The sequence below is a fragment of the Ranitomeya imitator genome, chromosome 1 (genome assembly GCF_032444005.1).
Source record: "Ranitomeya imitator isolate aRanImi1 chromosome 1, aRanImi1.pri, whole genome shotgun sequence".
Lineage (NCBI taxonomy): Eukaryota > Metazoa > Chordata > Amphibia > Anura > Dendrobatidae > Ranitomeya > Ranitomeya imitator.
This window is the reverse complement of record NC_091282.1, coordinates 152429385-152573563: the sequence shown is the minus strand read 5'-3', so window position 1 is coordinate 152573563 and position 144179 is coordinate 152429385.

Genomic DNA, 144179 nt, shown 5'->3' with positions numbered 1-144179 from the left:
ACCTTTTGTGTGGTTTGATAGGCTTAGGGATTGCGGTCTGCAGAGTTCCCACGTCTCAGAGCTCGTTCTATTATTTTGGGTTATTGTCAGTTCACTGTATGTGCTCTGACCTCCATGTCCATTGTGATTCGGAATTGCCTTTCATAACAGCCATCAGTGTGTCATTCACGTGCCATCGTTTTTTTTTTCCAGTATGGCTTAAGAAAAATCAATTCCAATGTTTCCTATACTTTGTAATGTTAAACATGTACAGCACACGGACAACACACGGATGATACACGGATGCCATCTGTGTGCTGTACATGTTTTACACAGACCCATAATATTAGTCCTTGTCATCTGTGATGCTGGTAAAAAACAGACATACAGTATCTTCATATGGTTTGAACAGACACAAAAAAGGCAAATTGGGCATAATGTCACACAAAACTCCATAAATGGGCAGAATAAAATTTTTGGTACTTTTCCAAAATTGTGGATAAACAACTTTGTTTCAAACATGTGATACTCAATCAAATTCACCTGTAGCAATTAACAAAGTAAGTTCATTTGTCCAAGGTGCGCAATATAATCAAAAAGTTTACAACCCATATCACTGTAGCTAATCTCCTTAGACGTGGATGGCAGAGAAAAATTAATACCCAGGATTGTTGCCAAAATGTACATGAGTAAGCCAAAATCCATGTGGGAAAGTGTCTTGTGGTCAGATGAGACCAAGATAGAGCTTTTTGGTAAGGCCAATCATCCTACTGGAAAACTGATTGAGGTCTACAAAGAAAATAAGGCCGGGGTCAGACGAGCGTATGGCATCTGATGCAAGAGCATCGGATGTGATATGTTAACAACCCTCGGATCCTGCTCTGCTGCGAGCGGAAGCTGCATGTCATGCTGCTGTGGTCTGAGCCTCTTGCACATAGAGGATCGGAGCACAGCTGTGGAGGAGGCTTAAAAATGAATTTCTCCATCTCCTCCATTGCCAGGGTAAGCGTATAACGGGCAGCACTCAGATGATATCCAAGTGATGTGCGTTGTCTCACTCGCACCCATAGTCTGCATTTTATCGCATAGCACTCGTCCATATTCATCGTTAGTGTGACCCTGGCCTAACACAGCACCTAAAGTTAAATATGGTGAAGGTTCAAATATGTTTTTGGGTTGTTTTGCTGCCTCTGACACTGGTTGCCTTGACTGTGTGCATGGCATCATGAAATCTGAAGATTACCAAAGGAATTTGGGAGCAATGGAGTGCCCAGGGCAAGAAAGCTGGGTTTGTGTTCTAGGTCATGGGTGTTCCAGCAAGACAATGGCCCCAAGCATACTTCAAGAACCACCCAGAAATGATTGGAAATAAAGCACCGTAGAGTACGGAAATGGCCAGCAATGAGCCCGGATCTAAATTCCATTGTACACCTGTGGAGAGAAGTCTGAATTGCAGTTGGGAGATGGCACCCTTCAAATATGAGAGATCTGAAGCAGTTTCCAAAAAGAAGAGTGGTCCAAAATTCCATTTTAGAGGTATACGAAGCTCGTTGATGGTTATAGGAAGCGATGGATTCCAGTTATTTATTCCAAAAGCTTTGCAGTCAAATATTAAATTGAGAATGCCATTAATTTTGTGTGGCCCGTTTTGGGGGTTTTGTGTGAAATTATGTCCAATTTGCCCTTTACTCCTTGTTTTTTTGTGCTCCAATACATACAAATGAAATAAACATATGTATAACAAAACATGTATTTTCAATATTTTTTTTTCTGAAAAACACTTCGTTTTCTAAAACAAATTCAAGGGTGCCAACAATTTCAGCCATGACTGTATAGGCGATGTATAATTTTATAGCTATTTAAAAGGACCCTTGTTATGCTCTTTAGGCAAAAATAATGGCACATTTTGTAATTGGGGGGATGCGCAACTGTTCATTTTGGAATAAAATCTGAACTAATAATGTGTATACGAGGTTCCGCATTTGCTGCACATATTCAGCTTCTAAAACACAGAAATGATTTAATAAGTTGTATGAAAAGTCAATTTGCATGAGAGCAGCATGAAGCCTATAACTGGTGGTAATGGATTGTTGCGTTGATTTCATCCCACTTGACATAACATTACAATCCACTGAATAAATGTTAACCTATAATCCCTTTAGTAAAAGCCAGCATTGTTTGTCTTCAGTTGTACAGACTACATTGATTTTCCTTTATTGGATGTTCAACCGCAGCAACTTAGATTGATTACGGTGAATTAAATACAGCAGGAACATTTGTATTATACTAAAAGGGAAAACCCAACATTCAGATGTGTTAGCACTTTGCTATATACGCCATGCGGGTAACGTGCAATTTCATTTGAAATTTTGTTTTGCCTTTTATCATTTTACATACAAACTGCTAAGATGCTGACCTCCACAATGGCCCTGTGACCCTTGACCCTGACACATCTGACCAGCCAAGGCTCTAGGGGTGTCAAATTAATACAAGTCTTACTCATTAATTGCATAAGAAAAAAGCCCAAGAATTCATCACCTCAGTCATGGCCATTGCTTCCCTGTGACCTCTTCTCCCATAAGGATTTCACTGCTGGTCACAGCTGTGGCTTTCCTATACCCTACATACTTGCCATATAATTATACTGCATCAAACCCTATTAATCAAATCGATGCTGTGTTTTAAATGGAAATTGCGGGATTAATGCAAACATTCATCTCATCCTGAAGATCTTGATGGCTTTAGCACATGGAATCCAATTGGAATATAAAAGAAGGGATGTAACAACATGATTGAATTAGGAGAGGCATGCAGCACATTAAATTACATATGCCAGCAGGGCCTCCTGGTTTATGGGAAAGTCATGTTATTCTGCATATATCCCAAACACCACATATGACTTAATTCAATCAGGGCAAGTGTTAATGTTAAAAGACAAATCTGTTGGACCTTTCCTTGTTTTACGAACTGTTTGGAATATTAATTAAAATATTGTATTACTGTGGACTGAAGATTGTGCTCCCTTGTGTTATATTAAACACATTATGAATCTAACTTATTTAACCAAAGCATGTTTTTGGATAGTAAACACGCAAAAAAAACAGTGCAGAAATCCATGTTTTATGTAATATGTGAATATATAAAATATTTTGAATAGAGCATTTCATTTCATCTTACTGCTGCTCATATTTTCAGTGTAAAACAACTTCGATAGTAGTTATTAGTGATAGGAGCCACATAAACACAGGGCAATTGTTTGTAAAGAAAGTCTACTGCATGTAATAGTTCAAGCAATGTAATTTCATGAAAAATCAGGCCCACTGTGGATTTAATTGCTGCCTAACACTGAAAGTACTGGAATGTCCAATATTGGGTCCCCATCTATGAAGCGGGCTCAGGGATTTTGCCAGGGCCGGCTCCAGGTTTTCGTGGGCCCTGGGCGAAAGAGTCTCAGTGGACCCCTTCAACACGTACCACGATTAATGATGCACAGATACGGCAGAGAAATATAGGTATAGTACAATGCCAAATATTTCACTTGACTTTTTATATTACATGAGTGATATTTATTGTAAATTCTACAATAGCTCAGAAACCGGACAGTATAGTTCTCCTTACAGTATTATGGGCACCACATAGCGCGCTATGCAGTATTATGGGCACCACATAGTGTTCCATACAGAATAATGAGCCCCATATGTTTCTCCATACAGAATAATGAGCCCCACATATTGTTCCATACAGAATAATGATCCCCATATATTTCTCCACACTGTATAATTAGCCCCATATAATGCTTCAAACAGTATAATGAGCCCATTATAATGCTCCATACAGTATAATGAGCCCTATATATTTCTCCATATACAGTGGCCCCCATATAATGCTCCATACATAATGGTCCCCATATAATGTTCCATAGAGTATATGATGGACCATATATATATATATATATATATATATATATATCTATATATATATATACAGTGGGGCAAAAAAGTATTTAGTCAGTCAGCAATAGTGCAAGTTCCACCACTTAAAAAGATGAGAGGCGTCTGTAATTTACATCATAGGTAGACCTCAACTATGGGAGACAAACTGAGAAAAAAAAATCCAGAAAATCACATTGTCTGTTTTTTTTAACATTTTATTTGCATATTATGGTGGAAAATAAGTATTTGGTCAGAAACAAAATTTCATCTCAATACTTTGTAATATATCCTTTGTTGGCAATGACAGAGGTCAAACGTTTTCTGTAAGTCTTCACAAGGTTGCCACACACTGTTGTTGGTATGTTGGCCCATTCCTCCATGCAGATCTCCTCTAGAGCAGTGATGTTTTTGGCTTTTCGCTTGGCAACACGGACTTTCAACTCCCTCCAAAGGTTTTCTATAGGGTTGAGATCTGGAGACTGGCTAGGCCACTCCAGGACCTTGAAATGATTCTTACGAAGCCACTCCTTCGTTGCCCTGGTGGTGTGCTTTGGATCATTATCATGTTGAAAGACCCAGCCACGTTTCATCTTCAATACCCTTGCTGATGGAAGGAGGTTTGCACTCAAAATCTCACGATACATGGCCCCATTCATTCTTTCATGTACCCGGATCAGTCGTCCTGGCCCCTTTGCAGAGAAACAGCCCCAAAGCATGATGTTTCCACCACCATGCTTTACAGTAGGTATGGTGTTTGATGGATGCAACTCGGTATTCTTTTTCCTCCAAACACGACAAGTTGTGTTTCTACCAAACAGTTCCAGTTTGGTTTCATCAGACCATAGGACATTCTCCCAAAACTCCTCTGGATCATCCAAATGCTCTCTAGCAAGCTTCAGACGGGCCCGGACATGTACTGGCTTAAGCAGTGGGACACGTCTGGCACTGCAGGATCTGAGTCCATGATGCCGTAGTGTGTTACTTATGGTAGGCCTTGTTACATTGGTCCCAGCTCTCTGCAGTTCATTCACTAGGTCCCCCCGCGTGGTTCTGGGATTTTTGCTCACCGTTCTTGTGATCATTCTGACCCCACGGGGTGGGATTTTGCGTGGAGCCCCAGATCGAGGGAGATTATCAGTGGTCTTGTATGTCTTCCATTTTCTAATTATTGCTCCCACTGTTGATTTCTTCACTCCAAGCTGGTTGGCTATTGCAGATTCAGTCTTCCCAGCCTGGTGCAGGGCTACAATTTTGTTTCTGGTGTCCTTTGACAGCTCTTTGGTCTTCACCATAGTGGAGTTTGGAGTCAGACTGTTTGAGGGTGTGCACAGGTGTCTTTTTATACTGATAACAAGTTTAAACAGGTGCCATTACTACAGGTAATGAGTGGAGGAAAGAGGAGACTCTTAAAGAAGAAGTTACAGGTCTGTGAGAGCCAGAAATCTTGATTGTTTGTTTCTGACCAAATACTTATTTTCCACCATAATATGCAAATAACATGATAAAAAAACAGACAATGTGATTTTCTGGATTTTTTTTTCTCAGTTTGTCTCCCATAGTTGAGGCCTACCTATGATGTAAATTACAGACGCCTCTCATCTTTTTAAGTGGTGGAACTTGCACTATTGCTGACTGACTAAATACTTTTTTGCCCCACTGTATATATAGATATATAGATATATATACATATACATATCTATATAGTGCTCCATATGCAATGGGCCCATATAATGCTCAATACATAATGGGCCCCATATAATGCTCCATTCTTAATGGGCCTCATAATGCTGCATACATGACCCCCATATATTGCTCCATATGTAATGGGCCCCATATATTGTTCATTACATAATGGGACCCATATAATGCTCCATACAGAATGGGCCCCATATAATGCTTCAGTATATGATTGGCCCTATATATTGCTCCATATATAATGGGCTCCATATGATGCTCCAGTATATGATGGGCCCCATAAATTGCTCCAAACAAAAAAAATCAATACTCACCTCTCCTTGCTGTGATGTCATCACACACTCTGACCTAAAGTGTCACAGAGTCAGGAGATGCCGTAGCTGTGAAGGAAAGGAGAGAGGTAAGTATTGCAAGTGCCAGGGTTGTGAGCAGGCAGGGGGCCCACTTGTGGGTTCTGGCATCGGGCCTCCATAGCGCGCCAGTGTCCCTGATGGCGAGTGGACCATTCCACCTGATCAGGGCCCCAGCACTTGCCCAGGTGTGCCGTGTGCTGGGTTAAGCCCCCACAATAACAGGTTGATGATGTTTGTGGTGCGCAATAATCATCTGACTGTAACACGCATTATCAGAGCTAAACTTTGATCCCTACTGCTGACCTTTTGATATGACCTAGTCAAAAAAATCATGCTTACCAAACTGTGAGCAGCGTGAATGGTAGACTGGATGCATGATTCCTGACATTTCAGAGAAAATACTTTTTTAAAGATCCAGCTGGACTGTAGCTGGAGATGAGACTAAACCATTCCCCCAGCCAACTTTTCCCAAAAACGAATACTGACACATCTCTTACTATGGAAAAGACCTGTCAATCATCTGCGGCACTGAGAAAAGGCAGCCAAGAGCGGAGCTAGACTAGAATTGTCTCCAGCTGCTGTCTATACCCAGATCTTTAAAGTATATTTTCTCTGAAACGCAGATTCAAAGAAAAGTATAGATGGCTACAATCGTGGTTTGGGCAACATGAAATCAGCTAACAGGTTTCTTTAAATCCTGCTATCAATCTCTGAGAGCAACATATATGTTGTGCTTTCCATGTGTCCACCATTCCTCCATTACCAGGGTGCCAATGGGGCCCATAGGAGACTGAGTGTAAACTGAAGTTGTGTCTATCTAGACAGCTATTATTTTACATCAAATTTATATCGAGAATATACAGTATACTATAGTATGTTTCTCAGAAAATATTGATGAAAAATGTGAGCAGTATCAGCAGTTGCCAGGGGAGTCTGTAAAACCATCAGAGTCAGAATTTGCTGCACACAGAGCTTCCATAGCTGGAAATCAGAGTTTACTTTTCTTTTTTCATTATTTTATTTATCATGTGCTGCTCATATATCGCCATCTTATTCCAAAGCGTTTTACAGACATTATCACCACTGCCCCAATGGGGCTCACAACCTAAATTCCCTATCAGTATGTTTTTGGAGTGCGGGAGGAAAACGGACAACCCGAAGGAAACCCAAGCAGACATGGGTAGAAGATACAAACTCTTTGCAGATGTTGTCCTTTGAAACCTGGATCCCAGCACTGCAAGGCTGCAGTGCTAACCACTGAGCCAATGTGTTGCCCCATAACCCTTTAAAGGGAACCTGTCACCTGAATTTGGCGGGACCGGTTTTAGGTCATATAGGCGGAGTTTTGTGGTGTTTGATTCACCCTTTCGTTACCCGCTGGCTGCATGCTGGCTGCAATATTGGATTGCGGTTTATTCTCTGTCCTCCGTAGTACACGCCTGCGCGCAGTATGCTTTGCCCAACTGCGGGCAAAGCCGAAAAGCATTAGTGCGCATGCGCCGGCACACTATGTCCCGGAACACAGCAAAATAGTTAGTTCCGGGACCTAGTGCACCGGCGCATGTGCACTAATGCTTTTCGGCTTTGACCACAGTTAGGCAAAGCATACTGCGCGCAAGGCAAGATTGCCTTGCGCAGGTGTGTACTATGGAGGACAGAGAATGAACTTCAATTCAATATTGCAGCCAGCATGCAGCCAGCAGGTAAGGAAAGGGTGAATCAAACACCCCAAAACTCTGCCCATATGACCCAAAACCGGTCCTGCCAAATTCAGGTGACAGGTTCCCTTTAAGGACCATGACTTTTTTATTTTGTTTTTTCTTTTCTCACTTTCTTTCATGAGCAATAATTTTTTTTCCATGAACATGGATGTGTGAGGATTTGTTTTTGTTAGACAAGTTGTAGCTTTGAATGGCACAATTTATTTAACCATATAATAGTGACAAATGGTAAAAAATTCCAAGTGGGATAAAATGATGAAAAAAATGCAATTTTATAATAGTGTTGGGGTTTTTTTTGTGGCACATATTGTTCAGCAAAAATGACCTGCAAACTTGATTGTCCACATTAGTCCAATTACACTGATACCAAATTTGCACTGATTTTTATTCTATATACAAGTGATGGAAAAAAATCTGAATATTGCAAATCTTTTTTTCCTAGACCATAATATTTTTATTTACAGAGGCTGAATAAAGTCTTGTTCTTTGTGAGGTGAGCTGATTTTTTCATTGATATCAGTTTCGTGTACATACATTGATTTGATTGCTTATTATTCCATTTTGTAAGGAGGTGAATTGATTAAAAAAAAACACAATTCTGTGGTTCTGATTTTTTCTCTTTGTGGCATTTAGCAATCGGGGTAATAACCGTAATTACATAGTTTAATAAATCAGGCTTTTATGAATGTACTAGATGGTGGCCCGATTCTAACGCATCGGGTATTCTAGAATGCACAGCCACGTAGTATATAACACAGCCCACGTAGTATATAGTATAGCAACCCAGTATATTGCACAGCCACGTAGTATATAACACAAAGTATTGACACCCCTGCAATTCTGTCAGATAATACTCAGTTTCTTCCTGAAAATGATTGCAATCACAAATTCTTTGGTATTATTACGGTATCTTCATTAAATGTGTCTTAAATGAAAAAACACAAAAGAGAATGAAGCAAAAAGCAAAACAGTGATAATTTCGCACAAAACTCAAAAAATGGGCCAGACAAAAGTATTGGCACCCTCAGCCTAATACTTGGTTGCACAACCTTTAGCCAAAATAACTGCGACCAACCACTTCCGGTAACCATCAATGAGTTTCTTACAATGCTCTGCTGGAATTTTAGACCATTCTTCTTTGGCAAACTGCTCCAGGTCCCTGATATTTGAAGGGTGCCTTCTCCAAACTGCCATTTTTAGATCTGTCCACAGGTGTTCTATGGGATTCAGGTCTGGGATCATTGCTTGCCCTTAGAAGTCTCCAGTGCTTTCTCTCAAACCATTTTCTAGTGCTTTTTGAAGTGTGTTTTGGGTCATTGTCCTGCTGGAAGACCCATGACCTCTGAAGGAGACCCAGCTTTCTCACACTGGGCCCTACATTATGCTGCAAAATTTGTTTGTAGTCTTCAGACTTCATAATGCCATGCAAATGGTCAAGCAGTCCAGTGCCAGGGGCAGCAAAGCAACCCCAAAACATCAGGGAACCTCTGCCATGTTTGACTGTAGGGACCGTGTTCTTTTCTTTGAATGCCTCTTTTTTTCTCCTGTAAATTCTATTTTGATGCCTTTTCCCAAAAAGCTCTTCTATTGTCTCATCTGATGAGAGAACATTCTTCCAAAACGTTTTAGGCTTTTTCAGGTAAGTTTTAGCAAACTCCAGCCTGGCTTTTTTATGTCTCGGGGTAAGAAGTGGGGTCTTCCTGGGTCTCCTACCATAGAGTCCCTTTTCATTCAGACGCCGACGGATCATACAGGTTGACACTGTTGTAACCTCGGACTGCAGAGCAGCTTGAACTTGTTTGGATGTTAGTCGAGGTTGTTTATCCAACATCCGCACAATCTTGCATTGAAATCTCTTGTCAATTTTTCTTTTCTGTCCACATCTAGGGAGGTTAGCCACAGTGCCATGGGCTTTAAACTTCTTGATGACACTGCGCATGGTAGACACAGGAACATTAAGGTCTTTGGAGATGGACTTGTAGCCTTGAGATTGCTCATGCTTCCTCACAATTTGGTTTCTCAAGTCCTCAGACAGTTCTTTGGTCTTCTTCCTTTTCTCCATGCTCAATGTGGTACACACAAGGACACAGGACAGAGGTTGAGTCAACTTTAATCCATGTCAACTTGCTGCAAGTGTGATTTAGTTATTGCCAACACCTGTTAGGTGCCACAGGTAAGTTACAAGTGCTGTTAATTACACAAATTAGAGAAGCATCACATGATTTTTTGAACAGTGCCAATAATTTTGTCCACCCCCTTTTTTATGTTTGGTGTGGAATTATTTTCAATTTGGCTTTAGGACAATTCTTTTTGTGTTTTTTCATTTAAGACAACGTAAATGAAGATAATAACAAAGAATTTGTGTTTGCAATCATTTTCAGGAAGAAACTGAGTATTATCTGACAGAATTGCAGGGGTGTCAATACTTTTGGCCACAACTGTATATAGCACAGCCATGTAGTATGTAACATACACAGCCATGTAGTATATAGCACAGCCACGTACTATATAGCAGCCACGTAGTATATAACACAGCCACGTAGTATATAGCAGCCACGTAGTATATAGCACAGCCCACATAGTATATAACACAGCCCACGTAGTATATAGTAGTGTGGGCACCATATTCCTGCTAAAAAAAGAATTAAAGTAAAAAATAGTTATATACTCACATTCCGGTGCCAACCGAAGCTTTCCTGCTCTTCGCGATTCGGCCGCATCACGAAGAGCGGGACAGCTTTGGTGGACGTCGGAAGGTAAGAATAGCACGATTTTATATTTTTTTTAATTTTTTTTTCATCATATCTTTTTACTATTGATGCTGCATAGGCAGCATCAATAGTAAAAAGTTGGTCCGGGATGGGGTGATACACTGGTACTGACTGGAAGGGAGTAGGGAAGGACGAATTCGTGGCCGGACTGTGCCTGTCACTGAATGGTCACGTCCAGCTGCGACCAATCAGCGACGCGAGATTTCCATGACAGACAAACAGACGGAAGTACTCCTTAGACAATTATATAGATAGACACCATTTTTTCCCTGTCTTTATTTTAATGTGGAAAAAGGAAGTGATTTGAACTTTGATGTAATATTTTTTTTTATCTTCACAAAATCTTTTTTCTTCATTTATGTCCCCTTAGAGGCCTTGAACCTGTGATGATTTGATCACTTAGTCTATATATTTCAATACCATGGTATGAAAGGTGTAGTGAAACTAAAAAGACTGAGCTTCACATGAGGCCTGAGATGAGAGCGACAGGGGTCTTCAGCAGACCACTTGCTGTCATGGTAACACATTGGTCCCCCATGATTGAACGTGATGAAGTAGTGGTGTTGTGATGGGATCCGGCGCATTACCCATTGTAAAGCTGCAGTAGCATCGTACGCAGTGAAGAGGCAGTGACCCACAAATTCACACAAAAGTCTCTTTTAATGTGTTTCTTCACAGCATTAAAGTCCACTTTACATAAATGCATATAACTTCAGTGATCAATTTACACCAGTTCAAAGTAATGCATCTCACATGGCTTTAGATTTGCGGTCCCTAAACAGGCCAGACTTCCCTTGTCCAGTTTCCCTGAGCATCCGCATGCCATCTCACAGTCTCTATACGTCTCCGTACACACAGCCTCATATGTTGCAGACACTACTCATGCCAGCCCTCCTCTGACTAGTTCTCGTGGATGTCCGGCATTGCTGTATCACAGTCTCTTACAGACTCTTTACTCACACAGTCGTACACAGTTCAGGATATCCTCTGGATAGCAGCGGGGCACCATATCCACCTGTTTGCAATCGTTGCACATGCTAGTCCTCTTTCGGGTACAGGACATCCACCTCCGGGCACAGGACTATCCACATCCGACTCCTACGGGCACAGGATATCCACCTCCGGGCACAGGACTGTCCACCTCCGAGACCAGTACCATGGACGACTTGCATCTCTGTGTACGCTGTGGGTGCCAGGCTATCAGCTGCCCTGGGTGCTGGCTCTGCTGGCCTCCATGCACTCTGCAGACCAGCACACACCAGACTGATACTGATGTGCACCTGGCCTCTCTCCTGACACGGCCTGCACGGCCTCACACACCCATACCCCTTACTGCAGGGCTTTTAAACACACACAAACCTGTGGCCTTCAGCCACATGGAAAACCCGGACCAGAAATCCATGACTCTCATGCACACCTATGGACTTCATCCGTCTGCATGCACATTCTGGGGAGAACAAACAGCGCCTCCTAGCTGTATCAGAGGCCACAGCCTCACACCATATAAATGCTGCTGTAGGAGAATGTTTGTCCTGATAAAACTCCTGCCTTTGCCCCCTCATCTTTCCTTTGGTTTAAGAGAAATTGAATGGAAAAGTGGGAAATTTTTTCTCACTTGTCATCCATGTGCTGTCCGGATACAATCCGTTGTTTTACAGCTGCAGCTATTATTCACAAGATCATTTATAATTCCAAATGTTACAGAATTACAATGTATCCATTGTAACATTGGATGCTATGTTGTGACTCTGTATAACCTCTGATTTTTTTCTCACACCCATGAATTTTTTTACTCACAGATTTGATCAGTGCAAAAAAAACACTCATCTGCACAGCCCCATTGAATGAAATTGGTCTGAGTGCAATACTTTTCTTAGTCATGTTCACTAGCCCTAAAAATTAAAATGGTAATTCTACTTTCAGACAGCGTGATCTCTTTTGATAAATAATGTGATATATAATCAATCATCAAATCACATTAAAAATTATATGAGCTTAACACTGGGTGTCTCATTGCTGTCTAACTGGATGTCCCTTGTTTGTTGTTATGTGTAATTGATATCTAGTAGCAGAGATACCTTGATATGTTACAGAATTTAAGATAGTTTTTGTGTTCCTTTTATCCTTTTTGTGAAACATAGGCCCCCTTCACTTGTCCTGGTGATTCCTGTACTGAAAAAACATTGCTGGTGAGATCCGTGGTCTGTGTTCATGTTCCATCCGTGTGTACGTAAGTGACATCTGTGTGAGAGCCATGTGTCAGACTGGGGAACGGAGAGTATGTGTGAGTTATATATATATCCCCGGCCAGTGGGCGCAGCCTCACCCTCCATACAAAGTGTATGGAACAAGGTCATGCCTTCTGGCCAGAACTATGGTCCCGGGACTGATACCAGAGAATCCCCTCTGATTCAAAGGTCTGCAATCACACAGAAAGACTGCAGACTTATCGGTTTTGACTGGATAACCCCTTTAAAGATGTTTAAAGATATAGATAGATAGCAACGAGGGACATGATAGATAGATAGCAACGAGGGACATGATAGATAGATAGATAGATAGATCAATAGATAGAAATATGTCAGTGTGATTTCTAATCAGTGCTTTGCGTGCTTATTTTTCTGTACTTGTACTTATTGTTTAAATAAATACATTTTAAAAATGGCTTGGGGTTCCCCTTAATTGTCATAACCATCTGAGGAGTAGCCAACAGATGGGGGCCAATGTTAATATTTTGGAAAGGGGGCAAAAGCCATAAAAGTTCCCAGGCTATTAATATTAGCTCACAGCTGTTTGCTTAACCTTTACTGGTTGTTATAGTGGGGACCCCTCAAAAAAATGATGTGGGGTTTTCCCTATATTTAGTAACCAGCAGGGAGTCCAAGCGACACTGATGAGAGGTGCATTCAGCACCAGGCACCTGGAAACAGTGCTAATTGTAGTGCTTTTCCCAGGTGCAGGTACGAGTCACACTGATGAGACAAGGATGTAATCCGTGCATCATCAGTGTGCATGTGTGCAGCACACATTTCGTCCATGGTGCCTGAAAAAAAGGACGTCTGTGGATTTTCTCAGAAACCTGACATGCGCGCAACACCATTTAATACAATGAGTGTGTGTGTCTTTAGTTGTGATCCTTAAAAAACGGACCGCATACGAACATAAAAAAAAAGGACGAGGAAGGTAGACCATACAGGTAAAGATGGGAATTCAGTTTTTAGCAAGCTAGCAATTTGATAATGATGGGTAGAAAATATAGTACTGACAGAATACTAAAGAAGAGTAACTATCCATCAAGAGAACATGAGAATCAGGACAGTTGTTGCACATACTGTATGTGAATTTAAAAACAGTCTTAACTCATTGTGAAGGGATAAGCAACAAAAACTCACCCCAAAATCTTTTTTATAGATATTTTTTATGGAAAAACAGAACATTTTTGATGAACAGAATACCCCACATTATTAAATTATTTTTTTGTCTGTTTTATTATTATTAAAATATTAATTATAAATAATTTACAACATGGCAACTGGTAACATATTCCATTATTTTATTTTCACCTTTTATGAAGTCTATTTTATAAGTGTTCACCTTTTTTTGTTTTCATTCATTCATCAATTGCAACTTTTGAAATAGTTGCAAAACTTGGCATAACTTACCTCTGGTTACCCCTGATGTATTTTTGAGAACATGTAATTTTTGTCACAAATCAGTTCAAGAACCACATTTGTCATTTTGATGAATTTAGCACTAAAAAAGGAAAAATGATGAATACATGTTTATCTTAGTAACCTATTCTTTATAATCAGGACTTGTCTGGAGTACATTTCAGCCACTTCCTAGACTAACCACCAAAAACATATTGTACATTGTACATTAGTATATTTCTATGCTAGTACATCAGATTACATTTTTTTCTTGCATTCTGGATTATTGGTATTTATGGACCATCAGGTGCTGGATTAATGGAATTTTGCTTTTTTTCTGTACAGTTACAGATAATACCATTTAAATCATTGACAATACCAAGAATTACAGAATACTCTTTCATTGATTACGTCAACCTCTTTAAGACTTTAATTCTAAAATATTTTGATTTGTGTGTAATACCCAACAAGACACATGGAGAAAAATGCTTTAGACAGAGAAGAACACATCATTTAAATGCACACATGGCTTTTTCATTATAGCCGCAATACTTTGTATAGAGCAAAAGGATATCTATCCTCATGCAAGCTGCTCTGATAGACCAAGACAGCTCAACAAACACTTGAAATGTGACCAAGCCCAAACCGCCACTTCATTTGATTTATGATGTCATTAATGTCAAGCTATCAGTGGACAAGAGTAAAAGAGACAACAGGAAACCTGACTAAAAACAAATAGTTTTGATTAAACTCAAGGACGTTCAGTACAGCTTTCAGTAAAAAGACATTCATCATTTTCCGAGCTATTGCTGCTCTTATTTCTCTAGTATCCAAAATTCCCAGATAGGAATTCTACAAAACAAAATCGGGCTGGAAGTGTAAAATAGATTGATGAATTATGCTTCCATTGTTTTATAATATTTTGTTAAAGACTTTGGTAAATGTATTTTAACAGTGTCTTCTGGGACTAAGTTTTTGATTCACTGACGATTTTGCAAGTTTCCCACCTACAAAGAATGGAAAGGTCAGTAATTTTTATTGTAGGTACACTTCAACTGTGAGAGACAGAATCCGACAATGAAACCCAGAAAATCACATTGCATGATTTTTACATAATTAATTTGCATGAAATAAGTATTTGATGCAATAGAAAAACAGAACTTAATATTTGGTACAGAAGCCTTTTGTTTGCCATTACAGAGGTAATGAGTTTCCTGTAGTTCTTGACCAAGTTTCACACATTGCAGCGAGGATTTTGGCCCACTCCTCCATATAGATTGACTCCATATCTTTCAGGTTTCAGTACTGTCACTGGGCAACATTAAGTTTCAGCTCCCTCCAAAAATTTTCTATTGGATTCAGGTCTGGAGACTGGCTCTGCCACTCCTGGGCCTTAAAATGCTTCTTACGGAGTCACTCCTCAGTTGCCCTGGCTGTATGTTTCATATCATTGCCATGCTGGAAGACCCAGCTACAATCCATCTTCAATGCTCTTACTGAGGGAATGAGATTGTTCATCAGACACTTGACACATGACCTCATCCATCCTCCCTTCAATACGGTGCAATCATTCTGTCCCCTTTGCAGAAAAACACCCCCAAAGTATGATGTTCCCCCACTTTGCTTCACGGTTGGCATGGTGTTCTTGGGGTTGTACTCATCCTTCTTCTTCCAAACATGTCGAGTGAATTTGATACCAAAAAGTTCTATTTTCTTCTCATCTGACCTCATGACCTCCCATGCCTCCTCTGGATCATCCAGATTGTCATTGTTGAGCTTCAAACTGACATGGACATGTGCTGGTCTGAGCAGGGGGACCTTACACTCTTAGCAGAATTACAATCCATCGCTGCATAGTGTGTTACGAATGGTAATGTTTGGACTGTGATCCCAGCTTTTTTCAGGTCATTGACCAGGTCCTTGTGTGTAGTTACGGGCTGGTTCCTGACCTTTCTCTGAATCATCCTTACCTCATGAGGCGAGCTGTTGCATGGAGCCCCAGACTGAGGAAGATTGACAGTCATCTTGCGTTTCTTCCATTTTCCAACAATTGTGCCTACAGTTGTTGCCTTCTCACTGAGTTGCCTACCGATTGTTCTGTAGCTCATCCTAGCCTTAAACAACCCAACCACCAGAGCTATGGATGCACCAGGAGGACCAGACTGAATCATATAAAATATTATCTTTATTAATTAGTAGCAGCGATACAAAAAGATACAACAATGTAAAAAATTATAAGTAAAACTGTGTGCGAAACAGGACAGTATATATTATATATTTAAAAGGAGAATAAACCCATAAGCATAATTGGTATAGGTCACTAATGGACCTGTGCAAGGTAAATAATCCCCAAAATGAAGTATAAATTCACTGAAATTATTCCACAAGAGAAAGATATAGAAATACGTGCCAAAGTGTAAAAATACAATCATATGGTAACAAGTGGAAATCCCACGAAGGCTGTGCAATATTGCAAACAAATAAAGTGCTTAAGTGCAAAAAAATAAACTCAGGGAAAGATCCACTCATGCACATAGGAAACTCCCTTAAACGCTGAGCATTACTGCAAAAAATTATAAAGTGCTAAGTGCATGCAATTTATAATCCAGGGAAAGATATTAATAAGCATTACCTAGGGTACCTCACCATCCTGAACACACGCACACACCCAACGCGCGTTTCAGAAATGAATTCGTTCGTCAGGGGGAAGCCTTGTCATCCTAGCCTTGTCTACAATTTTGTCCCTCATGTCCTTAGACAGCTATTTTGTCTCGGCCATGATGGAGAGGTTGCAGTATGATTAGTTGAGTGTGTGGACAAATGTTTTTTATACAAGTAAAAAGTTCTAACAGGTGCAATTAATATAGATAATAAGTGTAGAGTAGGAGGGCTTCTTAAAGGAAAACTAACAGGTCTGTGAGAGCCAGATTTTTTGCTGGTTGGTAGGTGATCAAATTCTTATTTCATGCAATAAAATGCAAATGAATTATGTACAAATCATACAATGTGACTACATGTTATGCTAACAGAACATCTTACCTCCCTTTGAATGGCAGCATACTAACGCAGCATCAACGGATTAACTACCAACCTATCTATCTACACCAATTGTTTAAGGGGTCACACTGCCTCACGGCACTCGAGTAAGTATAATTACAGACATACCACCACTATTTACCGCATAATAAAAGTTTTATTGTCAATATCAAAAACTCCCTTCGCTTACAGGGCACACTAGACCCTACTCCACCAAATGTTGGGACCATCACCTTCTTAAACCCAGCACCTTTTCATCAGAACCATTATTTTGTCATAATCGCAGTAAGTTTCTTTTCATTTACAATTTTTTCACCTTCACCATTACCCCTCTACTACCATTGTCCTCCACACATATATGAAGTAGCGCGGTGATATATTGTCCATTAAATCTATAATTTAACTTTGGTCTGCTCTTTCATATTCAACTTCGAATTCAGATGTCCATTTCTCAACCTAATCTCATATGCTACTGGGGGCTAGATCCTGGCCCAATATAACCCTGGTAATTGACCAGGCATATACAAGGTACTAGTGGCACTCCTACCAGGCTTCTGTTTCACTAGTGCTAGTCAAAGTGGCCTCTCAGCTTGTCAGGGTTTTGGGCAAGTGTGGTGACTAGGGTTGAGCGACTTTTACTTTTATAGGATCAGGTCGGGTTTCACGAAACCCGACTTTTTCAAAAGTCGGGTCGAGTGAAATCGGCCGATCCTATAAAAAAGTCGGGGTCGGGGTCGGCCGAAACTCGAAACCCAATGCAGTGCATTGGGTTTCCAATGGTTCCCAGGGTCTGAAGGAGAGGAAACTCTCCTTCAGGCCCTGCGATCCATATTTAAGTGTAAAATAAAGAATTAAAATAAAAAATATCGCTATACTCAGCCTCGGACGCGCCCTGGTACTAGCCGGGAACCTTCCTTCCTTCGAATCAGCGCTTGCAGGACCTTGCGGTGACGTCGCGGCTTGTGATTGGTCGTGCGACCGCCCATGTGACCGCTCACGCGACCAATCACAAGCCGAGACGTCACCACAAGGTCCTGCAACCGCTGATTCTTAGGAAGGAAGGCTGCCGGAAAGAAGCAGGGTGCGTCCGAGGGTGAGTATATTCCTATTAGGTATATACTCACCCTCGGACGCGCCCTGCTTCGAAGGAAGAAAGGCTGCCGGTTAGTACCAGGGCGCGTCAGAGGGTAAGTATAGCGATATTTTTTATTTTAATTCTTTATTTTACACTTAAATATGGATTCCGATACCGATTTCCGATATTGCAAACATATCGGAACTCGGGATCGGAATTCCGATACCAGATTCAGAAGATCGCCGACTTCATGGCCGACCCCACACAGGGGTCGGGTCGGGTTTCATGAAACCCGACTTTGCCAAAAGTCGGCGACTTCTGAAAATGGCCGACCCTTTTCGCTCAACCCTAGTGGTGACACATCAGTGACTGCATGGGCCACCTAGTTTCACTCCCCGTGCCTCCCTGGGAACATGTGGGCAGGGAGGTGTCTGTGTAAAACTGTGCCAACTAACCTTACGTGTCCCTTGGGGGTGCAGAACATCACATTGGAACAAAATGGGGAGCATCACGGGGGGTGCAGTGTGAAGAGTGTTAGGGTAGCATCAAGAGATGACACAGTATGGAGAGGGACAGCATGGGTGAGATAATATGAAGTGGAAGCAGACTGGCAGGGACAGTATGAACAGTGCATAACATAAAGTAGACAAAGTAAATTGGAGCTACAGCCCATGGGGAGTGGGGAAGAGTGAATATTCATTTCTCTTTAGCAGCGGGGACAAGCTTCTGCCTCCTGTATCCCGCTGCTGCTCTGCTTGCACCAGGTCGGCAACCCTGACTCAGGGGCCCCATAACAGCTGCATGGTGTGCTGCAATCGGTGACACGCGACTGGCTGGTGGCCCCTGGAGCAGCAGGGGCCCTAGGCAGCTGTCGGCCCTGTATGCTAGCATGTGTCAGTGCCTGAGCTCACCAGAGAATCCTCCATTTCTCCAGTGGGCCAGTCCAACCCTGATTAGGAGGGGGCAGTATAGGTGACAGTTGGAGTAGAGGGCAAAGCACCTTGGGATACCTGTGTAAAGAGGGGGCACAGTATGGAGAGAGGTAAGCATACTGGGACAGTGTGAAGTGGGGTGCACAGTATAGAGAATGGGCACCAAACTGGGGCAGTTTGCAGAAGAGGCACAGCATGGAGTGGAGAACACATAAGGGGAAACAAAACATTGTGATGAGGGGTCAGCATGATGGGACAATATGAAGAGTGAGTAACAAGGGAAAAGTATGAATAGGTGGCAAGAAATGGAGACAGAGAACACACATGGTGGCTTATGAAAGCAGAGGAAAGTTATAAGCTTATAGTCATAAGGTCTTTTAATCCATCACTGAAGCAAACCCCCACCAATCTGCTCAGAATTAAAGTTCATAAAACATATTCAATATTTTCCAAAAGTTAAGTTACTCTTTAAATATTTAATATTACTACTGCCTACGGTTCCTGCATGGTTCACTGTCTGATCATGGCTGGTAACAACATCAATCATCCTCCCTATTTGCTTACCTTTTTTAAGGACATACTGGGAGTTGCAAGTTCATGCAATACACCTGTATATAAAGGGGGTTTACCTGACATTGCAATTGATTAGTGTACTATGCTTGGTCAATCAAATATTGAAAATACAGCTATATGAAGGAAGCCATACTTGTGAGATGAGCAAGTGTTTGACTAAGCACCCATATACTTTTGATAGCTGTCTGCTGAATGATAATTTAACTGATCGTTCAGCTGGCAGAGAGCTGCCCCATACACAACCGAACATTCTTGTGCTCAGAGATTGCATGCTTTCTATGATGGTGGTTTTACTCTAGAGAATAAAAGGACCATCAGTCTGAAATTGGGCATGTCGAAATCTTATCTCCCACACCATACACATTCGTCAAAGTTTATCTTTGGTCAAATACACCAATATAGAAGGGTTCAGCTGATGTTAAACTTTGTGCATGGGGAACAAAACTACTATCTACTGGGTGTGAGAACTTTTTTTTATCTGACCTACCAGTAGGGGTGTAACAACCCTGCTGGCATCACTGCATGGCCTCCCATCCCCCACCTGCATTACACTCAAACTCACTTTCTTCTCTGGGCCTTGTTGTGACTTTTCTCTGCTGCCAGCTCCATGCTGTGTGCCTCATGTCTGCTGTTTGCTCTGTGCATGTTCTGTCTGTGTGCATAGGGGGGTGGCGCCGGAACTCCTGTGTCTTATTGAGTCTGTGTGCACCTTGCTAAGGTGTCTCAGGCTAATTGACATGAGTCTTCCTGTATTTAAGAGATCCCCACCCATTGGTGGGGGCCTGTGCATCTTACTCCCTCAGTCAATTCTTAGCTGCTGAGGTGCCAGGCCCTGTCTCTGTTAATCTTGTGTCCACCACCCTGGGGGGCATTGTACCCTGGTCTGTGTCCTGTGTTTTCCATCCAGTGGGGCCTTGTACTCTGGCCTATGTCTGCCACCCAGAGGGGCATCGTACCCTGGCTTGTGTCCATGTCTCTGTGCCTGTTCCTGAATTTCTCTTAGCCTAATCCTGTTCCTGTGTCCGTTTATATCCCTGCCTTGGTTTACTTTCCTTGCTGTGCGTACTCTGTGTCTTGCTTTGCTCTGCTTTTGGCTCTGCTCTCTGTGGTTTTGCTCTGGGCTCTGCACTCTGTGTCTTGCTCTGCACTCTGACTTTGCTCTGCTCTCCTCCCTGCACTCTGTGACTCTGCTCTCAGCTCTGCACTCTGTGGCATTGCTCTCAGCTCTGCACTCTGCGTCTTGCTCTGCACTCTGACTTTGATCTGCTCTCAGCTCTGCACTCTGTGGCTTTCCTCTCAGCTCTGCTCTCTGAAACTTTGCTCTGCACTCTACATAGTAACATAGTAACATAGTAAGGCTGAAAAAAGACATTTGTCCATCCAGTTCAGCCTATATTCCATCATAATAAATCCCCAGATCTACGTCCTTCTAGGGAACCTAATAATTGTATGATACAATATTGTTCTGCTCCAGGAAGACATCCAGGCCTCTCTTGAACCCCTCGACTGAGTTTGCCATCACCACCTCCTCAGGCAAGCAATTCCAGATTCTCACTGCCCTAACAATAAAGAATCCTCTTCTATGTTGGTAGAAAAACCTTCTATCCTCCAGAAGCAAAGAATGCCCCCTTGTGCCCGTCACCTTCCTTGGTATAAACAGATCCTCAGCGAGATATTTGTATTGTCCCCTTATATACTTATACATGGTTATTAGATCGCCCCTCAGTCATCTTTTTTCTAGACTAAATAATCCTAATTTTGCTAATCTATCTGGGTATTGTAGTTCTCCCATCCCCTTTATTAATTTTGTTGCCCTCCTTTGTACTCTCTCTAGTTCCATTATATCCTTCCTGAGCACCGGTGCCCAAAACTGGACACAGTACTCCATGTACGGTCTAACTAGGGATTTTTACAGAGGCAGTGTAATGCTCTCATCATGTGTATCCAGACCTCTTTTAATGCACCCCATGATCCTGTTTGCCTTGGCAGCTGCTGCCTGGCACTGGCTGCTCCAGGTAAGTTTATCATTAACTAGGATCCCCAAGTCCTTCTCCCTGTCAGATTTACCCAGTGGTTTCCCGTTCAGTGTGTAATGGTGATATTAATTCCTTCTTCCCATGTGTATAACCTTACATTTATCATTGTTAAACCTCATCTGCCACCTTTCAGCCCAAGTTTCCAACTTATCCAGATCCATCTGTAGCAAAATACTATCTTCTCTTGTATTAACTGCTTTACATAGTTTTGTATCATCTGCAAATATCGATATTTTACTGTGTAAACCTTCTACCAGATCATTAATGAATATGTTGAAGAGAACAGGTCCCAATACTGACCCCTGCGGTACCCCACTGGTCACAGCGACCCAGTTAGAGACTATACCATTTATAACCACCCTCTGCTTTCTATCACTAAACCAGTTACTAACCCATTTACACACATTTTTCCCCAGACCAAGCATTCTCATTTTGTGTACCAACCTCTTGTGCGAACGGTATCAAATGCTTTGGAAAAATCGAGATATACCACGTCCAATGACTCACCGTGGTCCAGCCTATAGCTTACCTCTTCATAAAAACTGATTAGATTGGTTTGACAGGAGCAATTTCTCATAAACCCATGCTGATATGAAGTTAAACAGTTATTCTGTTATTCTGACCTTGCTCTGCACTCTGTGGCTTTGCTCTGTGCCTCTGCTCAGCTCTCGCTCTGCTGCTCCGCTCCTTGAGGTTCTACCTGGCTCTGCTTCTTGCAGATCTACATCTCTAGCTCTTGCCTCCACCTCCTGGTATTGGCTCCGCCTCCTGCATCTTTTCACGTGGCTCCGCCTCCTGCTCTTGGCTCCACCTCCTGTGTTTCTGCACTTGGCTTTGCCTCCTGCTCTTGGCTCCACCTCTTGCATTTCTGCACTTGGCTCCTCCTTCTGGCTCCACCTCTTGCATCTCTGTTCTTGTCTCTAGCTCCTGTGCTCTTGCTGTCCTTCTCTACCTATTCTTAAGTTCTCCTGTTCTTACTTGTTTTACATACCTGCCTGCAGACCGGTCCCTACTGGTTCTTCCAGTGTACAAACCTTGTCCGCCTGTCCTGCCAGAGAGCTAGCCATGCCCGCCTGCCTGCCAGAGTGCCAGCCGTGCCCGCTTACCTGTCTATGTTCCATTCCCCGGAGGGATCAGCAGCCACAGCCAGACACCAGCCTGGAGTGGTACCTGGTAGCTTCCTGCCGCACAAGTCTGACCTCACCATCAGAGGCTCCAGTGAAGACCAAGCAAGCTACTTAGTTACGCCCCTTCCAGGGTAGTCTGGTCTGTGGTCCAGTGGGGCCACAGCCCCGCACGCCTGTGCCAACCAGTCTGGGCGCGAGCGTAACAAGGGGCAAGGACCACTTAAAGTGTCGGGGGGCAGCATAAATTACAAATACAGCTCTTGTTATGTCTGTTCTTTTCTGTAATCCTTCATGTTGATGATGACAATAATGTTTCTGTATGTTACACTTAAACAGTTCGTTCATCCACAATTTCTAAGTGCTAATGATTCACCTGAAATCTGTTACATAGTAACATATAACCACCCTTTACAACCTAGTCTTGATACTACTGACTTTCCATGTGGACCAGGCAAAGGAGGAGCATTCAATTCACTTTTAAGGTAACTTCACTCTGCATGCACAATCTGATTAGAAACATTTACAGGCATTTGCTATTACTGGTAAAAAGTTTTACCCACCCAGCATTTTCGGCAGCTAAGCCAGAGATTTACTGGCTTGATCACAACCCTGTCTGAATTCTGAACACACAATACTCCTACTTAAACTGAGTTCAAATTATACCTACAATGGACTTTAATCATAGAATCATAGTATCGTAGCGTTGGAAGGGACCTCCTGGGTCATCTGATCCAATAGCACATAAATACGAAAAGCGGCTTAGAAAGCCTTAGCCAGCTCACCAACCAGACCAGCAGTAATGGAGCACGAGAGTCCGTCTTGATCCAAATGTCCAGCAACAGCAAATCCAACAGAAAATAGATACTCCAGCTCCGATAAAAACTTGAAATCTTTAATAATCCAAATGGTTAAAATAGATAATCCTTACATGTGGTGGACCAAACAGGTGTTTGTAATAGATAAGGCTACGCGTTTCGACCTAAATCGGTCTTACTCATGCCTGTGTTACATTGCAAATGAAAGTTACACATATAGTGTTCCTAGACAGAAGGTTCCGCCCTCTCCACATCACATGATCTCTAGTGAAAGGTCCTACAAGGTCCTACAAACACATATGTGATATACAATTTAAAACAATAACACTAAACAATTAGCAATAGTAGTATAATAATTTGTTTCTTTTGTTTAACCCTGATGGAAATCGAGTGTTGAGATTAAAAATCCAGAACGCCTCTCTTGTGAGTAGACGTCTTTTTATGTCTCCTCCTCGATTAGGCGGATTGATTTTTTCTATGCCATGCACTTTAAAGGATGAAGTATCACCATTATGCATCGTACGAAAATGTTTTGCAGCCATTGATATATTTCTATTAGTCATATTACACATATTGACATCTTTCAGTTGCTCTGTAATGCGAGTTTTTAATTTGCGCGATGTGCAGCCCACATAGGATTTCTGACATGTAGTGCACTCTATTTCATAGACTACATTTTTTGTATGACAATTTATAAAGCTATTTATATTATAGCTTTTAGATTTATCAGAGTTCCAGAATTTATTTCCCAGCTGCGCATGAATACAAGTGCTGCACGCTGCGGTACCGCATTTAAAGAAACCCTTGCAGTCTAACCAAGTAGTGGACTTAGATTTAGTTTTAGATTGAAGTGAAATAAGGGCAATTATATCACCAATGGTTTGTGCCCTTCTAGCAACTATATTTACACCATCCTTTAATAAATGTGATAGCCCTTCATCTTCATATAGAATAGGTAATCTGTTATTAATAATATTTCTGATTAAATTAAACTGTGGGGAAAATTGTAAACATAAATGTAAATTTTTTGCATATTTTCTGTTTTTATTTTTATTATCATTAGTACCTTTTTTGATTTTAGAAGGGACTAGAAGGTCCTCCCTTTGTTTTTTCTCCACTATATTAATGGCCCTATTCAGTGTCCAATTTGGATAGTTTCTAGCTTTTAGCTTGGTTTTTAGTTCCTGGAACTCTTTTGATTGATCCTCTTTTTTGCTGCAATTTCGTTTCAGCCTAGTGAACTCCCCCACTGGTATGGATTTTATAGTGTGAGATGGGTGACTACTATTAGCATGTAGAATTGTATTGCCGCTAATTGGTTTTATATGAGTTCGACTAGTGATTTCTTCGCCAACAGTACCACTTAGCTCCAGATCTAAAAAAGAAATGGATTTGTTGTCCTGAACATAAGTGAATTTTATACCAAAATTATTAGAATTAATGTATTCCACAAATCCCGGTATGGCAGACACATCACCCCCCCAAATAATGAGGGTGTCATCTATGTATCTGCCATTCCAGGAGATGTGGTCAACAAAGGGGTTCTCAGCAGCATAAATAAATTCTTGTTCCCAATAAGCCATTGTCAGATTTGCCAGAGATGGTGAGTATTTTGCCCCCATTGGGACTCCCGACTTCTGAATATATATTTCACCATCAAATGAAAAAATATTATGTTCCATAAGAAAGTACGTTACTCTCAATAGAAAATCTATCAAGTTTTGAGAGTATTGACCATAACCTTTCAAATGGAACTCTAGCGCTTTCATGGCTATATTATGGGGTATGCTTGTGTATAACGAGATTACATCACAACTGAGCCAGGTGTGATTAACCTCCCATTTACGATTTTTAAATGTTTTTAAAATTTCTCTGGAGTCTTTCACATATCCTGGCATTTTTTTCACCAAAGGTTGCAATAATGAGTCAACTTATTCACATAGGTGTTCTGACATGGAGCCTATGCCCGAAATTATCGGTCGCATGGCTGGTAAACCTGTGCTTTTGTGTACCTTAGGAAGGCCATACATGATAGGCAGTTTTGGGGTTTCTACATATAAATATTCGGCTTGTTTTTTACTCAGGACTGCTAAAAATGCACCCTCCTCAATTAATTTTTTGATTTTCTCATTATATTCTTTGGTTGGATTCTTTTTTAATTTGTTGTAGGTAGCATTATCAGATAATAATTCATACATTTTGTCCTTGTAATCCTTTTCATTTAAGATAACTATTAGACCCCCCTTATCACTTTTTTTAATGATAATATTTTTAAAGGATTTTAGTTCATTAAGTGCTTTCCGCTGCCGATAAGAAAGGTTTCTCTGCATTTTGTTGTTACTATTCAGACTATGTTCCAAGTTCTTTAGGTCTTTTTCGACTAGTTCTTGAAACTTATCCATACATTCCACTCTAGTCTGTATAGGGTAGAAGTATGGGTTTTTAGTCTTAAAGTTTTTAGATGCGTTTGTAGTTCCTTCCATTGATTCATCCTGATTTTCTTTGGATAATTTCATTAGACAGTTCAGAGTAACTTGTTCCTTAAAGGTGAGGTTCTCAAATTCATTAATTTCCATATCATGATCTTGATTCACAGTTGTTATTTCATCTGCAGAGAAATGTTTTTTTAGAGTCAGATTTCTTACAAATTTATTGATGTCTAGAATGGTCATAAACAGATTAAAGTCGGTATCTGGTACAAAATTAAGTCCCAGAGCCAATACATCTAGTTGATCTTGTGTCAAAGTTTGGGCAGATAAATTGACCACATTACTTCCTTTTATTGTTTGTGTTTCTTTTTGTTGCGGGTCATAATTCCTGATGGATTTTTTATGTTTTCTCCGAGCTCTTCTCTTCCGTTTTTTGACACTTTTCCAAATTTTCTTCTGTTTTCCGATGTATAATTTGGTATAGACGTATCTGACATACTGGCATTAATAGCGGATGAATCAAGTTCCGTGGATGAGAAATTCACCTGAGGTCTGGTATTGGATTTATGACAAGCATGGCTATTTTTTAAGATGGATTTCGGAGATTTGTAATTCCTCTCCCATCGACTCCAATCATACACACTGTCTGTGGAGTAATCTCTTAGATCTCTTTCAAATTTCCGTCTTTTGCGATTCATTATGTCATCTTCCAATGTGCTGACATTGCCTTTCACTCTATCCATAGATAACTCATAATTTGGTAGTGATTTAAATTCTTCCAAAGTATTTTTTATTTTTTCCACATTTTCCTGAATTTCCTTCAGCTTGTTTTCCTCATTTTTTATTATAAGCTTCATTAGCTTCAGAGAGCAATTGGTTAGGATCTGATTCCATTCATTCGTAAACTCATTTGAGTAAATTGTAGTAGAGATTTTTTTGATCCTAAGACCTCTTGGGACCATCTCTTTCGCTACATAATTTTGTAGAGTGGTGAGATTCCACCATATTTTCATTTCAGTTTTCAAAAGTCTCTCAGATTCATTTAAATGTGAAGTGAAATCACCACTCCCTATAGGGTCAGATCCAGCATCTCTGAACACCTGTGCCACTTTGGCCAGTCTTTCTTGGGAATACATGATAAAAAGAAACGAATAAACAAACACCCTAAGTCCACCTTCATTCAACAGTAGGATGTAGGTTGGGAGACATCGGCAGGATCAAAATAGTAATAGCACATATATACGAAAAGCGGCTTAGAAAGCCTTAGCCAGCTCACCAACCAGACCAGCAGTAATGGAGCACGAGAGTCCGTCTTGTTCCAAACGTCCTGCAACAGCAAATCCAACAGAAAATAGATACTCCAGCTCCGATAAAAACTTGAAATCTTTAATAATCCAAATGGTTAAAATAGATAATCCTTACATGTGGTGGACCAAACAGGTGTTTGTAATAGATAAGGCTACGCGTTTCGACCTAAATCGGTCTTACTCATGCCTGTGTTACATTGCAAATGAAAGTTACACATATAGTGTTCCTAGACAGAAGGTTCCGCCCTCTCCACATCACATGATCTCTAGTGAAAGGTCCTACAAGGTCCTACAAACACATATGTGATATACAATTTAAAACAATAACACTAAACAATTAGCAATAGTAGTATAATAATTCGTTTCTTTTGTTTAACCCTGATGGAAATTGAGTGTTGAGATTAAAAATCCAGAACGCCTCTCTTTCAAGTTTTTATCGGAGCTGGAGTATCTATTTTCTGTTGGATTTGCTCATCTGATCCAATCCCCTGCTCAGTGCAGGATTCACTAAATCACCCCAGAAAGATGTCTGTCAGCCTCTGTTTGAAGACTTCAATGGAAGGAGAACTCACCTCTAGGGTTGAGCGACTTTTACTTTTATAGGAACGGGTCGGGTTTCACGAAACCCGACTTTCTCAAAAGTCGGGTCGAGTGAAATCGGCCGATCCTATAGAAAAGTCGGAGTCCGGGTCGGCCAAAACACGAAACCCAATGCAGTGCAGTGGGTTACTATGGTTCCCAGGGTCTGACGGAGAGGAAACTCTCCTTCAGGCCCTGGGATCCATATTTAAGTGTAAAATAAATAATTAAAATAAAAAATATTGCTATACTTACCCTCTGACGCGCCCTGGTACTAACCGGCAGCCTTCCTTCCTTAGAATCAGCGCGTGAAGGACCTTAGATGACGTCGCAGCTTGTGATTGGTCGCGCCACTGCCCCTGTGACCGCTCACGCGACCAATCACAAGCCGCGACGTCACCGAAGGTCTTTCAAGCGCCGATTCTTAGGAAGGAAGGCTGCCGGAAAGTAGCAGGGCGCGTCTGAGGGTGAGTATATTCCTATTAGGTATATACTCACCCTCGGACGCGCCCTGCTTCTTTCCGGTAGCCTTCCTTCCTAAGAATCGGCACTTGAAGGACCTTCGGTGACGTCGCGGCTTGTGATTGGTCGCGTGAGCGGTCACATGGGCGGTCGCGCGACCAATCACAAGCCGCGATGTCATGAAAGGTCCTTCACGCGCTGATTCTAAGGAAGGAAGGCTGCCGGTTAGTACCAGGGCGCGTCAGAGGGTAAGTATAGCAATATTTTTTATTTTAATTCTTTATTTTACATTTAAATATGGATTCCGATACCGATTTCCGATATTGCAAACATATCGGAACTCGGTATCGGAATTCCAATACCAGATTCAGAAGATCGCCGACCTCATGGCCGACCCCACACAGGGGTCGGGTCGAGTTTCATGAAACCCGACTTTGCCAAAAGTCGGTGACTTCTGAAAATGGCCGACCCGTTTCGCTCAACCCTTCTCACCACCTCTCGTGGCAACTTGTTCCACTCATTGATCACTCTAACTGTCAAAAAGTTTTTTCTAATATTAATGTTTCTCCTCCCATTCAGTTTCATCCTATTGCTTCTAGTCTTTCCTTGTGCAAATGAGAATAAAGATGATCCTTCTACAATGTGAAAGCCCTTGAGATATTTGTAGACAGCTATTAAGTCTTCTCTCAGTCTCTTCATTTTTGCAAGCTAAACATTCCCAAATCCTGTAAACGTTCCTCATAGGACATGGTTTGCAGACCAGTCACCATTCTGGTCGCTCTTCTCTGAACTTGCTCTAGTTTGTTGATGTCTTTTATAAAATGTGGTGCCCAAAACTGGACACAGTATTCCAGGTGAGGTCTGACCAAAGAGGAGTAGAGGGCAATAATGTGATCTAGACTGTATGCTTCTGTTAACACATCCCAGAATTGCATTTGCCTTTTTTACTGCTGCACCACACTGTTGACTTTCTTTTGGCAAAGCATTTGCTTTTTAGTGCCTTTTTTCCAAGCACTCACAAAATACAAAAATGTCATGCAAGCTTTTTCCCCATAAAAATGTAGTAAATAAACAAATTATTGCCCCCATTTGTATCTTTTTGTTATTAAACTAATTGGGTGAGATACAGTACTTATTTATTTTACTTATTTATATAGCGACATGAATTCCAAATCACTTTACAGACTTTATTGTTATTGTCCCCATTAGGGCTCACAATCTAGAATCCCCATTAGTATGTCTTTGTAGTGTGGGAGGAAACTGGAAAACCCGGAGGAAACCCACGCAAACACGGAGAGAACACACAAACAGTATTAAAAATCTTGTAGGAAACATTAAAAAAACAGCAAGTATAGCGCATTTTACTTATATAGCACTACCAAATTTCATATCAGTATAATTTTAGAATGTCTGAGAAAACTGGAACTCCAAGGGCTAACCCTTTCAGAACATACAAACGCCTTAGATGCTGTCTTTAAAGGGATTTGAGCCAAGGACTCCAATTGCCACTGAGCCACCAACAAGTAGTTAACCTTACAAACCTTTCACCTCATTTAGATGTACACTTTTCTCCTCATTTAGATGTACATTTTTGACCCAGGGGTTCTGCAGCGACCCAGGGTCCTGGTCGTTGCAGTAATGTCATTCTTCCACCAGGGGGAGTGATGTTACGTCTGAAGGTAATAAAGGAGAACCCTTTACCAGGTATCACAAACCACACAACACACTTCACTGTTGTGAATTCTGTGGCTGAATTCACTCCTGTGGTCACAAGTGGTACTGCAGCTTCTGAGCTTCCTTCCTCAGGTGTTCTGGTGAGCTCATTAGCTGCTTCGTTACTTAACTCCACCTGATGCTGCTATCCTTGCTCCTAGTCAATGTTCCAGTGTTGGATCTGAGCTTCTCCTGATTGTTCCTGTGACCTGCTGCTCTGTATAGCTAAGTGCTTTTTTGCTATTTTGTTGCCTTTTTTTCTGTCCAGCTTGTCTTTTGTTTTGCTGGAAGCTCTGAGACGCAAAGGGTGTACCGCCGTGCCGTTAGTCCGGCACGGTGGGTCTTTTTTGCCCCCTTTGCGTGGGTTTTGCTTTAGGGTTTTTTGTAGACTGCAAAGTTCGCTTTACTGTCCTCGCTCTGTCTAAGAATATCGGGCCCCACTTTGCTGAATCTATTTCATCCCTACGTTTTGTCTTTTCATCTTACTCACAGTCATTATATGTGGGGGGCTGCCTTTTCCTTTGGGGTATTTCTCTGGGGGCAAGTCAGGCCTATTTTTCTATCTTCAGGCTAGCTAGTTTCTTAGGCTGTGCCGAGTTGCATAGGTAGTGGTTAGGCGCAATCCACAGCCACTTTTAGTTGTGTTTAGGATAGGATCAGGTGTGCAGTCTACAGAGTTTCCACGTCTCAAAGCTCGTTCTTTTGTTTTTGGGTATTTGTCAGATCACTGTGTGCGCTCTGATCGCTAGGCACACTGTGTCTCTGGATTGCCTTCATTACACCTTTCATTAGCAGACATAACAGTACTAGGAGCCAACTAATGATTCTCAATAGAGGGAAAGAAAAAGTTCTGACATCATTTTTTTTTTTTTCTCTGCTCTGTGTTCACTTTTTTTTTTTTTCCCCCTAGACATTTGGGTGTTTCTGGACACAGGTGTGGACATGGATTTTCAGGGTCTGTGCTCTTCAATGGATAATCTCGTTATAAATGTACAAAAGATTCAAGATACTATTGATCAGAAATCTATGTTAGAACCAAGAATTCCTATTCCTGATTTGTTTTTTGGAGATAGAACTAAGTTTCCAAGTTTCAAAAATAATTGTAAGCTATTTCTGGCCTTGAAACCTCATTCTTCTGGTAATCCTATTCAACAGGTTTTGATTATTATTTCTTTTTTGCGCGGCGACCCTCAAGACTGGGCATTTTCTCTTGCGCCAGGAGACCCTGCATTGAGTAGTGTCGATGCGTTTTTCCTGGCACTCGGATTACTGTACGATGAGCCTAATTCAGTGGATCAGGCTGAGAAAAATTTGCTGGCTTTGTGCCAGGGTCAGGATGATATAGAAGTATATTGTCAGCAATTTAGGAAATGGTCAGTGCTCACTCAGTGGAATGAATCTGCGCTGGCAGCTTTGTTCAGAAAGGGTCTCTCTGAGGCTCTTAAGGATGTCATGGTGGGATTTCCTATGCCTGCTGGTTTGAATGAGTCTTTGTCTTTAGCCATTCAGATCGGTAGACGCTTGCGCGAGCGTAAATCTGTGCACCATTTGGCGGTATTGCCTGAGGTTAAACCTGAGCCTATGCAGTGCGATAGGACTATGACCAGAGTGGAACGGCAGGAATACAGACGTCTGAATGGGCTATGTTTCTACTGTGGTGATTCCACTCATGCTATTTCTGATTGTCCTAAGCGCATAAGCGGTCCGCTAGGTCTGCCGTCATTGGTACTGTACAGTCCAAATTCCTTCTGTCCATTACCTTGATATGCTCTTTGTCGTCGTTTTCTGTCATGGCGTTTGTGGATTCAGGCGCTGCCCTAAATCTGATGGATTTGGATTATGCTAAACGTTGTGGGTTTTTCTTGGAGCCTTTGCGGTGTCCTATTCCATTGAGAGGAATTGATGCTACACCTTTGGCCAAGAATAAACCTCAGTACTGGGCCCAGCTGACCATGTGCATGGCTCCTGCACATCAGGAAGTTATTCGCTTTCTGGTGTTGCATAATCTGCATGATGTGGTCGTGTTGGGGTTGCCATGGCTACAAACCCATAATCCAGTATTGGATTGGAATTCCATGTCGGTATCCAGCTGGGGTTGTCAGGGGGTACATGGTGATGTTCCATTTTTGTCGATTTCGTCATCCACCCCTTCTGAGGTCCCAGAGTTCTTGTCTGATTATCAGGATGTATTTGAAGAGTCCAAGTCCGATGCCCTACCTCCGCATAGGGATTGTGATTGTGCTATCAATTTGATTCCTGGTAGTAAATTCCCTAAAGGTCGATTATTTAATTTATCCGTGCCCGAACACGCCGCTATGCGCAGTTATGTGAAGGAATCCCTAGAGAAGGGACATATTCGCCCATCGTCATCACCACTGGGAGCAGGGTTCTTCTTTGTAGCTAAGAAGGATGGTTCGCTGAGACCGTGTATTGATTACCGCCTTCTTAATAAGATCACTGTTAAATTTCAGTATCCCTTGCCATTGTTATCTGACTTGTTTGCTCGGATTAAGGGGGCTAGTTGGTTCACTAAGATAGATCTTCGTGGTGCGTATAATCTGGTGAGAATCAGGCAAGGAGATGAATGGAAAACTGCATTCAATACGCCCGAGGGTCATTTTGAGTATCTAGTGATGCCGTTCGGACTTGCCAATGCTCCATCAGTGTTTCAATCCTTTATGCATGACATCTTCCGTGAGTACCTGGATAAATTCCTGATTGTTTACTTGGATGACATTTTGATCTTCTCAGATGATTGGGAGTCTCATGTGAAGCAGGTCAGAATGGTTTTTCAGGTCCTGCGTGCTAACTCTTTGTTTGTGAAGGGATCAAAGTGTCTCTTCGGTGTGCAGAAAGTTTCATTTTTGGGATTCATCTTTTCCCCTTCTACTATCGAGATGGATCCAGTTAAGGTCCAAGCCATCCAGGATTGGATTCAGCCGACATCTCTGAAAAGTCTGCAAAAGTTCCTGGGCTTTGCTAATTTTTATCGTCGCTTCATCTGTAATTTTTCTAGCATTGCCAAACCATTGACCGATTTGACCAAGAAGGGTGCTGATTTGGTCAATTGGTCTTCTGCTGCTGTGGAAGCTTTTCAGGAGTTGAAGCGTCGTTTTTGTTCTGCCCCTGTGTTGTGTCAGCCAGATGTTTATCTTCCGTTCCAGGTCGAGGTTGATGCTTCTGAGATTGGAGCAGGGGCGGTTTTGTCACAGAGATGTTCTGATTGCTCAGTGATGAAACCATGTGCTTTCTTTTCCAGGAAGTTTTCGCCCGCTGAGCGTAATTATGATGTGGGCAACCGAGAGTTGCTGGCCATGAAGTGGGCATTCGAGGAGTGGCGTCATTGGCTTGAAGGAGCTAAGCATCGCGTGGTGGTATTGACTGATCATAAGAACTTGACTTATCTCGAGTCTGCCAAGCGCTTGAATCCTAGACAGGCCCGTTGGTCGTTATTTTTTGCCCGCTTCGACTTTGTGATTTCGTACCTTCCGGGCTCTAAAAATGTGAAGGCGGATGCTCTGTCTAGGAGTTTTGTGCCCGACTCTCCGGGTTTATCTGAGCCAGCGGGTATCCTCAAGGAAGGAGTCATTGTGTCTGCCATCTCCCCTGATTTGCGGCGGGTGCTGCAAAAATTTCAGGCGAATAAACCTGATCGTTGTCCAGCGGAGAAACTGTTCGTCCCTGATAGGTGGACTAATAAACTTATCTCTGAACTTCATTGTTCGGTGTTGGCTGGTCATCCTGGAATCTTTGGTACCAGAGAGTTAGTGGCTAGATCCTTCTGGTGGCCATCTCTGTCACGGGATGTACGTACTTTTGTGCAGTCCTGTGGGATTTGTGCTAGGGCTAAGCCCTCCTGTTCTCGTGCCAGTGGGTTGCTTTTGCCCTTGCCGGTCCCAAAGAGGCCTTGGACACATATTTCGATGGATTTCATTTCTGACCTTCCCGTTTCTCAAAAGATGTCAGTCATTTGGGTGGTCTGTGATCGCTTTTCTAAAATGGTCCATCTGGTGCCCTTGGCTAAATTGCCTTCCTCCTCTGATTTGGTACCTTTGTTCTTTCAGCATGTGGTTCGGTTGCATGGCATTCCTGAGAATATTGTTTCTGACAGAGGTTCCCAGTTTGTTTCAAGGTTCTGGCGAGCCTTTTGTGGTAGGATGGGCATTGACCTATCCTTTTCCTCGGCTTTCCATCCTCAGACTAATGGCCAGACCGAACGAACCAATCAGACCTTGGAAACATATCTGAGATGTTTTGTTTCTGCAGACCAGGATGATTGGGTGTCCTTTTTGCCGTTGGCTGAGTTCGCCCTTAATAATCGGGCCAGCTCGGCTACCTTGGTTTCTCCATTTTTCTGCAATTCTGGGTTCCATCCTCGTTTCTCTTCAGGACAGGTTGAGTCTTCGGACTGTCCTGGTGTGGATTCTGTGGTGGACAGGTTGCAGCAGATCTGGACTCAGGTAGTGGACAATTTGACCTTGTCCCAGGAGAAGGCTCAACTTTTCGCTAATCGCAGACGCCGTGTGGGTCCCCGACTTCGTGTTGGGGATCTGGTTTGGTTATCTTCTCGTCATATTCCTATGAAGGTTTCCTCTCCTAAATTTAAACCTCGTTTTATTGGTCCGTATAGGATTTCTGAGGTTCTCAATCCTGTGTCTTTTCGTCTGACCCTCCCAGACTCCTTTTCCATACATAATGTATTCCATAGGTCATTGTTGCGGAGATGCGTGGCACCTATGGTTCCATCTGTTGAGCCTCCTGCCCCGGTTTTGGTGGAGGGGGAATTGGAGTATATTGTGGAGAAGATTTTGGATTCTCGTGTTTCTAGACGGAAACTCCAGTATCTGGTTAAATGGAAGGGTTATGCTCAGGAAGATAATTCCTGGGTTTTTGCCTCTGATGTTCATGCTCCCGATCTTGTTCGTGCCTTTCATGCGGCTCATCCTGGTAGGCCTGGGGGCTCTGGTGAGGGTTCGGTGACCCCTCCTCAAGGGGGGGGTACTGTTGTGAATTCTGTGGCTGAATTCACTCCTGTGGTCACAAGTGGTACTGCAGCTTCTGAGCTTCCTTCCTCAGGTGTTCTGGTGAGCTCATTAGCTGCTTCGTTACTTAACTCCACCTGATGCTGCTATCCTTGCTCCTAGTCAATGTTCCAGTGTTGGATCTGAGCTTCTCCTGATTGTTCCTGTGACCTGCTGCTCTGTATAGCTAAGTGCTTTTTTGCTATTTTGTTGCCTTTTTTTCTGTCCAGCTTGTCTTTTGTTTTGCTGGAAGCTCTGAGACGCAAAGGGTTTACCGCCATGCCGTTAGTCCGGCACGGTGGGTCTTTTTTGCCCCCTTTGCGTGGGTTTTGCTTTAGGGTTTTTTGTAGACTGCAAAGTTCGCTTTACTGTCCTCGCTCTGTCTAAGAATATCGGGCCCCACTTTGCTGAATCTATTTCATCCCTACGTTTTGTCTTTTCATCTTACTCACAGTCATTATATGTGGGGGGCTGCCTTTTCCTTTGGGGTATTTCTCTGGGGGCAAGTCAGGCCTATTTTTCTATCTTCAGGCTAGCTAGTTTCTTAGGCTGTGCCGAGTTGCATAGGTAGTGGTTAGGCGCAATCCACAGCCACTTTTAGTTGTGTTTAGGATAGGATCAGGTGTGCAGTCTACAGAGTTTCCACGTCTCAGAGCTCGTTCTTTTGTTTTTGGGTATTTGTCAGATCACTGTGTGCGCTCTGATCGCTAGGCACACTGTGTCTCTGGATTGCCTTCATTACACCTTTCATTAGCAGACATAACACTTCACACTCCAGTCTGCCTGGGGGAGCTATGCTCCTATCTATTAGGGCTCTCCTCACAATTAGGTAAAACTGGTGGGTTGGACAGGAAGTAGGGAGAAGCGAGCTGAGTTTCACCCAGGCAGCACCAGTCTGGCGGACGCTGGCTGGGCTACACTCAGTAAGCTGCTATCTGAGCTCCACTCAGGTAGTGGGTCCCTGACAGGGGTGGGATCCTGTCAGAGGCCTAGACAGAATGACACAGAGCTGCGCCTGCTTACCAATGCGGCAGCATCCAAAGAAAGAGACATTGAAGGGAATTGCGTTGCTGAGAGTGAGAAACGAAGTCATAGCAAAAGGAGAGGAAACCAGAAGGAGTTCTGCCCTGTAAAAGGCTGCCTTCTTTCTGAGGCGCAGAAGCCGGTAGCAGGAACACCGAGGGAGTCATCGTCTCCAAGCTTAGCTCCAGAGACCGGCAGGACAGCTATTTCCATATTAGTTGCCCGACCTTATACTCAGGAGGCCCGGTGGCAACTGTGGGGGCTGGGGCGTGATAGTGTCCCTATAAAAAGCCTCAGGCCATCAGTTATACGGGTTTGTCCTATCCTATCCATCAGGGGGACAGAGAGAGAAAGACATAACATCTAGAACATCTATAACAGTTGTGATGACCTTACCGAGATGCACAGCAGGGAGGTACTACAACACTCAGGTGCTAGAGGAAGGCTACTGATTTCCACCTGGATAAGGGGACTCTGGATTTGCCTTCGGATTGGCCGGACTCTGCCTGCCCTGTGATCTGGTGCTCTGGACTGTGGATGCTGAACCTTCAGTAAAAAGGTAAAGAGACTGTACCTTTGTGTCCTCCTTCTTCACTGTACCTCACACCATCCACCATCTACACTCTGGGAAGCCCTGGGGACATACTTCACCTGTGGGAAGGTATACCATCTGGCTGCCATAACATCACCCCAGCGGACCCCTATGCAGCGTCGGTCATTCTGACCGAATACCACAGGTGGCGTCACGAACATTATCCCTTTAAAGACTTTCACCCCTTTTATCAACGGACGCCCCTAGGGCCACGGACAGGGTCAGCCACCGTGATATCCCCCTTGAGAACCGAAGGGCCCGACTCCGAGTACCCCACTGCCCTAACGGGGGTGCTCCAGTGCTATCTGTAATTTTATGGATAGAACATATAACCATCATAATCTATGAAACTGTTTACATATTTGTGTTTTATTTTTATGGACCATATATCTGCAAAAAAAACCAAGCAATTAATGTCCATTTTTGTGTAGTGTCTCTGACCAGAATTATAGAAATAGCTAGAAGAGCATAACCCAATAGAATAAAACATAACTTTTACTAATAATATTAAAAGGATGGACAAAACAATACAAAAGAAATAAATAAGTGCTCACGCCGCAAACTGTGCTCAGATAAAAAGTGGTTAGATCTCACCAATCATGGACGAAGGGTCCCCATGCAAATGGTGAAGATCCCTCTGGGGTTCCAGTAGTTCTGGGATACAGAAATGGGGAGGGGGACCTGTTTCCTTAACCCCTGTCGTGCCCCAGTAATAGCTCCTGTCCTTACAAGGACAGGCCCAAATCAGTCCCACTACGGACACCCTCCAAAAAGTGTTAGATGTAGTAGTAGATAGCGTCTGACCAGAATTACCCATACAAGTGTATGGGTCCGAGAAAACTATGGATAGCAGACAGACGGCAGTGTGTAGTCCATGCGTTGTCTGTTATTATCATTATACAGTATTGGGTAGGAGAATCTATGCAATTTATTCAATTTTTAATACATGAAAATCAACTATGAAACTCTGACAGTAAAAACTGAAATAATGAACAAACACTGAAGACACTCTGACCCAAATATATGAAGCAGGGTTATTGCAGACTAAGCTTTTCCTGAAGATATGAGTTTTCAGGTTGCAGCTGAAAGATTAAATTGTGGAAGACATTCAAACATGCTGAGTCACTGTGTTCCAGAAGATGGAGATGGTTAGATGAAGAACATACAAAGGTGGAGGAGAGAGGCAGATCTTGCGAGGACTGGAGATTATGAGTGAGAAAGTAATGGGAGCTTAGTTAAGGATGGACTGATGCATTGTTAATCAGGAGACCACATTGCATTAGTTAAGATCGGAGATGATGAGATCACATACTAAGATTTTAGCTGATTCAGATTTGAAAGCAGGACATATTTTAAAAATATTTTGAAATTTTGAGTTGGAGGCTGAAGGATGTGGTAAGAGTTTGGATTCGTGCTTTGAAGTACAGAATCAAGGGCTACACCAAGGCAGTGGACTTGTGATGAAAGCATGATGTAATTTATTGAGATAAATGCTAGGGATGAGCAAATGTGCTTGGTGATACTTGGATACTTGGATATCACTTGAGTATCTGGCTGCTCGATTGTGCTCCTTACTCAGTGACCAATGGGTGGTGCTCAATGTAAAATCCTGATCCTCTCTCTGCATGTTTGGCTTCTGTTACACAGCCAATAAGCATGCAGGGTTTGCCTGCACATCACTGTAATGCCATAGCCATCTTGGTAGTGGCATTACTGTGATTGGCTGGCCGTGTGACATCACCAGGGGTTTTAAAAGAAAAGGCACTGCCCGGCTTTGCACACTGATGCCATTGCACATCTTTGTGTCACTTTGTATTGGAGGAAGAGAGGGCTTGTCTAGGCCTGTGTGTGCACAGTATAACAAATAAGAATCCCGCAGTATTGATACTGAAGAACTGGTGCCAGGGAACCATCATACTAACAGCCCTTCTAAGAGCTAATCGTTTGCTTTGCTGTTTACATCACATAAATTCTATATTTAGTCTAGAGTTGCAGGATCAAGGATAGTGGCAGAATACAGTCTTTAGTCTGTGATTGTGCAGACTCTTGTAAAATATATAGCTGCTTTTTTTATGAAAAAATTGAAAATATTGTGTGATCCATTGAGTACCACATGCCTTAGGGAACAAATTTGTGTTACATAACACTCCAAAAAAGTGTTGACTTTTTTTTAGAAAAGCTAAACGAAAGCCATCATTATCATCTAAACAGAAAAAAACAAGGTTACAATGGGCTATGGAAAAACAATTGTGGACTGTGGATGACTGGATGACAGTCATATTCAGTGATGAATCGCAAATCTGCATTGGGCAAGGTGATGATGCTGGAACTTTTGTTTGGTGCCGTTCCAATGAGATTTATAAAGATGACTGCCTGAACATGCAAATTTCCACAGTTATTGATGATATGGGGCCGCATGTCAGGTAAAGGTACTGGGTAGATGGCTGTCATTACATCTTCAATAAATGCACAAGTTTGTGTTGAAAATTTTGGACACTTTTCTTATCCTATCAATTGAAAGGATGTTCGGTGATGATTAAATCATTTTTCAAAATGATAATGCATCCTGCCATAGAGCAAAAACTGTGCAAACATTCCTTGACAATAGACACATAAGGTTAATGTCATGGCCTGCAAATAGTCCGGATCTCAATCCAATTAAAAAATCTATGGTGGAAGTTGAAGAAAATGGTCCATGACAAGGCTTGAAAAGCTGATCTAGCAACAGCAATCAGAGAAAGTTGGAGCCAGATTGATGAAGAGTACTATTTGACAATCATTAAGTCCATGCCTCAAAGACTGCAAGCTGTAATAAAAGCCAGAGATGGTGCAATACTAGTGATGTGTTGGAGTGTTTTTTTTGTTTGTTTTTCATGATTCCATAATTTATTCCCACATAACTGAGTGAGTCCTTAATTTGTCCCCTCTGCTTGTTCTTAAAAAGTAACCATTACTGACTACAACAATTTTAGTTCTTGATTTCTTTTAGTGTTTATTAAAGCCAGAAAGTTGTCATTTGAAATGACTTTCGTTTTGTGCCATGCCTGTGAGCTGCTTTTTTTCTACAAAATTAAACAACTGAATGAACATCCTCCAAGGCCGGTGATTACATAATTTTTGCTAGGGGTTGAATAGCTCTGCAAAAAAAGGATTTAAAAATTTTGTTTGGTTCAATTTCACACTCATACAGTGTACCATGGTCTTGGGTACATTTTTGTGATCTATAACACTAAAAAAAACAAAACATTTGTGGGGTACATTTATGTGATAACTAACACTGCGAAAAAGAGTTCAAATTTTTTCTTGGCTCAATTACTCACCAATAAAGTTTTTTGTGGTATGGGGTACATTTCTGTTATATCTAAGACTTCCAAAAAGTGTTTAAAAATTTTTCAGGTTTAAATTACTCACCCATACAGTATTCCATGGCCTGGCATACATTTTTGTGGTACAGTATATAACACTCCAAAAAGTGTTACAATTTTTTACTGTAATCAGTTAGTCATCCATACAGTGTAACGTGCTTAGTGGGTGACAAAGATGGCAGAATGATGTGAGACTCCAAAGGGATTGACCAGAGGAATAATGGAATATAAGAGCCAGAGAAAGCAAGGACAACAGCAGAGGGGGTAGGTGCCTGTGGCTAAAATCTGGCCAAATGACCACAACTACCAAGGCCTCACATCCTTTACTGCTGGAGTTCTTGTAGACTGCGGTGTCATGACACAGGATGGGGTTTTTCTCCTGTCCTGGTCAGGTAGGGGTTAACCTTGTTTAGCCTCTTTTTGGTTCAGGGAGGGCTATTTGGACCTGCTGCTGGCCTGGTTCTGTGTCAGTGATACTTTTGCTTACCCGGCTTGAGTTGTTGACCCAGGTTATTGTTCTGATATTGTTGTGCCTCTGTGTGCTTGTGTATCCAGTGTTTAACTTGGCTTAGACTCTGCTTCTGTTTCTGCCTCTTGATTAGGTATTGCTCTGTACTTTCTAGTTCTGACCCCTGGCTCTGTCTTGACCACTCTCTGTTTTGTTCTTTTGTCCTGCACTCCCGTCTGGCTACTGACCTCGGCTTGTCCCCACCATCCTTCTGTCTCATCCCTGGCTACTGCTCGTCTTCTTGGCTTCTGACCAAGCTGTCGGTTCTTATCCTTTCTCGGAGCTTGGCTTAGTTCCCGGTGCCTTAAGGCCATCACGTGATCTGCCAGGTCCTGCTCTGCTTTTCCTCGAGCACTGCGATGTCTGTGCATTCCCTGGCTGTCCTATGTTTCACATGCGGTGGCCCATAGAAAGACACACAGTGTGTGTCTTTACATTATTGCTGACTGTTTATACATTTAACGCTTTGGGGGCACTTGATTTTTTTGTGTAATATGGATCATCTTGGTACTCTGTCCGAGCCGGTTTCAAATCTTACTCAAATGATGCAAAACCTGCTAGTAGCGCATAGGGCACTTGCTCAGTCTCATCAACAGGTGCAGAGGTAGATGGCGGATACAGTTAAACCATTAGGAGTGCTTCTCTCTGGCCATAAGGATAGCAGTGTGACTGATGTCTCCATTCCTTCTCCTGAACCCTCCATTAAACTCCTGGATACTTTTTATGGGGAGAAAAATAAGTTTCGGGTATTTAAGGAGGGGTGCAAATTGTTGTTTTACCTGTGACCTCGATCTTTTGGAGATGAGGGTCAAAGGGTGGGGATTATCATTTGTCTTTTGAGGGAGGATCCGCAGGCTTGGGCTTTTTCTCTTTCTCCTACTGATCCTGAGAGAATGTCTGTGGATTGGTTCTTTGAGGCCTTGGGGCAGATTTATGATGAACCTAATCATGTGAGACTGGCTGAGGACATGATTATGAGCCTGTCCCAGGGGAAGCGCTCGTCTGAAAAATATTGTTCTGAATTCAGGCATTGGGCCGCAGAGGTATCTTGGGACGACTCTGCCCTCAGGGGGTTGTTCCACAGAGGATTGTCCAAACATCTAAAGGGCGCTCTGGCCCTGCACCCGCCGCCTGACTCCCTGGAGGAGGCCATGACACAGGCTGTCCATATGGGCCACAGACTTTGAGAGAGGGGAGTGGTGCAATGTGAAGCCCCTCTGTTTCCTCTTAAACCTGAAGTTTCCTCTTCTGTTGAACCCATGGAGGTTGGAACAGTTTCCGTTAAGGAGAAGGAGAGGAGATGCCATAAGGAGAACAAGCTCTGCTTCTACTGTGGGGACCCCCCCCCCCATCATCTAAGGTGTTGGGAATTGCCTAGGTCTGGGTAACTGATGAGGAGGTTATCCAGACCCCCAGGTACATTTTCCTCAGCTTGTAAATTGTTGCTTCAGGTGGAACTTGGTGTGAATAACTGTCTATTTCATGCTGTGGTCTCTGGGTCATCTGTGAACCTTATTGACTCAAAATTTGTGTCACATTGCAAGATAGGGACAGTAAAGTTAAATGCTCCCTTGAAAGTGGTAGCTATTGACTCTACTATGTTCACCAATAAGGGGATCACTTCTGCTTCTGAGGTATTGCTCCTCAAGGTGGGTTCTGCACACTTGGAGCACATAGCCTGTTTTGTTCTGTACAATTTATTTGTGGGGTTGGTTCTGGGGTTTCCCAGGTTACAATGTCACAACCCTGTCATTAATTGGGTAGCTCGGGAGATTATTCAATGGGGTCCGAACTGTGTTAACAAATGTCTGAAATCAGTATCTGTGTCGTCTGTTGGTCTGCAGGTTATTCCGGAGTACCTGAAAGACCTTGAAGACGTATTCTACGAAAGCGAGGCTGAGGCTCTGCCACCCCACCGCCCCTTTGATTGCGCTATTGACCTGATCCCAGGTGCCAAATTGCCCAAGGCCCGTTTGTTCAATTTCTCTGGTACTGAGCGGGTTGCTATGAAGGAGTATATATCTGAGAGTCTCAGTCTAGTGTTGAGCGATATCTTCCGATATCCAGAAGTATCGGTATCGGATTGGATCGGCCGATATCCAAAAAATATCGGATATCGCCAATACCGATATCCGATACCAATGTAAGTCAATGGGACACAAATATCGGAATGTAAATAAGCCCTTTCTGTCCTTCTACATCCTGTTCCGGAGGGGGGAAGAGTGTGGGTGGTGCGTGGACGGACACTGTGTGTGTCTGTGTGTGCGGGTGGGGTCTGTGGGGGCCTGCCGGGGATCTGTACAGGCCTCTTGGGGCTCTGTGCGGGCTGCCGGGGTCTGTGAGGGCCTGCCAGGGTTCTGTGCGGGCTGCTAAGGAGCTGTAAGGGCCTGCCGGGGCTCTGTGCAGGCTGTCGGGGCTCTGTACGGGCTGACAATGGGTCTGTATGGGCCTGCCGGGGCTCTGTGTGGCGTGCCAGGGCTCTGTGTGGCCTGCCGGGGCTCTGTGCTGGCCTGCCTGGGCTCTTTGCCGGGGGTCTGTATGGGCCTGCCGGGGCTCTGTGCGGCCTGCCGAGGTTCTGTGTGGGCTGCCGGGGGTCTGTACGGGCCTGACGGGGCTCTGTGTGGGCTGCCGAGGCTCTGTGCCGGCTGCCGGGGCTCTGTGCGTGTGTGCAGGCATCATCCGATGGGACTACAAGTCCCATCAGACGATGCCTGTTACAGTGACAGTGATTGACACATTAGCCAATGATGGGACTGTATTAGTCCCATCATCCGGCTAATGTGTTGAATGAAAAAAAAAATACATACATACTACATACAGTACATTCATACATTACATACAATAAATTCATACAGACATACAGTAGATTAAACATAGACTACATACTCACCATTACTTGTCATTTTGATCCCCGAAGCCAGTGTCACCTGTAAAAATTATTAAAATAGCAAACAACCAATATGCTCCCTGTCTGCCGAAATCCACGAGTGTCCCACGACGATTATATATCCATGGATATATCTATCTATAGATATATTTATAGATAGATATATCTATAAATACATAGATGTATCTATCCATATATCTGGCTGCTTTCACACATCAGGTTTTTGCCGCCAGGCTCAATCCGACAAGTTTTGAAAAAAATGGATCCGCTCAAAAAAACGGATCCTGCGGAAAAAAAAATGATCCGGTGGAAGAAAACCGAATCTGGTGAAAAAAAAACGATCCGTTTTTTTCAAAACTCACCAAATTGTGCCTGACGGCAAAAACCTGATGTGTGAAAGCAGCAAGATATATGGATAGATACATCTATGTATCTATAGATATATCTATCTATAAATATACAGTGGGGCAAAAAAGTATTTAGTCAGTCAGCAATAGTGCAAGTTCCACCACTTAAAAAGATGAGAGGCGTCTGTAATTTACATCATAGGTAGACCTCAACTATGGGAGACAAACTGAGAAAAAAAATCCAGAAAATCACATTGTCTGTTTTTTTAACATTTTATTTGCATATTATGGTGGAAAATAAGTATTTGGTCAGAAACAAAATTTCATCTCAATACTTTGTAATATATCCTTTGTTGGCAATGACAGAGGTCAAACGTTTTCTGTAAGTCTTCACAAGGTTGCCACACACTGTTGTTGGTATGTTGGCCCATTCCTCCATGCAGATCTCCTCTAGAGCAGTGATGTTTTTGGCTTTTCGCTTGGCAACACGGACTTTCAACTCCCTCCAAAGGTTTTCTATAGGGTTGAGATCTGGAGACTGGCTAGGCCACTCCAGGACCTTGAAATGCTTCTTACGAAGCCTCTCCTTCGTTGCCCTGGCGGTGTGCTTTGGATCATTGTCATGTTGAAAGACCCAGCCACGTTTCATCTTCAATGCCCTTGCTGATGGAAGGAGGTTTGCAATCAAAATCTCACGATACATGGCCCCATTCATTCTTTCATGTACCCGGATCAGTCGTCCTGGCCCCTTTGCAGAGAAACAGCCCCAAAGCATGATGTTTCCACCACCATGCTTTACAGTAGGTATGGTGTTTGATGGATGCAACTCAGTATTCTTTTTCCTCCAAACACGACAAGTTGTGTTTCTACCAAACAGTTCCAGTTTGGTTTCATCAGACCATAGGACCTTCTCCCAAAACTTCTCTGGATCATCCAAATGCTCTCTAGCAAACTTCAGACGGGCCCGGACATGTACTGGCTTAAGCAGTGGGACACGTCTGGCACTGGAGGATCTGAGTCCATGGTGGCGTAGTGTGTTACTTATGGTAGGCCTTGTTACATTGGTCCCAACTCTCTGCAGTTCATTCACTAGGTCCCCCCGCGTGGTTCTGGGATTTTTGCTCACCGTTCTTGTGATCATTCTGACCCCACGGGGTGGGATTTTGCGTGGAGCCCCAGATCGAGGGAGATTATCAGTGGTCTTGTATGTCTTCCATTTTCTAATTATTGCTCCCACTGTTGATTTCTTCACTCCAAGCTGGTTGGCTATTGCAGATTCAGTCTTCCCAGCCTGGTGCAGGACTACAATTTTGTTTCTGGTGTCCTTTCACAGCTCTTTGGTCTTCACTAGGGTTGAGCGAAACGGATCATTCATTTTTAAAAGTCGCCGACTTTTGGCAAAGTCGGGTTTCATGAAACCCGATCCGACCCTTGTGTGGGGTCGGCCATGCGGTACGCGACTTTTGCGCCAAAGTCGTGTTTCAATGACGCGAAAAGCGCCATTTCTCAGCCAATGAAGGTGGACGCAGAGTGTGTGCAGCGTGATGACATAGGTCCAGGTCCCCACCATCTTAGAGAAGGGCATTGCAGTGATTGGCTTGCTGTCTGCGGCGTCACAGGGGCTATAAAGGGACGTTCCCGCCGACCGCCATCTTACTGCTGCTGATCTGAGCCTAGGGAGAGGTTGCTGCCGCTTCGTCAGAAGCAGGGATAGCGTTAGGCAGGGTCCATTAACGACCAAACCGCTTGTGCTGTAGCGATTTCCACTGTCCAATACCACCTTTTGTTTGCAGGGACAGTGGAAGCTACATTTTTTTTCCCTCAGCGCTGTAGCTCATTGGGCTGCCCTAGAAGGCTCCCTGATAGCTGCATTGCTGTGTGTACGCCGCTGTGCAAACCAACTGCTTTTTTCAAAGCACAAATCCTGTTGTTCCTTCCTTTCTACACAGCTATCTTGTTTGTTTGTCCATACTTTTTATTTCATTTGTGCATCAGTCCACTCCTTATTGCTGCCTGCCATACCTGGCTGAGATTACTGCAGGGAGATAGTAATTGTAGGACAGTCCCTGTTTTATTTTTATTTTTTGTGGGAGATTAAGATTGGCATTTCTGCTAGAGTGCCATCCCTGTGTGTGCCATCTCTCTCACATAGTGGGCCATAGAAAGCCTTTTCATTTTTCTGTTTTTTTTGTGGGGTTTATAAATAATCCCTGATAAAAAAAAATACAGTGGGAGATTAATATTGGCCTTTGGGCTTCTGTGCCAGTCCTGAGTGTGCCATCTCTCTCTCTCAAATAGTGGGCACTGGGCCATAGAAAGCCTATTTTTTTTTATTGTGTTTCTAAATTCTCCCTGAAAAAATCAAAAAGAAATCAGTGGGAGATTAATATTGCCCTTTCTGCTTGTGTGCCACTCCTGACTCCTGGGTGTGCCATCTCTCTCTCTCAAATAGTGGGCCATAGAAGCCTATTTTTTTTTATTGTGTTTCTAAATTCTCCCTGAAAAAATAAAAAAAAAAATCAGTGGGAGATTAATATTGCCCTTTCTGCTTGTGTGCCAGTCTTGACTCCTGGGTGTGCCATCTCTCTCTCTCAAATAGTGGGCACTGGGCCATAGAAAGGCTATTTTTTTTTATTTGGTTTCTAAATTCTCCCTGAAAAAATCATTTTATTGTATTTGGTTTCTAAATTCTTCCTGAAAAAATCATTTTATTTTATATTGTTTCTAAAGTCTCCCTGAAAAAAAAAAAAAAACAAGTGGGAGATTAATATTGCCCTTTCTGTTTGTGTGCCAGTCTTGACTCCTGGGTGTGCCATCTCTCTCTCCAATAGTGGGCCATAGAAAGCCTATTTTTTTTTATTGTGTTTCTAAATTCTCCCTGAAAAAATCAAAAAGAAATCAGTGGGAGATTAATATTGCCCTTTCTGCTTGTGTGCCACTCCTGACTCCTGGGTGTGCCATCTCTCTCTTTCAAATAGTGGGCACTGGGCCATAGAAAGCCAATTTTTTTTATTGTGTTTCTAAATTCTCCCTGAAAAAATCATTTTATTTTATTTGGTTTCTAAATTCTTCTTGAAAAAATCATTTTATTTTATTTTGTTTCTAAAGTCTCCCTGAAAAAAAAAAAGAAGTGGGAGATTAATATTGCCCTTTCTGCTTGTGTGCCAGTCTTGACTCCTGGGTGTGCCATCTCTCTCTCTCAAATAATGGGCACTGGGCCATAGAAAGGCTAACTTTTTTTTTAATTTGGTTTCTAAATTCTCCCTGAAAAAATCATTTTATTTTATTTGGTTTCTAAATTCTTCCTGAAAAATCATTTTATTTTATTTTGTTTCTAAAGTCTGAATGAAAAAAAAAAATCAGTGGGAGATTAATATTGCCCTTTCTGCTTGTGTGCCAGTCTTGACTCCTGGGTGTGCCATCTCTCTCTCTCCAATAGTGGGCCATAGAAAGCCTATTTTTTTTTTATTGTGTTTCTAAATTCTCCCTGAAAAAAAAAAAATCAGTGGGAGATTAATATTGCCCTTTCTGCTTGTGTGCCACTCCTGACTCCTGGGTGTTCCATCTCTCTCTCTCAAATAGTGGGCACTGGGCCATAGAAAGGCTATTTTTTTGTTATTTGGTTTCTAAATTCTCCCTTAAAAATCATTTTATTTTATTTGGTTTCTAAATTCTTCCTGAAAAAATCATCTTATTTTATTTCTAAAGTCTCCCTGAAAAAAAAAATCAGTGGGAGATTAATATTGCCCTTTCTGCTTGTGTGCCAGTCTTGACTCCTGGGTGTGCCATCTCTCTCTTTCAAATAGTGGGCACTGGGCCATAGAAAGCCAATTTTTTTTTTATTGTGTTTCTAAATTCTCCCTGAAAAAATCATTTTATTTTATTTGGTTTCTAAATTCTTCCTGAAAAAATCATTTTATTTTATTTTGTTTCTAAAGTCTCCCTGAAAAAAATAAAAAAGAAGTGGGAGATTGATATTGCCCTTTCTGCTTGTGTCCCAGTCTTGACTCCTGGGTGTGCCATCTCTCTCTCTCAAATAGTGGGCACTGGGCCATAGAAAGGCTATTTTTTTTATTTGGTTTCTAAATTCTCCCTTAAAAATCATTTTATTTTATTTGGTTTCTAAATTCTTCCTGAAAAAATCATTTTATTTTATTTTGTTTCTAAAGTCTCCCTGAAAAAAAATCAGTGGGAGATTAATATTGCCCTTTCTGCTTGTGTGCCACTCCTGACTCCTGGATGTGCCATCTCTCTCTTTCAAATAGTGGGCACTGGGCCATAGAAAGCCAATTTTTTTTTTATTGTGTTTTTAAATTCTCCCTGAAAAAATCATTTTATTTTATTTGGTTTCTAAATTCTTCCTGAAAAAATCATTTTATTTCATTTTGTTTCTAAAGTCTCCCTGAAAAAAAAAAAAAAGAAGTGGGAGATTGATATTGCCCTTTCTGCTTGTGTGCCAGTCTTGACTCCTGGGTGTGCCATCTCTCTCTCTCAAATAGTGGGCCATAGAAAGCCTATTTTTTTTTTAATTGTGTTTCTAAATTCTCCCTAAACAAATAAAAAAAAAAGTGGGAGATCAATATTGACATTTCTGCTTGAGTGACAGTCCTGCGTGTGTGGCATGTCTCTCATTTGGTGCCACCAAAAACAGAATGTGTAACATTGTGCCTGATTTTCCTTGCGGTCTCACCCACCTGTAAAGGGATATCTAAATCATACTGAAGTTATAGCTCACCGTGTAAGTTGTTTGACAGCAACAAATACCGTTACTTTGGTTACGTTTTTAAAACAATGAGGAAGTCTAGTGGAAGAGGTCGTCGCCGTGGGCGTTCATTGTCAGCTGGTAATGATGGTAGTGGTAGTGGAGCATCAGGTAATCGTGGGAAAAAAAATATTGCACCTAAGCCTGGAGCTGTGGAGCCAGGTTCGTCGTCTGGCTACAGGAGGCCTCGAACGCTCCCATTTCTGGGAGTAGGAAAACCGCTTTTAAAGCCGGAGCAGCAAGAGCAAGTTTTGGCTTACCTTGCTGACTCAGCCTCTAGCTCTTTTGCCTCCTCTTTTGAAACTGGTAAATGTAAAAGCAGCGCGTCGTTAGTGGATGTTCACGGTCAGGGACAAGTCGCTTCCTTGTCCTCTTCAGCAAAAACAACAACAGAGAAGGATGCAGCAGGCGACACAACGGGTTACTCCATGGAGCTCTTTACACATACCGTCCCTGGCTTAGAAAGTGAAGCAGTTAACAGGCCATGCCCATTACAAGTTGAATCTGACATGGAGTGCACTGATGCACAGCCACAGTCAGACTACTATGCTGGTCCTTTGACTCAGACCACAATATTGCCCTCGCAGGGTACTGATCCAGAATCAGACCCTGATGAGACTATGTTGCCCCATCACGAACGCTCTACCACCGACTTACACGGTGACACAGACGAAGTTGCGCACGAGCTAGAAGAGGAGATTATAGATGACCCAGTTGTTGACCCCGATTGGCAGCCATTGGGGGAACAGGGTGCAGGCGGCAGTAGTTCTGAAGCGGAGGAGGAGGGGCCGCAGCAGGCATCAACATCGCAACAGGCTCCATCTGCCGGGCCCGTAGATGGGACAAAACGCATGGCAAAGCCAAAAACTGTTGGAGGACAGCGTGTCCATCCGGTTAAAGCTCAGTCTGCAATGCCTGAAAAGGGATCCGAGGCTCGAAAGAGTGCAGTCTGGCATTTTTTTAAACAACATCCAATTGATCCGCACAAAGTCATCTGTCAAAAATGTTCAACTAGCTTAAGCAGAAGTCAGAATCTGAAAAGTCTGAATACAAGTTGCATGCATAGACATTTAACCACCATGCATTTGCAAGTCTGGACTAACTACCAAACGTCCCTTAAGGTTGTAGCACCCTCGGCCAAAGAAGCTACTCACCAACGCTACATCCCTGCCGTCACTGTAAGGCCACCATTTTCCGCACCACCTGCAGTATCTGTGCAGGTTTCTTTGCCAGGCCAAAGCAGTCAGGGTCAGGGAATCACTAGTTTCGTAGTAGGAAACACTGCATCTAGGGCACAGGCGGAAACAATACCATCTCCAACCGTCTCTCAGTCTGCCATGTCCACCGGCACACCCGCTAGTTCCACGATCTCCAGCTCTCCAGTCCAGCTCACCCTACATGAGACTCTGGTTAGAAAAAGGAAGTACTTATCCTCGCATCCGCGTACACAGGGTTTGAATGCCCACATAGCTAGACTAATCTCGTTAGAGATGATGCCCTACCGGTTAGTTGAAAGTGAAGCTTTCAAAGCCCTGATGGACTACGCTGTACCACGCTACGAGCTACCCAGTCGACACTTCTTTTCGAGAAAAGCCATCCCAGCCCTCCACCAGCATGTTAAAGAGCGCATCGTCCATGCACTCAGGCAATCTGTGAGTACAAAGGTGCACCTGACAACAGATGCATGGACCAGTAGGCATGGCCAGGGACTTTACGTGTCCATCACGGCACACTGGGTGAATGTGGTGGATGCAGGGTCCACAGGGGACAGCAATTTCGGGACAGTTCTGCCTAGCCCACGGTCTAGGAAACAGTTGGCTGTAGGCGTTCGCACCCCCTCCTCCTCCTGCTCGTCCTCCTGCAGAAGCGAGAGCTCATCCACAGATCGCAGTCGCCCAATTACTCAATCCGCAGCTGCCACTGTTGCACACCAGTTGTCCCATTATGGGGCAGCTACTGGCAAGCGTCAGCAGGCTGTATTGGCTATGAAGTGTTTGGGTGACAACAGACACACCACGGAAGTTCTGTCCGAGTTCTTGGAGAAAGAAACGCAGTCGTGGCTGGGCACAGTAGATCTTGAGGCAGGCAAGATAGTGAGTGATAACGGAAGGAATTTCATGGCTGCCATCTCCCTTTCCCAACTGAAACACATTCCTTGCCTGGCTCACACCTTAAACCTGGTGGTGCAGTGCTTCCTGAAAAGTTATCCGGGGTTATCCGACCTGCTCCTCAAAGTGCGTGGACTTTGCTCACATATCCGCCGTTCGCCCGTACACTCCAGCCGTATGCAGACCTATCAGCGGTCTTTGAACCTTCCCCAGCATCGCCTAATCATAGACGTTGCAACAAGGTGGAACTCAACACTGCACATGCTTCAGAGACTGTGCGAACAGAGGCAGGCTGTAATGTTTTTGTGGGAGGATACGCATACACGGGCAGGCAGTAGGATGGCAGTCATGGAGCTGTCAGGTGTGCAGTGGTCGAAGATACAAGACATGTGTCAAGTCCTTCAGTGTTTTGAGGAATGCACACGGCTGGTTAGTGCAGACAACGCCATAATAAGCATGAGCATCCCCCTAATGCGTCTGCTGATGCAAAGTTTGTCGCACATAAAAAATCAGGCGTCTGCAGCAGAGGAACAGGAAAGCCTTGATGACAGTCAGCCATTGTCTGGTCAGGGCAGTGTACAGGACGAGGTAGTGGGCGAAGAGGAGGAGGACGAGGAGGATGATGGGAATGAGTATATTTTTAATGAGGACAGAGGGGTTTTCTGAAAAGGTTATGGAGTGATTTTGCTATGACCGCAGACAGGACAGGTACTGCTGCATCAATTCAAAGTGACAGGAGACAACATTTGTCCAGTATGGTTACTAACGATTTTTCATCCCTTATCGATGTTCTACCTCAACCGTCATTCCCATTTGATTACTGGGCATCCAAATTAGACACCTGGCCAGAATTGGCAGAATATGCATTGCAGGAGCTTGCTTGCCCGGCAGCTAGTGTCCTATCAGAAAGAGTATTCAGTGCTGCAGGTTCAATATTAACCGAAAAAAGGACTCGTTTGGCCACCCAAAATGTTGATGATCTAACCTTCATTAAAATGAACCACAACTGGATTTCGAATTCTTTTGCCCCACCTTTAACGGCCGACACCTAGCTTCCCTATGAAAAGGTATTGCCTGTGGACTACTCTGAATGACTTTACCAATCTCGTAATTTGCAGCAGCTGATTGTCCAGCATACGACATGTTTACACCTCCCTAAATGGCCAAACTCCCCACACGGGGCCGTGGTATCTCCACTTGGCCAAGCACCCGTGAGACTGCTGGTGGCTGAAGAGGTGGGTGTGCCCGCTTTTGGTCTACGGCACTGCCACTGGGTCCCTCATAGTACAATAAAGTGTCTCTGGCGGTGGTGGTGCGCACCCAACGTCAGACACACTGCTGTAACATGAGGGGCCCTGGGCATGTCCCGCCGGCCACAAGAGAGTTCACCCACCCCCAGCTCAAACATTGCTCTACCACTTGCACAATTATCTCTCACAGTTACACCTATGTTTAGTCTATGCGCTGACATCCGTAAATTACTGCCACTGACAATACCATTGTGTTGACATGTATGATGGTACTTAACATAGTCAGGGGCAGTGTCCTATATTTACCCAAGTAAATACTTTGTGCAAAATTACTAGGTCTGAAACTACGCAGAGGAGCCCAACCCTGTACCTAATGATTGCACCCTTTTGGTTTTTCTTTTTGTTGTAATGCGAGACATTAACATGTATTGATTTTTTGGGACTACTAACTGGCAGACACTCATTACAATCGGCCGCCGCTGACAACACCAATGGTGCCCACTGCCTGTGTACCCCTGCAAGAGAATTCAAAGTGCCTACAGCCCAATTTTATTATGTTAGGCCTTCGAAGCCTGTCTGCGGTCCCTCCTTCCACTAGGCCTCCACTGACCTGTCTATTGCTGCCCGTGTACCCCTGGAACCAATGGTAAAGTGCCCACAGCCCTAATTTATTATGTTAGGCCTTTGAAGCCTGTCTGCAGTCCCTCCTTCCACTAGGCCTCCACTGACCTGTCTACTGCTGCCCATGTACCCCTGGAACTAATGTTAAAGTGCCCACAGCCCTAATTTATTATGTTAGGCCTTCGAAGCCTGTCTGCGGTCCCTCCTTCCACTAGGCCTCCACTGACCTGTCTACTACTGCCCGTGCACCCCTGGAACCAATTCTAAAGTGCCTACAGCCCAATTTTTTTTATGTTAGGCCTTCGAAGCCTGTCTGCGGTCCATTCTTCCACTAGGCCTCCACTGACCTGTCTACTGCTGCCCGTGTACCCCTGGAACCAATGTTAAAGTGCCCACAGCCCTAATTTATTATGTTAGGCCTTCGAAGCCTGTCTGCGGTCCCTCCTTCCACTAGGCCTCCACTGACCTGTCTACTGCTGCCCGTGTACCCCTGGACCCAATGTTAAAGAGCCCACAGCCCTAATTTATTATGTTAGGCCTTCGAAGCCTTTCTGCGGTTCCTCCTTCCACTAGGCCTCCACTGACCTGTCTACTGCTGCCCGTGTACCCCTGGAACCAATGTTAAAGTTCCTACAGCCCTAATTTATTATGTTAGGCCTTCGAAGCCTGTCTGCGGTCCCTTCTTTCTACTACTCCTCCACTGACCAGACCACTGCTGCCCGTGTACCCCTGGAACCAATTATAAAGTGCCTACAGCCCAATTTTATTATGTTAGGCCTTCGAAGCCTGTCTGCGGTCCCTTCTTTCTACTACTCCTCCACTGACCAGACCACTGCTGCCCGTGTACCCCTGGAACCTATTTAAAAGTGCCTACAGCCCAATTTTTTTATGTTAGGCCTTCGAAGCCTGTCTGCGGTCCCTTCTTTCTACTAGTCCTCCACTGACCAGACCACTGCTGCCCGTGTACCCCTGGAACCTATTTTAAAGTGCCTACAGCCCAATTTTTTTTATGTTAGGCCTTCAAAGCCTTTCTGCGATCCTTTCTTTCTACTACTCCTCCACTGACCAGACCACTGCTGCCCGTGTACCCCTGGAACCTATTTTAAAGTGCCTACAGCCCAATTTTTTTTATATTAGGCCTTCGAAGCCTGTCTGCGGTCCGTTCTTTCTACTACACCTCCACTGACCAGACCACTGCTGCCCGTGTGCCCCTGGAACCAATTATAAGGTGCCTACAGCCCAATTTTATTATGTTAGGCCTTCGAAGCCTGTCTGTGGTCCTTCCTTCCATTAGTTCTCCACTGACCAGACCAATGCTGGCCGTGTACCCCTGGAACCCAGCTGAAAGTGCATGGAGCCTTCTTTTTTTCTTTGTTTTATATGTAGACAGCCCAGATGAACTACGCTGTACCACGGTTCAAGCTACCCAGTCGACATTTCTTTTGCGAGAAAAGCCATCCCAGCCCTCCACCGGCATGAAAAAGTCTGCATTGTCATAGCACTCAGGCAATCAAACAGTAGAAAGGTGCACCTGACAAGAGACGCATGGACCAGTAGGCATGTCCAAAAAAAGTTACGTGTCCATTACGGCGCACTGGGTTAATGTGTTGGATGCATGGCCCACAGGGGACAGCCTACAAAGTCTGTCTGCAGTCCATAATTCAAATTGTCCTCCACTGACCACACCACTGCTGCACGTGTACCCCTGGAACCTATTTTAAAGTGCCTACAGCCCAATTTTTTTTATATTAGGCCTTCGAAGCCTGTCTGCGGTCCGTTCTTTCTACTACACCTCCACTGACCAGACCACTGCTGCCCGTGTGCCCCTGGAACCAATTATAAGGTGCCTACAGCCCAATTTTATTATGTTAGGCCTTCGAAGCCTGTCTGTGGTCCTTCCTTCCATTAGTTCTCCACTGACCAGACCAATGCTGGCCGTGTACCCCTGGAACCCAGCTGAAAGTGCATGGAGCCTTCTTTTTTTCTTTGTTTTATATGTAGACAGCCCAGATGAACTACGCTGTACCACGGTTCAAGCTACCCAGTCGACATTTCTTTTGCGAGAAAAGCCATCCCAGCCCTCCACCGGTATGAAAAAGTCTGCATTGTCATAGCACTCAGGCAATCAAACAGTAGAAAGGTGCACCTGACAAGAGACGCATGGACCAGTAGGCATGTCCAAAAAAAGTTACGTGTCCATTACGGCGCACTGGGTTAATGTGTTGGATGCATGGCCCACAGGGGACAGCCTACAAAGTCTGTCTGCAGTCCATAATTCAAATTGTCCTCCACTGACCACACCACTGCTGCACGTGTACCCCTGGAACCAATTTTAAAGTGCCTACAACCTAATTTTGTTATGTTAGGCCTACTACACCTGTCTGCGGTCCCTCCTTCCAATACTCGTCCACTGACCACACCACTGCTGCCCGTGGACCCCTGGAACCTATTTTTAATTGCATAGAGCATCCTTTTTTTAATAGTAGGCGTACAAAGTCTGTCTGCGGTCCACTATTGAAATTGTCCTCCACTGCCCAGAGCAATGCTGCCTGTGTACCCCTGTAACCTTTTTTAAACTGCAGTGAGCCACATTTTTGGTTTAAGGCCTACTACCTGTGTCTGTCTGCGCCACTCAATACAGCTGTCTTCCTTTGAAAAAAGCAGAACGTCAATAGTCTTGTTTTCAGCCTCTAGGAATTTTAAAACTGCATTGGGGCTACTACTTTGGTAGGGCCTACTAACGGTGTCTGCCGCCCCAAGTTGTGCCCCAGGTTTCCTCTCCATTGCTTCAATCTTCCTACTCTCGTTTAGTAGTTGTTGCAAACTACACTGCATTAGGCCTACAAATTGGGTATGGGGTGTAGAGACGGTGTGTCCCACTCCAAGGTGTTCCCCAGGTTTCCTCGCCATTGCTTCGGTCTTCCGACTCTCGTTTAGTAGTTCTTGCAAACTACACTGCATTAGGCCTACAAATTGGGTATGGGTGGAGAGACGGTGTGTCCCACACCAAGGTGTTCCCCAGGTTTCCTCGCCATTGCTTCGGCCATTGCTTCGGTCTTCCGACTTTCGTTTAGTAGTTGTTGAAAACTACACTGCATTAGGCCTACAAATTGGGTATGGGGTGTAGAGAGAGGGTGTGTTACAGTCCAAGGTGTTCCCCAGGTTTCGTCCACATTGCTTCGATCTTCCTACTCTCATTTAGTAGTTGTTGCAAACTACACTGCATTAGGCCTACAAATTGGGTATGGGGTGTAGAGAAGGTGTGTTACACTCCAAGGTGTTCCCCAGGTTTCCTCGCCATTGCTTCGGTCTTCCGACTCTCGTTTAGTAGTTGTTGCAAACTACACTGCATTAGGCCTACAAATTGGGTATGGGGTGTAGAGACGGTGTGTCCCACTTCAAGGTGTTCCCCAGGTTTCCTCGCCATTGCTTCGGGCTTCCGACTCTCGTTTAGTAGTTGTTGAAAACGACACTGCATTAGGCCTACAAATTGGGTATGGGGTGTAGAGAGAGGGTGTGTTACACTCCAAGGTGTTCCCCAGTTTTCGTCCACATTGCTTCGATCTTCCTACTCTCGTTTAGTAGTTGTTGCAAACTACACTGCATTAGGCCGACAAACTGGGTATGGGGTGTAGAGACGGTGTGTCCCACTCCAAGGTGTTCCCCAGGTTTCCTCGCCATTGCTTCGGTCTTCCGACTCTCGCTTAGTAGTTGTTGCAAACTACACTGCATTAGGCCTACAAATTGGGTATGGGGTGTAGAGAGACGGTGTGTTACACTCCAAGGTGTTTCCCAGGTTTCCTCGCCATTGCTTCGGTCTTCCGACTCTCGTTTAGTAGTTGTTGCAAACTACACTGCATTAGGCCTAATAATTGGGTATGGGGTGTAGAGAGACGGTGTGTTACACTCCAAGGTGTTCCCCAGGTTTCGTCCACATTGCTTCGATCTTCCTACTCTCGTTTAGTAGTTGTTGCAAACTACACTGCATTAGGCCTACAAATTGGGTATGGGGTGTAGAGAGACGGTGTGTTACACTCCAAGGTGTTCCCCAGGTTTTGTCCACATTGCTTCGATCTTCCTACTCTCGTTTAGTAGTTGTTGCAAACTACACTGCATTAGGCCTACAAATTGGGTATGGGGTGTAGAGACGGTGTGTCCCACTCCACTCCAAGGTGTTCCCCAGGTTTCCTCGCCATTGCCTCGGTCTTCCGACTCTCGTTTAGTAGTTGTTGCAAACTACACTGCATTAGGCCTACAAATTGGGTATGGGGTGTAGAGACGGTGTGTCCCACTCCAAGGTGTTCCCCAGGTTTCCTCGCCATTGCTTCGGTCTTCCGACTCTCGTTTATTAGTTGTTGCAAACTACACTGCATTAGGCCTACAAATTGGGTATGGGGTGTAGAGACGGTGTGTTACACTCCAAGGTGTTCCCCAGGTTTCGTCCACATTGCTTTGATCTTCCTACTCTCGTTTAGTAGTTGTTGCAAACTACACTGCATTAGGCCTACAAATTGGGTATGGGGTGTAGAGAGACGGTGTGTTACACTCCAAGGTGTTCCCCAGGTTTCGTCCACATTGCTTCGATCTTCCGACTCTCATTTAGTAGTTGTTGCAAACTACACTGCATTAGGCCTACAAATTGGGTATGGGGTGTAGAGACAGTGTGTCCCACTCCAAGGTGTTCCCCAGATTTCCTCGCCATTGCTTCGGTTTTCCGACTCTCGTTTAGTAGTTGTTGCAAACTACACTGCATTAAGCCTACAAATTGGGTATGGGGTGTAGAGACGGTGTGTCCCACTCCAAGGTGTTCCCCAGGTTTCCTCGCCATTGCTTCGGTCTTCCGACTCTCGTTTAGTAGTTGTTGCAAACTACACTGCATTAGGCCTACAAATTGGGTATGGGGTGTAGAGACGGTGTGTCCCACTCCAAGGTGTTCCCCAGGTTTCCTCGCCATTGCTTCGGTCTTCCGACTCTCGTTTAGTAGTTGTTGCAAACTACACTGCATTAGGTCTACAAATTGGGTATGGGGTGCAGAGAGACGGTGTGTTACACTCCAAGGTTTTCCCCAGGTTTCGTCCACATTGCTTCGATCTTCCTACTCTCGTTTAGTAGTTGTTGCAAACTACACTGCATTAGGCCTACAAATTGGGTATGGGGTGTAGAGAGATGGTGTGTTACACTCCAAGGTGTTCCTCAGGTTTCGTCCACATTGCTTCGATCTTCCTACTCTCGTTTGATAGTTGTTGCAAACTACACTGCATTAGGCCTACAAATTGGGTATGGGGTATAGAGAGAAGGTGTGTTACACTCCAAGGTGTTCCCCAGGTTTCGTCCACATTGCTTCGATCTTCCTACTCTCGTTTAGTAGTTGTTGCAAACTACACTGCATTAGGCCTACAAATTGGGTATGGGTTGTAGGGACGGTGTGTCCCACTCCAAGGTGTTCCCCAGGTTTCCTCGCCATTGCTTCGGTCTTCCGACTCTCGTTTAGTAGTTGTTGCAAACTACACTGCATTAGGCCTACAAATTGGGTATGGGGTGTAGAGACGGTGTGTCCCACTCCAAGGCATTCCCCAGGTTTCCTCACCATTGCTTCGGTGTTCCGACTCTCGTTTAGTAGTTGTTGCAAACTACACTGCATTAGGCCTACAAATTGGGTATGGGGTGCAGAGACGGTGTGTCCCACACCAAGGTGTTCCCCAGGTTTCCTCGCCATTGCTTCGGTCTTCCGACTCTCGTTTAGTAGTTGTTGCAAACTACACTGCATTAGCTCTACAAATTGGGTATGGGGTGTAGAGAGACGGTGTGTTACACTCCAAGGTATTCCCCAGGTTTCGTCCACATTGCTTCGATCTTCCTACTCTCGTTTAGTAGTTGTTGCAAACTACACTGCATTGGGCCTACAAATTGGGTATGGGGTGTAGAGAGACGGTGTGTTACACTCCAAAGTGTTCCCCAGGTTTCGTCCACATTGCTTCGATCTTCCTACTTTCGTTTAGTAGTTGTTGCAAACTACACTGCATTAGGCCTACAAATTGGGTATGGGGTGTAGAGACGGTGTGTCCCACTCCAAGGTGTTCCCCAGGTTTCCTCGCCATTGCTTCGGTCTTCTGACTCTCGTTTAGTAGTTGTTGCAAACTACACTGCATTAGGCCTACAAGTTGGGTCTGGGTTGTAGAGACGGTGTCCTCCGCTCCAAGGTGTTCTCCAGGTTGCCTCTCCATTGCTTCAATCTTCATGCTCGTGTTAAGTAGTTGTTGAAACAACACTACATTATGCCTACAAGTTGGGTCTGGGTCATAGAGACGGTGTCTTCCGCTCCAAGGTGTTCTCCAGGTTGCCTCTCCATAGCTTCGATCTTCAAGCTCTCGTTAAGTAGTTGTTGAAACAACACTGCATTAGGCCTACAAGTTGGGTCTGGGTTGTAGAGATGGTGTCTTCCGCTCCAAGGTGTTCTCCAGGTTGCCTTTCCTGAGCTTCTATCTTCAGGCTCTTGTTAAATAGTTGTTAAATGGAACAACTGCATTTGGCGTACTAGTTGGTTTGGGGCCTACTAACAGTGTCTGCCACTCCTTACTGTTCTCCTCCACTGAACAAAGCTGTGCCGCCTGTTTACTACTGTTGCCAATTTTGAACTGCATTTCGACTACTTACTGATTTGAGCCTACTCTCTGTGTCAGCCTCTCATTCCAGTTGTCCTCCACTGCAATGCCCCCTGGTTAGTCCTGTGTTACCAATTTTGAACTGCATTTAGCCCACTTTATTCTTTGGGCATATATCTGTGTTTCCTCCTCATTCTGCCCATTGCCCAGCCAGTGATAGATGAGTCTGCTGGTACATTGACCCATAACGCAACATTCCCCGTGCACGCTACACAGCAAGATTGTGACCCTGCTGAAAGTCAGGTTCCTCTTCCCGCATACCATACCACCTTACACGGGGACAAAGAGGAAGGTGCAGATGAAAGTGCAGGTTCCTTCATCAGGTGGGGGGAGGAATACTAGTTGGCGACGTCACTGGCACAGGGCCTCTCATAGTATGCAAAAGTGTTGCTGCCGGTGGGAGGCGCCCCCGCCGTGCAAACACACCGCTGTACTTTGAGGGGCCCTGTGCCAGTGCCAATGCCAACGAGTGGACCCCCCCTGCTTGCTCAGGATCACAGCACTTGCAAAGTTGAAATACTTACCTCTCCCTGCTCCACTGCCGTGACGTGCTCCAGATTTACTGGGCCCACTAATTACTTGAACCAGCCCTACCCCCCACAACTTAAGCCAAATGACCCCCAATTTCAAATGCCTTCCAATTATTATAAGCTAAATTACGATTGACAAGCTTCTGCAACAAGAATGGATGTTTTTGCCTTTAAAATGGGCAGTGTAGGTGTTTTCCTGGCCTCCACTCACTGCCGACTATGCTCCCCCATTGACTTGCATTGGGTTTCGTGTTTCGGTCGATCCCCGACTTTTCGCGATAATCGGCCGATTCCACTCGACTCGACTTTTAAGATAGTCGGGTTTCGCGAAACATGGCTCGATTCTAAAAAGGTCAAGGTCGCTCAACCCTAGTCTTCACCATAGTGGAGTTTGGAGTCAGACTGTTTGAGGGTGTGCACATGTGTCTTTTTATAGTGATAACAAGTTTAAACAGGTGCCATTACTACAGGTAATGAGTGGAGGATAGAGGAGACTCTTAAAGAAGAAGTTACAGGTCTGTGAGAGCCAGAAATCTTGATCGTTTGTTTCTGACCAAATACTTATTTTCCACCATAATATGCAAAAAAAATGATAAAAAAACAGACAATGTGATTTTCTGGATTTTTTTTTCTCAGTTTGTCTCCCATAGTTGAGGTCTACCTATGATGTAAATTACAGACGCCTCTCATCTTTTTAAGTGGTGGAACTTGCACTATTGCTGACTAACTAAATACTTTTTTGCCCCACTGTATCTATGGATATATCTATATATATAATAGAAAGGCCAATGTTTCTAAAGCTACTTTCACACTTGCGTTTTTAGCAATCCGTCGTTTGGGGAAAAAAACGGATCCTGCAAATGTGCTCGCAGGATGCGTTTTTTACCCATAGACTTGTATTAGCGACGGATCGCGACAGATGGCCACACGTCACATCCGTCGTGCAACGGATCCATCGTGTTTTGGCGGACCGTCGGCATGAAAAAATATTCAAGTGAACGTTTTTTTGTCCATCGCGTCTGCCATTTTCTACCGCACATGCACGGCCAAAACTCTGCCCCCTCCTCCCCGGACTTCAAAATGGACAGCAGATGTGTTGAAAAACTGCATCCGCTGCCCACATCATGCACAAATTTCACAACGTGCATCGGTACGTCGGGCCGACGCATAGCGTCTGACCCGTACCGATGCAAGTGTGAAAGTGGCCTTAATGAGCGTTGAATTTAAAAAGAAAAAGAAAAAAATGGCGTGGGCTCCGGCACAATTTTCTGCGCCAGTGGGGGAAAGCCGACGGCCGGGGGCCAATATTTGTAGCCTGCTATGAATATCAGCCCGCAGCTGTCTGCGTAGCTTTTACTGGCTATTAAAATAGGGCGACCCCCCAAAAAAAAATGACATGGGGTCCCCCTATATTTTATAGCCAGAAAGGCTATGCAGACAGCTGTGGGTTGATATTCATAGCCTAGAGAGGAGCCATGGATATTGTCCCCCGGCTACAAATACCAGTCCACAGCCGCCCCAGAAATGGTGCATTTGTAAGATGCGCCAATTCCGGCACTTAGCCCCTCTCTTCCCACTCCCGTTTAGTGGTGGAATATGGGGTAGTAAGGGGTTAATGTCACATTGTTATTATAAGGTGACATTAAGCCGGGTTAATAACAGAGAGGCGTCAATAAGACGCCTATCCATTATTAATCCAATAGTAATAAAGGGTTAATAAAACACGCACACATTAGGAAAAAAGTATTTTAATATTCTTCATTTAACCATACTTACCATACTTCAGCGCCTGCAAAAAATGCAAAATAATAAACCGTATACTACCTGTCTGCCGTAGTCCAATTAATAACGTGTCCCACGATGATCTCCCCTATTGAACAATGACATTGGGTGATGTCACTGCTCTATAGTACCCTCAGTGACACACTGACAGGAGACAATGGCTCCTGCAGTGCATCAATGAGAGGTTACCTTAGGACAAAGTCTCACTTTATGGCAATTGCTGTGTGGGAAAATTTCTCACACAGCAATGCCAAAAGTGAGATAAGGGACAATTTTTTTACAGCGGCAGAGGAATACAGTGTGGAAGGATACCTTCCTCCCGTCATTGTGTTCCTGGAGCCCCTGGAGAGCGGTCGCATCAGCTGATGCTGCCGTTCTCCACGGGAGATCGCTGTGGGACACTCATGGATTTCTGCGGACAGGGAGTATATTGGTTGTTTGTTACTTTAATATTTTTCACAGATGACACTGGGAACAAAGTGACAAGTGATGGTGAGTATGTACTCTGTTATATGTACCTCATGTCTGTATGTATGTATTGTATGTAATGTATGAATGTACTGTTGTAGTATGTATGTAATATGTATGTAGTATGTAGTATGTGTGTAGTATGTATGTAGTATGTATGTATGTAGTATGTAGTATGTATGTAGTATGCATGTATGCAGTATGTAGTATGCATGTAGTATGTATGTAGTATGTAGTGTGTAGTATGTATGTAGTATGTAGTATGCATGTAGTATGTATGTATGTAGAATGTATGTAGTATGTATGTAGTATGTCGTATTTATGTAGCATGTATGTAGTATGTATGTATATGGTATGTATGTAGTATGTATGTATGTATGTAGTGTGTAGTATGTATGTAGTATGTATGTAGTATGTAGTATGTTTTGCAGTATGTACTCAGTATGTAGTATGTATGTAGTATGTATGTAACATAGTAACATAGTAACATAGTTAGTAAGGCCGAAAAAAGACATTTGTCCATCCAGTTCAGCCTATATTCCATCATAATAAATCCCCAGATCTACGTCCTTCTACAGAACCTAATAATTGTATGATACAATATTGTTCTGCTCCAGGAAGACATCCAGGCCTCTCTTGAACCCCTCGACTGAGTTCGCCATCACCACCTCCTCAGGCAAGCAATTCCAGATTCTCACTGCCCTAACAGTAAAGAATCCTCTTCTATGTTGGTGGAAAAACCTTCTCTCCTCCAGACGCAAAGAATGCCCCCTTGTGCCCGTCACCTTCCTTGGTATAAACAGATCCTCAGCGAGATATTTGTATTGTCCCCTTATATACTTATACATGGTTATTAGATCGCCCCTCAGTCGTCTTTTTTCTAGACTAAATAATCCTAATTTCGCTAATCTATCTGGGTATGGTAGTTCTCCCATCCCCTTTATTAATTTTGTTGCCCTCCTTTGTACTCTCTCTAGTTCCATTATATCCTTCATGAGCACCGGTGCCCAAAACTGGACACAGTACTCCATGTGCGGTCTAACTAGGGATTTGTACAGAGGCAGTATAATGCTCTCATCATGTGTATCCAGACCTCTTTTAATGCACCCCATGATCCTGTTTGCCTTGGCAGCTGCTGCCTGGCACTGGCTGCTCCAGGTAAGTTTATCATTAACTAGGATCCCCAAGTCCTTCTCCCTGTCAGATTTACCCAGTGGTTTCCCGTTCAGTGTGTAATGGTGATATTGATTCCTTCTTCCCATGTGTATAACCTTACATTTATCATTGTTAAACCTCATCTGCCACCTTTCAGCCCAAGTTTCCAACTTATCCAGATCCATCTGTAGCAGAATACTATCTTCTCTTGTATTAACTGCTTTACATAGTTTTGTATCATCTGCAAATATCGATATTTTACTGTGTAAACCTTCTACCAGATCATTAATGAATATGCTGAAGAGAACAGGTCCCAATACCGACCCCTGCGGTACCCCACTGGTCACAGCGACCCAGTTAGAGACTATACCATTTATAACCACCCTCTGCTTTCTATCACTAAGCCAGTTACTAACCCATTTACACACATTTTCCCCCAGACCAAGCATTCTCATTTTGTGTACCAACCTCTTGTGCGGCACGGTGTCAAACGCTTTGGAAAAATCGAGATATACCACGTCCAATGACTCACCGTGGTCCAGCCTATAGCTTACCTCTTCATAAAAACTGATTAGATTGGTTTGACAGGAGCGATTTCTCATAAACCCATGCTGATATGGAGTTAAACAGTTATTCTCATTGAGATAATCCAGAATAACATCCCTCAGAAACCCTTCAAATATTTTACCAACAATAGAGGTTAGACTTACTGGCCTATAATTTCCAGGTTCACTTTTAGAGCCCTTTTTGAATATTGGCACCACATTTGCTATGCGCCAGTCCTGCGGAACAGATCCTGTCGCTATAGAGTCCCTAAAAATAAGAAATAATGGTTTATCTATTACATTACTTAGTTCTCTTAGTACTCGTGGGTGTATGCCATCCGGACCCGGAGATTTATCTATTTTAATCTTATTTAGCCGATTTCGCACCTCTTCTTGAGTTAGATTGGTGACCCTTAAAATAGGGTTTTCATTGTTTCTTGGGATTTCACCTAGCATTTCATTTTCCACCGTGAATACCGTGGAGAAGAAGGTGTTTAATATGTTAGCTTTTTCCTCGTCATCTACAACCATTCTTTCCTCACTATTTTTTAAGGGGCCTACATTTTCAGTTTTTATTCTTTTACTATTGATATAGTTGAAGAACAGTTTGGGATTAGTTTTACTCTCCTTAGCAATGTGCTTCTCTGTTTCCTTTTTGGCAGCTTTAATTAGTTTTTTAGATAAAGTATTTTTCTCCCTATAGTTTTTTAAAGCTTCAATGGTGCCATCCTGCTTTAGTAGTGCAAATGCTTTCTTTTTACTGTTAATTGCCTGTCTTACTTCTTTGTTTAGCCACATTGGGTTTTTCCTATTTCTAGTCCTTTTATTCCCACAAGGTATAAACCGCTTACACTGCCTATTTAGGATGTTCTTAAACATTTCCCATTTATTATCTGTATTCTTATTTCTGAGGATATTGTCCCAGTCTACCAGATTAAGGGCATCTCTAAGCTGGTCAAACTTTGCCTTCCTAAAGTTCAGTGTTTTTGTGACTCCCTGACAAGTCCCCCTAGTGAAAGACAGGTGAAACTGTACAATATTGTGGTCGCTATTTCCTAGATGCCCGACCACCTGCAGATTTGTTATTCTGTCAGGTCTATTAGATAGTATTAGGTCTAAAAGTGCTGCTCCTCTGGTTGGATTCTGCACCAATTGTGAAAGATAATTTTTCTTGGTTATTAGCAGAAACCTGTTGCCTTTATGGGTTTCACAGGTTTCACTTTCCCAGTTAATATCCGGGTAGTTAAAGTCCCCCATAACCAGGACCTCATTATGGGTTGCAGCTTCATCTATCTGCTTTAGAAGTAGACTCTCCATGGTTTCTGTTATATTTGGGGGTTTGTAACAGACCCCAATGAGAATTTTGTTACCATTTTTCCCTCCATGAATTTCGACCCATATGGACTCGACATCCTCATTTCCTTCGCTAATATCCTCCCTTAAAGTGGACTTTAGACAAGACTTTACATAGAGACAAACCCCTCCTCCTCTCCGATTTTTACGATCCTTTCTAAACAGACTGTAACCCTGTAAGTTAACTGCCCAGTCATAGCTTTCATCTAACCATGTCTCGGTTATTCCCACTATGTCAAAGTTACCTGTAGATATTTCTGCTTCTAGTTCTTCCATCTTGTTTGTCAGGCTTCTGGCGTTTGCGAGCATGCAGTTTAGAGGATTTTGTTTTGTTCCAATCTCCTCGCTGTGGATTGCTTTAGAAATGTTCTTACCTCCCATCTGAGTATGTTTTCCTGGGTCTTCTTTGTTCAAGTCTAATGTTTTTCTTCCCGTCCCCTCTTCTTCTAGTTTAACGCCCTCCTGATGAGTGTAGCGAGTCTTCTGGCAAATGTGTGTTTCCCAGGTTTGTTGAGGTGTAGTCCATCTCTGGCGAGGAGTCCATCGTACCAGTAATTCACACCGTGGTCCAGGAATCCGAATCCTTGTTGTCTGCACCATCGTCTTAGCCAGTTGTTTGCATCAAGGATCCTGTTCCATCTCCTGGTGCCATGCCCGTCTACTGGAAGGATAGAAGAAAAAACTACCTGTGCATCCAGTTCCTTTACTTTCTTCCCCAACTCTTCAAAGTCTTTGCAGATTGTCGGTAGGTCTTTCCTTGCCGTGTCATTGGTGCCAACATGTATCAGAAGAAATGGGTGGACGTCCTTGGAGCTGAAGAGCTTTGGTATCCTATCGGTCACATCCTTGATCATCGCACCTGGAAGGCAGCATACTTCTCTTGCAGTTATGTCCGGTCTGCAGATGGCTGCTTCTGTGCCTCTCAGTAGTGAGTCTCCCACCACCACCACTCTTCGTTGCTTCTTGGCTGTACTTTTTGCTGTCACTTGTTGCTGTGTGCCCTTTTCTTTTTTGCTTGCTGGTATTGCTTCATCCTTAGGTGTGCCATCTTCATCCTCTACAAAGATTTGATATCGGTTCTTCAGTTGTGTGGTTGTTGATTTCTCCATGGTCTTCTTGCTTCTTTTGGTCACATGCTTCCACTCATCTTCTTTTGGAGGTTCTCTGACACTTTTTTCACCTTCTGTGACCAGTAGAGATGCTTCTGTTCTGTCTAGAAAGTCTTCATTCTCTTTGATGAGTTTCAAAGTTGCTATTCTTTCTTCCAGACCCCGCACCTTTTCTTCTAAAAGGGCCACTAGTCTACACTTCTGACAGGTGAAATTGGATTCTTCTTCTGGTCGATCTGTGAACATGTAGCACATGCTGCAGCTCACCATGTAGGTTGTCACATCTGCCATGTTGCTCCTAGATCCTGCTGACTTCCTGTGTGTTTTCCTTCTTGTGTAATCTACTTAGCCAAGTTCTCTTGCAATAATATCCTACAGGCAAAAATTCCGGCGCGCGGTTTGGCGATGCTTTCCAAGCAGCTGGTCCCGGCTGTACCCAACGATCTTCTAGCTTAGGGAGACTTCGCTTTTCCCAGAATGCACCTGGAATATGCAAATTAGCCTCCTCAAGCTTGAATCCCTGGTTTGGCGATGCTTTCCAAGCAGCTGGTCCCGGCTGTACCCAACGATCTTCTAGCTTAGGGAGACTTCGCTTTTCCCAGAATGCACCTGGAATATGCAAATTAGCCTCCTCAAGCTTGAATCCCTGGTGTAGTACGTATGATGTATGTATGTATGTAGTATGTATGTAGTATGTATGCAGTATGTATGTAGTATGTATGTAGTATGTTGTATGTAATATGTATGTAGTATGTATGTAGTATAGTATTTTTTTTTTACAGCAACACATTAGCCGGATGATGGGACTATTACTGTCCCATCATTGGCTAATGTGTCAATCACTGTCACTGTAGCAGGCATCATCTGATGGGACTTGTAGTCCCATCGGACGATGCCTGCACACACGCACAGACCCCCGGCAGCCCGCACAGAGCACCGGCAGCCCGCACAGAGCTCCGGCAGCCCGCACAGAGCCCCAGCAGGCCCGCAAAAACCCCCGGCAGCCTGAAGAGAGCCCCGGCAGCCTGCACAGAGCCCAGGCAGGCCAGCACAGACCCCCGGCAGCCCGCACAGACCCCCGGCAGCCCGCACAGAGCTCCGGCAGGCACACACAGAGCCCTGGCAGCCTGCACAGAGCCCCAGCAGGCCCGCACAGACCCCCGGCAGCCCACAGAGACCCCCGGCAGCCCGCACAGAGCCCCGGCAGGCACGCACAGACCCCCGGCAGGCCTGCACAGACCCCACCCTCACACAAACACGCAGTCTCCGCCCATGCACCACCCACATTCCATTATAGTGCATCATTGCACTATGGGAACTTCCGATTCCCGTATCCGATATCGCAAAAGTATCGGAACTCGGTATCGGAAATCCGATACAGCGAATATCGGCCAATACCCGATATTTGCAGTATTGTAATGCTCAACACTGTGGTTGAGCGAAACGGATCATTCATTTTCAAAAGTCGCCGACTTTTGGCACAGTCGGGTTTCACGAAACCCGACCCCATCCCCGTGTGGGGTCAGCCATGCGGTACGCGACTTTCAATGACGCGAAAAGCGCTATTTCTCAGCCAATGAAGGTGGACGCAGAGTGTGGGCAGCGTGATGACATAGGTCCTGGTCCCCACCATCTTAGAGAAGGGCATTGCAGTGATTGGCTTGCTGTCTGCGGCGTCACAGGGGCTATAAAGAGGCGTTCCCGCCGACCGCCATCTTACTGCTGCTGATCTGAGCATAGGGAGAGGTTGCTGCCGCTTCGTCAGAAGCAGGGATAGCATTAGGCAGGGTCCATTAACCACCAAACCGCTTGTGCTGTAGTGATTTCCACTGTCCAACACCACCTTTTGTTTGCAGGGACAGTGGAAGCTACATTTTTTTCCTCAGCGCTGTAGCTCATTGGGCTGCCCTAGAAGGCTCCCTGATAGCTGCATTGCTGTGTGTACGCCGCTGTGCAAACCAACTGCTTTTTTCCAAGCACAAATCCTGTTGTTCCTTCCTTTCTGCACAGCTATCTTTTTTGTTTGTCCACACTTTTGATGTAATTTGTGCAGCAGTCCACTCCTTCTTATTGCTGCCTGCCATACCTGGCTGAGATTACTGCAGGGAGATAGTAATTGTAGGACAGTCCCTTTTTTTTTTTTTTTTTTAATTCTCCCTAAAAAATAAGTTGTGGGAGATTAAGATTGGCATTTCTGCTAGAGTGCCAGTCCTGTGCGTGCCATCTCTCTTAAATAGTGGGCCATAGAAAGCCTTTTATTTTTTTATTATTTTTAATTTGGTATCTAAATTCTCCCTGAAAAAATTAAAAAAAACGTTGGAGATTAATATTTGCCTTTCTGCTTGTCTGCCAGTCCTGAGTGTGCCATCTCTCTTAAATAGTGGGCCATAGAAAGCCTAGTTTTTGTTTTTTTTTAAATTTGGTATCTAAATTCTCCCTGAAAAAAAAAAAAAAACAGTGGGAGATTAATATTGGCCTTTCTGCTTGTCTGCCAGTCCTGATTGTGCCATCTCTCTTAAATAGTGGGCCATAGAAAGCCTATTTTTTTTTTTAAATTTGGTTCCTAAATTCTCCCTGAAAAAATAAAAAAAAACGTGGGAGATTAATATTTAACTTTCTGCTTGTCTGCCAGTCCTGAGTGTGCCATCTCTCTTAAATAGTGGGCCATAAAAAGCCTAGTTTAAAAAAAAAAAAAATTTGGTATCTAAATTCTACCTGAAAAAAAAAAAACCTGTGGGAGATTAATATTGGCCTTTCTGCTTGTCTGCCAGTCCTGATTGTGCCATCTCTCTTAAATAGTGGGCCATAGAAAGCCTACTTTTTTTGTTAAAAAAATTTGGTATCTAAATTCTCCCTGAAAAAAAAAAAACAGTGGGAGATTAATATTGGCCTTTGTGCTTGAGTGACAGTCCTGCGTGTGTGGCATCTCTCTCATTTGGTGCCACAGAAAACACTGTGTAACATCGTGCCTGATTTTCCTTGCGGTCTCACCCACCTATAAAGGGATATCTAAATCATACAGAAGTTAGAGTTCACCTTGTAAGTTGTTTGACAGTAACAAATACCGTTAGTTTGGTGACGTTTTTAAAACAATGAGGAAGTCTGGTGGAAGAGGTCGTGGCCGTGGGCGTTCATTGCCAGCTGGTAATGATGGTAGTGGTAGTGGAGCATCAGGTGGTCGTGGGAAAAACAATATAGCACCTAAGTCTCGAGCTGTGGAGCCAGGTTGGTCGTCTGGCTACACAAGGCCTCGAACGCTCCCTTTTCTGGGAGTAGGAAAACCGCTTTTAAAGCCGGAGCAGCAAGAGCAAGTTTTGGCTAACCTTGCTGACTCAGCCTCTAGCTCTTTTGCTTCCTCTTCTGAAAATGGTAAATGTAAAAGCAGCGCGTCGTTAGTGGATGTTCACGGTCAGGGACAAGTCGCTTCCTTGTCCTCTTCAGCAAAAACAGCAACAAAGAAGGATGCAGCAGGCGACACAACGGGTTACTCCATGGAGCTCTTTACACATACCGTCCCTGGCTTAGAAAGTGAAACAGTTAACAGGCCATGCCCATTACAAGTTGAATCTGACATGGAGTGCACTGATGCACAGCCACAGCCAGACTACTATGCTGGTCCTTTGACTCAGACCACAACATTGCCCTCGCAGGGTACTGATCCAGAATCAGACCCTGATGAGACTATGTTGCCCCATCACGAACGCTATACCACCGACTTACACGGTTGACACAGCCGAAGTTGCACACGAGCTAGAAGAGGAGGTTATAGATGACCCAGTTGTTGACCCCGATTGGCAGCCATTGGGGGAACAGGGTGCAGGCGGCAGTAGTTCTGAAGCGGAGGAGGAGGGGCCGCAGCAGGCATCAACATCGCAACAGGTTCCATCTGCCGGGCCCGTAGATGGCAAAAAACGCGTGGCAAAGCCAAAACCTGTTGGAGGACAGCGTGGCCATCCGGTTAAAGCTCAGTCTGCAATGCCTGAAAAGGGATCCGATGCTAGAAAGAGTGCAGTCTGGCATTTTTTTAAACAACATCCAATTGATCAGCGCAAAGTCATCTGTCAAAAATGTTCAACTATCTTAAGCAGAGGTCAGAATCTGAAAAGTCTAAATACAAGTTGCATGCATAGACATTTAACCACCATGCATTTGCAAGCCTGGACTAACTACCAAACGTCCCTTAAGGTTGTAGCACCCTCGGCCAATGAAGCTAGTCAGCAACGCTACATCCCTTCCGTCAGTGTAAGGCCACCATTTTCCGCACCACCTGCTGTATCTGTGCAGGTTTCTTTGCCAGGCCAAAGCAGTCAGGGTCAGGGAATTACCAGTTTCGCAGTAGGAAACACTGCATCTAGGGCACCGGCGGCAACAATACCGTCTCCAACCGTCTCTCAGTCTGCCATGTCCACCGGCACCCCCGCTAGTTCCACGATCTCCAGCTCTCCAGTCCAGCTCACCCTACATGAGACTCTGGTTAGAAAAAAAAAGTACTTAGCCTCGCATCCGTGTACACAGGGTTTGAACGCCCACATAGCTAGACTAATCTCATTAGAGATGATGCCCTACCGGTTAGTTGAAAGCCAAGCTTTCAAAGCCCTGATGGACTACGCTGTACCACGCTACCAGTCGACACTTCTTTTCGAGAAAAGCCATCCCAGCCTTCCACCAGCATGTTAAAGAGCGCATCGTCCGTCTCAAGAATATGCAGATATTAGAAGTACAGACCGAGGGTGCAAGTACAAGTCCAGCAATGCAGTATCCAGAGGTCAGAGTCCAGGCTGGCTCCCAGCTGAGGGGCAGACCGTAGCAGAGGTGGGTGCAGAGCAGGTGAAGAGTAACAGAGTCTTTCCGGTGGTACGTAGATCCAGAAGCAAGCGGGGTATCCCGAGGAGTAGAAGAACAAGCAGGTTGCAAGTCCTTGAGCTTGGCAGCAAGTGAGATACAAGATACACAAGCAAGGTATAGTGTGCAGAGTTCCTTTATATATGCAGCAGACAGGAAACAAGGAGTATCAGACAGGAAACAAGATGGCCCCCATGAAGCCAGCCACTCCATCTTGGGTAAGGGCAGAATCCAACAGAACTAAGGGCAAGAACAGACAAAAACAGGTATGCAGTCTCAGTCCTTACACCGGGGTTATCCGACCTGCTCCTCAAAGTGCACGGACTTTGCTCGCATATCCGCCGTTCGCCCGTACACTCCAGCCGTATGCAGACCTATCAGCGGTCTTTGAACCTTCCCCAGCATCGCCTAATCATAGACGTTGCAACAAGGTGGAACTCAACACTGCACATGCTTTAGAGACTGTGCGAACAGAGGCGTGCTGTTATGTATTTGTGGGAGGATACACATACACGGGCAGGCAGTAGGATGGCAGACATGGAGTTGTCAGGTGTGCAGTGGTCGAAGATACATGTGTCAAGTCCTTCAGTGTTTTGAGGAATGCACACGGCTGGTTAGTGCAGACAACGCCATAATAAGCATGAGCATCCCCCTAATGCGTCTGCTGATGCAAAGTTTGACGCACATAAAGGAGCAGGCGTCTGCAGCAGAGAAAGAGGAAAGCCTTGATGACAGTCAGCCATTGTCTGTTCAGAGCAGTGTACAGGACGAGGTAGCGGGCGAAGAGGAGGAGGAGGACGAGGAGGATGATGGGGATGAGTATTTTTTTAATGAGGAAGCTTCTCTGGGGCCACTGGAATATGGTGGCGTGGCAAGGCCGGGTTCTGGTTTTTTGAGGGACACAAGTGACGTAGATTTGCCTGAAAAAGCCCCTCAACCCAGCACAACCGCAGATTTGACAACTGGAACTTTGGGCCGCATGGCAGATTATGCCTTACGTATCCTCAAAAGGGACACACGCATTACTAAAATGATGAACGATGACGATTACTGGTTGGCCTGCCTCCTTGATCCTCGCTATAAAGGCAAATTGCAAAATATTATGCCACATGAGAACTTGGAACTAATATTAGCAACCAAACAATCAACTCTTGTTGACCGTTTGCTTCAGGCATTCCCAGCACACAGCGCCCGTGATCGTTCTCACACGAGCTGCAGGGGCCAGCAGACCAGAGGTGTTAGAGGTGCAGAAATCAGAAGTGGCGTTGGAAAGGGGGGTTTTCTGACCAGGTTGTGGAGTGATTTTGCTATGACCGCAGACAGGACAGGTACTGCAGCATCAATTCAAAGTGACAGGAGACAACATTTGTCCAGTATGGTTACTAACTATTTTTCATCCCTTATCGATGTTCTCCCTCAACCGTCATTCCCATTTGATTACTGAGCATCCAAATTAGACACCTGGCCAGAATTGGCAGAATATGCATTGCAGGAGCTTGCTTGCCCGGCAGCTAGTGTCCTATCAGAAAGAGTATTCAGTGCTGCAGGTTCAATATTAACCAAAAAAAGGACTCGTCTGGCTACCCAAAATGTTGATGATCTAACATTCATTAAAATGAACCACAACTGGATTTCTAATTCTTTTGCCCCACCTTGCCCGGCTGACACCTAGCTTTCCTATGAAAAGGTCTTGCTTGTGCACTACTCTGACTGACTTTTCCAATCGCGTAATTTGCAGCAGCTGATTGTCCAGCATACGACATGTTTACACCTCCCTAAATGGCCAAAATCCCCCCCCACGGGGCCGTGGTCTCGCCACTTGGCGCAAGCACCCGTGAGAGTGTCGTTTGTCTGAAGAGGTGGGTGTGCCCGCTATTGGTCGACGGCACTGCCACTGGGTCCCTCATTGTACAATAAAGTGTCTCTGGCGGTGGTGGTGCGCACCCAACGTCAGACACACTGTTGTAACATGAGGGGCCCTGGGCATGTACCGCCGGCCACAAGAGAGTTCCCCCCCAGCTCAAACATTGCTCTACCACTTGCACAATTATCTCTCACAGTTCCACCGATGTTTAGTCTATGCGCTGACATCATTCAATGCCTGGCACTGACAATACCAATGTGTTGACATGTATGGTGGTACTTAACATAGTCAGGGGCAGTGTCCTATATTTACACCAGTAAATAATTAGCGCCAAATTACTAGGTCTAAAACTCAGTAGAGGAGCCCACCCCTGTACCTAAGTATTCCACCCTTTTGTGTTTTGGTTTTGTTGTAATGCGAGAAATTAACATCTATTTATTTTTTTGGAGTACTAACTGGCAGACACTCATTACAATCGGCCTCCGCTGACAACACCAATGCTGCCTACAGCCAAATTTTGTTATGTTAGGCCTACTACGCCTGTCTGCGGTTCCTCCTTCCACTAGTCCTCCAGTGACCTGTCTACTGCTGCCCGTGTACCCCTGGAACCAATTTAAAAGTGCCTACAGCCAAATTTTGTTATGTTAGGCCTACTACGCCTGTCTGCGGTCCCTCCTGCCACTAGTCCTCAAGTGACCTGTCTACTGATGCCCGTGTACCCCTGGAACCAATTTAAAAGTGCCTACAGCCAAATTTTGTTATGTTAGGCCTACTACGCCTGTCTGCGGTCCCTCCTGCCACTAGTCCTCAAGTGACCTGTCTACTGCTGCCCGTGTACCCCTGGAACCAATTTAAGAGTGCCTACAGCCAAATTTTGTTATGTTAGGCCTACTACGCCTGTCTGCGGTCCCTCCACTGACCAGACCACTGCTGCCCGTGTACCCCTGGAACCTATTTTAAATTGCATATTCCAGGTGCCTTCTGGGAAAAGCGAAGAGTCTCCCTAAGCTAGAAGATCGTTGGGTACAGCCGGGACCAGCTGCTTGGAAAGAATCACCAAACCAGGGATTCAAGCTTGAGGAGGCTAATTTGCATATTCCAGGTGCCTTCTGGGAAAAGCGAAGAGTCTCCCTAAGCTAGAAGATCGTTGGGTACAGCCGGGACCAGCTGCTTGGAAAGAATCACCAAACCAGGGATTCAAGCTGAGGAGGCTAATTTGCATATTCCAGGTGCCTTCTGGGAAAAGCGAAGAGTCTCCCTAAGCTAGAAGATCGTTGGGTACAGCCGGGACCAGCTGCTTGGAAAGAATCACCAAACCAGGGATTCAAGCTGAGGAGGCTAATTTGCATATTCCAGGTGCCTTCTGGGAAAAGCGAAGCATCTCCCTAAGCTAGAAGATCGTTGGGTACAGCCGGGACCAGCTGCTTGGAAAGAATCACCAATTTTTGCCTGTAGGACATTAATGCAAGAGAGCTTGGCTGAGTAGATTACACAAGAAGGAAAACACAGAGCAAGTCAGCAGGATCTAGGAGCAACATGGCAGATGTGACAACCTACATGGTGAGCTGCAGCATGTGCTACATGTTCACAGATCGACCAGAAGAAGAATTAAATTTCACCTGTCAGAAGTGTAGACTAGTGGCCCTTTTAGAAGAAAAGGTGCGGGGTCTGGAAGAAAGAATAGCAACTTTGAAACTCATCAAAGAGAATGAAGACTTTCTAGACAGAACAGAAGCATCTCTACTGGTCACAGAAGGTGAAAAAAGTGTCAGAGAACCTCCAAAAGCAGATGAGTGGAAGCATGTGACCAAAAGAAGCAAGAAGACCATGGAGAAATCACCAACCACACAACTGAAGAACCGATATCAAATCTTTGTAGAGGATGAAGATGGCACACCTAAGGATGAAGCAATACCAGCAAGCAAAAAAGAAAAGGGCACACAGCAACAAGTGACAGCAAAAAGTACAGCCAAGAAGCAACGAAGAGTGGTGGTGGTGGGAGACTCACTACTGAGAGGCACAGAAGCAGCCATCTGCAGACCGGACATAACTGCAAGAGAAGTATGCTGCCTTCCAGGTGCGATGATCAAGGATGTGACCGATAGGATACCAAAGCTCTTCAACTCCAAGGACGTCCACCCATTTCTTCTGATACATGTTGGCACCAATGACACGGCAAGGAAGGACCTACCGACAATCTGCAAAGACTTTGAAGAGTTGGGGAAGAAAGTAAAGGAACTGGATGCACAGGTAGTTTTTTCTTCTATCCTTCCAGTAGACGGGCATGGCACCAGGAGATGGAACAGGATCCTTGATGCAAACAACTGGCTAAGACGATGGTGCAGACAACAAGGATTCGGATTCCTGGACCACGGTGTGAATTACTTGTACGATGGACTCCTCGCCAGAGACGGACTACACCTCAACAAACCTGGGAAACACACATTCGCCAGAAGACTCGCTACACTCATCAGGAGGGCGTTAAACTAGAAGAAGAGGGGACGGGAAGAAAAACATTAGACGCGAACAAAGAAGACCCAGGAAAACATACTCAGAAGGGAGGTAAGAACATTTCTAAAACAATCCACAGCGAGGAGATTGGAACAAAACAAAATCCTCTAAACTGCATGCTCGCAAACGCCAGAAGCCTGACAAACAAGATGGAAGAACTAGAAGCAGAAATATCTACAGGTAACTTTGACATAGTGGGAATAACCGAGACATGGTTAGATGAAAGCTATGACTGGGCAGTTAACTTACAGGGTTACAGTCTGTTTAGAAAGGATCGTAAAAATCGGAGAGGAGGAGGGGTTTGTCTCTATGTAAAGTCTTGTCTAAAGTCCACTTTAAGGGAGGATATTAGCAAAGGAAATGAGGATGTCGAGTCCATATGGGTCGAAATTCATGGAGGGAAAAATGGTAACAAAATTCTAATTGGGGTCTGTTACAAACCCCCAAATATAACAGAAACCATGGAAAGTCTACTTCTAAAGCAGATAGATGAAGCTGCAGCCCATAATGAGGTCCTGGTTATGGGGGACTTTAACTACCCGGATATTAACTGGGAAACAGAAACCTGTGAAACCCATAAAGGCAACAGGTTTCTGCTAATAACCAAGAAAAATTATCTTTCATAATTGGTGCAGAATCCAACCAGAGGAGCAGCACTTTTAGACCTAATGCTATCTAATAGACCTGACAGAATAACAAATCTGCAGGTGGTCGGGCATCTAGGAAATAGCGACCACAATATTGTACAGTTTCACCTGTCTTTCACTAGGGGGACTTGTCAGGGAGTCACAAAAACACTGAACTTTAGGAAGGCAAAGTTTGACCAGCTTAGAGATGCCCTTAATCTGGTAGACTGGGACAATATCCTCAGAAATAAGAATACAGATAATAAATGGGAAATGTTTAAGAACATCCTAAATAGGCAGTGTAAGCGGTTTATACCTTGTGGGAATAAAAGGACTAGAAATAGGAAAAACCCAATGTGGCTAAACAAAGAAGTAAGACAGGCAATTAACAGTAAAAAGAAAGCATTTGCACTACTAAAGCAGGATGGCACCATTGAAGCTCTAAAAAACTATAGGGAGTATTAGCCCTCTGTGTCTGTACTGCTACATACTTAGGCAGTTAACTGGTTCATGCAGCTTTACATGAACACCTGAGCCTTACACTATGGCCGGTCCGAATAACTAAAGCAATTGTTACCATCCACCTCTCGTGTCTCCCCTTTTCCTCATAGTTTGTAAGCTTGCGAGCAGGGCCCTCACTCCTCCTGGTATCTGTTTTGAACTGTATTTCTGTTATGCTGTAATGTCTATTGTCTGTACAAGTCCCCTCTATAATTTGTAAAGCGCTGCGGAATATGTTGGCGCTATATAAATAAAATTATTATTATTATTATTATTATTATAGGGAGAAAAATACTTTATCTAAAAAACTAATTAAAGCTGCCAAAAAGGAAACAGAGAAGCACATTGCTAAGGAGAGTAAAACTAATCCCAAACTGTTCTTCAACTATATCAATAGTAAAAGAATAAAAACTGAAAATGTAGGCCCCTTAAAAAATAGTGAGGAAAGAATGGTTGTAGATGACGAGGAAAAAGCTAACATATTAAACACCTTCTTCTCCACGGTATTCACGGTGGAAAATGAAATGCTAGGTGAAATCCCAAGAAACAATGAAAACCCTATATTAAGGGTCACCAATCTAACCCAAGAAGAGGTGCGAAACCGGCTAAATAAGATTAAAATAGATAAATCTCCGGGTCCGGATGGCATACACCCACGAGTACTAAGAGAACTAAGTAATGTAATAGATAAACCATTATTTCTTATTTTTAGGGACTCTATAGCGACAGGGTCTTTTCCGCAGGATTGGCGCATAGCAAATGTGGTGCCAACAGTGGCGTAGGAAGGGGGGTGCGGGGGGGCGGTCCGCCCCGGGCGGCACAATGCGGGGGGCGGCCGGCGCTGCAGGAGAAGAAAAAAAAAAAAAAAAAGACGCCCCTTTAAATCTTCGGGCGGCGCCGTCCGCCGCCACGACCAGGGCCAGCTCCCCCCACCACCGGACCCCGCCCCCCGCTCTATACTCACCTCTCCTGGTTCCTGCGGCGCCGGCAGCTACAGCGTCCTCTGACTCTGCGACGTGTCAGAGCAGAGGGCGCGATGACGTCACTACTGTGCGCGCCGCTCTGCCTCTCTGTCCTGAGCGTCGCAGAGCCGGAGAGACGCTGACTGCACCGGACCTGCGCTAGGAACGGGAGAGGTGAGGATTTTACTTTTTTTTTTTTTTCTTTATGTCTGACTGTCTGGGGCTGGGGCAATGCTGGACACACTGGGGCAATACTGGAGACCATGGGGCAGATTGCTGGACACACTGGGGCAATACATGAGACCATGGGGCAGATTGCTGGACACACTGGGGCAATACAGGAGACCATGGGGCAGATTGCTGGACACACTGGGGCAATACTGGAGACCATGGGGCAGATTGCTGGACACACTGGGGCAATACAGGAGACTATGGGGCAGATTGCTGGACACACTGGGGCAATACATGAGACCATGGGGCAGATTGCTGGACACACTGGGGCAATACAGGAGACTATGGGGCAGATTGCTGGACACACTGGGGCAATACTGGAGACCATGGGGCAGATTGCTGGACACACTGGGGCAATACATGAGACCATGGGGCAGATTGCTGGACACACTGGGGCAATACAGGAGACCATGGGGCAGATTGCTGGACACACTGGGGCAATACAGGAGACTATGGGGCAGATTGCTGGACACACTGGGGCAATACATGAGACCATGGGGCAGATTGCTGGACACACTGGGGCAATACATGAGACCATGGGGCAGATTGCTGGACACACTGGGGCAATACAGGAGACTATGGGGCAGATTGCTGGACACACTGGGGCAATACTGGAGACCATGGGGCAAATTGCTGGACACACTGGGGCAATACAGGAGACCATGTGGCAGAATACTGGACACACTGGGGCAATACAGGAGACCATGTGGCAGAATGCTGGACACACTGGGGCAATACAGGAGACCATGGGGCAGATTGCTGGACACACTGGGGCAATACTGGAGACCCTGGGGCAGATTTCTGGACACATTGAGGCAATGCTGGAGACCCTGGGGCAGACTTCTGGACACACTGGGGCAGATTGCTGGACACACTGGGGGTAATATGCTGGACACACTGGGGCAATGCTGGACACACTGGGGCAGACTGCTGGACACACTGGGGAAAGGCTGGACACTGGGGCAGATTGCTGGACACACTGGGGGTAATATGCTGGACACACTGGGGCAATGCTGGACACTGGGGGTAATATGCTGGACACACTGGGGCAGACTGCTGGACACACTGGGGAAAGGCTGGACACACTGGGGGTAATATGCTGGACACACTGGGGCAATGCTGGACACTGGGGGTAATATGCTGGACACACTGGGGCAGACTGCTGGACACACTGGGGAAAGGCTGGACACTGGGGCAGATTGCTGGACACACTGGGGGCAGTGCTGGACATACTGGGGCAGATTGCTGGACACACTGGGGGTAATATGCTGGACACACTGGGGCAGATTGCTGGACAACATGGGGGTAATATGCTGGACACACTGGGGCAGATTGCTGGACAACATGGGGGTAATTGCTGGACACACTGGGGGCAGGACTTGAGGCATGGGCAGAATGTAGATACGGGGCATGATTGGAGACACGGGGCAGGATTGGATCATGGGGCAGGACGGATACGATGGAGGCTGGTGGGGCAGGATGTGGAGATCATATGGGGTAGAATGGATACTCATGAGGGCAGGATGCAAGAACATATGGCTGGAGCCAGGAATGAGAAACGGGGCCAGGGTGGGGAATATTATTACCATAGGGGCTAATTAAGGGATATTATTACTGCAGTGATGTATTTATTTTATTTTTTGAGTATACTGTTTTAAATGGGGGGGCGGTCCTGTTACTGTGCAGAGTGACAAAATATCACCTTTTTTCTTCATGTGATGTAATGTAGAAGTTGTGAAAAATTAAGTAATGTGTTCTGCAAGCGGAGCTCGAGATAACTGTGTTATTTCCTGCAGAAACGAGTCCTGGCTGGAAGGAATGATGGCGGTCTGTGCTGGATGAAAGATGAAGGACTTCACCTAGAGACGTCACTGGTGAGTCAGTGTTACCTATACACTGACACTATACACTGTATACTATATAGAGGTCCTGTGTATAATGTCACCAGTGATCTCTGTATTACCTCTACACAGACACTGCATACTAAGTACAGATCTCCTGTGAATACTGACACTTATGGTGATAGTATTGTGGTTTTTTTTTTTATTACTGATCAGTATTGTAGTATTCAGTCACTATGTGGTGGTAATATGTGGTCTGGAAATGGTGTTGTGGTATTTGTCCCTTGTATGTAGTATTATTCGGTCACTATGTGGCCTGGTCATGGTGTGGTGGTATTAAGTCACAGGTGTGGCATGTGGGGGTGACACCATTAGGCCCAGTTTAAGGTCTACAAAACAGGAAAACCGTTTTTGGTAACCTTTGTGTGTATTGAGCCGGGGGGGGGGGGGGGGGGGGGGGCGCCAAACTCGGGAACAGCCCCGGGCGGCAAAAGCTCTAGCTACGCCTCTGGGTGCCAATATTCAAAAAGGGCTCTAAAAGTGAACCTGGAAATTATAGGCCAGTAAGTCTAACCTCTATTGTTGGTAAAATATTTGAAGGGTTTCTGAGGGATGTTATTCTGGATTATCTCAATGAGAATAACTGTTTAACTCCATATCAGCATGGGTTTATGAGAAATCGCTCCTGTCAAACCAATCTAATCAGTTTTTATGAAGAGGTAAGCTATAGGCTGGACCACGGTGAGTCATTGGACGTGGTATATCTCGATTTTTCCAAAGCGTTTGATACCGTGCCGCACAAGAGGTTGGTACACAAAATGAGAATGCTTGGTCTGGGGGAAATTGTGTGTAAATGGGTTAGTAACTGGCTTAGTGATAGAAAGCAGAGGGTGGTTATAAATGGTATAGTCTCTAACTGGGTCGCTGTGACCAGTGGGGTACCGCAGGGGTCAGTATTGGGACCTGTTCTCTTCAACATATTCATTAATGATCTGGTAGAAGGTTTACACAGTAAAATATCGATATTTGCAGATGATACAAAACTATGTAAAGCAGTTAATACAAGAGAAGATAGTATTCTGCTACAGATGGATCTGGATAAGTTGGAAACTTGGGCTGAAAGGTGGCAGATGAGGTTTAACAATGATAAATGTAAGGTTATACACATGGGAAGAAGGAATCAATGTCACCATTATACACTGAATGGGAAACCACTGGGTAAATCGGACAGGGAGAAGGACTTGGGGATCCTAGTTAATGATAAACTTACCTGGAGCAGCCAGTGCCAGGCAGCAGCTGCCAAGGCAAACAGGATCATGGGGTGCATTAAAAGAGGTCTGGATACACATGATGAGAGCATTATACTGCCTCTGTACAAATCCCTAGTTAGACCGCACATGGAGTACTGTGTCCAGTTTTGGGCACCGGTGCTCAGGAAGGATATAATGGAACTAGAGAGAGTACAAAGGAGGGCAACAAAATTAATAAAGGGGATGGGAGAACTACAATACCCAGATAGATTTTAGCGAAATTAGGATTATTTAGTCTAGAAAAAAGACGACTGAGGGGCGATCTAATAACCATGTATAAGTATATAAGGGGACAATACAAATATCTCGCGGAGGATCTGTTTATACCAAGGAAGGTGACGGGCACAAGGGGGCATTCTTTGCGTCTGGAGGAGAGAAGGTTTTTCCACCAACATAGAAGAGGATTCTTTACTGTTAGGGCAGTGAGAATCTGGAATTGCTTGCCTGAGGAGGTGGTGATGGCGAACTCAGTCGAGGGGTTCAAGAGAGGCCTTTATGTCTTCCTGGAGCAGAACAATATTGTATCATACAATTAGGTTCTGTAGAAGGACGTAGATCTGGGGATTTATTATGATGGAATATAGGCTGAACTGGATGGACAAATGTCTTTTTTCGGCCTTACTAACTATGTTACTATGTTACTATGTTAGAGCATCCTTTTTTTAATAGTAGGCATACAAACTCTGTCTGTGGCCCATAATTGAAATTGTCATCCACTGAACAGACCAATGCTGCCTGTGTACCCCTGTAACCTTTTTTAAACTGCATTGAGCCAAATGTTGTGTTTAAGGCCTACTACCTGTGTCTGTCTGCGCCACTCAATACAGCTATCCTCCTTTTAAAAAAGCTGAGCGTCAATAGTCTGGTTTTCAGCCTATAGGAATTTGAAAACTGCATTGGGGCTACTACTACTACTTCGGTAGGGCCTACTAACAGTGTCTGCCGCTCCAAGGTGTTCCCCAGGTTTTCTCTCCATAGCTTAGAGCTTCTAGCTCTCGTTTAGTAGTTGTTGAAAACAACACTGCATTCGGCCTACAAGTTGGGTCTGAGGTGTAGAGACGGTGTGTTCCACTCCAAGGTGTTCCCCAGGTTGCCTCTCCATTGCTTCAATCTTAAAGCTCTTGTTTAGTAGTTGTTGAAAACAACACTGCATTCGGCCTACAAGTTGGGTCTGGGGTGTAGAGACGGTGTCTTCCGCTCCAAGGTGTTCCCCAGGTTGCCTCTCCATTGCTTCAATCTTAAAGCTCTTGTTTAGTAGTTGTTGAAAACAACACTGCATTCGGCCTACAAGTTGGGTCTGGGTTGTAGAGACGGTGTCTTCCGCTCCAAGGTGTTCTCCAGGTTTCCTCTCCATTGCTTCAATCTTAAAGCTCTTCTTAAGTAGTTGTTGAAAACAACACTGCATTCGGCCTACAAGTTGGGTCTGGGGTGTAGAGACGGTGTTTTCCACTCCAAGGTGTTCCCCAGGTTGCCTCTCCATTGCTTCAATCTTAAAGCTCTGGTTTAGTAGTTGTTGAAAACAACACTGCATTCAGCCTACAAGTTGGGTCTGGGGAGTAGAGACGGTGTCTTCCGCTCCAAGGTGTTCCCCAGGTTGCCTCTCCATTGCTTCAATCTTAAAGCTCTTGTTTAGTAGTTTTTGAAAACAACACTACATTCGGCCTACAAGTTGGGTCTGGGGTGTAGAGACGGTGTCTTCCGCTCCAAGGTGTACTCCAGGTTGCCTCTCCATTGCTTCAATCTTCTGGCTCTCGTTTAGTAGTTGTTGAAAACAACACTGCTTTCGGCCTACAAGTTGGGTCTGGGGTGTAGAGACGGTGTCTTCCACTCCAAGGTGTTCCCCAGGTTGCCTCTCCATTGCTTCAATCTTCTGGCTCTCGTTTAGTAGTTGTTGAAAACAACACTGCATTCGGCCTACAAGTTGGGTCTGGGGTGTAGAGACGGTGTCTTCCACTCCAAGGTGTTCCCCAGGTTTCCTCTCCATTGCTTCGTACTTCTGGCTCTCGTTTAGTAGTTGTTGAAAACAACACTGCATTAGGCCTACTAGTTGGGTTGGGGCCTTCTATCTGTGTCTGCCGCTCCTTGCTGTTCTACTACAGTGAACAAAGCTGTGCCGCCGGTTTACTACTGTTGCCAATTTTGAACTGCATCTAAAATACTTACTGATGTGGGCCTACTCTCTGTGTCAGCCTCTCATTCCAGTTGTCCTCCACTGAACAAAACAATGCCCCCTGGTTAATCCTGTTACCAATTTTGAACTGCATTTAGCCCACTTCATTCTTTGGGCCCATATCTGTTTCCCCCTCATCCTGCCCATTGCCCAGCCAGTGAGAGATGAGTCTGCTGGTACATTGACCCATAATGCAACATTCCCCAAGCACGCTACACTGCAAGATTGTGACCCTGCTGAAAGTCAGGTCCCCCTTCCCGCATACCATACCATCTTACACGGGGACAAAGAGGAAGGTGCAGATGAAGGTGCAGGTTCCTTCATCAGGTGGGGGGAGGAATACTCGTTGGCGACGTCACTGGCACAGGGCCCCTCATAGTACACAAAAGTGTTGCTGCCGGTGGGAGGCGCCCCCGCCGTGCAAACACTTCGCTGTACTTTGAGGGGCCCTGTGCCAATGCCAGTGCCAACAAGTGGGCCCCCCCTGCTTGCTCAGGATCACAGCACTTGCAAAGTTGAAATACTTACCTCTCCCTGCTCCACTGCCGTGACGTGGTCCAGATTTACTGGGCACACTAATTACTTAAATCTTCCCTACCCCCCACAACCTTAGCCAAATGACCCCCAATTTCAAATGCCTTCCAATTATTATAAGCTAAATTAAGATTGACAAGCTTCAGTAACAAGAATGAATGTTTTTGCCATTAACATGGGCTCTCTACATGTTTTCCTGGCCTCTACTCACTGCCGACTATGCTCCCCCATTGACTTGCATTGGGTTTCGTGTTTCGGTCGATCCCCAACTTTTCGCGATAATCGGCCGATTCCACTCGACTCGACTTTTGAGACAGTCGGGTTTCGCGAAACCCGACTCGACTCTAAAAAGGTCAAGGTCGCTCAACCCTACTCAACACTATTGCTGAGTTAAATTTTGCATCCATACAGTATTCTGTGGTCTAGGGTAGAATTCTGTAACATGCAACACTCCAAAAAATCATTAAAAATTTTTGCTGGATTAAATTTCTCAGCCAAGCTCTATTCCATCATCTGGAGTAAATTTCTGTGATATTTAACCCTCCAAAAATGTTTCTCTATTCAATTACTCATCTGTAGAGAAATACGTGTTCTGGGGTACATTTTGGTGTTATGTTGCTCCAAAAAACAGTTCAAAATTGTATATAGATTAAATCTAAATCTGAAATCTAGCCAAGAATATGTTCAGCTCTATGGATGAGCAACATAATTCTGATAAATTTTTTAACAATTTTGGGAGGATTAGATACCACCGAAATGTACCCGAGAAGACATATGGATAAGCAATATAATACCGATACATTTTAAAACAATTTTCTTGAAGGTTATTTACCTCCAAAATGTACCTTAAAACATGTAATACTCTAAGGATGGGCAATATAATACTGATACATTTTTAAACAATTTTTTGAAGAATTAGATACTGTATGGATGAGCAATATAATGCCGCTACATTTATGAACAATTTTTTTTTTTGGGGGGGGGGTTGAAACCACAGCAATGTACGCAAGAGCACATAATATTCCATGGCTAGGCAACACAATACCGGTAAAGTTTTGATACATTTTTTGGAGTGTTATATACAAACAGAATGATCTATTTCAAGTGTTTATTTCAGTTAATGTTGATGATTATGGCTTACAGCCCATGAAGCCACAACAGTCATTATCTCAGTAGATTAGAATAATTTACAAAAAACACCTGCAAATGCTTGCTAAGCCTTTAAAAGGTCCCTTAATCTGTTTTAGTAGGCTCCAAAATCACAATGCCAAAAGTACCAATACCTTGTTTAAAACAATAGTATCTGTTGTGAATTCTGTGGCCAAGCTCTCTCCTGTGGTCGTGAGTGGTACTTCGGCTGGTTCTGTCTATGAGCTTCCTTTGGTGGATGAGAGTGGTACTGCGGCTTCTGAGTTTCCTTCCTCAGGTGATGAGGTTAAGTCGTTAGGTGCTGCTCTATTTAACTCCACCTAGTGCTTTGATCCTGGCCTCCAGTCAATGTTCTAGTATTTGTCTTGCTTTCTCCTGGATCGTTCCTGTGGCCTGTCTTCCTGCATAAGCTAAGTTTCGCTTGTGTTATTTTTGTTTGCTATTTTTTCTGTCCAGCTTGCTATATTGGTTTTTCTTGCTTGCTGGAAGCTCTGGGACGCAGAGGGAGCACCTCCGTACTGTTAGTCGGTGCGGAGGGTCTTTTTGCCCCCTCTGCGTGGTTGTTTGTAGGGTTTTGTGTTGTCCGCAAAGCTATCTTTCCTATCTTCGGTCTGTTCAGTAAGTTGGGCCTCACTTTGCTAAATCTATTTCATCTCTGCGTTTGTATTTTCATCTCAACTCACAGTCATTGTATGTGGGGGGCTGCCTTTTCCTTTGGGGTATTTCTCTGAGGCAAGCTAGGCTTATTTTTCTTTCTTAGGGCTAGCTAGTTTCTCGGGCTGTGCTCGAGGCGCATAGGACTCGTCAGGAGCGCTCCACGGCTACCTCTAGTGTGGTTGGATAGGATTAGGGATTGCGGTCAGCAGAGTTCCCACGTCTCAGAGCTCGTCCTATGTTTTTGGTAATTGTCAGGTCACTTTGTGTGCTCTGAACTTCAAGGTCCATTGTGGTTCTGAATTACCTGTTCATAACAAGTAACACTGTGCTTGATTGGCCAGCAAACTCGCCTGACCTTAACCCCATAGAGAATCTATGGGATATTGTCAAGAAGAAGATTAGAAAAACCAGACCTAACTATCCAGATGAGCTGAAGGCTACTATCAAAGCAACCTAGGCTTCCATAACACATCAACAGTGCCACAAGCTGATCATGCCACGCCACATTGATACAGTAATTGATGCAAAGAGCCCAGACCAAGTATTGAGTGCATTTGCTGAATATACATTTCATTAGGCCAACATTTCGAATTTTAAAATCATTTTTCAAGCTGGTGTTATATTCTATTTTCCTGAGATAATGACTTTTGGGTTTTCATTGGCTGTAGCCATAATCATCAACATTAACAAAAATAAAAATAAACACTTGAAATAGATCACTCTGTTTGCAATAACTCTATATAATATATGAGTTTCACTTTTTATGTTGAAGAATGGAAATAAACTAACTTTTTGATGAAATTCTAATTTTGTGAGGAGCACCTGTGAGTTTAAGACTTAACTATAGAAAAAATACATGGACTGCACATCCAAAAATCATATACAGATCTAATGCTGCTTGGCAAAAATTTTCAAAACTGAACGTGCTTTACTATGTCATGGTGACCCTCTCAGTGGGTCAATAGCACAAAAGGTGCATCACTGTGCGCAAACCACCATTGCAGCAACAATGCAACAGCAGGGCATGTGACCTGGTGCCTAACAGCACCCATGCTGTGAGGCTGAGTCCCCATGACTCCAGGCCACACCGTCCACAGGAACAACATCACTGCAACAATTGCTGCCATACAGCACCAATACCAGGTGAATAGGTGTAAGAAAAACCCCTCACTTTTGCAAGCTTTCAGACTATGAACTGAAAGCAAAAATAGGTGGAACCCCTCTTGCAGTCTCCTGCTAAGTTAAAAAAACTTGAGTAAAATGGGAGGAGCGCTGGTCCTTGTAAATTAAAAAAGAAAAGATTTTTGGATGTGTGGTCCATTTTGTTTTACTTAGACCAGTACTCCTCCCATTTTGTCTAGGTGTTTTTAAATTAGCTGAAGATTCCAACAGGGGTTCCACCTATTTTTGCTCTGAGTCCGCAATTTGAGAGCTTGCAGAAGGTTCTATTTACCTGGAGTTGATGCTGTGTTGCGGCCAATGAATGTTGTTGTGATATTGTGCCTTTGGCGCTGTATGTCCTGGAGTAATTGTGACTCAGCCTGGCAGTATTGTCAACAAGGAGGTTGTACTGGTGGACCATCCACCTTGAAGAGGATTAGATGTAATGCAAAGTATGAACATGCTGAGTGACCTAGACCATCACCTCTACGCCAAAGAAGGGCCGAAATATTGGAAATGGGCCACCACACACCAGCCAACCCAGAAGGTACAAATGGTGGTCCATTGGATGGTTAAAGATGCCAATGGAGACCCAGGTGACAATCTCGTCACAAGAGGAACAGATATTGATGATGCCTGTGGGGCTGGGCAACAACTGAGTGGGCTGGAGGTCCTGATTGAGTTCGCTATCCAGATAATGCTGATTTGACTATGGGTAGCCTGAGCCCTCGCCACTGTGAAGGATGGGTGTGTGCCCATACGCTGTTTCCTGGGGAGCACATTCTGTCCATTGGTACAGTTGTACATTTAAACTATTTTGATGTGATAGATCTTGTTATTGAAATGTGCAGCAAAGCCTTCTGCTGAAATAAGGATCATGGAAGGGGGCAATGGTGGGAGGAACAAGTAATTAAGTGTTGAATAATTTTGACGGGCTGTGGGATATAGATGTGAGATTTGTGAATCAGATGCCCTGTCTCATGTACCATATATATATATATATATATATATATATATATATATATATATATATATATATATATGTATTCTGTTTCAATGATTTCAATGATCTAATCTTGGGTCATGAACTAGGAATCTGTATTTGTTGTATGAGGAGGATGCAGCTTCTTAATAAGTGTTCTGAATCGAGTTGGCCAACAAAAAGTATTTGATCTCAGGGGGTCCCACTTCTGGGATCCCCACTGATCACAAGAATGATGGCTCCACAATTGGTTGAATTGATGGCCGCACGTGCATAATCATTCAATATATTGAACTGACTGGACATTGCCAGACTCTGTGGATAAAGTCAAAAGTCATCATGCAAGAATATTGAATGCAGTTGATAAATTTATGCAATATTGAATGCAATAAAATAAGAAGTAAAATTAGAAATTAAAAAAACCTGTCCCTGAAATACATGAATAAACTAACTGTTAAGTTATTTAAAAGACTAAGCCAGACAGATGCCACCCTGTGTGAACTGGGCCTTTCCAATGTGAGGACATTAATGTCTACCAATGGTAATTTGCTCTTGTATATTTTTTTCTTAAACCGTTTGAAGTTAAGAAATATTTACAGTGTATTTATCCGCTACAAAAGTAGCTAGAGTGAAGCATGCTTTATTTAACCTTATTAGCAATAATATGCTATTGGAACATTTGTGGGAAAAAAGCAACACTATGAGCATTAACTAAGCATGAGAACATTTGTAATATCACCCTCAGAGAATAATGAACAGATACTAGAGATTGAAATTCTGACATAGTTTACAGAACGATAATCCAAACATCTGTTTTAATGACAAGGGATTTGAGCAGAATAGAGAATACATGGGAAAGCAATGCAACTTTGAGTATAGTCCTAACATTGAATCAATGCTGTTCAGCTAAATACAGCTTGCTGCTAATATAAGCAATTTTCCTCATATTTCTGGGCCACATGCCAGATGTCAGGATTCAGTTACAGGCACAAGGTCAAGAGGGAATCAAGTAGATGAAATTATATGAATCTGAGAAATAGATGGATAATTATAGATAAAAACAGAAAAACAAACCGCTATTTCAAATACTGACAGAGACATTCATTTTTTTTGCCTGCATATTGCTTATATAGATGCCAGTTATATTTGTCTCTATGTGGAATAGCAAAATCACATAAATGCTCATTAGCCTTTTTGCTGCTTAACATTGCTGACTGAAAAAAATATTTGGCCATGGAATATAATAACAGTAAATACATCCAAAACCATACCCATTACTGAAACATCCATAAAATTGTCAAGTTTAGTGATGAGCGAACATGCTTGGATAGCATGTTATCTGAGCATGCTCGGGGTTTTTCGAGTATTTTGGGCGTGCTCAGATAATATATTCGAGTCTCTTCTGCTGCATGATTTGCACTGGTAGACAGCATCAACACATGTAGGGATTTCCAAACAAACAGGCAATCTCTGCATGTGTTGCAGCTGTCTACCTCCTCGAAACATGCCGCCGTAGGGACTCGCAAATACTATCCAAACACTACAAGATACTCAGATAACACCCGAGCATGCTGGGATAAGCACATTCGCTCATTACTAGTCAAGTTATATTTATTAAGTGAAGTTCTAACTCCCCTGACTTCCCCTGACGAAGCAATACGCGTAGGGCTGTGCGGGCATTATCACACTCCATTGGGTAAATATGGCTTATGCATGTTTTTATGGGAGTGCTTTCCTATCCATGTGATACTCACATCTCACTGCTAGGCAGATTTCTGCCTTACTAGTTCTCTCATTCTTGCACGTTTACATAATTCGCCATTTTTCATTGTGATCCCTCTGGTGGCGGTCTCTTTATTCAATATCATTATTACCTTTTGTATTGTATATCAAGAATATTTTTTGCCTTTTTTGTATGTTTTCATACTGTTGTTTTTAATAGTTTTTAGATGTCTATTCTCCTTAGCAATTTGTTGCTGTGTGTGCACTGGTCTTGTGCTCCTTTTCTCTTTGCTTGTGTTCACATTGTCTTAGCACACTGGTTGCACCAAGCTATATGAATTGTTTGATATTTTGTGGTGCCCACCATTTTACATATATGAAGTTCTAAATCCAGTGTCATTTCACATAAGATCTTATGTCATCTTATGTTTTTTCTGTTTCATTTCTTGCAAAGTGCTATGTAGTGTTTTATTTTTAATTGTTGTTTGTTTGCTTTTGAAGCCATGGATTCTGCTTTAGATCCACTGTAACATCCCTTCCGGCATCTCTGCATGGCTTCCCACCTCCCATCTTACTCACCACTCCAGGCCATGCTGTGAGTTCTGTCTTCTGCCTACTCCATGCTTGTTGCATACTCCCTGACTGTATGCTTAGGGCGGCGGCCCCGACACTTCCTGTTTCTTATAGTGACTGTGTGCACCTTCCTAAGGTGTCCCCAACCAATTGCCAGGAGGACTCAGGTACTTAAGGCTTCCCCACCCCTAGGGGGATGCCTGAGCAGCGTACTTTCTCAGTTAGTGTCTTGCTGCTGAGATGCCAGATCCTGTCTTGCTGTTTCTCTGGTTTCTGCCACCCAGGAGGCTTCTTACCCTGGCCTGTACCTGTATCCTCTGTTCCTCGTTTCTGCCTTATAGAGGACTGCATACCCTGGTCTGAATCCTTGCTCCTGTACCTGTTCCTGTACCTGACCCTGTCTGAACTAAGTCCTATAACTGTGTGTTTCCTTGTGTTCACTCCTTCTGCACCCTGCGGATCTGCTCTTTTCTCCGCAACCTGCGGCTCTGATCTTTGCTCCGCAACCTGTGGCTCTGCTCTGTGCTCCGCAACGTGTGGCTCTGGTCTTTGCTCCCCAAACTGTGGCTCTGCTCTTTGCTCTGCAACCTGCGGCTCTGCTCCGCACCTTGCGGATCTGCTGTTTTCTCTGCAACTTGCGGCTCTGATCTTTGCTCCGCAACCTGTGGCCCTGCTCTGTGCTCCGCAACCTGCGGCTCTGGTCTTTGCTCCCCAAACTGCGGCTCTGCTCTTTGCTCTGCAACCTGCGGCTCTGCTCCGCACCTTGCGGTTCTGCTCTGCTCACCACAATCTGCGGTTCCACTCTGCTCACTGCATTCTGAGGCTCTGCTCTATTTCTGTGTCGTTTCCTGCAGCTCTGCAACCAGCGGCTCTGCAACCAGTGGCTCTGCTCTTTGATCCGCAACCTGCGGCTCTGCTCTTTGCTCCACAACCTGCGGCTCTACTCTACTTCTGTCTCGTCTCCTGCGACTCTGCCCTGCCCTCCACATCCTGCGGCTTTTCCCTGCTCCCGCTCCGCGTCCTGTGTGTCCTTGTCCCTCCAGTCTGTACTGGAGTCTCTGCTCTATTTCTGTTTCATCTCCTGCAGCTCTGCAACTAGCGGCTCTGCAACCAGTGGCTCTGCTCTTTGCTTCGCAACCTGTGGCTTTGCTCTTTGATCCGCAACCTGCGGCTCTGCTCTTTGCTCCACAACCTGCGGCTCTGCTCTTTGCTCCACAACCTGTGGCTCTGCTCTACTTCTGTCTCGTCTCCTGCGACTCTGCCCTGCCCTCCACATCCTGCGGCTTTGCCCTGCTCCCACTCCGCGTCCTGTGTGTCCTTGTCCCTCCAGTCTGTACTGGTTCCTGTCTGCTCCTTTATCATATTCATGCCTGTGTTCCCGTGTCTCCTGAACAGTTCCTGTCCCTCCAGTCTGAACTGTTCCCAACTCATTCCTGCCTGTGTTCCTACCATCCCGATTCCTTCAGTGTGTTCCATGCACGCCTGCCTGCCAGAGGGTCAGCCGTGCCACCTGCCTGCCAGAGTGCCAGCTGTGTCCGCCTGCCTGCCAGAGTACTAGCCATGCCTGCCAGAGTACCAGTCATGCGCGTGCATACTTGCTCGCACCTGTCACTAGTGTTTCATCCCTCAGTGGGATCAGCAGCTACAACCAGACACCACCCTGGAGTGGAACCTGGCAGCTACCTGCCGCAGTAGCCTGACCACACCATCAGAGGCTCCAGTGAACACCAAGGTAGCTGCTTAGTCACGCCCCTTCAAGGGTAGTCTGGTTTGTGGGGCCACAACCCCTCACTCACATCACCCAGTCAGGGCATGAGTGTAACAGTTTTATTCAGTCACCATGACAGCACTAATGAGAGAGTGGATCCGCCCTTCGGGGACAGGAAACCTATAGACCTAAAAGGGCGGTACCTCTATCCCACATCAGTTGGTCTCCTGTCCCTGACAGGGGATCCCTTCAGACATAACTTATGAAGAAAGGTGAAGACTGAAGATTGACTCAGGCCCGGCAGGCCGGTTCAGGAGGCGGAGGTTCACTTCCTTGGTCTGTCTGGTGTGCTGGAGGTGCCACACCACAGAGGGCTGTGGGGGTAGGCAGCAACAGGAGAAAGCAGCCTTCAGGGGGAGCGCTTGCTTTAGGTGATCCATCGCCATGTGTACGAGCCTATGGGGGAGAGGCCTTCCAGGGGCATGCGGAGCACGTACCGAGCAGATCACCCGGATTGGTACTGCTAACCCCATCCAGGGGAGGTACCTTGTGGAGAAGCCGGCTACATAAGGAATCTGTTTGGGCTGCCATGTGCTTCTCGGCCATCTTATAATACGGAGTCTGATAAGCAAGAAGTGCTGCAGCACTCTCCAGAGCAGCAGTGTCAAGAGAAGCCCCAAGCAGCAGTTACCCAGCGGCATTCTAGTGGCAGTAGTTGCCCTGGAGGAGATAGAACCAGTCAAAAGTCTAAGCCTGGCAAGTCCTCAAGCAATAGGGATGAATCACCGGCTAAGAAGGATCCCCCACAGACTACGGGACCATTCTTTACTATACCATGGGTAAGTGATCTTCGAGAAATTTCACTTGGTGATATGTTGTCTCCCCTTATGTTCCCTCTCTCCTTATCTATCAGGGGAAAAAATGGTCTGTTAAAGCTAAACATAGGGAATGTGCTAATGTGGGGTTCCCCTTCCAGATGGCCACACTAAGAAGCTATGCAGACCAGGTATTCAGAGTTTGATAGCGGAGGAGATACCAGACTTTGCCACCAGCCTAAGACCAATGGTCAGACAGGAGGTCAGAGGTTTGGTGAAATCCCTGTCTCAGGATATAGGCGTTAAAGAAAGAGAGCCCAGGTCCCCTATTTCAATTAACGAGAGTGACTCAGGGGAGCTAAGATCAGACTCTATCCATTCATCCTCATCATCTTCAGAAGGCAAATCCGGCCATTTTTGTTTTTCTTTGACCGGATAGATCGTCTGGTTAAAGCAGTAAATAGTACTATGGGGATTGAGGCAACCCAATCAGAGAGATCGGTACAGGATAAAATGTTTAAAGGACTAAACCAGAAAGCTCGTAGGTGTTTTCCTGTGGTTGACAAGATAAGCTCCCTTATTACACGGGAATGGAAGAAAAGGTTCTCTTCCACCATCCTTTAAAAGAAAGAATCCATTTGAGGAGGCAGCATCTTCTGCATGGGATAAGGCCCCAAAACTCGAAGCAGCTGTGGCTAAGGCTTCCAAAAAAGCCTCCCTACCATTTGAAGATTTGGGAACTTTAAAGGACCCGCTAGAAAGAAGGGCTGATGTGTTTCTTAAAGAAGCCTGGGAAATATCAGCAGGAGCTCTGAGATCTTCAATCGCAGCCACTTGTACAGCACAATCTCTAATGATATGGCTAGACTGCTTAGAGGACCAACTTAAAGACAAGGTTCCTAGAGATGAAATCTTATCCTCTTTTCCCATAATCCAGGGAGCAGCGAATTACCTTTCTGATGCTTCGGCAGATTCTGTAAAACTAGCAGCCAGGTCAGCGGCACTTTCCAATGCTGCCCGTAGAGCCATATGGCTGAAATGTTGGCCGGGGGATATGCAGGCCAGATCAAAACTGTGCAGAATTCCATGTGAAGGGGGAAATCTATTCGGCTCAGTTCTGGATGGACTACTGGAAAAAGCAGGCGATAGTAAAAATCTTTTCCCTTACTTAGGAAGACCTCCATACAGACGAGATACTAATAGAAGGTGGTTCGATCGTAGAAGGTCTACTAGAGAAAGAACCAGATATGATTCCAATAGGAGGAAAGGTAGAGGTTTTATGTTCAACTCCTACCGGGACAATAGAAAACCACAATGACTGCCGGACCAGGTGGGAGGCAGGCTCTTGGCCTTCTACCTGGCCTGGTTAAACATTTCTAATAACCCATGGGTCCTAAGCATTATTAAGACAGGACAAAAATTTGTTTTTCAGAGGATACCTCAGATTAAGTTCCTTTTAACCCCCATCCGTTCTTCACCTACAGAACAATGGGCGCTGGAATCTGAGGTCCAGGAACTTCAACTAAAGGGTCTATTGATTAAAGTTCCTGAAGCACAAAGAGGTAAAGGGTTTTACTCCCCCCTCTTCTTGATTAAAAGCCAGATGGTTCCTTTCGTACTATTATTAACCTGAAAGGTCTAAATAAATTCTTACTAGTCCACTCGTTCAAGATGGAGTCTGTTAAAACAGCAATAAAGCTACTGTTTAACAATTGTTTCATGGTAGTCTTAGATCTCAAAAACGCCTATTATCATGTCCCTATACACACAGATCACCAACAGTTTTTAAGAGTAGCAGTTTCACTGAGAGGCGCTGTAGAACATTTCCAGTTCAGAGCACTCCCCTTTGGAGTTGCGGTTGCTCCCCGCGTTTTCACTAAAATAATGGTGGAGGTCATGGTGCATCTACATGAACAAGATGTTCTAGTGGTTCCATACCTGGATGACTTATTGATTGTAGGACACTCAGAATCACACTGCTCAGCCCAATTGGGGAAAGTAATATCAGCCTTACAAAGATTGGGGTGGATTATTAATTTAAAATAGTCATGATTACAACCCACAAGAGTACAGGAATTTTTGGGTCTCATCATAGACTCCAAATTGCAGGAATGCCGCAGAGCAGAGACAAAGGTGGACAATATTCAGTGGCAGATGCTCAGGGTGGTTAATAATCCAACAGTCACACTCAGGAGGGCAATGTCACTGTTAGGCTCACTCACGACATGCATCCCGGCGGTCCTTTGGGCCCAGTATCACACTAGAACCCTACAGTGGGATGTACAGTGCAATGCTAGTCATGTAGAGGGCCACCTTGAGAGTAGATTTTCCTTGTCCGTCTCTTCTATAGAATCCTTATGTTCGTGGTTGCACATACCAAACCTGAGGACAGGGGTTCCCTGGGTAGACCATATATCCCGAGTGATAACTACGGATGCTAGCCCCAGGGGTTGGGGAGCACACGTGGGTGATATGTGGGTCCAGAAGATTTGGACACAATCCGAACAAACCTTATCGTCCAACCTTAAAGAGTTATTAGCGGTAGAACGAGCTCTAAATTATTTCCCTATGTCCCTACAGGGCCAACACGTCAGGCTATGTTCAGACAACCAGGTAACTGTAGCCTACATTAACCATCAAGGGGGAACTCGGTCCAGATCATTAATGGAAGTGACGGATCGTATCTTTCAGATAGCCAAGGTTCATCTACTGTCACTCACATCTCTTCACATAAAAGGAAAACACAACATCTTGGCCGATTACTTAAGTCGCAACAGACTCAGACAAGGAGATTGGGCCCATCAGGCTGTCTTCAATCACATCAGGCTTTTATGGGGGCACCTAGACATAGACCTCTTTGCCAACAAAGAAAACAGAAAGATACATTGATTCTGCTCCTTAGATCCCAGAGAAAACCCGTATGCAGTGGATGCCCTCCTAATTCTATGGCATTTCAATCTAGCCTATGCCTTTCCCCCATTGAACTTAATCCCGATAGTTCTGAAGAAGATACGGGAAGACAAAGCTCGGGTAATCTTAAAAGCACCATTCTGGCCCAAGAGACCATGGTTCCCTTGGCTGAGAAAGATGTCCGTTTCTCAACCCTGGATTCTTCTGGAGCTCCCAGACCTCCTTTCCCAAGGTCCCATTCTCCATCCACGAGTGTCCAATTTACATCTGGCGGCGTGGAATTTGAAAGGGCGTTAGTGAGAGAGAGGGGGTTTTCTCAGGAACTTGTTAATACCTTGCTAAAAAGCAGGAAGGCTTCTACAACAAATATTTATGTTAGAATCTGTAAAAGATTTTTGACAGTCTCAGGATTGAGGGTTAGTCAAAAAGCCTGTATTAGTAAGATTTTGGAATTCCTGCAAAGGGGTTTAGAGATGGGATTACCTACAAGCAATCTTAGAGTTCAAGTTTCAGCTCTAGGAGCACTATACAATTGTAATTTAGCTAGCAATTACTGGGTTGCTAGATTCATCAAGTCATCGGCTAGGTCAAGACCCATTGTCAAACAAAAAGTAACTCTGTGGGATCTAAACCTGGTACAGCTTTAACTGAAGCCCCCTTTGAACGTATTGAATCTGCTCCGATAAAAGTCCTGTCCTTTAAAACAGCCCTTTTAGTTGCCCTCACATCGGCAAGGAGGGTTAGTGATCTGCATGCCCACTATAGACAGCCTCCATACATTCAGTTTAGAGAAGATAGAGTGGTGGTAAAAACAGATCCTCTTTACTTTCCAAAGGTAGCGTCAAAGTTCCACAGACTACAGGAGATAGTTCTCCCCTATTTTTGTTCTAATCCCTCTAATCAAAAGGAAATCAAACTTCATTTGTTAGATGTAAAAAGATGCATGTGCCTGCTCAGATATATTTCAGTTACAGACTCGTGGAAGAAAGATAATTCCTTATTTGTATCCTTTCAGGGAGTTGGGAAAGGATTTCGAGTGTCCAAAAACACCTTAGGCAGATGGATTAGAGAAGGGATTTCTTTATCTTATTCTGCAGGGGGCATGGAAATTCCCGAAGGTATAAGAGCTCACTCCACTTGAGCCATGGCAACATCCTGGGCGGAGAGGAAGGAGGTATCAATTGAGGACATTTGTAAGGCGGCCACATGGTCATCTCCGTCTACTTTCTTTAAGCATTATAGACTAGCCTTGGGTGCTTCCTCTGATCTCACATTTGGAAGAAGGGTGCTGGAGGAAGTAGTCCCTCCCTAATACTCTTTTCTCTGTAATTCTCTTGTTGATGCTGTCATGGCAACTAAATAAATACTCAAGCTACTTACCGGTAGCGGTGTTTTCAGGAGCCCATGACAGCACCGTTATATTCCCTCCCTTGCTTTCTTGTATGGCCTAACACATTTTTGTTTCTTTGGAACCTTAAGTTACTCACATGGGTGAAGTATAAAAGTTATTTATGTGCTACTAACCAAGGAGGTCCTCTCATGCTCTGTAATCCAACTGATGCAGGAGAGAGATACCGCCCTTTTATGTCTGTAGGTATCCTGTCCCCAAAGGTCGGATCCCCTCTCTCATTGGTGCTGTCATGGGCTCCTGAAAAACATCCCTACCAGTAAGTAGCTTGAATATTTTCTCAGGCCGTGGTCCCCACTGAGTCCCATGGTCCTTCGCTCTCAGAGCAAGATTAACTTTTTCCCTCCCAGCATGAGCAACTGGATAATTTCTTTACCCGTTATGAAATATGGACATTCACTGCACCACCCAATATCATAGTCCCAGAACATCTGATTTGTGCTCCAAGAGTTGAGGAAATCCCAGCAGATCCATCTAGTTATGATGGGGATCCAAAGAAGTGCTGTATGTTCTTGGAGCAGTGCTTACGATTCTTCAAATGGCATGCTCCCTATTTTTTCTCTGATCTGGTTAAGGTAGGATTTTTAATGTCCTACTTAACAGGAGATGCCTTTGAGTGGTTCAACCCCTCTGGGTAGCAGGGGAGACCATCACTTTGAACCTTCTGGCCTTCCTGGTGGCCTTCTGCAAGGTCTTCGATGAGCCTAGTTCAGTGTCTTCTGCAAAGTCTTTCCCCAAGCTTCCACAGATAGACCAGATGAAAGAAACCTGCGCGTAAACTGTCACGTCCATCCAGGACCCTCCAAGACCCACCTGTTCTTCAACCTTCAAAAACAGCTACCAGATCAAAATCCAAGAAGGCTGATAAATGTGGGCTGGCAGAGCAGCAGCCTGAAATTAGTCTTGAAAAGGAAATGCTGTATCTCTGCGGTTGTGTACAACATCCTGATGGTCTCTGCCTCCAGAACCTTGGGCCAGTAGGAGAGGCTTCCCTTGGGGAGAGTACTTCCTCTCCACTTAAGTCAGTGACTGTCTCTTTGCCTTCTGGATCTTTGGTGTATTAAAGCCACAAGCCATACGGAGTCTCTGTGTGATCTCTGTTCTAGAGCTCCAAAATCCGGTGAGGGTATAGTCTGGTGATGGCTATGTCCTTCTAGAGAGCAGTCTTGTCCTGCAGGGATAATTACAGCTCCAAGTCGGAGCATTATACTCAAAGAAGTTCCTCTTCCACATGCTGTCTGGCCTGCCCATTGCATTTCAGAGCCAAAAACTTGACCATTTGTTCAGGTTTGGAGACCCATAAAGGTGCCTCATTTGGGACAACGAAGTCGCTATAGGTGTCTTGTTCCCATACGTCAAAGTCAGTCAGCAGTGTCGTCTTCTGCTTCATCTGGTCTGCTAGTCCTCGAGTCAAAATGTGCTGACGTCTCCAAAAAAGGGAAAAGCAGTGGCGTTCTCTCCACGCATCTCCTATGACTATGCCAGTGACCAGTCCTCAGGAACATCCCTGCCTCTAAAATTTTTGCCTCACAGAAACAACAATGGGCAGAAGACGGATCCTGTGAAGGTGCCTCCTTTTTCTATGTGGCCGGCTGATAAAGTTGACAAAACTGAGGCTTTCGTGTCCCTGCTCTTCCCCAACCAGGAGGAGGTGGCGTTCACTCCACTCAACTCCAATGACCTTCTCAGTAACCAGTAACCAGGAACATCTCTGCCACTTGGAAACTTTTCTCTGGATAAAAAGCAGAAGATGGATCCTTTGAGTACTTTCAGCTTCCAGGTGACCGGTTGGTGGAGATACCAAAATGGAAGCTCTCATGTCTCTGCTTTCTTCCAACCGGGAAGAAGAAGTTCTCATTGTTGCATCTTCCATTATGGGAGTTGACGCCATCGGGCAGAAAGACTCGGCACTCTGGGATTCCTAATATCAAGCCTGCCTCATTCTACCCTAAGGATATTGTGATGGGCTGGACTGTGTGTGGTCCTTTACTCCTTCTGCTGATCATCCTAGTGGGCTTGAAAAAGAGGGGGCATAAAGGGGGGGTATTGTAACATCCCTGCCATCATCACTGCATGGCTTCCCATCTCCATCTTACTCACCACTCCGGGCCATGCTGTGAGTTCTGTCTTCTGCCAGCTCCTTGCTCTGGGCCTCATGTCTTTGCTTGTTGCATACTTCCTAGTTGTATGCTTTGGGCGGTGGCCCCGGCACTTCCTGTTTCTTATTTTGACTGTGTACACCTTCCTAAGGTGTTCCCAACCAATTGCCATGAGGCCTCAGGTTCATAAGGCTTCCTTACCCCTAGGGGGATGCCTGAGTAATAAACTTTCTCAGTTAGTGTCTTGCTGATGAGATGCCAGGTCCTGTCTTGCTGTATCTCTCGTTTCAGACACCTAGGAGGCTTCGTACCCTGGCCTGTACCTGTATCCTCTGTCTCTCATTTCTGCCTTACAGGGGGCTGCATACCCTGGTCTGAATCCTTGCTCCTGTACCTGTTCCCGTACCTGACCCTGTCTGAACTAAGTCCTATACCTGTGTCTGTTTTGTATGCCTGCCCGTATGTAACCTTCCCTAACCTTCTGTCTGTTTCCTTGTGTTCACTCCTTCTGCCTTGCACCACACCCTGCGGCTCTGCTCTTTGCTCCACAACCCGTGGCTCTGCTTTTTGCTCTGCAACCTGCGGTTCTGCTCTTTGCTCCGCACCTTGTGGTTCCACTCTGCCCGCCGCATTCTGAGGCTCTGTTCTATTTCTGTTTCATCTCCTGCGGCTCTGCCCTCTGCATCCTGCGGCTGTGCCCTGCTTCCACTCTGCGCCCTGTGTGTCCTAGTCCCTCCAGTCTGTACTGGTTCCTATCTGCTCCCTTATCCTACTCATTCCTGCCTGTGTTCCCGTGTCTCCTGAAGCAGTGCCTGTCCCTCCAGTTTGAACTGGTTTCTAACAGTTCCTGTCCCTCCAGTCTGAACTGTTCCCTACTTGTTCCTGCCTGTGGTCGTGCCAAACCTGTTACCATCCCGATTCCTTCAGTGTCTCCTGTGCTCTCCTGCCGGCCTGCCAGGAGTGCCCGCCTGCTTGCCAGAGTGCCAGCCATGCCCGCCTGTCTACCAGAGTGCCATCCGTGCCCGCCTGCCTGCCAGAGTACCAGTCGCACCCGTCCGTACTTGCTCGCACCTGTCATTAGTGTTTTGTCTCTCAGTGGGATCAGCTGCTAAAGCTAGACAGCACCTTGGAGTGGTACCTGGCAGCTACCTGCCGCACAAGCCTGACCTCACCATCAGAAGCTCCAGTAAACACCAAGGTAGCTGCTTAGTCATGCCCCTTCCAGGGTAATCTGGTTTGTGGCACAGTGGGGCCACAACCCCTCAGTCATGTCACCCAGTCAGGGTGTGAGCGTAACATCCACTAATAATATACAGGTTTTATTTTTAAATAACCACTTCCCAACATCAACCATCAAAAGATCAAGCATACAGAGCTGAAGGCACATGGAGCACAAACCTCAATGTGCATTTGGCAGAAGCCTGGGAGAAACAGCTCAGCTAAGTAGCATGGAAATCACCTGGGATAATGAATATTTGGAGACAGCCAATGCCTCCCAGTCTCAGATTGGTTAGTCAAGCTGTCAATCAACAAATTGACAGCTCAGCATACCTCTGTACCAGATAGGCTGGCTGAGCTGCCAATCAAAGTATTGACAGCTTCAATACGCCCCTGTAACAGATTGGATGGCCAAGCTGTCAGTATCTGCATCCCAGATACACTGAGGGGTGTAACCATGACACTATGTAGATGAGTACTTCAGCTGTGTGCAGAGAGGTAGATTCCCCTGGAAAAATATAGTAGTTATTAGTAGCAAATAAGGTAAAAGTAGCAAAATTGTGTATACATTTAGTAGCTACCCTAAGGGGTAATGAAGGTAAATGATACAAACAATAGTATTGGTGTATAAGAACAGCAGTGTTATAGTGCCTATAAACGCAACAGCATGCTTACGGGATTGCTACAGTAAATCTGTGTCAAGAAGTAACAGCGAAGAGGTGGTTAGGTAATTGTATAGTCCCTGTGGAGAGAGCTTTGGTCCACTATTTTCTTAATGTTTAAATAGCTGTGCTGGGATAATGAGGCCAGACGGGGCGTGTCTGTGTAGTCAAGGTGATGGGATACTAGATGCATTGGTGGCATGTGGCCAGAACTGGAAATGACATAGTCTGTAGTAGTGGGAGGCAGACTTGGAGCGCACTGGAATTGTGTCATGATAGCCGAAACAGGAAGTGATAAGTGGTGTACCTCATAAATCGAATGCATCGTCCATACGCTGTTAGGTTCATCCGTGCGCTGTTAGGATACTGGATAAGTATATGGTGAAGAAGTCCAGTCGTTGACTGCAAAGAAAAGTGGAAATATTAGTGGTGAGCAATATAGAAAAATACTAAAGCGAAACAGTAAGAAAAATAATTAAAAATAAGAAAAAGGAGAAATGGAAATATGCAAAATAAAAAAGCAAGGGAAACATATCAAATATGAAAAATGAGGAATAAGAATAAAAAGTAAAAATAAAAAAAAATAAAAGTGAGGAAAAGAGGAAAAATTGGGAAAATTGTAGCATAAAAATAAAAATGAAAATAAAGATTAAAAAATAGCACAAAAAATGTATAAAGAGTCAATACACCTCTTTGTGGTAGAATTATGATTGAGGCTGTCAAAATAACTCAGTAAAACAAGGTTATATACATAACAATATATTCATAATTAACAATATTTTCACAGAATTAGTAACATCATATTCCCTGTTTAAAGCTTTAGGCTCTATACTCTGGAGATAGTGGATCCAATATGCTTCCTTAAATGTAAGTTGTCTGACCTGATTGCCCCCCTCTTCTGTTGGGATGTATCTGTTCTAAGACTAAGAATCTCAACTGGGAAAGTGTATGGCTTGCCGTGTGGAAATGATGTGGAACTAACAGATTGTGTCTCCCTCAACAGATGTCCAAGTTGGTCTTTGATCTGTATTGGATGTGGTGTGGCATGACATCATTAGAGTAGACTCCGGGGGTAACCTCTCTGTAGGAAATTGGTTCCCATTTCACCAGGTGATTTTCTGGATTTGTTTTCTCATTTTGACTCTCATAGTTGTATTCTACCTATGATGTCAATTACAGGCCTCTCTCACCTTTTTAAGTGGGAGAACTTGCACAATTGATGGCGGACTAAATACTTTTTTCCCCCACTGTGTTTAATCAGAAAAGTACGCAGTGTTTATAAAAATATACAAAGATGTTACAAAATGGATAAAACAATACAGTATATACAATTACATAAAATAATAGTGGAGCTTTTCTCATGTCTGTTAACGCGTGGCACAATGCTCTAACCAACCTTCGGCGCAATCACGAGGTGCCAATTGCGGCTGGTTTTTATAGGCAATTTTCTTTTTTCCTGTATACATAAAAACTGTTGTATTGCTGTATATAGGTCAAGCGATCAAGCAATTGCAGGTTCAAGTCACATAAGGGGACTAGAAAATACAGTCAAATTATTTAAAAAATATGAAAAGAATCAAAAAATATAAAAGTTTGAATCACTACCTGCCCCCACATTAAAATAAATAAATTAATTAATTTGAAATAATAAATACAAACAATATATATGGTATTTATGGTCTGTAAAGTCAGATCAGATCTATCAAAATCTAAAATGAATTAACCCGATCTGTTTTAATAAGTAAAAAGGTTGAAACATTAATTTGGGCTCTGCAATAAAGTAAAAAAAAATCAATAAGAAGCCATCAAACCATCATACTTATCCTAAACTGTTGTCAATAAAAACGTCGTCTCAGGGTGCAAAAATGAAAAACCTTACATAGCCCCATCAAAATGGAAAACGCTCTGTGTCTCAGATAATGGCGACACAACCAAGATCTTTGTTTCCTAATTATTTTTTTCCAACTTAAAAAAAACCATGCATATTTGGTATCACTGTAATCATAATGACCTGGAAAATCATATTACCAGGTCAATTTTACAGTATAATGAACACTGTAAAAAAAAAAAAAAAAACAAAGGAAGAAAGAAAGAATTGAACTATTTTAGCAATTTCACCACACTTGGAATTTTTTCCCATTTTCCAGTACCTCGAGTGGTAAAACTGATGGTATCATTTAAAGTACACATACTGCTACAAAAAAACAAGACCCCCAAACGACTTTGTTGAAGAAAAAAATAAAGATTTGTTTCTTGAAAGAAAGGAAGAAAATAATGAAAGTGCAAACATAGAAAACTGCCTGGTCGGAAAGGGTTAATAGCAGTGGTGGACCTTAAACCTACATTACCTGGATGAGGGTGCTAGAAAATGTTACAGGTAAGCAGAGCAAGTATCTTAGCCCTAATATTGTTTTTATTAATTTGAACACTTGATCTACTAAGACTAAAGTGTGGAAAAAATGTACAGCAGTTATTTTTGCATCTCTTTACATCATGCTGAAGGCTATCCAGAGTGAAGAGTTAAATCATATCTCAAGTATTGCAGCACTTTCCAGTAATTGGGTCTCCATGGATTTGAAATTTAGGATGTTAAAAGTAAAACTTTTGGTTTCATTCCTAATTTGTGGGTCAAGAAAACCCTATCATTATTTGTAGCTTGCCACACTTAACTTAAGCTGTTTTATTTTATATTCCATGAAAAAAAGCTTTTTTCAGGTTATGCTGACCATTCTGAGTGATAACGGATCAGCCAAATTAATCTCTTGAGTTTCTCACAGTAAAGACTATGTATGTTCAGGAAAGTTAACCAAAATGTGAATTCGACAGATATTTGAATACTAAACTATGTGAATATTTTCAGCCATTTCACTCTGCAAATAAAATCTTTTTAATTTAATATGATATATAATATAATAGGACCCACATAATAATATGACACACAAAGATACATATGGAGAGATACGGCTTACACCACACAAAGAAGAACACGCTATAGTATGCTTGTATTGTATCTCCTGGAAAGAAAATCATAAAACAATTGGAAAACATACAGTAGATGGATAAAATAATATATGTACTCTTACAGTTGCTATGAGGATTTCTACTTTTATGACTCCAAATAGGCGGCAATGCTACCTTGAAAGGCCACCCACTCACATTGTTCCTCACATAATACTGTAAGCAATGTCAAGGCTTTTTTCTTAAATAGTTTTTATACACCATGATCCTCCAGAATATTATCCGTTAACATCATAACTACTCAATAGGGGCTTAATTTTTGGCCTGTAATCTTATGTTGCAGAATTTAACAGCTTCCTCTAGATCTTTGTTGCCTCACTGTTGACTCTATGGTCCCAGCCCTAATATATGTGATGTGCAATTCCCAAGGCAATGCAAATTCACATGGTGTAGATGCCATGCCCAGGATAATGCAAATCATATGTAGTTTAGTCTTGAGTAAGAGTTAGGTACAAACGGGAAAGATGTTAAAAAAGCTACTTCAATTATTACCACACGTGGAACTGCAGCATAGTCTACCAGAACGTTTGTTTTCTACTTTTCCTCATACCCAGAATAATGGTCAGACATGAACCTTAGTGAAATCAATTTTATGGAAGTTTTGGCTACTAAAGCAAATGTATGGACCTACTCATCACCCATCACATCTGCACTATAATATTGTGATCCCTCCCTTTTGAGCTTTGCACTGTACCTGAAAAGCAGTTCATGATTACATGTAGGGTATTGGCGCAGTCAAGAGAAGTCACACAACAAAATGACGTCCATTTTTTCCTATTAGCCCTTAGACAAAAATAAAAACTTTTGGATAAAACAACACTTTAGTGGTAAAACTGCAATTATTCTTTCTTCTTCAGCCAATGGTGTAAAATTCTGTGAGGCATATGTGGTGTCAACATTCTCAGTGCAATCCTATATGAATCCAATGGAGTTTAGTTTGCAAATTGAGGTCACTTATGGAGGGTTTCTCAACAAAATCTGAACTTCAATATGGCGCCTCTTCAACTTCTGAGCACTACACAGTGCTTTAAAAGTAGTTTTTGACCACATATGGGGAATCTTTGTACTCAGGAGATATTGCACCTACAATTTTCGGGTCCATTTTCTCCTGCCTTCCTTGTGAAATTGAAAAAGTTGTTGGCTAAAACATGTTTTCATTTTCACAGTTCAATGTTGTAAAATTCTGTGAAGCACCTGTAGATTCAAGGTGCTCACCACATCTCTTGATAAATTCCTTGATTAGGGGCACTCCAAACACAACATGGAGTCCACTCTCAATTCCAAACATTTTTGCATTCAATATGTCAAATCGTGCTCCTTAGGCTGCCATCACACTAGCAGTATTTGGTCAGTATTTTACATCAGTATTTGTAAGCCAAAACCAGGAGTGGAACAAATAGAAGAAAAGTATAACAGAAACATATGCACCACTTCTGCATTTATCACCCACTCCTGGTTTTGGCTTACAAATACCTATGTAAAATACTGACCAAATACTGCTAGAGTGATGGCAGCCTTAGGCTACTTTCACACTTCCGTCGGTATGGGCCCGTCGCAATGCATCGGGCGACGATGTTATGAAATAACTGCAAGATGTGGGCAGTGGATGCAGGTTTTCAATGCATCCGTTGCCCATTCTGCAGACTGGGGAGGAGGGGGCGGAGTTTCGGACGCGCATGCGTGGTCGAAAATGGCGGACACGTCGCACGAAAAAAGTTACATTGAACATTTTTTTGTGTGTCGCGTCCGCCAAAACATGACGGATCTGTCGCACGATGGATGTGACGTGTGCCCATCCGTCGTGATCCGTCTCTAATACAAGTCTATGGGCAAAAACGCATCCTGCAAGTGCATTTGCAGGATCCGTTTTTTGCCCATAACGACGGATTGCAACGGAGGACAAAAGACAGGACACCCAAATAGTAGTTTTCTCCCTCCCACATGTGGGGTATCAGTGTAGTCAGCAGAAATTGCACAACAAATTGTATGGTCTATTTTTGCCTGTTACCCTCGGTAAAATAAAGAAAAATTGGGGTTAAAGCAACATTTTTGTGAAAATAAAAGGAAAATGGAATTTTTTCCCTTCAACATAGATTTAATTCCAGTGAAGCACCTGAAGAGTTAATCAACATATTGAAAGTGATTTTGAGGACAATGAGGAGTGACGTTTTTAGAGTAGTGTCATATTTGGGTATTTGTCATATAGGACCCCCAAAGTCACTTCAAATGTGATATGGTAAAAAAATGGTTTTGTAAATTTGTTGTAAAAATGAGAAATTGATGGTCAACTTTTAACCCTTCTAACTACCTAACTAAAAAATATATAGGTTTCCATAATTGTACTGTGGAAAATGTTATTTATGAACTATTTTTTGTGACATAACTCTCTGATTTAAGGACACTGAGATTAAATGTTGGAAAATAGAAAATTGTTCAAAATTATTGCAAAATTTCCATTTTTTTCATAAATAATGCAAGTCAAATTGAATAAATTTTATCACTAACATGAAGAAGAATATATCTTGAAAAAAATTTCTCAGAATCAGTGGAATCCGTTGAAGCGTTGCAGAGTTATTACCACATAAATTGACACTGATCAGAACTGTAAAATTTAGCTACCTGGTTTTGAAAGTGGCTTGGGGAGTGAAGGGATTAAGATTTCAGAAGTTTTCAAGGGGGGGGGGGGCACATTATTTTGATACTTGTATTTGAAGGAATTCGGCAGTACCATAGGTCCAGTAATTTACACAGCTCAACGTCACGAACATCCGCGCTGCCCACCCGACGACTAGCGTGCCCATCCGCCTGAATGGAACGCCCCATTCAGGCGCGCGGCCTGCCCATTCATTCATTCAGATGTCCAGCCGCACGCCGCATCTGGATGCGGCTGTCAACTAGACGGCCGTTCAGCATGGCGGCGATCGGCCGTGCTGAACTGCCGTCTAGTTGAAGGGTCTAAAGGTACCCTAAAAATGTGACCTATTTCAAGTTTGGAAGTAACTTTAATTTTAAACAAAAATATATAATTTTCCACTGGGACAATATATGTTGTAAAAAACTATTCGTTTGCCCCTTCACACAAGATTTTGCTACAGTTTTTTTATTATGAAATCAGAAAATCTGGAGCAAAATGTGAGTTTTTAATGTGAGATATGAACAGAGGCTTCAGATTAGGATATTTTTTTTGTGAAGAGTAAAGAGTGGTTTGCTGATGGCATGTTTTTCACTACACCAGCCTTGTTTAAGCAACTTTACACAATCCATGTAGTCCACCACGGCCTTGTTGTGATGCTAGTGTACACCTTGCTGACAGACAAGAGCCATTCTACATACCAGAGTTTGCTGCAATAGCTGAAGAACTTGCAGCCTGGACTGCAGCCATACAACCTGATGTTGGATTTTGAACTAGCTGCAATACAGGCATTTGAAAGTGAGTTCCCCAACCTTGTGAAGACTGGTTGCTTTTTCCACCTAAGACAGTCGGTTTGGCGTAAAGTTCAAAATGAAGGACTCAGGATGCAATACCAAGGTGACCATGAATTTGCCCGTTGGATACGCATGATATCTGCCCTGGCCTTTCTACCACCACAGAATGTTGTGCAATCATTTGAAGAATTGGTGGAAGATCCTGACTTTCCACAAGAAGCAATACCTATTGCCAACTATTTTGAAGACCGCTATATCAGTCGATTGAATCGCAGAGGACGTCAAGCACCTTTGTGTCCAGTTCAATTCTGGAATGTATATGAATGAATATTGAATGATCAACAGCGAACAAATAATGATGTCGAAGGATGGCACCGTAGCTTTCGAGAAACATGTGGTACTCTTTTCCAAAATATATACCGGTTCATTAACTGTCTGAAACATCAGCAAGAGCTCCATAGTTTTGAAATTACTCAGATAATAGCAGGAAATCCCATCACTCACCTTTTATCTCTATCCTCCTCTTTTGGCCTCTCGCAGCATACTAACTCTCCAACACATGAAGATGGAAACTCCCTTGACCTGGTCTTCTCCCGACTTTGCTCAGTGGATGATTTCACAAACTCCCCTCTCCCGCTCTCTGACCACAACCTTCTTTCATTCTCTATCAAGAACTGCCATCCCGCTCAGGTCACCCCCACTTTCCACACCTATAGAAACATACAGGCCATTAACACCCAGAAACTTATGAAGAACTTGCAGTCCTCATTGGCCCCTATTTCCTCCATCTCATGTCCTGATTCTGCATTGAAGCATTACAATGAAACCCTGCAAAGTGCTCTGGATGAAGCTGCTCCTCCTATACATAAAACAACTCGGCACAGACGGCAACAACCGTGGCACACGCTGCAAACACGTTTTCTGCAGCGGTGCTCCAGGTGCGCAGAACGTCTGTGGAGAAAATCTAATCTACCCGAAGATTTCATCCATTATAAGTTCATGCTAAAGACATACAATTCTGCCCTTCACCTCTCCAAACAAACCTACTTCAACACCCTCATCACCTCCCTGTCCAATAACCCTAAACGTCTCTTTGACACGTTCCAGTCCCTACTCAACCCAAGAGAGCAGGCCCCAACCACGGATCTCCGTGCTGACGATCTGGCCAATTACTTCAAAGAAAAAATTGACCACATTCGACATGAAATCATCTCCCAATCTCTTCATACCATGCACTGTTCTCCCTCCCCCACTGCATCTAGTTCACTCTCTGACTTTGAAGCAGTTACAGAAGAAGAAGTAAGCAGGCTCCTTGCATCTTCTCGCCCGACCACTTGCACCAGTGACCCCATTCCGTCACATCTCCTCCAGTCCCTTTCCCCGGCTGTCACCTCTCACCTAACAAAAATATTCAACCTTTCCCTCACTTCCGTTATTTTTCCCTCCTCATTTAAGCATGCCATCATACATCCATTACTTAAAAAACCATCCCTCGATCAAAACTGTGCCGCTAATTATAGACCTGTCTCTAATCTTCCCTTCATCTCTAAACTCCTCGAACGCCTGGTCCACTCCCGTCTTACCCGCTATCTCTCAGATAACTCTCTTCTCGACCCTCTTCAATCTGGCTTCCGCTCTTTACACTCTACTGAAACTGCCCTCATTAAAGTCTCTAATGACCTACTAACAGCTAAATCTAATGGTCACTACTCCATGCTAATTCTCTTGGATCTCTCTGCAGCATTCGACACTGTGGATCATCAGCTCCTCCTCACTATGCTCCGCTCCATCGGCCTCAAGGACACCGTTCTCTCCTGGTTCTCCTCCTATCTCTCTGACCGATCCTTCACTGTATGTTTTGCTGGTTCCTCCTCCTCTCACCTTCCCCTTACTGTTGGGGTTCCTCAAGGATCAGTCCTAGGCCCCCTACTCTTCTCGTTGTATACTGCCCCTATTGGACAAACAATCAGTAGATTTGGTTTCCAGTACCATCTCTATGCTGACGACACCCAATTATACACTTCTGCTCCCGATATCACACCGACCTTTTTAGAAAACACCAGTGATTGTCTTACCGCTGTCTCTAACATCATGTCCTCCCTCTATCTGAAACTAAACCTGTCAAAAACTGAACTCCTCGTGTTCTCTCCCTCTACTAACCTACCTTTGCCTGACATTGCCATCTCCGTGTGCGGTTCCACCATTACTCCAAAGCAACATGCCCGCTGCCTTGGGGTCATCCTTGATTCTGACCTTTCATTCACCCCCCACATCCGATCACTGGCTCGCTCTTCTTACCTGCATCTCAAAAACATTTCTAGAATTCGCCCTTTTCTTACTTTCGACTCTGCAAAAACTCTGACTGTTTCACTTATTCATTCTCGTCTGGACTATTGTAACTCTCTACTAATCGGTCTCCCTCTTGCAAAACTCTCCCCGCTCCAATCTGTCCTGAATGCTGCAGCCAGGATCATATTCCTCACCAACCGTTACACCGATGCCTCTACCCTGTGCCAGTCATTACACTGGCTACCCATCCACTCCAGAATCCAGTACAAAACTACTACCCTCATCCACAAAGCACTCCATGGCTCAGCACCACCCTACATCTCCTCCCTGGTATCAGTCTACCACCCTACCCGTGCCCTCCGCTCCGCTAATGACCTCAGGTTAGCATCCTCAATAATCAGAACCTCCCACTCCCGTCTCCAAGACTTTACACGTGCTGCGCCGATTCTTTGGAATGCACTACCTAGGTTAATACGATTAATCCCCAATCCCCACAGTTTTAAGCGTGCCCTAAAAACTCATTTGTTCAGACTGGCCTACCGCCTCAATGCATTAACCTAACGATCCCTGTGTGGCCTATTTATAATAAAAAAAAAAAAAAAAAAGGTTCCTCGCATCATGTTCTCATACACTTTATGCAGTATTAGCCCTCTGTGTCTGTACTGCTACATACTTAGGCAGGTAACTGGTTCATGCAGCTTTACATGAACACCTGAGCCTTACACTATAGCTGGTCCGAATAACTAAAGCAATTGTTACCATCCACCTCTCGTGTCTCCCCTTTTCCCCATAGTTTGTAAGCTTGCGAGCAGGGCCCTCACTCCTCCTGGTATCTGTTTTGAACTGTATTTCTGTTATGCTGTAATGTCTATTGTCTGTACAAGTCCCCTCTATAATTTGTAAAGCGCTGCGGAATATGTTGACGCTATATAAATAAAAATTATTATTATTATTATTATCACTGCAAGAAGCAAAAAGTGTGCTGCAATTTCAGCAAGGGTAAAACGTATCGTGCAAGATTTCAATAATAGAAGCTTGATGGATTATCTGAGAGGCATTGCCTTCAGCTTTGAATTTTAGTTTATGGTCACATATTGCATATTTTGAGAGCAGTGTTTTTAGCTGTAAAATAATTCAAGCATTATAACCTGTAATTTGTATTTTCTCTTTTTCTGTAATCTTTCCCCTCTATACCTTTTTATGTTTCTTGTTAAAGCAGTTTTGATATATACAGTTAAAGCATAACTCTACAAAAAACATGTTATGTAATAGTACCTGTGCCCATGATATTCATTTCCAAAGGAGACCTTCCAGCAGCTTCAATTCTGTGTGAAAAGTCTCTTCCGAGTTAAAGCTCCATCTGCTGCAAGATTTCAGTGGTTGCTAAGGAGGTTGTTTCTCCTTAGTAGCAGTACTTGTGGATGGATTCTAGAGGGCGTGGCTGCACAGGAGCATGCAAATAACAATATATTCCCTATGATGTATAAAGGGCTGCTGGTTTACAGCCCTCTGCAAAGCCCCCCCCCCCTGTTATGAACAGGTAATTCAGAACCACAGTGGACCTTGAAGTTCAGAGCACACAAGGTGACCTGACATTTACCAAAAACATAGGACAAGCTCTGAGACGTGGAAACTCTGCTGACCGCAATCCCTAATCCTAACACACCACACTAGAGGTAGCCGTGGATTGCGCCTAACGCTCCCTATGCAACTCGGCACAGCCTGAGAAACTAACTAGCCCTGAAGATAGAAAAATAAGCCTACCTTGCCTCAGAGAAATTCTCCAAAGGAAAAGGCAGCCCCCCACATATAATGACTGTGAGTAAAGATGAAATACAAACACAGAGATGAAATAGATCTAGCAAAGTGAGGCCCGACTTACTGAATAGACCAAGGATAGGAAAGATAGCTTTGCGGTCAACACAAAAGCCTACAAACAACCACGCAGAGGGGCAAAAAGACCCTCCACACCGACTAACGGTACGGAGGTGCTCCCTCTGCGTCTCAGAGCTTCCAGCAAGCAAGAAAAAAACAATATAGCAAACTGGACAGAAAATATAGCAAACAAAAATAACACAAGCAGAACTTAGCTTATGCAGGATAGAGAGGCCACAGGAACGATTCAGGAGGAAGCAAGACCAATACTGGAACATTGACTGGAGGCCAGGATCAAAGCACCAGGTGGAGTTAAATAGAGCAGCACCTAACGACTTAACCTCATCACCTGAGGAAGGAAACTCAGAAGCCGCAGTACCACTCTCATCCACCAAAGGAACCTTATAGACAGAACCAGCCGCAGTATCACTCACGACCACAGGAGGGAGCTTGGCCACAGAATTCACAACAGTACCCCCCCTTGAGGAGGGGTCACCGAACCCTCACCAGAGCCCCCAGGCCGACCAGGATGAGCCACATGAAAGGCACGAACCAGATCGGCAGCATGGACATCAGAGGCAAAGACCCAGGAATTATCCTCCTGACCATAACCTTTCCACTTAACCAGATACTGGAGTTTCCGTCTCGAAACACGAGAATCCAAAATCTTCTCCACAATATACTCCAATTCCCCTTCAACCAAAACCGGAGCAGGAGGATCAATAGATGGAACCACAGGTGCCACGTATCTCCGCAACAATGACCTATGAAACACGTTATGGATGGAAAAAGAAGCCGGAAGAGTCAAACGAAAAGACACAGGATTAAGAACCTCAGAAATCCCATATGGACCAATGAAATGAGGCTTAAATTTAGGAGAGGAAACCTTCATAGGAATATAACGAGATGACAACCAAACTAAATACCCAACACGAAGTCGGGGACCCACACAGCGCCTGCGGTTAGCGAAACGTTGAGCCTTCTCCTGGGACAAGGTCAAATTGTCCACTACATGAGTCCAAATCTGCTGCAACCTATCCACCACCGTATCCACACCAGGACAGTCCGAAGACTCAACCTGCCCTGAAGAGAAACGAGGGTGGAACCCGGAATTGCAGAAAAACGGCGAAACCAAAGTAGCCGAGCTGGCCCGATTATTAAGGGCAAACTCAGCCAAAGGCAAAAAGGACACCCAATCATCCTGATCAGCAGAAACAAAACATCTCAGATATGTCTCCAAGGTCTGATTGGTTCGTTCAGTCTGGCCATTTGTCTGAGGATGGAAAGCCGAGGAAAAAGACAAATCAATGCCCATCCTAGCACAAAAGGCTCGCCAAAACCTCGAAACAAACTGAGAACCTCTGTCAGAAACAATGTTCTCTGGAATGCCATGCAAACGAACCACATGCTGAAAAAACAATGGCACCAAATCAGAGGAGGAAGGCAATTTAGACAAGGGCACCAAATGGACCATCTTAGAGAAGCGATCACAAACCACCCAAATGACCGACATTCTTTGAGAGACGGGGAGATCCAAAATAAAATCCATAGAGATATGTGTCCAAGGCCTCTTCGGGACCGGCAAGGGCAAAAGCAACCCACTGGCACAAGAACAGCAGGGCTTAGCCCGAGCATAAATCCCACAGGACTGCACAAAAGAACGCACATCCCGCGACAGAGACGGCCACCAAAAGGATCTAGCCACCAAATCTCTGGTACCAAAGATTCCAGGATGACCAGCCAACACCGAACAATGAACCTCAGAGATAACTTTATTCGTCCACCTATCAGGGACAAACAGTTTCTCCGCTGGGCAACGGTCAGGTCTATTAGTCTGAAATTTTTGCAGCACCCGCCGCAAATCAGGGGAGATGGCAGACAAAATTACCCCCTCGTTGAGAATACCCGCCGGCTCAGACAAACCCGGAGAGTCGGGCAGAAAACTCCTAGACAGGGCATCCGCCTTCACATTTTTAGAGCCCGGAAGGTACGAAACCACAAAGCCAAAACGGGAGAAAAACAGCGACCAACGAGCCTGTCTAGTATTCAACCATTTGGCAGACTCGAGATAAGTCAAGTTTTTGTGATCAGTCAAGACCACCACGCGATGCTTAGCGCCTTCAAGCCAATGACACCACTCCTCGAATGCCCACTTCATGGCTAGCAACTCTCGATTGCCAACATCATAATTTCGCTCAGCAGGCAAAAATTTCCTGGAAAAGAAGGCGCATGGTTTCATCACCGAGCAATCAGAACTTCTCTGCGACAAAACAGCCCCTGCTCCAATTTCGGAAGCATCAACCTCGACCTGGAACGGAAGCGAAACATCTGGTTGGCACAACACAGGGGCAGAAGAAAAACGACGCTTCAACTCCTGAAAAGCTTCTACAGCAGCAGAAGACCAATTGACCACATCAGCACCCTTCTTGGTCAAATCAGTCAACGGTTTAGCAATGCTAGAAAAATTAGTGATGAAGCGATGATAAAAATTAGCAAAGCCCAGGAACTTCTGCAGACTCTTCAGAGATGTTGGCTGAGTCCAATCATAAATGGCCTGAACTTTAACAGGGTCCATCTCGATAGTAGAAGGAGAAAAAATGAACCCCAAAAATGAAATCTTCTGAACACCAAAGAGACACTTTGACCCCTTCACAAACAAAGAATTAGTACACAGGACCTGGAACACCATTCTGACCTGCTTCACATGAGACTCCCAATCATCCGAGAAGACCAAAATATCATCCAAGTATACAATCAGGAATTTATCCAGGTACTCTCGGAAGATGTCATGCATAAAGGACTGAAACACTGATGGAGCATTAGAAAGTCCGAATGGCATAACCAGGTACTCAAAATGGCCTTCAGGCGTATTAAATGCTGTTTTCCATTCATCGCCCCGTTTGATACGCACAAGATTATACGCACCACGAAGATCTATCTTGGTGAACCAACTAGCCCCCTTAATCCGAGCAAACAAATCAGACAGCAACGGCAAGGGGTACTGAAATTTGACCGTAATTTTATTTAGAAGGCGGTAATCAATACAAGGTTTCAGTGAACCATCCTTCTTGGCCACAAAAAAGAAACCCGCTCCCAATGGCGACGATGACGGGCGAATATGACCCTTCTCCAAAGACTCCTTCACGTAACTCCGCATAGCGGCGTGCTCAGGTACAGATAAATTAAACAGTCGACCCTTAGGAAACTTACTACCAGGAATCAAATCGATAGCACAATCACAATCCCTATGCGGAGGTAGGGCATTGGACTTGGGCTCATCGAATACATCCCGGTAATCAGACAAGAACTCTGGGACCTCAGAAGGGGTGGATGATGAGATAGACAGAAATGGAACATCACCATGTACCCCCTGACAACCCCAGCTGGACACAGACATTGATTTCCAATCTAATACTGGGTTATGGACTTGTAGCCATGGCAACCCCAACACGACAACATCATGCAAATTATGCAACACCAGAAAGCGAATATCCTCCTGGTGCGCAGGAGCCATGCACATGGTCAGCTGGGTCCAATACTGAGGCTTATTCTTGGCCAAAGGCGTAGCATCAATTCCTCTGAATGGAATAGGGCACTGCAAGGGCTCCAAGACAAACCCACAGCGCCTAGCATACTCCAAGTCCATCAAATTCAGGGCAGCGCCTGAATCCACAAATGCCATGACAGAATAGGAAGACAAAGAGCAAATCAAAGTAACGGACAAAAGAAATTTCGACTATACCGTACCAATGGTGTCAGACCTAGCGAACCGCTTAGTGCGCTTAGGACAATCGGAGATAGCATGAGTGGAATCACCACAGTAGAAACACAGCCCATTCTGACGTCTGTGTTCTTGCCTTTCAGCTCTGGTCAAAGTCCTATCGCACTGCATAGGCTCAGGTTTATGCTCAGATAATACCGCCAAATGGTGCACAGATTTACGCTCGCGCAAGCGTCGACCGATTTGAATGGCCAAAGACATAGACTCATTCAGACCAGCAGGCATAGGAAATCCCACCATGACATCCTTAAGGGCTTCAGAGAGACCCTTTCTGAAAATAGCTGCCAGCGCACATTCATTCCATTGAGTGAGCACAGACCACTTTCTATACTTCTGACAATAAATCTCTATCTCATCCTGACCCTGACATAGAGCCAGCAAATTTTTCTCTGCCTAATCCACTGAATTAGGTTCGTCGTACAGCAATCCGAGCGCCAGAAAAAACGCATCAATATTACATAATGCAGGATCTCCTGGCGCAAGGGAAAATGCCCAGTCTTGAGGGTCGCCACGTAATAAAGAAATAATGATCTTAACTTGTTCAACTGGGTCACCAGAGGAGCGGGGTTTCAAAGCCAGAAATAGTTTACAATTATTTTTAAAATTCAAAAACTTAGCTCTATCTCCAGAAAATAACTCAGGAATAGGAATTTTAGGTTCTAACATAGGATTCTGAACCACTAAATCTTGAATATTCTGTACATTTATAGCGAGATTATCCATCAAAGAGAACAGACCTTGAATGTCCATGTCCACACCTGTGTTCTGAACCACCCTGATGTAAAGGGAAAAAGAAAGACAGAACACAGTGCAAAGAAAAAAAAATGGTCTCAGAACTTCTCTTTTCCCTCTATTGAGAAGCATTAGTACTTTGGGCCTCCAGTACTGTTATGAACAGGTAATTCAGAACCACAGTGGACCTTGAAGTTCAGAGCACACAAGGTGACCTGACATTTACCAAAAACATAGGACAAGCTCTGAGACGTGGAAACTCTGCTGACCGCAATCCCTAATCCTAACACACCACACTAGAGGTAGCCGTGGATTGCGCCTAACGCTTCCTATGCAACTCGGCACAGCCTGAGAAACTAACTAGCCCTGAAGATAGAAAAATAAGCCTACCTTGCCTCAGAGAAATTCCCCAAAGGAAAAGGCAGCCCCCCACATATAATGACTGTGAGTAAAGATGAAATACAAACACAGAGATGAAATAGATTTAGCAAAGTGAGGCCCGACTTACTGAATAGACCGAGGATAGGAAAGATAGCTTTGCGGTCAACACAAAAACCTACAAACAACCACGCAGAGGGGCAAAAAGACCCTCCGCGCCGACTAGCGGTACGGAGGTGCTCCCTCTGCGTCTCAGAGCTTCCAGCAAGCAAGAAAAAAACAATATAGCAAGCTGGACAGAAAATATAGCAAACAAAAATAACACAAGCAGAACATAGCTTATGCAGGATAGAGAGGCCACAGGAACGATCCAGGAGGGAGCAAGACCAATACTAGAACATTGACTGAAGGCCAGGATCAAAGCACCAGGTGGAGTTAAATAGAGCAGCACCTAACGACTTAACCTCATTACCTGAGGAAGGAAACTCAGAAGCCGCAGTACCACTCTCATCCACCAAAGGAAGCTTATAGACAGAACCAGCTGCAGTACCACTCACGACCACAGGAGGGAGCTTGGCCACAGAATTCACAACAGAACCCCCCCTTGAGGAGGGGTCACCGAACCCTCACCAGAGCCCCCAGGCCGACCAGGATGAGCCACATGAAAGGCACGAACCAGATCGGCAGCATGGACATCAGAGGCAAAGACCCAGGAATTATCCTCCTGACCATAACCTTTCCACTTAACCAGATACTGGAGTTTCCGTCTCGAAACACGAGAAACCAAAATCTTCTCCACAATATACTCCAATTCCCCTTCAACCAAAACCGGAGCAGGAGGATCAATAGATGGAACCACAGGTGCCACGTATCTCCGCAACAATGACCTATGAAACACGTTATGGATGGAAAAAGAAGCCGGAAGAGTCAAACGAAAAGACACAGGATTAAGAACCTCAGAAATCCCATATGGACCAATGAAATGAGGCTTAAATTTAGGAGAGGAAACCTTCATAGGAATATAACGAGATGACAACCAAACCAAATCCCCAACACGAAGTCGGGGACCCACACAGCGCCTGCGGTTAGCGAAACGTTGAGCCTTCTCCTGGGACAAGGTCAAATTGTCCACTACATGAGTCCAAATCTGCTGCAACCTATCCACCACCGTATCCACACCAGGACAGTCCGAAGACTCAACCTGCCCTGAAGAGAAACGAGGGTGGAACCCGGAATTGCAGAAAAACGGCGAAACCAAAGTAGCCGAGCTGGCCCGATTATTAAGGGCAAACTCAGCCAAAGGCAAAAAGGACACCCAATCATCCTGATCAGCAGAAACAAAACATCTCAGATATGTCTCCAAGGTCTGATTGGTTCGTTCAGTCTGGCCATTTGTCTGAGGATGGAAAGCCGAGGAAAAAGACAAATCAATGCCCATCCTAGCACAAAAGGCTCGCCAAAACCTCGAAACAAACTGAGAACCTCTGTCAGAAACAATGTTCTCTGGAATGCCATGCAAACGAACCACATGCTGAAAAAACAATGGCACCAAATCAGAGGAGGAAGGCAATTTAGACAAGGGCACCAAATGGACCATCTTAGAGAAGCGATCACAAACCACCCAAATGACCGACATTCTTTGAGAGACGGGGAGAACCAAAATAAAATCCATAGAGATATGTGTCCAAGGCCTCTTCGGGACCGGCAAGGGCAAAAGCAACCCACTGGCACGAGAACAGCAGGGCTTAGCCCGAGCACAAATCCCACAGGACTGCACAAAAGAACGCACATCCCGCGACAGAGACGGCCACCAAAAGGATCTAGCCACCAAATCTCTGGTACCAAAGATTCCAGGATGACCAGCCAACACCGAACAATGAACCTCAGAGATAACTTTATTCGTCCACCTATCAGGGACAAACAGTTTCTCCGCTGGGCAACGGTCAGGTCTATTAGTCTGAAATTTTTGCAGCACCCGCCGCAAATCAGGGGAGATGGCAGACAAAATTACCCCCTCTTTGAGAATACCCGCCGGCTCAGACAAACCCGGAGAGTCGGGCAGAAAACTCCTAGACAGGGCATCCGCCTTCACATTTTTAGAGCCCGGAAGGTACGAAACCACAAAGCCAAAACGGGAGAAAAACAGCGACCAACGAGCCTGTCTAGGATTCAACCATTTGGCAGACTCGAGATAAGTCAAGTTTTTGTGATCAGTCAAGACCACCACGCGATGCTTAGCGCCTTCAAGCCAATGACACCACTCCTCGAATGCCCACTTCATGGCTAGCAACTCTCGATTGCCAACATCATAATTTCGCTCAGCAGGCAAAAATTTCCTGGAAAAGAAGGCGCATGGTTTCATCACCGAGCAATCAGAACTTCTCTGCGACAAAACAGCCCCTGCTCCAATTTCGGAAGCATCAACCTCGACCTGGAACGAAAGCGAAACATCTGGTTGGCACAACACAGGGGCAGAAGAAAAACGATGCTTCAACTCCTGAAAAGCTTCTACAGCAGCAGAAGACCAATTGACCACATCAGCACCCTTCTTGGTCAAATCAGTCAACGGTTTAGCAATGCTAGAAAAATTAGCGATGAAGCGACGATAAAAATTAGCAAAGCCCAGGAACTTCTGCAGACTCTTCAGAGATGTTGGCTGAGTCCAATCATAAATGGCCTGAACTTTAACAGGGTCCATCTCGATAGTAGAAGGAGAAAAAATGAACCCCAAAAATGAAATCTTCTGAACACCAAAGAGACACTTTGACCCCTTCACAAACAAAGAATTAGCACACAGGACCTGTAACACCATTCTGACCTGCTTCACATGAGACTCCCAATCATCCGAGAAGACCAAAATATCATCCAAGTATACAATCAGGAATTTATCCAGGTACTCTCGGAAGATGTCATGCATAAAGGACTGAAACACTGATGGAGCATTAGAAAGTCCGAATGGCATAACCAGGTACTCAAAATGGCCTTCAGGCGTATTAAATGCTGTTTTCCATTCATCGCCCCGTTTGATACGCACAAGATTATACGCACCACGAAGATCTATCTTGGTGAACCAACTAGCCCCCTTAATCCGAGCAAACAAATCAGACAGCAACGGCAAGGGGTACTGAAATTTGACCGTAATTTTATTTAGAAGGCGGTAATCAATACAGGGTCTCAGCGAACCATCCTTCTTGGCCACAAAAAAGAAACCCGCTCCCAATGGCGATGATGACGGGCGAATATGACCCTTCACCAAAGACTCCTTCACGTAACTCCGCATAGCGGCGTGCTCAGGTACAGATAAATTAAACAGTCGACCCTTAGGAAACTTACTACCAGGAATCAAATCGATAGCACAATCACAATCCCTATGCGGAGGTAGGGCATTGGACTTGGGCTCATCGAATACATCCCGGTAATCAGACATGAACTCTGGGACCTCAGAAGGGGTGGATGATGAGATAGACAGAAATGGAACATCACCATGTACCCCCTGACAACCCCAGCTGGACACAGACATTGATTTCCAATCTAATACTGGGTTATGGACTTGTAGCCATGGCAACCCCAACACGACCACATCATGCAAATTATGCAACACCAGAAAGCGAATATCCTCCTGGTGCGCAGGAGCCATGCACATGGTCAGCTGGGTCCAATACTGAGGCTTATTCTTGGCCAAAGGCGTAGCATCAATTCCTCTCAATGGAATAGGGCACTGCAAGGGCTCCAAGACAATCCCACAGCGCCTAGCATACTCCAAGTCCATCAAATTCAGGGCAGCGCCTGAATCCACAAATGCCATGACAGAATAGGAAGACAAAGAGCAGATCAAAGTAACGGACAAAAGAAATTTCGACTGTACCGTACCAATGGTGGCAGACCTAGCTAACCGCTTAGTGCGCTTAGGACAATCGGAGATAGCATGAGTGGAATCACCACAGTAGAAACACAGCCCATTCTGACATCTGTGTTCTTGCCTTTCAGCTCTGGTCAAAGTCCTATCGCACTGCATAGGCTCAGGTTTATGCTCAGATAATACCGCCAAATGGTGCACAGATTTACGCTCGCGCAAGCGTCGACCGATTTGAATGGCCAAAGACATAGACTCATTCAGACCAGCAGGCATAGGAAATCCCACCATGACATCCTTAAGGGCTTCAGAGAGACCCTTTCTGAAAATAGCTGCCAGCGCACATTCATTCCATTGAGTGAGCACAGACCACTTTCTAAACTTCTGACAATAAATCTCTATCTCATCCTGACCCTGACATAGAGCCAGCAAATTTTTCTCTGCCTGATCCACTGAATTAGGTTCGTCGTACAGCAATCCGAGCGCCAGAAAAAACGCATCAATATTACATAATGCAGGATCTCCTGGCGCAAGGGAAAATGCCCAGTCTTGAGGGTCGCCACGTAATACAGAAATAATGATCTTAACTTGTTGAACTGGGTCACCAGAGGAGCGGGGTTTCAAAGCCAGAAATAGTTTACAATTATTTTTAAAATTCAAAAACTTAGCTCTATCTCCAGAAAATAACTCAGGAATAGGAATTTTAGGTTCTAACATAGGATTCTGAACCACTAAATCTTGAATATTCTGTACATTTATAGCGAGATTATCCATCAAAGAGAACAGACCTTGAATGTCCATGTCCACACCTGTGTTCTGAACCACCCTGATGTAAAGGGAAAAAGAAAGACAGAACACAGTGCAAAGAAAAAAAAATGGTCTCAGAACTTCTCTTTTCCCTCTATTGAGAAGCATTAGTACTTTGGGCCTCCAGTACTGTTATGAACAGGTAATTCAGAACCACAGTGGACCTTGAAGTTCAGAGCACACAAGGTGACCTGACATTTACCAAAAACATAGGACAAGCTCTGAGACGTGGAAACTCTGCTGACCGCAATCCCTAATCCTAACACACCACACTAGAGGTAGCCGTGGATTGCGCCTAACGCTCCCTATGCAACTCGGCACAGCCTGAGAAACTAACTAGCCCTGAAGATAGAAAAATAAGCCTACCTTGCCTCAGAGAAATTCCCCAAAAGAAAAGGCAGCCCCCCACATATAATGACTGTGAGTAAAGATGAAATACAAACACAGAGATTAAATAGATTTAGCAAAGTGAGGCCCGACTTACTGAATAGACCGAGGATAGGAAAGATAGCTTTGTGGTCAACACAAAAACCTACAAACAACCACGCAGAGGGGCAAAAAGACCCTCCGCGCCGACTAACGGTACGGAGGTGCTCCCTCTGCGTCTCAGAGCTTCCAGCAAGCAAGAAAAAAACAATATAGCAAGCTGGACAGAAAATATAGCAAACAACAATAACACAAGCAGAACATAGCTTATGCAGGATAAAGAGGCCACAGGAGCGATCCAGGAGGGAGCAAGACCAATACTAGAACATTGACTGGAGGCCAGGATCAAAGCACCAGGTGGAGTTAAATAGAGCAGCACCTAACGACTTAACCTCATCACCTGAGGAAGGAAACTCAGAAGCCGCAGTACCACTCTCATCCACCAAAGGAAGCTTATAGACAGAACCAGCCGCAGTACCACTCACGACCACAGGAGGGAGCTTGGCCACAGAATTCACAACACCCCCCTATGTGTTCCTTCCTGTAATGGCTTTACACAGGCAGGGGGGAGCCCTCCTCTTGTCCAGGACAGAGCACATGAGCAGAGGGTGAAGGGGAGCTTTGCAGAGGGCTGTGAACAAGCAGCCCTGAATGTATCGTAGGGAGCCAGGATCCATTTTGCTACCAAGGGGGCACGACCTCCTTAGTAACCAATGAAATCCTACTATTTTCCTGTCTGTTTGTATAATTACTAATCTAGAAAACAAAGTTTTAGAATAAAAAAACTAATTTGATCAGAATTCTATATCTTAGACTCATATGGTGTATTATTAGTGATAAGCGAACCTGCCAATGTTCAGTTCAGGCAGGTCTTTCCCGGATGCGAAAGATCCAGGAGCAAATTGCTAGAGGCAAAGCATCCAGGGATGAACTGCTGGGGGCAAAACATCCAGGAGCGAAACACCAGGGGGCGAACTGCTGGGGGCGAAACATCCTGGGGCGAAACATCCGGGGTGAACTGCTGGGTGTGAAACATCTGGGGGTGAAACATCTGGGGCGAACTGCTGGGGGCAAAACATCCGGGGCGAACTGCTGGGGGTGAAACATCCGGGGCAAACTGCTGGTGCGAAACATCCGGGGGTGAAACATCCGGTGGCGAACTGCTGGGGGCGAAACATCCGGGGGCAAACTGCTGGGGGTGAAACATCCGGGGCAAAACATCCAGGGGTGAAACATCCGGGGGCAAACTGCTGGAGGCGAAATGTCCGGGGGTGAAATGTGCAGGGGCGAAACAATCTGGGGGCGAAATGTTCGGGGGCGAAGTGTACCTGGGGGTGAACTGCTGGGGGTGAAATGCTGGGGGCGAACTGCTGGGGGCGAACTGCTGGGGGCAAAATTTCCTAAAACCGCTTAATTCTATAGAGGCTACCTATAGGATGCATTATACTATAGAGTCTGCCTATGGGTGTGCATAATATTAGTGGCTGCAATATACTATAGAGGCTGCATATGGGGGTGCATTATATTAAGGACTGCATTATACTATAGAGACTGCCTATGGGTGTGCATTATATTAGGGGCTGCATTATACTATAGATGCTGCCTATGTGGGGGGTACATTATACAATAGAGTCTGTCTATGGGGAGTGCATTATACTATATTGAGCTTTGTCTGGTGCATTATACTATATTGAGGCTATCTTGGGGGACATCATACAATGTGGAGATTACAGTGCTGGAGCTATCAAACAGTTTGGGGGATACTAAGGTGTCAGTATATATACAGTGAGGGGGCATTAAACTGTGTATAAGAGCATAGCATCATACTGCGTATAGGGTTGCAGTACAGGGGGGAGACTCAGGACATTATTAAATGTAAAGTGGGCACTTATTGTTATAGAGGAACTCAGGTTACTGTGACTGTCAAAGGGGAACACCGAGGGCATTATTTCTTTCTTGGGGACACAATGTGGGCACTGTTTTGTAGGGCACTTTCACCCAGCATTATTATATTCTAGAGGGTTGCTTTAGAATTTAGAGGGCACATAGTACCACACAGTAGGTGCAGTAATAGGGACATATGGCAGCATTGGGGTATCAGAAGGATGAGGAGTTTGTGCCGGATTGAAATAGTCCCATTGGCGACAGTGCTGAAAATGTGAGAAATTAAATGTGTCTTTGTTATCATCTCTGCAGCCGAGTCCTGGCTGGAAGAAGTTGTCATGTCAGTCTGGGCCACATGAAAAAGACATAAAAAGTGAACAATTCCGTCAGAAAGAACTTCAGCTGTAAGCTATCATCTGTAACTGTGCTGTGATCTGTTATATGATCTGTAGGACTGGTATTTACCACTCACCAGATGGCTGTAATATTAATATTGGTCTTTATACAGAAATTATTTTTAGCAACAGCACGGCCATCATCCACTATTAGGGTGCGTTACCCAGTTGTAATCAAGGTTACATGGTTAGGGGCCCAGTGAGAAGTTTCACCCCCCTGATCCCTAGCTACACCTCTAGTGCAGACAGAGATGTTACGGTGGATTGAGAAAGTTGTGGTGTGCTCATTCTTTGAGATTGGACAAAAACAGTAGGCATGTCCCCTTCCGCTACAGCTGACGGCGGGCTCTCAGTCAGGGTGACTGGCACAGGTAAAAAACTTGAGGTTCTGTGGTTGAAGACCTGCGCCTCAATAGTTGGCATGGTGACAGAGGAGGAGGAAAAAGCAGCAGATGAGATTGATGGGGCGGCTGATGGTTGCTGAGGTCCACATTTGTGCGCAGTGGGATTGCCACAGTAACGCGTCTTGCGCATGTGAAGATTCACACATGTAGTAGCCAAATTATTGCACTTTTTACCTTGAGTCAGTTTTATTTTGCAAAGTTGACAAATTAGGCTGGTTTCACATTTGCAGTTGTGTCTGCAGCGTTTGTGCCGCAATTTTCCGCATGCGTCGTGTATTCCTATCTTTAACATTAAGGACGCAGGGGGCTGCGATTGGTTGCATTTTGCCGCATTTGACGACGCATGCGTCATTTTGTTGTCTGCTGCTTGGCACAGTAAATGCTACATGTAGTAATTTCAGAGGCATCAATTCGCCGCCTCAAAACGTATGCAGTTGTTAGCAGAAGGAATGAGGCAAAAAAAACGCATTACGGTCTATGTGAACGCATGCGTTCGCTTGCGTTTGTGAATGCATGCATTTTACCAAAGAAAAACATGTCTAGACACTGATTAGACACCCCCACATACAAACTGATAAAAGGAGGGAGTGGGCATTGGCAGGTCTCTACTCAGCAGACTGGGAACAAGAGAAGACGCAGGAAAGCACCTTGGAGGAAACCACACTCTGAACAATGTGAGTATCAAAGCCAATGTCTTTATTTTCTATCTCTATATGTCCTAATTTCTGTCTTTTTTTTCTTGCTGCATGCATCAGAATGTCATCTTCTCCTGAGGAGCAACAACTTGGGCCTGCACAAGGTGGAATTGAAAGTGAAGTGAGTACTCACCTCTTCAGATTGGTAAGTATTCTCTGTCACATCTACACATGTGACAAATTATTTTTACATTTTTTAGAGCAGTTCATAAACTGTGGCAGAGGCTGAGCAGGAGCAGCATGGAGACGGTCGGGTGGCAAAGTGGCAGCGTGTAAGTATACCTGGCTGACTGTTTATTGTATCCTGACTTTACTATTCTTGAATGTGCATTTCTTTACTTTCCTCTTTCTTTACCTTTTTCTTCTTGACTCTTTTTTTTTTCTTGACTTTAAATATTCATGCCAGTTTTCTGTCTCTTTTGTTTTCTTTCTTTTCCTTATGTTAATGTCTCCAACAATAATGTCTTTAATCATTTTTTAGGTTTCAGAACGGGATGAGGACCTCATAGACAATGACATCCTAATCTCCCTGGCCTATGAGCGAGTCCCGTTGTGGGACACCCTGGTTCCGCAGCACTCGGACAATGTGACGATCCGGTGGCTATGGAATGAAGTGGCCAAAGCGATGTGGGATGGCTGGGATAATGCCCGGACTCAGGTCCGAAATGCATTTTGTAAGTATTGCAATGCGGTGTACTGCAGCAGTGACCTTGGCCGTGATCACACAACTGTGTGTGATGAGAGAGACTCCTGAGAGTTTCTCTCATCACACACAGTTGTGTGATCATGGTCAAAAGTGCATTGTTTAATCAATGTTTATATTTTTCAAACAGTGACGTTAAATGAAGGATTGCTTCAACAAGGACCTTCATCAAGAGAGCCTGGTTCCTAGTGGTTCTGGGGCAAGGGTCCGCAAATACAAATATCACTGCATGCTTGCATTTTTGAGACCGGTTCATGCCCAGAGAACATAAGTATTTTTTGTGGTGTAATGGGTTGTGTTGTATTGCCTAATCTGTATTTTTCTATTCCACAGGAGTTGGCACTTTACTATTTTAAATGTTTGGCATGTACTAATGTTTTGGTTTTTTTTCACAGCACATGGAGCAGCACTCTTGACCCTGGTTCTGGAGCAGCCCTTCGTCAAACAGCCACTTACCCGTCCCAGCCATCCAGCTGCGCTGCAGCAAGTGGGCCTGCAACACAGACTGGAGACCAGAAAGCTGGTCGATCAGGTGTTCCCCTGTCCCAGTCCTCTGCTTCTGCCTCTTTTTTTTGGGCTCTTCCAGGCAGTGTCAGAGGGCCTCGGACAGGTTACTCATGCCCGAGATTTTGCACTTGAGCTCAGTCTTTCATGATGGACTCAAGGCGATGGGTGACCGACTGGATAGTGCCTTAAACCATATGAATACACTTATCCAGGAGGTCACCACAAGCCTTGACCAAGTGAAAGCCAACCCCCAGATGCCAGCACATCATCTTTTTAATCAAATAGAGAAGGGCATGTCAGAATACCTTACTCCTGATCTCCAGCTTAGTGTCATGCAAGCCTGCAATGCTGCTTACATGCAGGCTATACAGCAGAGTCGGTATTTTCAGCAGCCAGTGGTGGCAATTCCACCTGTGCCAACACTGTCACGCTTGACCTCAATGCTGAGATCTGCTGCATACCACTGCACAGCCACCACCATTCCAAGCACTGCCAAACACCACTACAGCACCACCACCATGTGGAGTGCTGTTGGACAGCCCACCGCAACCACCGTGACAACTGCTGCTCCTGCTTGGACCTGCTCCACTGCCACCACGATGCAGCAGCAGGACCCAGGCATGGCCTTCCACTCTACCACCATGATGCAGCAGCAGCAGCAGGACCCTGGCATAGCCTTCTCCACCACCATGCAGCAGCAGGACCCAGGCATGGCCTTCTGCTCTACCACCACGATGCAGCAGCAGCAGTAACCTGGCTTGGCCTTCTCCACCACCATGCAGCAGCAGGACCCTGGCATGGCCTTAAATTCTACCACCACAATGCAGCAGCAACAGGATCCTGGCATGGCCTTCTCCACCACCATGCAGCAGCAGGACCCTGGCATGGCCTTCCCCACCACCACAACCATGCAGCAGCAGTGGCACACGGACCCTGACATTACCCACCATGACCAGGCCACAAGAAATGAGCCCACTGAGGCTCTCCAGACCACAGCGCCAATCCCCAAAAGGGAAAAAGAAACAGCAGACTATCACTATCCCCTCCCCCTCACCTCCCAATGTGTCTGTAATGTCCGGTTTGTCTTACCCTTCCAGTGTGTCTCATATGTCGAGCACCATCCCCGAACACCCAGACCCCAGTACTTTAATTGCCCTTTCTCCTGCCACCCTTGCATCTTCCACAGTTATCCAGGCCTCACAGCTACACATCCCCAGTTCCGTCACTCTACCACAAGCAGGCGCAGTTAATTTTTTTTATGTTTAAAAATAAATGTTAATGTTTTTTGTCCTCAATACTGTTTGGTTATTTGTGTATTTTGCTGCCGGCAAATCACACCCTGCACCAAATAAACACACTGTGCCATACATTTTGATTTTTTGCCACCTCATAGCTCCAGTAGTTATTAAGTACAACACTGCAGCTTTGTGTGTTTGGTATGGAGCTATGAGTTGTCAAAAAGAAAAAAATACTTGTATTTTCTCCATAATCTCTTCAGTCTGCTTATTCTGTGTCGCAGACTGAAGAGACAATGGCAGTAATACAAAGCAGAACTATACTAAACAGGTCGTCTGTCAAAAAACTCATTAGCTATGACACCTGACCTGGTGAGTAGAGAACTGCCTTGTATAACCTCCATTTTCTCTTCAGTCTACGTAATCTATTTCACACAAACTGAAGAGACGATGGAGGTCATACAAGGCATATCTATACTCACCTGGACAGGTGTCAGAAATAGTGAATTCATGGGGCTGGGTTTTGCGCAACATGAATTCATTATTTCTGACACCTGACCTGGTGAGTATAGATCTGCTTTGTATTACACCTCCATCTTCTCCTCAGTCTGCATTCAATAGAGAAAATGCAGAAGACATTTAGAATGTAATGACGTCAACTACCATACCACTAACATCATAAGTGGTTTTTAGAGAAAAGACATAGGAGACTCGGTACGGTATCAAATCACATTGTTTATTAACAACAAACATTAGTAACATTTAAAACATAAATGGTACAGACCCAAAGCCAACACCACATTTTACACAATATTATCTTGCCATGCCACACATCCAATATCAGAATCAAAATAGGCAGCAAATTTGTTCCACATGTGGCCAACTTCAACAGTTGACCGCAGCAGGTGATGCTGATAATCTGGCAATGGGTTTGCAACTGGTTCATCTAGTTCAATGTTAGGTCACTACTTAAGCATTATGAAATTGTGGAGAACCACACAGGCTTTGACAACCTCATCGACTGTCTCCATTTTTAGATTAATGGCTGTCCCAATAATGTGCCATTTTGAGACAAGAATCCCAAAGGTACACTCCACTGTTCTTCGGGCCCTGGTCAGTCTGTAGTTATAAATCCTTTTATTGTGGTTCAAGTCCTGACTGGAATATGGCTTCAGTAGGTTTTCACACATCTGAAAAGCCTCATCCCCAATCATAGCAAATGGCATCGGTGAGCCTTGAGTGTTGGGGAGAGGTCGTGGCAGGGGAAAATTAAAATTTTTGCCATACACACGTCGGCCCATATCCGAGTTCTTGAAAGTCTGGGAGTCATTGCCACAGCCAAAAGCTCCAATGCCCACGGTGATGAAGCGACAGTCATCATCTTCTATTGCCATGAGCACTACAGAAAAATATTTTTTGTAGTTGAAGTACTCCGATCCAGTTCTGGCGGGTTTGATAATGCGTATGTGCTTTCCATCCACCACTCCCAAACAGTGGGGGAAATCACACACACTCCAGAATTTTTCTGCAATTTCTATCCACATGTCCGTGGTGGGTAAGGGGATAAATTCATCCCGGAGAACGTTCCACAAAGTCCGGCAGGTGTCCGCAACTATTCCAGACAAGGTGGAAATTCCAAGCCGGTACTGAAAGTGGAGCGATGATAAGCTCTCTCTCTCCGGTAGCCATAAATCTGAAATAAAATAAAAAATAAAATTACAATCAATTCTATTTATGCTGGTGAAGGAAAATACAAATGGCAGACCAACAATATTTATGACTGGCATTTGTTTAGAATTATTACGTACATTAATGTAACCTTGAGACATTCCTCTGCAGGAATTGCTCTACGGAGCTGGGTGTCCTGTCTCCGGATGGCTCCATGGACACGACCAAGCAAATCCAGAAAAGACTCTTGAGACATCCTGGTATATTCTGGGAATTTGTCTGGGTTGGCATTAAGCTCGCCATATAGCGTGTGGTAGGCTTCACGACTCTCCTGTAGTTAAATAATGGGGTGTCTCCAAAAACGCCTATGCCGTGTCCTCTGTCGTTCTCTATTTATTTTTTACTCCCAAGCAAACGCACAGGCAAGAAACAGATACTTAAATTCAGGTTGAAATAAAAGCTCTCCATGCGAAGATCCATTATGACACAGGATACAGTAGCAAAATCTGTAGATTTCAGCAGTTCAAGGGTCTATATAAAGATATCCCATAATACATGCCCACTGTAGTCCCATTGGCGGTTTCTGTCTGTTTATCTAGATTTTTCTCCTGTTAAATTTTCCACCATGCGCACAGAAAATGCATGAAAAAGCGTGAAAACACAGCATTTTTTTAACCGCATGCATTACCATACGTGTCTAAAAAACGCTGCATTTGCACGCGTTTGCAAGTGGTTTATAGTGCGTTTCAGGTTGTGGATGAAACGCTGCGGATTCTGCTGCAAATGTGAAACTAGCCTTATGTGAGGTGGCTCATCCTTTGCAGTGTCAAAAAAGGCCCAGGCTAGGCAACCCTTGCCACCCCTGAGAGCTGCACGCCCACGGATGCTGCTGGTCACAGCCACAGTTGTGGCTGAGTATGCATTGCTTATTGTGGCTGCATCTGTATGTGTCTGCGACATATGGCGCACCATAACCTCCTTGTCTTCCTCCTCAGATGACCTACTTATCTGTGTGCCTCTATATTCATGTCAACTGGGATCTAACACCTCCTCATCATCTTCTGTGTTATCACATTCCTCACCCTTGGAATCACCTTCCTCTTCCTGCCCTGACAGCACAGAGCAGTCTGCGTGAGCCTCAAATATCTGAGTCTCATTAGGATCACCTCCCTCCTCTTGACACTGTGAAGCTTTTGATTACACTTTTGATGACCATGGCATAGAATGTGTGAACAGCTCTTCACTCGCTCATCTGTGATTTCATACAGTCAGTTGTACGGTTGGAGAGTTAGGATGTGGGGCGAAGCAAGGGGAATTTAGGTGCCACCTCTGTGGACTGTACTGGGTGTGATGTTGAGGAAGAGGAGGAGAGGCTACTTGAAACTGTGCTTGCTATACACTTGAGCACATGCTCTTTCTGGACCTCATCAACAAGGCGCATCACCAAAGAAAGGTAGTGGAGTAGCTCGTACAGTAACAGAAGTTGTCAGTTGTCTTTGCATAGGACGTGACGTTGGTTCAATAGTGCTTTCACAAACATTACCACCTACCCCATGTACACCTTCATAAGAAGCATATGAAGGTCCTAGAGGGGCCTACCCAGTCTCCAGGTCTCATGCCCACAGAAAACCTTTGGAGGGAGCTGAAATTCAGTGTTGCCCAGTGACAGGTCCAAAACATCACTACTCTAGAGGAGATCTGCATGGAGGAATGGGCCAACATACCACCAAAAGTATGTGCCAACCTTGTGAAGACTTACAGGAAACATTTGACCTCTGTTATTGCCAACAAAGGATATATAACAAAATATTGAGATGAACTTTTGTTAATGACCAAATAGTTATTTTCCACCATAATTTGCAAAATAAATCTTGCCATATCAGACAAGGTGAATTTCTGGATTTGTTTTCTAATTTGGACTCTGATAGTTGTGGTCTACATATGATGTCAATTACAGGCCTCTCTCATCTTTTTAAGTGGAAGAATTTGCACAATTGTTGGCTGACTAAATACTTTTTTCTCCACTGTGTATTGATGTCTGTGACAAATGCAATTAGTACAGTGTGTGTACAAATTCCCAGACATGTATTTAAATAAAATATTGTTTATCGGAAAAAAATGGCGTGGCCTCCCGCGCAATTTTTGTAACCAGCAGAGCGAAAGCTGATGACTGGGAGCAGATGTTTATAGCCTGGGAAGTGGGTAATACCCATGGAGCTTCCCAGGCTATACATTTCAGCTCACAGCTGTATAATTAGCCTTTACTAGCTATGAAAATGAGAGACCCTAAAAAAAATGATGTAGGGTCCCCCTATAATTAACCAGCAAAAACTAAGCAGACATCTGCAGGCTGATATTAATAGCCTAGGAAGGGACCATGGATACTGGCTCCAACCAGGCTAAAAACATCAGCTCTCAGCCTCCCCAGAAAAGGTGCATCTCTAAGATGTGCCAATTCTGGAACTTAGCCTCACTTTTCCCACTTGCCCTGTAGCGGTGGCAAGTAGGGTAATAGTTCTTCTTGAATCAATTTTTTGAAAAATTACTACATTTCTTTTTTTTTTTTTCAGTCAAGATGAGGTGCAATATGTACATTAATGAGGAAAAAAAGATTTTTTTGAATTTACCAAATGGCTGCAATGAATCAAAGAGTGAAACATTTAAAGGGGCATGAATAATTTCCGTACCCACTGTATATACAGTGTATATATATATATATATATATATATGTGTGTGTGTGTGTCACCGACATCTATATATCTATGTTTTCTATGTGTATATATTTATTCTATCTATTCTATTCTATCCTGTCAGTGTGATATTACTGTACACGCACATGAATTGCCGGCTTTTCATCTATCTATCTATCTAATCTATATATATAATTGTCTAAGGGTTTTTCCGTCTGTATGTCTGTCTGTCTTTCTGTCTGTCTGTCTTTCTGTCTGTCTGTCCTGGACGGACACAGTATCAGCGACGGGCACAGTATCGACGTAGAAATCCCGTGTCTCTGATTGGTCGAGGCCGCCAGGCCTCCACCAATCAGCAACGGGCACGGCAACGATGATGTCATAATGGTTGCCATGGCGACGATGATGTCATAAAGGTTGCCTCGACCAATCAGCGACGGGCACAGTCTGCCGCGAATTCTGGAATCATCATTGTCCATATACTACGGGGACATGCATGTTCTAGAATACCCGATGCGTTAGAATCTGGCCACAATCTAGTATATATGTATATATATTGTGATGCAGTGACCCCTGTAACAGGTAGGGGGCGCTGCATGGTCTCCCCAGTATTCGCACGGAGGCGTATTGAGGCCATGCGTGGCAATTGTGTGCATGGATGTCATGGTGAGACAGTGTCTGGCATTGTGGTTAATGGGAGGTATGTGTCACAGGGATGGATGCTCCCTGTGATGCAACCCAGAGTATCTTGTCGTTAGAGCACGTGAGCACTGAAGATGTCATTTAGTGCACCTGGGTCCGGGTTGCGGGTAGCTATGAGAGATGGGAGGGTCTGGCTACCCACATACCTCACTTTAAGTGGGGGTGCTCACTGTATCTTTTTCCCTGCAGGAGTTTGAGGACCTGCAGTGATGTCATGATCATGTGACCAGTGCATGTGATGTTACCTCACCTGTGGGTGTGGTTACAGGCTACCTAAAGGAGGTGTGTTAGCACATGGTGTGAGTGTTTGGGAGTCTGCAAGTCTGGACAGACTTCCATGTGTCCTGGCTGGACACTGCAGAGGAGTCCTGTGTGGTTTGAGTGTGCAGACCTGGATGGTACAGGTGCAAGGTCCTGGGAGTAGGACTGGATCCCTGAGCAACGCACAGTGACACTGAGCTGGCCACCTGTGTGAACCTGAGCAACCTGGGTGTTGGGAGGTCCTGGGAGTAGGACCGGATCCCTGAATAGCACGAGGTGAGGACCGGGATCTGCAGAGCCAGTGTCAGCTACTGTGTGGGGAAGCTACAGTCCTCGGTGGGTCTGGACTGACTAATGTGTGCCGACCCGGCAAGTTGGTGATCCCCGTTTGGCAGCTTTCCCAGAAGAGTGAGGACTGACAAGGAGTCAGCAGGTGGAGCAGGAGCTCCCAGAAAGTACCATTGATTGTTGGTGCTTCATATGTTAAATGAACTGTGTGGTAACCCACGGCAACTGGTCAGGAGGACCAGCCTGTTTAGTTGCTGCAACCTGTGATATGAACTGTGTGGTAACCCACGGCAACTGGTCAGAGGAGGACCAGAGTGATTAGTTGCTGCAACCTGTTAATGTGAAGATTGATGCAAAGACTGTTTGCTTATTGTTCATATTTCTGTGGTTTATGATGCCATAATAAACCATGTGGACTGTTTTGTTTGGAAAAAAAAACGTGCCCGTGTACGTGAATCCCGTGCTAAGCGAGAGTCCCCCAATACACTCAGTAAGAGCAATCTTACATTTTATATATATATATATATATATATATATATATATATATATATATATATATATATACAGTGGGGCAAAAAAGTATTTAGTCAGTCAGCAATAGTGCAAGTTCCACCACTTAAAAAGATGAGAGGCGTCTGTAATTTACATCATAGGTAGACCTCAACTATGGGAGACAAACTGAGAAAAAAAAATCCAGAAAATCACATTGTCTGTTTTTTTTAACAATTTATTTGCATATTATGGTGGAAAATAAGTATTTGGTCAGAAACAAACAATCAAGATTTCTGGCTCTCACAGACCTGTAACTTCTTCTTTAAGAGTCTCCTCTTTCCTCCACTCATTACCTGTAGTAATGGCACCTGTTTAAACTTGTTATCAGTATAAAAAGACACCTGTGCACACCCTCAAACAGTCTGACTCCAAACTCCACTATGGTGAAGACCAAAGAGCTGTCAAAGGACACCAGAAACAAAATTGTAGCCCTGCACCAGCCTGGGAAGACTGAATCTGCAATAGCCAACCAGCTTGGAGTGAAGAAATCAACAGTGGGAGGAATAATTAGAAAATGGAAGACATACAAGACCACTGATAATCTCCCTCGATCTGGGGCTCCACGCAAAATCCCACCCCGTGGGGTCAGAATGATCACAAGAACGGTGAGCAAAAATCCCAGAACCACGCGGGGGGACCTAGTGAATGAACTGCAGAGAGCTGGGACCAATGTAACAAGGCCTACCATAAGTAACACACTACGCCACCATGGACTCAGATCCTGCAGTGCCAGACGTGTCCCACTGCTTAAGCCAGTACATGTCCGGGCCCGTCTGAAGTTTGCTAGAGAGCATTTGGATGATCCAGAGGAGTTTTGGGAGAATGTCCTATGGTCTGATGAAACCAAACTGGAAAGGTTTGGTAGAAACACAACTTGTCGTGTTTGGAGGAAAAAGAATACTGAGTTGCATCCATCAAACACCATACCTACTGTAAAGCATGGTGGTGGAAACATCATGCTTTGGGGCTGTTTCTCTGCAAAGGGGCCAGGACGACTGATCCGGGTACATGAAAGAATGAATGGGGCCATGTATCGTGAGATTTTGAGTGCAAATCTCCTTCCATCAGCAAGGGCATTGAAGATGAAACGTGGCTGGGTCTTTCAACATGACAATGATCCAAAGCACACCGCCAGGGCAACGAAGGAGTGGCTTCGTAAGAAGCATTTCAAGGTCCTGGAGTGGCCTAGCCAGTCTCCAGATCTTAACCCTATAGAAAACCTTTGGAGGGAGTTGAAAGTCTGTGTTGCCAAGCAAAAAGCCAAAAACATCACTGCTCTAGAGGAGATCTGCATGGAGGAATGGGCCAACATACCAACAACAGTGTGTGGCAACCTTGTGAAGACTTACAGAAAACGTTTGACCTCTGTCATTGCCAACAAAGGATATATTACAAAGTATTGGGATGAAATTTTGTTTCTGACCAAATACTTATTTTCCACCATAATATGCAAATAAATTGTTAAAAAAATAGACAATGTGATTTTCTGGATTTTTTTTTCTCAGTTTGTCTCCCATAGTTGAGGTCTACATATGATGTAAATTACAGACGCCTCTCATCTTTTTAAGTGGTGGAACTTGCACTATTGCTGACTGACTAAATACTTTTTTGCCCCACTGTATATATATATATATATATATAAATATGTGTGTGTTTTGACGAATACTTTCTTGGAAAACAATGTGTAAATAACAGAGAATTGCTGTATGTAAAAGCGGATATTAACATCGCATTGTAGACGGATAGCAATCACACTGCACTCGGATGTAAATCGGATGCTAGGTGTGAAAAATTGGATTGTACTCGCATGACACTCGCGCAACTCTCGACAGGGAGACTCAGACTGATTTTTCCATATGGAAACAGGAACACATGGGCTACTTGCACAGTGAACAAGTCTGTAGGATCATGTTCACACACCACCAAGAAACCTGAAGACACAAAAGAGAATAGTAAAACCAAAAACACTCAGTTTGAAAAAATGTTGCAGTAATCCGCAAGTGCTAGTAAAAGATGTAAAAAACAGGGTATTTGGTTGATACGTTTTTTGCAAAAAATGTATACTAAGCTGCTCTACCAATCTTCACGGTATACCCTTATCAGAGCAGTCCTAACTAATGTATGCAATCCCTATCTGATGTATTTAAAAACCTGATCATCTGTATATAACCTGTGTGAACAGGGTTCAGAGAGGAAAAATCCATGTGTGCATACAGGGTAGAACAGCTTTTGTGCAGATAGCCCAAGAGGAGTGGTGGAACTCCCCAGTCTTGTAGACACAAGAGAACAATTATGGAAACAGGAACACATGGGCTACTTGCACAGTGAACAAGTCTGTAGGATCATGTTCACACACCACCAAGAAACCTGAAGACACAAAAGAGAATAGTAAAACCAAAAACACTCAGATTGAAAAAATGTTGCAGTAATCTGCAAATGCTAGTAAAAGATGTAAAAAACAGGGTATTTGGTTGATACGTTTTTTGCAAAAAATGTATACTAAGCTGCTCTACCAATCTTCACGGTATACCCTTATCAGAGCAGTCCTAACTAATGTATGCAATCCCTATCTGATGTATTTAAAAACCTGATCATCTGTATATAACCTGTGTGAACAGGGTTCAGAGAGGAAAAATCCATGTGTGCATACAGGGTAGAACAGCTTTTGTGCAGATAGCCCAAGAGGAGTGGTGGAACTCCCCAGTCTTGTAGACACAAGAGAACAATTATGGAAACAGGAACACATGGGCTACTTGCACAGTGAACAAGTCTGTAGGATCATGTTCACACACCACCAAGAAACCTGAAGACACAAAAGAGAATAGTAAAACCAAAAACACTCAGTTTGAAAAAATGTTGCAGTAATCCGCAAGTGCTAGTAAAAGATGTAAAAAACAGGGTATTTGGTTGATACGTTTTTTGCAAAAAATGTATACTAAGCTGCTCTACCAATCTTCACGGTATACCCTTATCAGAGCAGTCCTAACTAATGTATGCAATCCCTATCTGATGTATTTAAAAACCTGATCATCTGTATATAACCTGTGTGAACAGGGTTCAGAGAGGAAAAATCCATGTGTGCATACAGGGTAGAACAGCTTTTGTGCAGATAGCCCAAGAGGAGTGGTGGAACTCCCCAGTCTTGTAGACACAAGAGAACAATTATGGAAACAGGAACACATGGGCTACTTGCACAGTGAACAAGTCTGTAGGATCATGTTCACACACCACCAAGAAACCTGAAGACACAAAAGAGAATAGTAAAACCAAAAACACTCAGTTTGAAAAAATGTTGCAGTAATCCGCAAGTGCTAGTAAAAGATGTAAAAAACAGGGTATTTGGTTGATACGTTTTTTGCAAAAAATGTATACTAAGCTGCTCTACCAATCTTCATGGTATACCCTTATCAGAGCAGTCCTAACTAATGTATGCAATCCCTATCTGATGTATTTAAAAACCTGATCATCTGTATATAACCTGTGTGAACAGGGTTCAGAGAGGAAAAATCCATGTGTGCATACAGGGTAGAACAGCTTTTGTGCAGATAGCCCAAGAGGAGTGGTGGAACTCCCCAGTCTTGTAGACACAAGAGAACAATTATGGAAACAGGAACACATGGGCTACTTGCACAGTGAACAAGTCTGTAGGATCATGTTCACACACCACCAAGAAACCTGAAGACACAAAAGAGAATAGTAAAACCAAAAACACTCAGTTTGAAAAAATGTTGCAGTAATCCGCAAGTGCTAGTAAAAGATGTAAAAAACAGGGTATTTGGTTGATACGTTTTTTGCAAAAACAGGGTATTTGGTTGATACGTTTTTTGCAAAAAACGTATCAACCAAATACCCTGTTTTTTACATCTTTTACTAGCACTTGCGGATTACTGCAACATTTTTTCAAACTGAGTGTTTTTGGTTTTACTATTCTCTTTTGTGTCTTCAGGTTTCTTGGTGGTGTGTGAACATGATCCTACAGACTTGTTCACTGTGCAAGTAGCCCATGTGTTCCTGTTTCCATAATTGTTCTCTTGTGTCTACAAGACTGGGGAGTTCCACCACTCCTCTTGGGCTATCTGCACAAAAGCTGTTCTACCCTGTATGCACACATGGATTTTTCCTCTCTGAACCCTGTTCACACAGGTTATATACAGATGATCAGGTTTTTAAATACATCAGATAGGGATTGCATACATTAGTTAGGACTGCTCTGATAAGGGTATACCGTGAAGATTGGTAGAGCAGCTTAGTATACATTTTTTGCAAAAAACGTATCAACCAAATACCCTGTTTTTTACATCTTTTACTAGCACTTGCGGATTACTGCAACATTTTTTCAAACTGAGTGTTTTTGGTTTTACTATTCTCTTTTGTGTCTTCAGGTTTCTTGGTGGTGTGTGAACATGATCCTACAGACTTGTTCACTGTGCAAGTAGCCCATGTGTTCCTGTTTCCATAATTGTTCTCTTGTGTCTACAAGACTGGGGAGTTCCACCACTCCTCTTGGGCTATCTGCACAAAAGCTGTTCTACCCTGTATGCACACATGGATTTTTCCTCTCTGAACCCTGTTCACACAGGTTATATACAGATGATCAGGTTTTTAAATACATCAGATAGGGATTGCATACATTAGTTAGGACTGCTCTGATAAGGGTATACCGTGAAGATTGGTAGAGCAGCTTAGTATACATTTTTTGCAAAAAACGTATCAACCAAATACCCTGTTTTTTACATCTTTTACTAGCACTTGCGGATTACTGCAACATTTTTTCAAACTGAGTGTTTTTGGTTTTACTATTCTCTTTTGTGTCTTCAGGTTTCTTGGTGGTGTGTGAACATGATCCTACAGACTTGTTCACTGTGCAAGTAGCCCATGTGTTCCTGTTTCCATAATTGTTCTCTTGTGTCTACAAGACTGGGGAGTTCCACCACTCCTCTTGGGCTATCTGCACAAAAGCTGTTCTACCCTGTATGCACACATGGATTTTTCCTCTCTGAACCCTGTTCACACAGGTTATATACAGATGATCAGGTTTTTAAATACATCAGATAGGGATTGCATACATTAGTTAGGACTGCTCTGATAAGGGTATACCGTGAAGATTGGTAGAGCAGCTTAGTATACATTTTTTGCAAAAAACGTATCAACCAAATACCCTGTTTTTTACATCTTTTACTAGCACTTGCGGATTACTGCAACATTTTTTCAAACTGAGTGTTTTTGGTTTTACTATTCTCTTTTGTGTCTTCAGGTTTCTTGGTGGTGTGTGAACATGATCCTACAGACTTGTTCACTGTGCAAGTAGCCCATGTGTTCCTGTTTCCATAATTGTTCTCTTGTGTCTACAAGACTGGGGAGTTCCACCACTCCTCTTGGGCTATCTGCACAAAAGCTGTTCTACCCTGTATGCACACATGGATTTTTCCTCTCTGAACCCTGTTCACACAGGTTATATACAGATGATCAGGTTTTTAAATACATCAGATAGGGATTGCATACATTAGTTAGGACTGCTCTGATAAGGGTATACCGTGAAGATTGGTAGAGCAGCTTAGTATACATTTTTTGCAAAAAACGTATCAACCAAATACCCTGTTTTTTACATCTTTTACTAGCACTTGCGGATTACTGCAACATTTTTTCAAACTGAGTGTTTTTGGTTTTACTATTCTCTTTTGTGTCTTCAGGTTTCTTGGTGGTGTGTGAACATGATCCTACAGACTTGTTCACTGTGCAAGTAGCCCATGTGTTCCTGTTTCCATAATTGTTCTCTTGTGTCTACAAGACTGGGGAGTTCCACCACTCCTCTTGGGCTATCTGCACAAAAGCTGTTCTACCCTGTATGCACACATGGATTTTTCCTCTCTGAACCCTGTTCACACAGGTTATATACAGATGATCAGGTTTTTAAATACATCAGATAGGGATTGCATACATTAGTTAGGACTGCTCTTATAAGGGTATACCGTGAAGATTGGTAGAGCAGCTTAGTATACATTTTTTGCAAAAAACGTATCAACCAAATACCCTGTTTTTTACATCTTTTACTAGCACTTGCGGATTACTGCAACATTTTTTCAAACTGAGTGTTTTTGGTTTTACTATTCTCTTTTGTGTCTTCAGGTTTCTTGGTGGTGTGTGAACATGATCCTACAGACTTGTTCACTGTGCAAGTAGCCCATGTGTTCCTGTTTCCATAATTGTTCTCTTGTGTCTACAAGACTGGGGAGTTCCACCACTCCTCTTGGGCTATCTGCACAAAAGCTGTTCTACCCTGTATGCACACATGGATTTTTCCTCTCTGAACCCTGTTCACACAGGTTATATACAGATGATCAGGTTTTTAAATACATCAGATAGGGATTGCATACATTAGTTAGGACTGCTCTGATAAGGGTATACCGTGAAGATTGGTAGAGCAGCTTAGTATACATTTTTTGCAAAAAACGTATCAACCAAATACCCTGTTTTTTACATCTTTTACTAGCACTTGCGGATTACTGCAACATTTTTTCAAACTGAGTGTTTTTGGTTTTACTATTCTCTTTTGTGTCTTCAGGTTTCTTGGTGGTGTGTGAACATGATCCTACAGACTTGTTCACTGTGCAATTAGCCCATGTGTTCCTGTTTCCATAATTGTTCTCTTGTGTCTACAAGACTGGGGAGTTCCACCACTCCTCTTGGGCTATCTGCACAAAAGCTGTTCTACCCTGTATGCACACATGGATTTTTCCTCTCTGAACCCTGTTCACACAGGTTATATACAGATGATCAGGTTTTTAAATACATCAGATAGGGATTGCATACATTAGTTAGGACTGCTCTGATAAGGGTATACCGTGAAGATTGGTAGAGCAGCTTAGTATACATTTTTTGCAAAAAACGTATCAACCAAATACCCTGTTTTTTACATCTTTTACTAGCACTTGCGGATTACTGCAACATTTTTTCAAACTGAGTGTTTTTGGTTTTACTATTCTCTTTTGTGTCTTCAGGTTTCTTGGTGGTGTGTGAACATGATCCTACAGACTTGTTCACTGTGCAAGTAGCCCATGTGTTCCTGTTTCCATAATTGTTCTCTTGTGTCTACAAGACTGGGGAGTTCCACCACTCCTCTTGGGCTATCTGCACAAAAGCTGTTCTACCCTGTATGCACACATGGATTTTTCCTCTCTGAACCCTGTTCACACAGGTTATATACAGATGATCAGGTTTTTAAATACATCAGATAGGGATTGCATACATTAGTTAGGACTGCTCTGATAAGGGTATACCGTGAAGATTGGTAGAGCAGCTTAGTATACATTTTTTGCAAAAAACGTATCAACCAAATACCCTGTTTTTTACATCTTTTACTAGCACTTGCGGATTACTGCAACATTTTTTCAAACTGAGTGTTTTTGGTTTTACTATTCTCTTTTGTGTCTTCAGGTTTCTTGGTGGTGTGTGAACATGATCCTACAGACTTGTTCACTGTGCAATTAGCCCATATGTTCCTGTTTCCATAATTGTTCTCTTGTGTCTACAAGACTGGGGAGTTCCACCACTCCTCTTGGGCTATCTGCACAAAAGCTGTTCTACCCTGTATGCACACATGGATTTTTCCTCTCTGAACCCTGTTCACACAGGTTATATACAGATGATCAGGTTTTTAAATACATCAGATAGGGATTGCATACATTAGTTAGGACTGCTCTGATAAGGGTATACCGTGAAGATTGGTAGAGCAGCTTAGTATACATTTTTTGCAAAAAACGTATCAACCAAATACCCTGTTTTTTACATCTTTTACTAGCACTTGCGGATTACTGCAACATTTTTTCAAACTGAGTGTTTTTGGTTTTACTATTCTCTTTTGTGTCTTCAGGTTTCTTGGTGGTGTGTGAACATGATCCTACAGACTTGTTCACTGTGCAAGTAGCCCATGTGTTCCTGTTTCCATAATTGTTCTCTTGTGTCTACAAGACTGGGGAGTTCCACCACTCCTCTTGGGCTATCTGCACAAAAGCTGTTCTACCCTGTATGCACACATGGATTTTTCCTCTCTGAACCCTGTTCACACAGGTTATATACAGATGATCAGGTTTTTAAATACATCAGATAGGGATTGCATACATTAGTTAGGACTGCTCTGATAAGGGTATACCGTGAAGATTGGTAGAGCAGCTTAGTATACATTTTTTGCAAAAAACGTATCAACCAAATACCCTGTTTTTTACATCTTTTACTAGCACTTGCGGATTACTGCAACATTTTTTCAAACTGAGTGTTTTTGGTTTTACTATTCTCTTTTGTGTCTTCAGGTTTCTTGGTGGTGTGTGAACATGATCCTACAGACTTGTTCACTGTGCAAGTAGCCCATGTGTTCCTGTTTCCATAATTGTTCTCTTGTGTCTACAAGACTGGGGAGTTCCACCACTCCTCTTGGGCTATCTGCACAAAAGCTGTTCTACCCTGTATGCACACATGGATTTTTCCTCTCTGAACCCTGTTCACACAGGTTATATACAGATGATCAGGTTTTTAAATACATCAGATAGGGATTGCATACATTAGTTAGGACTGCTCTGATAAGGGTATACCGTGAAGATTGGTAGAGCAGCTTAGTATACATTTTTTGCAAAAAACGTATCAACCAAATACCCTGTTTTTTACATCTTTTACTAGCACTTGCGGATTACTGCAACATTTTTTCAAACTGAGTGTTTTTGGTTTTACTATTCTCTTTTGTGTCTTCAGGTTTCTTGGTGGTGTGTGAACATGATCCTACAGACTTGTTCACTGTGCAATTAGCCCATGTGTTCCTGTTTCCATAATTGTTCTCTTGTGTCTACAAGACTGGGGAGTTCCACCACTCCTCTTGGGCTATCTGCACAAAAGCTGTTCTACCCTGTATGCACACATGGATTTTTCCTCTCTGAACCCTGTTCACACAGGTTATATACAGATGATCAGGTTTTTAAATACATCAGATAGGGATTGCATACATTAGTTAGGACTGCTCTGATAAGGGTATACCGTGAAGATTGGTAGAGCAGCTTAGTATACATTTTTTGCAAAAAACGTATCAACCAAATACCCTGTTTTTTACATCTTTTACTAGCACTTGCGGATTACTGCAACATTTTTTCAAACTGAGTGTTTTTGGTTTTACTATTCTCTTTTGTGTCTTCAGGTTTCTTGGTGGTGTGTGAACATGATCCTACAGACTTGTTCACTGTGCAAGTAGCCCATGTGTTCCTGTTTCCATAATTGTTCTCTTGTGTCTACAAGACTGGGGAGTTCCACCACTCCTCTTGGGCTATCTGCACAAAAGCTGTTCTACCCTGTATGCACACATGGATTTTTCCTCTCTGAACCCTGTTCACACAGGTTATATACAGATGATCAGGTTTTTAAATACATCAGATAGGGATTGCATACATTAGTTAGGACTGCTCTGATAAGGGTATACCGTGAAGATTGGTAGAGCAGCTTAGTATACATTTTTTGCAAAAAACGTATCAACCAAATACCCTGTTTTTTACATCTTTTACTAGCACTTGCGGATTACTGCAACATTTTTTCAAACTGAGTGTTTTTGGTTTTACTATTCTCTTTTGTGTCTTCAGGTTTCTTGGTGGTGTGTGAACATGATCCTACAGACTTGTTCACTGTGCAATTAGCCCATATGTTCCTGTTTCCATAATTGTTCTCTTGTGTCTACAAGACTGGGGAGTTCCACCACTCCTCTTGGGCTATCTGCACAAAAGCTGTTCTACCCTGTATGCACACATGGATTTTTCCTCTCTGAACCCTGTTCACACAGGTTATATACAGATGATCAGGTTTTTAAATACATCAGATAGGGATTGCATACATTAGTTAGGACTGCTCTGATAAGGGTATACCGTGAAGATTGGTAGAGCAGCTTAGTATACATTTTTTGCAAAAAACGTATCAACCAAATACCCTGTTTTTTACATCTTTTACTAGCACTTGCGGATTACTGCAACATTTTTTCAAACTGAGTGTTTTTGGTTTTACTATTCTCTTTTGTGTCTTCAGGTTTCTTGGTGGTGTGTGAACATGATCCTACAGACTTGTTCACTGTGCAAGTAGCCCATGTGTTCCTGTTTCCATAATTGTTCTCTTGTGTCTACAAGACTGGGGAGTTCCACCACTCCTCTTGGGCTATCTGCACAAAAGCTGTTCTACCCTGTATGCACACATGGATTTTTCCTCTCTGAACCCTGTTCACACAGGTTATATACAGATGATCAGGTTTTTAAATACATCAGATAGGGATTGCATACATTAGTTAGGACTGCTCTGATAAGGGTATACCGTGAAGATTGGTAGAGCAGCTTAGTATACATTTTTTGCAAAAAACGTATCAACCAAATACCCTGTTTTTTACATCTTTTACTAGCACTTGCGGATTACTGCAACATTTTTTCAAACTGAGTGTTTTTGGTTTTACTATTCTCTTTTGTGTCTTCTGATTTTTCCATATGGTAGGTGTGACGCTGGCCTAACAGCCACATTGGACACTAGTTAGCTACACTATCTGACTGACATACAGCCACATAACTAACTAGCTAAAATCTGGGATACAGCAGGCTTTTTCACATTTAGCTAGTGAAAAAATATTATTTAGAATGCTATACTTGAGCGTGGAGCACAATAGAAGTGCACAACACACTTGTAGGACATGTGCCCTGCAGGTTTTGTCTGTGGACCTCAGTAATGACAAAAAAAATGCTGGAAGGTAAATTTAACAGCTCACTGGACACTAGCTAGCTACACTATCTGTCAGATATATAACTTCCTAGCTAACTAGCTAAAATATTGCTGCTAACAGTGCCAGAATAAGGAACAGCCTCTCTGCACTTTTAC